Below are 132,481 nucleotides of genomic sequence, written 5' to 3'. Positions count from 1 at the left end.
TCAAATCCCCACAATGGGGTGAGCTCCCGTTGCTCTGCCCCAGCTCTTACCAACCTAGCAGTTCGAAAGCACACCAGTGCAAGTAGATAAATAGGTACAGTTGCGGTGGGAAGGTAAACGGCGTTTCTGTGCGCTCTGGTTTCCGTCATGGCGTTCCGTTGTGCCAGAAGCAGTTTAGTCATGCTCACCACATGACCCGGAAAGCTGTCTGTGGACAAACGCCAGTTCCCTTGGCCTGAAAGCGAGATGAGCGCCACAACCCCATAGTTATCTTTGACTGGACTTAACCGTCCAGGGCTCCTTTACCTTACAACAACGGGACTCAGCATACACACCTTCCAGCGTCCTGAGAAAACCCCTTGACCCTGATTTTATTTTATAAACACACTCCAATAAATAAATTTTTTAAAGGGGGCAAGATTACATGTGGACAAACAATGCATAAAAACCCCCATAAAGCAACGATTCTCAACCTGTGGGTCCCCAGATGTTGTTGGACTACAAGTCCCATCATCCATGAGCTCTGGCCTTGCTAGCTAGGGGTGATGGGAGTTGTAGTTCAACAACATCCGGGGACCCACAGGTTGAGAAAGGCTGCCATAAATGCTCCATGCACTCGACTCGGCTCCCCCTTTCTTCACGCCCAGGACTGCCCTGTCCTCTGCCTGCAATTCAGAGCCAGTGCATCATTCAATGCTGGGCGACAGCCTCTCCCACACCTCTCCTGCTCTCCAGCAATCCCTGTGAGGTGCCCAAGGGAAGAGGCTGGCAGTGGAGGCCACAGAGAGGCAACGATATGCTCCCTTGCAGCTGCCACTGCTGCTCAGGAAAAGCATCAGCTCATCCTCCTCCCTGAGCTCGGTAGCGGCACTGGTGGGGAAAGTAGGAACATTCTTGGATCAAATCAGAAGCTGGGGTGGCTTTCATAATTCTGGGACTGTCCCTGGAAAATAGGGACAGCTGCTGTTGAAGCATGGGGGAGAATGGGGACAAAACTTGGTTCTGCCTGCCATTGGCTTTGGCTCCAGCTACTGTCTGGGCTTCTTTCCTTCCACCCTTTGATGTTGTTTAGTTGTTTAGTCGTGTCCGACTCTTCGTGACCCCATGGACCAGAGCACGACAGGCACTCCTGTCTTCCACTGCCTCCCACAGTTTGGTCAAATTCATGCTGGTAGCTTCGAGAACACTGTCCAACCGTCTCGTCCTCTGTCGTCCCCTTCTCCTTGTGCCCTCCATCTTTCCCAACATCAGGGTCTTTTCCAGGGAGTCTTCTCTTCTCATGAGGTGGCCAAAGTATTGGAGCCTCAGCTTCAGGATCTGTCCTTCCAGTGAGCACTCAGGGCTGATTTCCTTCAGAATGGATAGGTTTGATCTTCTTGCAGTCCATGGGACTCTCAAGAGTCTCTTCCGGCACCATAATTCAAAAGCATCAATTCTTCGGTGATCAGCCTTCTTTATGGTCCAGCTCTACCAATCCCAATAGGCACCAGACACCACTGATGAAAACATCTGACAAGGGTTTTAAAATGATAACAACACAGGAGGGGGGAGAACACACAATGTAAGATACTAGTCGTGGGGGGTCCTCAGCTTGCAAAAACAATTTGGCACTAGCCAGGCTCTTTGGATGTCCAACCTAAATTAAAACAGAGACTTTGCAAGGCTCAAGCTGGCATGTGCCAACATGTATGTCTAAAGGTAAAGGTAAAGGTACCCCTGCCCGTACGGGCCAGTCTTGCCAGACTCTAGGGTTGTGTGCTCATCTCACTCTATAGGCTGGGAGCCAGCGCTGTCCGCAGACACTTCCGGGTCACGTGGCCAGCGTGACAAGCTGCATCTGGCGAGCCAGCGCAGCACACGGAACGCCGTTTACCTTCCTGCTGGTAAGCGGTCCCTATTTATCTACTTGCACCCGGAGGTGCTTTCGAACTGCTAGGTTGGCAGGCGCTGGGACCGAACGACGGGAGCGCATCCCGCCGCGGGGATTCGAACCGCCGACCATGCAATCGGCAAGTCCTAGGCACTGAGGTTTTCAACACGTGTGTCTAGTTTACACCTAAAAGGGGAAGCATGGCCTGTCAAATAGCAAGCAGAGAGAGTTGTGTTGTTGTTTGTAAAGGCACCTGCAACTCAGAAAGTCTCAAAGGCAGTGGTGTAGCGTGGGTTGTCAGTGCCCGGGGCCATGTGGAAGGGGTGAGTGGGTAAGGGAAACGGGCCGAGTATGCATCCGCATTCAACTGCCTAATGGTGCCTGCATCACTCACCCAGGAGATAACAGCCGCAGAGATAAGAAAAGAAGAGGCACTCAGTTGTCTGGAGAGGTCACTTCCTGGTTTGCACAGAGAAACTGTTTTCAGTGGAGCCCAGAGACAGAAGGGCACAGCAGTTTTGAGGCAGCCCCAGGTGTTGAAATTTTTAACCCCTATAATTTTACACCTGGGGCAACTGCCCCAGTGCCAGTGCCCCAGTGCCCCCCTACACATACTATGCCACTGCTCAAAGGAGGCATTAATGGAGGTCTCTGATCACAATGCTGATGCAATAGTGCAGCAACTCAGCCATGGGCGGAGTTTACATTTGCCTATAGGCATATTGTCACAAAGTAATCATTGAGAACCATCCTCTGACATTTAACATTGCACTTGCTATCTAAAAGCCCCATAGTACTTGTAAAAGTTAACTTTGGGCTGTCAATTCAGCTCAGAAGGATCAATACAATATGACTGGCAATATTTATATATATGACAAGGAAGAGACATATCAGAAGATGTACTGAAAAATATTATTGTGGGCAGTGGCGTAGCGTGGGTTGTCAGCACCCGGGGCAAGGCAAGTAATTTGCGCCCCCTAACCCGTGGATTTGCGCCCCCTAACCCGTGGATTTGCGCCCCCTAACCCATGGATTTGCCCTAACCCCAGATGTTGCGCCCGGTGCGGCCGGCCCCCCCTGCACCCCCCACGCTACGCCACTGATTGTGGGGATCAAATGTCTCTTTCAATTAAAACGTAACACAATGATAAGAGGAGGAAGAGGACAACGATGCAAAATGAGAAATGGGAGACCAAATATATTTTCCAAGATTAGCTCTTGCAGCTGAAACAGAATCCAACCTGTTGGCTAAAATTTGGCTCTATTCCTGTTAAAATACCTCCCGCTAATCAGTTCAGCATGTTAGATGTAGCATATGTCTATGGGGCAAGCAAAAGTCCTTCTGAGTGTGCTGTGTGGTATAATGTCTCGCATATTTCATGTGGAAAGCTCAGTAGTAATGCCAAAGAGGCCTGCCCTTCCAGCCTTTTTAAAGCTAAAAATCAATGCTCAAAGTTTGATTTGAACAAACATCTCAAATTCACAAATGATATTTGCTCTGAACACTGGTGCAGTCTTTGAACTAAGCATCTGGAGATTGCGAAGATGTTTGCCATTCTGTTACAGAACCCAGAGTTTGGCAACATGTAACTCAACGTGCACTTTGGAATGTGTGAACTTGGGGTTATGCATCTGGTTCATTTTATGGCAGGATATTTCATGAAAATGGAGACAATAAGATGGTCAGTTATCAAGTCTGAAACCCAGTAGAAGAGCCTTGAGTTTATGGCTGACCATCACTTTCCTTGCTATCTTTTACCAGCTTTCTCATATCTATAGGTAGAAAATCCCATGTGACCTGGCTGAATGCCAAATTTTGAACTGTTGTTTTGTTTTGTTTTTAACATATTTTAATTAAAGATTTCTTGGTTTACAAATGTACAGTCATACCTCGGGTTACAGACCCTTCAGGTTGAGCGTTTTCGGGTTACGGACGCGCCGAAACCCAGAAGTACCGGAACGGGTTACTTCTGGGTTTCGGCGCTTGTGCATGTGCAGAATCACTAAATTGCACTTTGCGCATGTGCAGAAGTGCCAATCACAACCCGTATTGCGGGTTGCAAATGCTGCAGGTTGAGAACGTGCCTCCTGCACAGATCATGTTCGCAACCCGAGTGTCCACTGCATGTGCAATATCTCTTTTTGCAAGTTACATTTTCTACAGATCAGTTTCATTTGTTGAGACATTAGTGATACATTAGAAAGAAAGGGGGGGAAAGAGGTAGAGGGGGGCATGGTAAGTGGGGCTGAGGTTGAGTGGCAATACAAATCAACAAAGACCTGAAGAGATGGAACAATACCAACTTCACTCTCTCGGACAAAATAAAGGTAAAGGTAAAGGGACCTCTGACCATTAGGTCCAGTCGTGGCCGACTCTGGGGTTGCGGCGCTCATCTCGCTTTATTGGCTGAGGGAGCCGGTGTACAGCTTCCGCGTCACGTGGCCAGCATGACTAAGCCACTTCTGGCGAACCAGAGCAGCACACGGAAACGCTGTTTACCTTCCCACTGGAGCAGTACCTATTTATCTACTTGCACTTTGACTTGCTTTCGAACTGCTAGGTTGGCAGGAGCAGGGACTGAGCAACGGGAGCTCACCCCGTCGCGGGGATTCAAACCGCCAACCTTCCGATGATCAAAATGATCACCCTCCCAAAACTAACCTACTCATTCCAAACCCTCCCAGTCTGGATTCCCCCAGCCCAACTTTGCAAATGGCAGAAAAAAACTGCACTCATTTATCTTCTCACATGAAAAGGCAAGAAGAAGCCCCAAATACCTGCACCTCCCTTCCTCAGAGGGAGGATGGGGAATCTCCAACACAGAAACATGTTACATCACCAACCAAGTGCGCCACATAATCCCATATATACTACTAGAAGATGAGACCAAACAATGAGTACACCTGGAGAGGGACACAACTGACAGTTGTATTGTTTAAAGTTCCTCAAATCCACAACACCCCATTATTGAAAGAGGGAGCCAGCATGTTTAGGGTGGTCCAGGCAGTGGTGCCATCGGGGCAGGATGGGGGTGACAATTTTCTGTTGGAGATCTCTTGTTCCCCCCTCCCAGCACAAAAATACAGTTCCCCTGAAGAAAGAGAATGACAGTTAAACCAGTTCAGGTATGTCATACACTTTAGAGGGGATTCAAATACAAATTTAAGTGGATGTATCTGGCGCTGTGGGTTAAACCACAGAGCCTAGGACTTGCCAATCAGAAGGTCGGCGGTTTGAATCCCCACGACGGGATGAGCTCCCGTTGTTCGGTCCCTGCTCCTGCCAACCTAGCAGTTCGAAAGAACAAAGTGCAAGTAGATAAATAGGTACCGCTCTGGCAGGAAGGGAAACAGCGTTTCCGTGCACTGCTCTGGTTCACCGAAGCGGCTTAGTCATACTGGCCACATGACCCGGAAGCTGTACATCGGCTCCCTTGGCCAATAAAGCGAGATGAGCACCGCAACCATGACTGGACCTAATGGTCAGGGGTCCCTTTACCTTTACCTGCCTAAACAAACAACTGCACAGATTTTCTCAGCGCTCTTTATCTCAGATTTGCTGCATATTGGGGATTAATTTCTCTGAATCCCCTTGCTAGAAATGAACATTCCTGCCACCCCAAAGAAGTTTAGATTTTGAAGTTGCGGGGAAATGCTATTTGTATTCCACCCAGTAATGGAGAAATACCAAGTTTTTTGGCTGTTCTTTCGGCCCAGGATTTCATATAGGGGCAGAAATAGCCTTAAATGCATGCCAGCTAAGTATGGTTTTGTATTTCTTCACACATTAGTGTGCATTCCACAGTTCTGGATGCAAAGCTGCACAGCAGGGTATGTAAATAAATGTCTCCCTGGGGAGAATTCACTGGGGCCAGAGTTTTTCTTCTCCAAGCCCAGAATCAAGATGTCTCTCCAAGGACATGTGAACTACGTCGCCGAAAGAAATTAAAGCATACTTCTCCGACTGCCAGTGAAGGAAAGCAGCAAGCAACATTATTCCTCGACTGAGCACATTTAAAAATCTAATATCCATTTATTGTGGTTGTTTTAAACATGCTTTAACAATGCTTATTGAGACCTCTCCTGCTGTCATAGGCACCATCTCCAGGGGGCTCTGGGGGGCTGGGCACCCACAAAATATTCATTGTGGGTGCCCAGTCGGGCAACTCAACATGTTGCATGCTGAGGCTGTATTTAATGTTTTTAACATTTAGTGGAGGTTTTTATCGTTTAGTGTTATATTATGTTTTTACACGTGTTGAAAGTTGCCCAGAATGGTTGGGGCAACCCAGTCAGATGGGCAGGGTGTAAATAAGAAAATTAAGTATTTATTCTTATTAGAAAGCGTATTTTTCTCTCTTGTTCTGCTAGCAGCTGAAGTGCTGAGGATTTCTGCGTGTGCTCAGCCATATCAAGCTGGGATTTGCTTTTAACAGCAAGCCAGCCTGTTCCACTTCACGGAGCAGTATTTCTTTGCTGAGAAAAGGTCTGTGTTCTTTGTCATCAGTCACCTGTCTCTGGGAGCTGTCACCTCCATCTCCCAACTTAGCAACCATCCCAAGATAACAACCCGACTTTCTCTTTTTCCCTTCCTCTTAATCACAACACTTGCTCAAGTAGAAGATTCTCTCCTCCCACCCTCCTTCCTATGCAAGGAAATTGCTCCAAACTTCGCTGGCCAGGGACGCTTGAGAGAATTAAATTGTTGTAAATTCCAGGACTAATGTGTGGCTGATAACTTAGCGATCTACTTGCTTTTCACAATTCCTGGACTTTTTAGCTTAAAAAAAAACCCTTATCAAAATTAGGTCTCGGCCATGTTTAGATTAAGTTTGTAAAGTTGATACAGATAACAAATGAATAGTTAAATAACAATACAGTGGACGCTCGGGTTGCAAACGTGATCCATGCGGGATGCATGTTTGCAACACGCAGCATTCGCAATCCGCGTCTGCACACGCGCGGGTTGCGATTTAGCGCTTCTGCGCATGCGTGACCGCCGAAACCCGGAAGTAACCCATTCCGGTACTTCTGGATTTCGGCGGTCCGCAACCCAAGAAAACGCAACCTGAAGTGGCTGTAACCTGAGGTATGACTGTATTAAAGATGAGAGTTACAAATTGCAATATAAATAAGAATATAAGAAATACAGGAAATGATGAACACTGGAGGAGAGAAGCCATATAAGTGTAATATTTATGTTTGTATTTGTGTAGTGTATTTGTATTGTCAGTATTTGAATGGTTGTATTTGTAATGTTGAAGACAGGAGTGCCTGGCGTGCTCTGGTCCATGGGGTCACAAAGAGTCGGACACGACTAAACAACTAAACAACAACAAATCTGTAATGTTGTGTGTGCATTGTAAATAATAATAATAAAAATTATTTAAAAAAATAGGTGTCGGCCTAAACAGCTGCCCCCCCCCCCAAATTCACCACTCCATTCACAGTTGATGAAATGCCCGTGTATGTGTGTGTGTGTGTTTCCATTGTGATTTGTTTTGTTTGGAGAGCTTCTACCTGCACCCCACAATGCCGGGGGTCCCAGGTTCTTCAGCCTCACTTGTCTACCCTACAAGTACCTATGTTCGCCTATTTTTAATTTCTTCGCTGCTACCAATTCCTTCAGCTTCACAGCCACCTAGTAAAGTGGTTAGGCTTGAACATGAGATGGGATCGAGAAAAAGGCTTAATTTAAACTGGCCTGTTAAGGGGACTCTATATACAAACAAAAATCTGATACCTATATTGAAGACCTCCACTGGTATGTCCACATTGGACCGACTTCATTGCAACTCAGCTGCCGGGGGGTCAGGGCAGCCCATCCACCCCAACCCATCATGCCATCTGATGCTGTTAGGACCCTGGAGGGCTGCTGGCAGTCAGGCTAAATGGTTAACTAGATGGACAAATTCTCTATGGCAGCTTGTCATCTTCTTCTTTTGTGATCACTCATGGCTGGGTAAGATTGTCTTCCATGAACATGGTTTTAACAGTGAATCCGTAAGTGACCGTGGAGGCCAATTCTGGAACCACACGTCCTTCCAGTGGGGACATAAGTTTCTGGGCGGGAGCTGATCATGGTGAGGGTTTGCCAAGCGTGCCTTCCTCTTAGCACATTTCTCCCTTTCATCCTGAGTTCAAGTGTCTTCAAAAGCCCATGACACCTTTGGTAAAGGCTGTTTTCCAGTTGGAGCGCTCGCAGGCCAGTGTTTCCCAGTTGTCGGTGTTTATACTACATTTTTAAGATTTGCCTGGAGAGCGTCTTTAAACCTCTTTTGTTGACCACCAGCATTACGCTTTCCATTTTTAAGTTCGGAATAGAGTAGTTCCTTTGGAAGACGGTAATCAGGCATCCAAACAACATGACCAGTCCAACGAAGTTGTTGTTGAAGAATCATAGCAGCAAATGCCACATGGAAAAGCCAAAACTTCACAGCAAGCCCCTTCTCTGCTCATTTTTTAAAAACATAGGTACTTCTCAACCAAATGGGCTTAGAAACCCCTTTCAGACCTTCTTCTCATTGCAAAAGGCTGCAGGTGGATTGGGCAAGGAAAGGAGTGCTGGAGATAGAACTGGCACACACAGATACACCCTCCCAATTTGCGCTCCATTTCAGCTCCATTCAGGTTTGAGTGTTCTTCAATTCACAGCATTGATCCCTAACTGAGTGGGGTCCCTTGCATGGTTAATTCGGAAAGAAAAATAAAGAATATGCAACTAGTGGGTAGTTGTGTAGAAAAATAAGAATTTAATATATTTTTAGCAATGGGATCTTTTTCAGAAGAAATGTATGGATGCACTGAAAATGCCATATTTGACATCGCCCCCAAAAGGCAAATGAGATGCATCCCTAAGATCTGCATCCATCAAAACTTATTTGCACTGATGAATTTATCTTAATGCTGCCGGCATTTTCAGCTGTACACAATAATTTTCCATATATTCAATAAACATTTTCCAGTCTTCTCAAAACGTATGTTCTTCTTGTTCTCTTATTCTATACAGTCATACCTCGAGTTACAAATGCCTTAGGGTACAAATGCTCAGGTTACAAACTCCTCTAACCTGGAAGAGTTACCTTGAGTTGAGAACTTTGCCCCAGGATGAGAACGGAAATTCTGTGCCGGCGGTGCAGGAGCAGCAAGAGGCCCCATTTGTGAAAGCACGCCTCTAGTTAAGAACAGTTTCAGGTTTAGAACGGACCACCGGAATGAATTAAGTTCATAACTAGAGGTACCACTGTATGTTAAGCCTACAAGATGTGCATATTCTGTCAACTTAAGTTGCCATTCTTCTTTGGTTGAGACCTCACTCGTTTTCCATTTTGGGGCAGATCTGCCTTCAAAGAGGAACCTGTAGCATCTTGTTTTCTGTTCAGTAGCTGCTGACCACTTTCTGTATCTGTGGATATGTGATTCCTATTCGATGGTCCCATTCAGGAACCATAATGAAGCCAGGGCTAGGCTTCACAGCTTTTATTCACTCCATTCAATGAGACTATATAGCTTCCCTAATTACTAGCTTGTAAATTGCTCCATATCTGTGTGGCTTTTCCCAGGCTTTAGATATCCTATTTAAGGCTGATTCCCTCCCTAGAAGAACCTCTACTGGGAAATGAAGGGGAACGACTGCAGCTGTGAGGTGCCCCCCATGTCTGACCCTGGGTCAACAGTGGTCTGCTCTGGCAGCAAGAATGACCCAAGGGGTTCTGGAATCCCCCCTCCCTCCCTTGCCTTCTGTAGGATTTTCACAGTTCCACATTTCTATACTGGCACCGTTCTATATCCACCCCCTCAGCGTATCTTGAGAACAATGCACAAATGTGATTCCAATTAGGTCAATAGCAAATTCATGAAGTTTCAGCCCTCGCCATCTGTCCTGAGAGAGAGAGAGATGTTCTGTGGATGTTTGCAAGGGGGTGTTGGGGTTTTTGTTTTTTGTTTTTTTGGAGGGGTGGCCATTATTATGAAGATTCCGCTTGACGAATCATCTGCATAAATAACAGAGATTAAAGGGGCTTTATTGGAATGAAGCAAAAGGCCAAATTAATAGTGGGACTGACTTAATTCCAAATGCATGACAGCCTCACATAATCAATCAATCGGCACCTGCATATTTTAACACAGTTCAACAATTTCCACCCCCCTAGCAAAGACTGGATGTTGGGAAAGATGGAGGGCACAAGGAGAAGGGGACGACAGAGGACGAGATGGTTGGACAGTGTTCTTGAAGCTACGAACATGAGTTTGACCAAACTGTGGGAAGCAGTGGAAGACAGGAGTGCCTGGCATGCTCTTGTCCACGGGGTCACGAAGAGTTGGACACAACTAAACGACTAAACAACAACAACAAGCAAAGACTGGGAAAAATGTTTCCATGCACAGAAATCCCACAAAAATTCCTAAGCATGTATAAGCACCAGTAAGTCCAGGTGAGTTCAAAGGGACTTACTCCCAAATACAGGGAAGCCGGATATTGTTGGACTACAACTCCCCGCAATGTCAGCCATCATGGTTAGTAGTCAGGGATGATGGGAACTATAGTCCAGAAACATCAGAAGGGCACTACATTGGCTACCCATGCCCTGGTAAATATGCCTTGGATTTAAGGCGCAGTATATAATTTAATAGACCTATGAGATCGTGTTTGGGGAAATGAGATCCTTCTGCCCTTAACAGTGTTGAATAATATGCACAGGTCCAAAAACAAGGAATTAGCACCCAAATCTCACTATACACACTACAGATTCACATAGCCAAACAGCCAGAGCTGTGAGTAGTACTGTAAACAAATAAGCAGCCTTAAACAAGCCTTACTTTTTGTGCTTTTTTGTGACTAGATAAATAAGAGAGCACTTTTTCATTCCTTGTTTTCCTTTAGAAGATTTCATAGGGTTATTTTCTGGGGGTGTTTTGGGGGAGGAGGGTCAAAATCCCATGAGCAGGAACACATTAGAAATTTCCTCATAGATCATTGACTCATTATGTGAACAAAAAAGAAAAATTTCTTTCCAGTAGCACCTTAAAGACCAACTAAGTTAGTTCTTGGTATGAGCTTTCGTGTGCATGCACACTTCGTCAGATACACTGAAACAGAAGTTGCCAGATCCTTCTATATAGTGAGAAGGTGGGGAGGGGTATTACTCAGAAGGGTGGTGGGAATGGGTGGTTGGCAGATAGCTGAGATGAGATAGCTGAGATGAGCTATCTGCCAACCACCCATTCCCACCACCCTTCTGAGTAATACCCCTCCCCACCTTCTCACTATATAGAAGGATCTGGCAACTTCTGTTTCAGTGTATCTGACGAAGTGTGCATGCACACGAAAGCTCATACCAAGAACTAACTTAGTTGGTCTTTAAGGTGCTACTGGAAAGAAATTTTTTTTTTTTGTTTTGACTATGGCAGACCAACACGGCTACCTATCTGTAACTCATTATGTGAACGTTCGTCTAACAAACAATTTCCTGAAAACACACAGTGTTCAGATAGCAAAACTTGCCTATATAAGTATATTATTATTATTATTATTATTATTATTATTATTATTACCCTGTCCATCTGGCTGGGTTTCCCCAGCCACTCTGGGCAGAGCTCTCAACAGAATATTAAAAAGATGATAAAACATCAAACATTAAAAACTTCCCTAAACAGGGCTGCCTTCAGATGTCTTCTAAAAGTCAGATTGTTTTTTATTTCCTTGACATCTGAAGGGAGGGTCCCACTACCTAGAAGGCCCTCTGCCTGGTTCCCTGTAACCTCACTTCTCGCAGTGAGGGAGCCACCAGAAGGCTCTCGGTGCTGGACCTCAGTGTCTGGGCTGAACAACGGGGGTGGAGATGCTTGCTCTTTGTACATGCTCTAGAAGAGTAGCTATGTTGATTAGTTTGCTGGGTATACTGTGCTACAATACCTTAGAGCAAATGTTGGCTTCCAGATGTTACTCCCATGAGCCTTAGTGAGAATGGTAAGTAGATGGGGATGCTGAGACAACAACATCTGGAGAGGCCACCCTGGCTTCCCTTGCCTAACAGACGTACTGGGTCTGTTTCAGAGACAAGAGTTTAGCCCTGAGAAGTGCACAGAGAAGATAAAGAACAATGGAGGATAGGAAAACCAAAGGTAACTAAATACACCCTTAATAATACAACTAACTTGATTTGGATTGGCCAGCTGTTTACTCTAAAGACAGGAAAATCCTAGTTAGGTTTTCTCTGTCAAGGTTTCCCAAACTTTCATCTCCAGCTGTTTTGGACTACAATTCTCAGCATCCCTAGCTAGCAGGACCAGTGGTCAGGGATGATGGGAACTGTAGTTGAAAAACAGCTGGAGGCCCAAGATTGGGAAACACTGTTCTAAATGTTTCATATGATGAGGGACAGCATGGGTAAGCATGCTAGCTTCATTGCCCTCCACAAAAATTTGGAAGGATAACTAAATCTCATGGGAACTGCAGGGTTAGAAAAGGATACACATTACAGATGTTTTCCCTCCAACTCACAGAGACCCATGGAGATAGCCAAGGGGAGACAAAACTAGTACAGTGGTATCTCGGTTTACAGTCATACCTCTGGTTAAAGACGCTTCAGGTTGAGCGCTTTCAGGTTGCGTCCTGCGGTGACCCAGAAGTAACAGAACGGGTTACTTCTGGGTTTCACCACTCGCACATGCGCAGACACTCAAAATGACGTTACGTGCATGCGCAGAAGTGGCGAATCGCGACCCGTGCATGCACATGTGCAGACACAGGTTGCATTCTGCTCAGGTTGCGAACGGGGCTCCGGAATGCATTCCGTTCGCAACCAGAGGTACCACTGTACAAACTTAATCCGTTCCGGAAGTCCATTCTTAAACCGAAACCGTTCTTAAACCAAGGCACGCTTTCCCTAATGAGGCCTCCCACTGCCGGTGCCCTTCCACCATTCCATTCTTAAAGTTCGCAAACCGGGACATTACTTCTGGTTTTGCAGAGTTCATAAACTGAATAGTTCGTAAACAGGGCTGTTCTTAAACCGAGGTACCACTGTATGCTCTCCCTCCCTCAGATTTGTTGTTCTTTAGTTGTTTAGTCATGTCCGACTCTTCGTGACCCCATGGACCAGAGCACGCCAGGCACTCCTGTCATCCACTGCTTCCCACAGTTTGGTCAAACTCATGCTGGTAGCTTCAAGAACACTGTCCAACCGTCTCGTCCTCTGTTGTCCCCTTCTCCTTGTGCCCTCCATCTTTCCCAGCATCAGGGTCTTTTCCAGGGAGTCTTCTCTTCTCATGAGGTGGCCAAAGTATTGGAGCCTCAGCTTCACAATCTGTCCTTCCAGTGAGCACTCAGGGCTGATTTCCTTCAGAATGGATAGGTTTGATCTTCTTGCAGTCCATGGGACTCTCAAGAGTCTCCTCCAGCACCATAATTCAAAGGCATCAATTCTTCAGCGATCAGCCTTCTTTACGGTCCAGCTCTCACTTCCATACATCACTACTGGGAAAACCATAGCTTTAACTATACGAACCTTTGTTGGCAAGGTGATGTCTCTGCTTTTTAAGATGCTGTCTAGAACACCTGAATAGAGCTACAGACATGCTAAAATGTGGGATAAATGGTTAGAACTTTGAACATATGTTTGCTCCATTCTAAAGCATTTATTTTCAGGTGGAGCATGTGTGCCTTGTAAGTCTGGCTACACTTTACATTTGCCGTGGGAAAAGCAGCCAAACAATGTGTGCTCCTTCTGATGCTGCCTCCCCATCTGCTTCACATTGGGCAACACTTGAGAGGCAAAAGAAAGCCTTTCCCCCTGGATTCCGCTTGAGCTGACCCATCATTTTCCAGAAGCAGCTCAACCGGGCAGCTCAACAAAGTTTTGCCTGAGAGCTACAAATGACCACATAAGGTTGTTTGAGTTGCAGCTTTGTACATTACTGATGGATTGATTTTGAAGGGTTGTATCCTGGTATTTCCGTCAGAAGATTCTTAAGATGATTTACAACAGATTGCAACTCTATAAACGTAGTACCCCAAACCTCCACACATAATCCAGTAGCCTTAAATTCTCTGGCAGGTGGCTGAGGCCACAGTGTTCTTCCTTTCAGTTCTCCAATCCCAAGAGAAAATGGTGGCTAGAGCAAAATGTTCTCTCCAGCAGGAAAAGAGTGGAGGGAGCAAACTTATTGCGGTGGCTGCTTTTCTTTCTTTTTTTGGAAATTTTAAAAATTAGATTTTACATAACAAATTTCAGTTTAAGCATATTATTCACCTTCAGAGTTAGGATTCTTGGAAACCCTTGACTTCCCACCGCCCTTCCCTGGTTTCCGTTGTCAATCCCTATTTCCTTCAGCTTATCCTATTTTCTCTAATTTGTTAGAAATATTATTAACCATTTTTCCATTGTATTTTGACATTACAAGCATAACTGTAATCCTGCCAAGGGTTTTAGTTGTTTACAGTGTTCTCTTAAATACATTATAAATTTTTCCCATTCCTTCTCGAATTTCTTCTCTTCCTGGTGTCTGATTTTCCCAGTCAATTTTGCCATTTCAGCATAGTCCATCATCTTCATCAGCCACTCCTCTCTGGTTGGAACTTTGTCTTCTTTCCATCTCTGGGCCAGTAGTATCCTCACTGCTGTCGTCGCATACATGAAAAGTCTTTTCTGCTCTCTCGGAATCTCTGTACCTAAAATGACTAATAGAAAAGTCTCTGGATTTTTCACAAATGTTATTTTAAACATTTTCTTCAAGCAGTGGCTGCTTTTCTGTCCAGTGAATGGAACTCGGCTTGTTGAGAGAGCACTGAACCAGAAAAAGTGAGCAGTGAGTGATCAGAAATGAAGAGTCGGCAAAAGCTTGATGAAATAAATTTCTTTTCAGCAGGTATTTAAAGCCCACCACAGTTGGCAGTTCCCAAATTGCACAGGTGGTGTAGAGGATGGAGGCAATTCAAGGGAATGATGGGGTTTGGGGTTTGGCATGTTCCCCCAGTGCATCTGAACAATTGGATATTTTTAATTATTATTTTAATTATTATTTATACTTTTCAGATTTATACAGGTCACTGGTTTTACAATCATTTTGACATTTCAAAACTTGACTTTCTTTCCCCCTCTTTCTGCGGTTCCTTAAATTTATTTTTAATATCTTCTGCATATCCAAATTAACCTATTTGCTCATTTATTCATCTGCTTTAAACATATACTCTTATGAAACTGCAGGCTATTACAATAATCCTGCCAATGTTATTATCTGTTTACAATTTACCTGTTAATATCCAATAAACCATTTCCATTCTTTTATAAAAAGTTTGTCATCTTGATTTCTTATTCTTCCGGTAAGTTTCGCCATTTCTGCATATTCCATAAGTTTTTTTATCCATTCTTCCTTTGCTGGGACTTCTTCTTTCCATTTTGGGGCAAGTAACATTCTTGCTGCCATAGTCACATACATGAATAAATTTCTATATGGCTTGGGTAGTTCTGTCCCTATAATTCCCAAATAATGCCCCTATAATGCCCTGTATTATTATTCATCATTCACATTGTTATCAGCACCAGAATGAGATCATAATTGCCAATCTCTCTCCTTCAGGTGGACAACACCAGCATGAGGACACAAAGACCCGTCTCTCTCCTTCATTGGCCACTATCAACATGAGGTCACAATGGACAGTCTCTCTCTCTCTCTCCTTCAGGGAGGCAGCATCCTCATGAGATCACAATGGCCAGGAGAGGATATGAAAAAACCAGATCACAACAGGCTGTGTGTGCAGATGGTAGAGGCAAGTGTTGCCTGGCACCCCAGATTCAATGGTGAGCCTTCAAAGTGCAATAACCATCTCTATCCTTCATTGGCCACTATCAACATGAGGTCACAAAGGCAAGTCTCTCTCTCTCTCCTTCAGAGAGGCAGCACAATTTCTACACAGTTTAGGTACTTCTGTCCCTATAATTCCCCTTTTGGAGAGCTTCTGGGGTTTTTTTTTTTTTTGTATTTTTACCAACGTTATTTTAAACATCCTTTTTCATTTCATTATATATCATTTCCCATCTGAACAATCATAGCCTTGGAGTTGGCATAGTAAATCTCTTCACTTTGCGGTCAGTGTCCCGGTTGCAGCAAAATGGCAATGGCACAGAATGCAGGAATTGCTTCACCACCCAATTCTCCCCACTGCGACTACCCTGGTAAGGTAGGATTTCTCTGTAAGTCATTTTTTAATTCATTATTTATTTTGCATGCAAGGGCCTAATGTGGCAGAGCTCACTTTCCCCCTTCTTAATTGGCTCTTCAGAATCAGTCCCCCAGGGCTGGGGGAACTTTTCAACCTTCTCTTCTGAGACCAAATGCCCGTGATGGGCAGGATCAGAGACAAATGTGGGCAGAGCAATAAATGTGAAATTTACCCTAGCGTAGTAGGCTACTTGTTAGGCATATCCTCAAACACACCCTCTATCTCCCATACAGGCAAGTGAGAAGCATTGTTAGAGGTCAATGACACATTGGAGCTAGGCCTATTCTGGGATCAAATCAGAAGCGGGATGGCTTTCATAATTCCAGGACCGTCCCTGGAAAATTGGGTTTGCATTTGGATCCTGCGTGTGAAACTCCCATCCCTGCTATAATTCATCATCCTTAATTTCTGACTGTTTGGCTTACATGTCGACCGTCCTGGAGCCATGCAAACAAATTATCTGCTCCATCTTTAGTCAAAGTGGCCAAATTCAATTTAGCAAAGATGAAGGGGTCACTCTCAGTGGACAACAATTCATATTTTTGAGAGTTAGCCAAAGGAAATAAATAAAGTTCAACTTTAGCTATCTGAAAGGCCTCGGAGACATGCAAAGCATTTGACTAATCAGAAGCTAGGAATGCTGTTTATGGAGGGTTGCAGTGACACGAAGCTACTGTGGTAATATGACAGAGTCTCTCTCTTCCTCTGTCCACAGCAAAGGGTGTTGTCCTCTATTCCCCATGTCCACCTAGATTGGGGTGGGGCAGACATCCAGTTGCCTGACATTTTTATGTGACCTTACTTGATTCCCGCTTCCTGAAACAATATTTGAATCGAAATGTAGCAGTGCTACAAAATTCGCTCTTCTCTGATTTTTGCAATGCCCTTCTCTCTCTCTCTCTCTCTCTCTCTCTCTCTCTCTCTCTCTCTCTCTTAATAATCTTTATTAATTTAAATTACACACGTATACAAAGAATTTACAACCTCATACTACAAAAAGAAAATTAAAGAAAAAAAGAATTAAGAAAAAAGAAAAGAAAGAAAAATACAGAAAAAAGAAAGAAGAAAAAGCAGATTTACGTGCATTAAAAACTTAATCTTCCTAATTAATACTTAAATAAACACTCAAATAAAACAGACTTCTGACAAAACGAGTCTTCCCTTCTCAACAAAACAATGTGTGCAAATATATATATATTCGGGGGAAGTGTGCAAATAAATGCATGTTTGACAAAAAAATAGCACACACAAATGCGTTATATTGAGCAGGAGTAGGCAACCTAAGGCTCATGGGCCACAAGCGGCCCATGAGGGCCGTTTAACCGGCCCACGAGCCACCCCCAAACTGAGCCACCTGCTCGGTGAGTCCCCACACACTGCGCTAAACTGGCGCAGCGCAGGGACTCGCTTCTGCGGCGTCGGAAATCGTGTCTGCGCAGATGCACACACCAGAAATTACGTCTGCACAGACGCAGATGCTAGAAATCGCGGGTGCTGAAGCGCAAACACAATCCGGCCCACGGAGTGATCTCCGCAGGAGTGAACCGGCCCAGGAGAGGTAAACCTTGCCAACCCCTGATATTGAGAGATACTGCTTGCAAAAATGTGTATATCAGAAGAAATGAAAATGCATAATAAAATGCCGGCAAATTGTTGTATTGGCATTATTATTATTATTATTATTATTATTATTATTATTATTAAAAAAGAAAAGCAATACAGAAATGCAGAGAACTTAAGACTGGAAAAAAATGAGAAATTGAGAGAAATCAGACTGGATAGTTTATTATTATTATTATTATTATTATTATTATTATTAATTGAATTTATATACCGCCCTATACCCGGAGGTCTCAGCGCAGTTCACAGAACAAAATCAAAATATAAAACCCAAAAATATATAATCAAAATAAAAACAACAACCCAATAACCTGCCCACCCCCGCAAAAACCCCACATTTTAAAAGGGCATAGGATGTTTCATCAATCCCTACAACCAGGCAGTGGTGCCAAATCTGTGACAATTGCTGTGAGGGAGGGAAAAACTGAGGTGTACGTGGGTTCCCACAAGGCAAGACACAGTGATTACAGCAAGAACCTTTATGGAACTAACAGAAGTGGACAACAAAGGCAAAGCAACTGCTTATATACATTTCTGAAGGCCTGGGCCACTCCCACTCCCTGCGTGATTGGCTGTCTAAACTTCCAAGCTGCAAGTCTAAACTTCCAAGCTGCAAGTCATTACTCAGATTTTAAGAGCCAATGGCAGAGGCCCAAATCCTGAAACTGGATATCGGAACACAGGAGCTCAGAATCCTTGGTCTAGACTCAAGCTCAGGCAAACACAGACCACTGAATACTAACAAAAACCTTGAGACCAGCCAATTGATTTGGAGATGAAGTTCCTTCCTGGACTCAAATATGGCAACCAAAAAATTGCATAGCAAGGTCATTAGCAAAACAATAAACCACAAAAAACAAATAAACTACAGAAATGAGGATGGGAGGGTGGGAGACCAAAATGCCGACTGCAGTGTCAGGTGAGGAGGTGAGGCCTCCCATGACTGACCAATTATCGTGGGTGGGTAAACCTGAATTTCCCCATGGCCAAAGGGAGGGAATATCTCCCATTGGCCATTGGGAGGGATCAAAATGGCCTGACACTGGCAGTGAGTTGTGTGGTGCCACAACTGCCACCCACAACTCTTCACACAATGAGTGTAACACAAAGCCAGATTCTCATGATCCATTGTACAAGCAAGCTTTGTTCCAGTTTGTCCCACTGTTTCAGCCTTTCAGGGTTCCAGTCAATGTTGCGTCTGGAGAACGAATGTCGCCCCGGTGCGTTGCGCAATCTTTAAGCACTGATGTATACATAAAAATGTTTTTTTATGTATATGACAGCAGCCGCATGGATGTTGCTAGCCCAGAGATGGAAAGAAGAGTCCCTACCAGAGAGGAATGGCAAACTAAGCTGATGGACTATGCCAGGTGTAGGCAAACTAAGGCCCGGGGGGCTGGATCCGGCCCAATCGCCTTCTCAATCTGGCCTGCAGACAGTCCGGGAATCAGTGTGTTTTTACATGAGTAGAATGTGTGCTTTTATTTAAAATGCATCTCTGGGTTATTTGTGGGGCATAGGAATTCGTTCATTCCCACCCCTCAAAGAAAAATCTAGTCCGCCCACCACCGGCTGAGGGACGGTGGACCGGCCCACAGCTGGAAAAGGTTGCTAACCCCTGGACTACGCCGAAATGGCAAAACTGACCGGAAAGCTCAGGAACCAAGAAGACCAAAACTTTAAGAAAGAATGGGGGGAAATTATGATTTATTTAGGACACCACTGTAAGCAGATGAAAACATTAGCAGGATTCTAATAACACTTGTAATGCAACAAACACTATGGACAATATGGAAAGATATAAAATATAAATTATGAAATAATATGCAGTAGAAAATGTTGACAATAGGACCCAGGGAGGGGATGGTGGGAAGTCTCGAGATTCAGAGAAATCTCTATATATGGATATGTATTTGGTATTGTTACAACTTTACATTTGGAAAATCAAATAAAAATGATTTCAAAAAACAAACCAATGCTGATGCAGCTGCTTAGCAGAGGGAAAACGACACGCAAGCAAAGCGGTACTCATAAATAACCTGCCATCTTTGAAAAATTAAATGGAAACATCCCAGTTCACCTTTGGCCTCTGTTCTTTCGTAAAGGTGGCTTGGCAGGATGGCCAATGGAGACAAATCCACAAGCGCAAAAATCAATGCCGCTACTTAAAAATCCTTATGAAATACATCGGGACAGAGATGCAATGTATAATTAATTGATTAGCCCCAAGAGATAGTTCAACGGAGCCCAGCACACATGAGCAACATCAAATTTAATTGATGAAAGATGTAGCATGGAAAGTGTGTGGGACTTTTTACTGGGGGGGTTGGACACCCAGTAACACTCTGCCTTCTTGTTGATAACCATCCTACAAGCCAACTGTTAGATTTTCATTTTTTTAAAAAAATGAAATTAAAAAAATGCTACTTATGTAGGCCGGCAATTTCCACTCTAGACCAGGCCAATGAGCAGCCAAAGAACAGAAATAAGAAGACTCCTATGGGATGCACTATTCCACAGCTGGAGCCAAGTGTGGAGAATGATTCATGGTTTTGAGCCTTGACTTCTCACTGGATTGGCTACGGAACAATTAACCATAAAACGAAATCATGCTTTTTCTTCCAGAACACTCTGAGGCAAAAGAACATCTTCAACAGCTTGCCCTCAGAGCGTACCACACAACTTGTGCAATAAACAGCAACGTTGGTTTAAAAGGACAAGTGCCGCACTGAGACAGGTTTATTTTTTATATAAATTTATTTATTTGGTTTTTCAAATGAAAGATTTACAATCACATATCCAACATACATCATAAAAACAAGAGTCCAAAGAATCTTCTGGACTTCCCCCCTCCCCTTTGTGGGTCCTATTGTTAGTCATTTCCTCCTGCGTCTTTCATAATAATCCAAATCTTTTACATCTCCATTATGTCCAAAATTCAGCATTAAACAGCCACCCCAAAATAAATCACAATTCACACAGAATTTTTGTTTAGGTTTTTGGCATAATTTTGGCCACAACTTAATCTGCCATTCTTCTCTGGAAGGGACTTTATCTTCTTTCCATCTCTGGGCCAATAATATCTGCACACCCATGGTCGCATACATACGGTAAATAGTATTTTCTGCTTCCTTGGGATTTTGGCACCTAGAATTCCAAAAAGAAAGGCTTTGGGGGTTTTTTATAAGAAAAGGTTATTTTAAACATTTTTTTTCACTTCATTATATATCATTTCCCAAAATTCTTTTACAGTTGTACCTTGGAAGCCGAATGCCTTGGCTCCCGAAAAAATCGGCTCCCGAACCATCGAAACCCAGAAGTGAGTGTTCCAGTTTTCGAACGATTTTCAGAAGCCAGATGTCTAGCTCGGAAGCCTCGCTTTGGTTTTTGAATGGTTTCAGGAGTTGAACGGACTCCCAGAACGCATTCTGTTCAAAAACCAAGGTACCACTGTACTACCACACTGAGAGCCAGTGTGGTGTAGTGGTTAAGAGCGGTAGTCTCGTAATCTGGGGAACCGGGTTCGCGTCTCCGCTCCTCCACATGCAACTGCTGGGTGACCTTGGGCCAGTCACACTTCTTTGAAGTCTCTCAGCCTCACTCACCTCACAGAGTGTTTGTTGTGGGGGAGGAAGGGAAAGGAGAATGTTAGCCGCTTTGAGACTCCTTAAAGGGAATGAAAGGCGGGATATGAAATCCAAACTCTTCTTCTACCTTACATGTCCACCACATATGCTAAAAGGTGCCTTCTTTTTCCTTACATTTCCAACATATATTTGCACCTATTTTATACATTTTTGCTAATTTAAAGGTAAAGGTACCCCTGACAGTTAAGTCCAGTCGCGGACGACTCTGGGGTTGTGGCGCTCATCTTGCTTTACAGGCCGAGGGAGCCAGCATTTGTCCGCTTCTGCAGACAGTTTTTCCAGGTCATGTGACCAGCATGACTAAGTCACTTCTGGCAAAGCCAGAGAAATGCATGAAAATGCTGTTTACCTTCCCGCTGGAGCGGTACCTATTTATCTGCTTGCACTCTGTGCTTTCGAACTGCTAGGTTGGCTGGAGCTGGGACCGAACAACAGGAGCTCACCCTGTCGCATGGCCTCAAACCACCAACCTTCCGATCGGCAAGTCCAAGCGGTGCAGTGGTTTCGAAATGCCATAGTTGGGTACCTGACAAAAAGAGGGCATTGCTAGAAACAGGAAAGGCTCATCCTTAACTGGAAATGTGTTCTAGAACATTCTTAGGAGCACTGTGGGGAATGCAGGAGCTAGAATCTTAAGCAGCAGCACTCCCACTGCAACATTTGCTTGAAGTTCCTGCTGAGCCCAGTTCCATGTTGAGGTCCCCCAATCCACCCCCAGATAAATAACAATTCACACAGAATTTTTGTTTAGGTTTTTGACATAATTTTGGCCACAACTTTATTAAAATACATAAATGTGAGTGGATGATAAGGAATTGGTTCCGACTATCTGTCCCCGCCCCAGGACAGAACCGACTTCTGGATTCCAGCGAGAGCCAGTAAGGAAAAACAATATTGGAGAGAGCATTGAGCCGGGCACCAGACCCTCACCTCTCCCCGCATGCTCCCAGGGTCTTGCGCTGCCTAAGCCCCAGCCAGGGATTTGGACGAAAGAATGGCAAGCCCCTGGATTCCTTTAATGGAATTCCCTTTCCGCAGCAGCACTGGAGGGGCAGGCACCCCCAATTTTCACCCCTCCACCAACCAATTCTTTAACCAATGCCTAATCGCAACCTTACAAGTTGTGACAATTTGCTACGCAGTAGGCAAAAAACAAATGGCACCAGCCAATCATCCAAATGGACAAAATTCCTACCAGGCCCCTGCCCCAAAAGCAGACGACCCCATGACAGTTATAGCAAGGTCAATGCAATAGCCCTAGATTAGGGAGGGTGGGTGGGTGGGTGATCCGATGCATGCAGCAAAAGAACAGAGTCAGTGCTGCGTGGCCTGATTTTATAACCTTTGGTCCGTCCCACTAATTGGCAACATCAAGATTTTCCAACAGCCCAATCACTGCAGATGGTCATCCAAACTATCCCGCCCAGCAACAGAGGGGTGGCCTGTCAGACCCCACCGCAACACGTGCTCTCCATGAAGGAGAACACGCTTTGTAATATATAGAATAATAATGAACATCTCAGGACTCCGACCCCCTTCCCTTATTCTTGAAAGGCTTTCCAAGAATATCCATACGGTCAAGGTTTATGCTCTGTTTCCAAAATAAGGGATCATGTGCCTTTGTTTCAACATTCTAAAACAAATGTTTAAATCTAAATGGATTCTATTTGGGCACAGCTGGAGTTTATATGGATCAGCTTACGGAATCAGGTCCTGCGTTTCTTGACACACTGCTACATTTCAGTCAATATTTAGTCAAACCTGATCCTGATTTACTATGAGAAAAAAATAAATCAGCCAGGACGTTTAAGGAGAACATACTTGTGTCTGAAACGTCTCCCCATGCCTTCGCTCTCATAGGGTTAATGCAGGACTTTCCCATTATTATCATTATTAGCCTTTGAATGGTGAATTTGTAGTGCTTATGTGGCTTCCTTGGTTCACTGGGCAGTTAAAGCTAGGGGTGAGTCATTTAAGGCACAGTTGATGCATTGCCAAAAGGACGTTGGAGGAGATTTGATGCTCTCAGGGCTGGCCCAAGACATTTTGGCACCTGAGGCTGCTGCCTGAGGCAGTTGCCTCACCTTGCCTTATGGGTGAGCTGGACTTGGATGCTATCCATTTTATTACATATTGTTCTGATGTAAGTTCATATAGCTGTGGCCTGTCGAACCAAATCAGCTGGGGGGAAAGTTGCACAATGTCAACATGAGGCGTCAGACGGATTATTGCCATTCCTGCCCTACGATCCAGTATGACAGCAGCCGTGCTCTGGAACGATTAAGATCAAGCAGGCACCTTCACTGAACTGTTTTCGACGCCTGATGAAAACCTCTTTTGCTCCGGCAAGCCTACCCAAACATGTAATTTTATTATACTTGTTTTTAAGTTCTGTTGATTTTATCTACGGTCGTGATCATTCTGTTATGTCTACTGGTTTTTTTTAAAGAGTTTGCTCATTTTGTTGGTATGTTTTCGATAAACATTTTACACCGTTAACTTCGTAGGGTTTTTAAATTTATTTATTTTACTAAGGAGCTTATACGTTTTGCTAAATAAATAAATCTTCATAATATGCATGCTCCAGAGGCTTCAGCTCGTGTCGGTCCTACTCTGTCTCTCTCGCCACACAGTGAACAAGATCACTGCTAGGACCAGCAACAAACAGGACACAGACTCCACTAGAAATTGGTTCTAAACAGTGTTTTCTGTGTTTGGCATCCTGTCAAAGTGCTGAGTTGTGAGAGAAGTTGTCATATACTCTTATGCTAGCTGGTGATGGGTAAAGGTAAAGGATTTCTGGACAGCTAAGTCCAGTCAAAGGTGACTATGGGGTTGCGGCACTCATCTCGCTTTCATGCCAAGGGAGCCAGCATTTGTCCACAGACAGCTTTCCAGGTCATGGGGCCAGCATGACTAAACCGCTTCTGGTGCAACTGGACACCGTCACGGAAGCCAGAGCGCACAGAAATGCTGTTTACCTTCCCGCCACAGTGATACCTATTTCTCTACTTGCACTGGCGTGCTTTTGAACTGCTAGGTTGGCAGAAGCTGGGACAGAGCAACAGGAGCTCACCCTGTCATGGGGATTCCAACCGCCAACCTTCTGATCACCAAGCCCAAGAGGCTCAGAGGTCTAGACCACAGTGCTACCCGAGTCCCTATTGGTGATGGGTAGGGATGCAAGAAAGCACCAATATCTTTCTTAGAATCATAGAATCGGTTGGAAGGAACCGCGATGATCATATAGTTTAAGCTCCCCACAAGGCAGGAATCTCAACTCGAGCTTCCATGACAATGGCCATCCAACCTCTGCTTTGTCGTATGCAGTGCTGTTTCCCTTCCACTGCAGCTCACTTGCCAACAAAGACTACAATATTCATCTTGCTGTCTGCAGAGGCAGAATTTTAACATAAGTTGATTACGTTATCATTACGTGATTCCATACCGTTCATTTCATTGCAAAGGAAACAAGATGCAGATAGGGAGGGGAGCCATCATTTATGTATCGTTGGTGGACTGGAAACAACAGGGAATAACTACAGCAGGAGTCTAGGCTCAGCTAATATTTATTTTATTTGATGCTTCACCTTTGTATCCCACCTTTCGTCCAAGGAGCTCAAGATGGTTTACGTGGTTCTCCCCATTTTTACTTCTTCACAACTACGCTGGGAGGTAGGTTAGCCTGAGAACAAGGGATTGGCCCAAGATCACCCAGTGAGCTTTATGGATGAGTGGGGATTGATCTCTAACCTCCAACAACAGGACTGTACAAGGGTCCCCAATTATAAAATCACAGAAAACGGGAGATACGTAGCCACTCCAGCAGCATATCTCTATTTCCTCACATCCAGAAATGCAAGAAGGGCTTTTACTCTTGCTAGAAGCTCAGCTTTGCCCTCACCAGTTCTGGAAGGCTCCTATAGAAGGGTCCCATACACAGAGAGACTTTGCGCCTGCCCATTAGGGGAAATAGGAAGCCTTGAACATATATTTTTTGGATGTCCTTATTATGTTGAGATTCGTAGAGACACCATTGATCCTTTGCTGAAGAGGCTCGCCAATCTTTCAGGCAAGTCTACACTTAATTCTTTCCTCTTAGGCAACGATCATAGGACAACCTGCGCCCAGATTTGTAGGCACAGATCATCCTCTAGAACAAAATAGCTTACTAGGGAAATGCTGAAGTTGCCCTTTGGGGCACCTCAGGGTCAATTTTTTATGGTAGCCCAAATCTCAGTTGTACGGGTGTATGTATATATCTCAATTTTAACTCATGAGCTATTGCTGCAATCTGCTCCGATTGTATATTTTATGTTTATGAACGCTGTTTTTATTGTGTTATGTTATGTGAGCTGGTCTTTGACCGTAATAAATTATCTGTCTATCTAAATCATCTATCTCTAGCCTCCAAGGTCCTAATCCAGCACTCAAGCCCCATTGGGCTTAAGATGGGGGTCAGCCCTTGATTTTGCTACCCAACCTCCTTCAATTTCCAGCCTCGCCACCATTCCTATCTTCGCCAAGAAATAGTATGATAGAAGATGCACTTAAGGATGGGGGTGGCTGGTGCTGTCTCAAAGTTCCTTGAAGCTTTGGTAAAGCGTGTTCTCCCTGAAATGAGAGCACATGTTGCGGTGGGGTCTGCCAGGCCAACCCTCTATTGCCAGGCAGGTTAAATGGTGATTGCCTGAAGCAATGATTGGATGACCGAGTTGCTGGGGCAAATTGCATGTTGCAAATTGGTTGGGTGGGACCAAAGGCTTTAAATATTGGGGCACTCCGCTTTTGCTTTCTCTTTCACTGAGTGCATCGGATCACCCGCCCGCCCTGTGTTCCGGTTGACCTTGCTATGCCTGTCATGGGGTCATCTGCCGTTGGGGCAGGGGCCCAGTAGGAATTTTGTCCATTTGGCTGATTGGCTGGTGCCATTTGGTTTTTGCCTACTACTTAGCAATTCGTCACAACTTGTAAGGTTGCGGTTAGGCATTGGTTATAAAAATTGGTGGAGGAGGGGTCAGGATAGGCTGGGCCTGCCCCTCCAATGGTGGTGTGGGAGGGAATCCTGGGGCTTGCCACGATTTCATCCAATCCCTGCAATGGGACCAGGGCCAGCAAGCCTTGGGGAGCAGGTTGGGTGAGCGGTGAGGGACTGTCACTCAGCTCAACTGATCCCCAATATTGTTTTCCCTTCACTGGCTTCCGAGGGAGTTCGGAAAGTCAGTTCTGTCCCAGGCAGAGGGACAGATAGTCATAACCAATGCCTAAGCAACCACTCACAGATTATGTATTTTAATAAAGTTGTGGCCAAAATTATGCCAAAAACCTTAAACAAAAATTATGTGTGATTTGTGAATTATTTTGAGGGGTGGCTTGGGGACCTCCACACGCAATGTTTGTTTCATGCTATGCTCCTTCATTGCAGGACAAACGAAAATGGAAAGCCCCGTTTTTGTTCTAGATAAATTATGTCAAATGTTTGCACTTTGGCAAGGAATGTGCAGGCACCTCTTCGCATCATGCTTCGCTGTGTCGGGCTATCAGGAGCTGGCAAGCACAGCCTCTGCTCCTCAGCTATGTAGGAATGCAGGATTGTCAGATTTCAATCAAGAACGAAAGCCAGCCAGGACCTTCAGCTAAAGTAAACCTTGAGCACTTAATATTTAATACAAAAACATCCTGTTCTCTTAGACTGATTCACCTTCAACAAAGTACAACTTTGTCTTCGGAACAAGGAGATTACAAGAAAGAGGGCTTAAACTTTAATGGAATATATAAAACAGTAAATGATTAAGTTCCAGGTGGTGAGCACATTCTAACTGATACCATGTGAGAATCTCACCCTGGCCATTGGATCGACACTGATTGACGTCACGTGTCACGTTTGCATGCTTTCAAGCTGACAGTGCTTCCCAGAACTGGAACAGAACCAAAGAAGATGTCATCCTCCGTATGCAGGGACTGGATGGGCCAAACCATGTAGAAGCCATTTTGTCAAGCATGTCGTGTATTTATTGTTGTTGTGTTGTTTTGAAAAATCAGCAGGCTACTTATAAACCTCTGGCTACGTGAAACATATTCAATAAACACACAAGTCATAACCGGCTGTACCTTTGAAAAAATAATATACACTATTCATTGTATTGAATTGTAGATTTCAACAGAAGTAGCTCATAAAGTTCAACGAAAAATGTTGAACTGGACTGGATTATTTTTTCAAACGTACAGCCGGTTACGTCTTGTATCTTGTGGGGAGTGACAAGAAGGTACCCCATGGGGTGCTCGCCTTGCCACCCCTGGGCGTGGCGACGCAATCAGCCATCGCTCTGCCGCAGCTGCATGTGGAGGATCCTCCATTCACGTCTGCTGCCGTGAGCAGAGGATCCCCCCACCATCTGTACGGCATTTGAGCGGCACCGGTGCCAAACCGCTACGTACAATGCATGCACGGTGTCGCATGCATGCGCTGTACATAGCAACACCACACATGCGCTGTACGTAGTGGTTTGCCAACGGCACTGCCCAAGCACCATAAAGACGGCGGTGGGAGTACCCCGCCACCGTCTGTACAGTGCTCAGGCGGCGGCGCTGAACTGCTACATACAACGCATGCACAGTGTTGCACGCCTATGTTGTACGTAGCGACACCATGTATGCATCCTACGTAGCGTTGCCACACATGTGTTGTACGTAGTGGCACAACGCCTGCACAGCCAGCGGTTTCCCCTGCCCCGGGTGTTGGTTAGCCTTCGTTCGTCCCTGACTGGTGAGATTCCAGTCCGGTTTGGTCTAAAATCATTGAATCTTAGAATTGTAGAGTTGGAAGGAACCCCAATGGTCATTTAGTCTAACCCCCTGCACTGTGGGATTTTTTTGGGGGGGCAACATGGGGCTCTAACCCTGAGATTAAGAGTCTCATGCTCTGCCAACAAACCTGTCTACTGAGGACTTGCACCCCTCACCATGAGTAAGGATATGGCTGCTTAGCTGTAGATACTACTTCTGAAAACACCTCAGTGCTAGGTTTACTTAAAGTTCGTTGCACAAATACATTCATGTAGGTAACACCTTGCAGGCATTTATGTTTTCAGAGAAACCTACACTGATCATGGGGGTGGGGCAGCCGTATCAAATTCTGGCATTGGTCTGTAATAACTTTGGTGAATATACCTGAGGCTGTTTGTCTCAGTCAAAAACAATACGACTTGGAAATTGCTGCTTCAACCCCTTTGATGCAAACATTCCTGTTCCTGTTGCAATTACTTAATTGTTTAAAGCCTCCGTAAAGATTACATGGGGGCGCGGTGTCTTTGCAGATAATGCCAGGGGCTTGTCTTTCAAGCTCTGCTAGAAGCATGGAGATTGTAAGCAAAAGTACTGGTTACTGTTTTGTATCATTTTTCTTCGTGGTGTTCCATTGCATGTTTCTGTCTCTTTGCAACTGAAAGGTACTTTAAGGATATGCTCACGCTTTCCCCCTACAGCAAATGCCCCCAACCCCAAAGAATCCTGGGGATGTGTGCAGAGGAGGGCAACCAAGACTATTATGCTGGGCCCGGGGGTAACCTGAGTAACGTGGTCCAGGTCCGGTCCCAAATCCAAGGGTTCCGCGAGGAGTCAGTCCGACAGGGCTAAGGCAGGACATGAGGCAGGAAACCAGGCAAGGTCAGGCGCAGGATCACAGGCAGGTTCTGGCAAACAGCAATGTTGCTCCCGCAACCTGAGGCAGGGTCCGACAGCCTTTTATCTCTGTCAGGGTAACTGCCGGTCCTGATCCCAGTGACTCACCTCCCTGTCTTGCCCAAAGGCGAGCACTCCTCCTGCGAGTACTCAGGTCTCTCCTTCTCTCAGACCTCAGTCTCTGCAGCTTGGGAGATGTCGGTGGGTTACTAGACCCAGAGGCCGCCTCAGCCTCTCCTGATCCAACTGGTAGTGGAGCAGCTGTAAGTGATTGCCCAGCTGAAGGCAACAAGGTAATCCCCGCATCTGGAGCCAGGGCAGGCTCAGGCCCCTGACTCACCCAGTTGGTGCTTGTTGCAGGGGAACCTGTGCAGACTGGGGCTCTTCAGAATCAGGCCCCAGACTAGGTTCAGATGCCGCCTGAGGCAAAGGATCCGGTGCGGGCTGTGGCTCCGAGTCCAAGCCCGAGTCCCAGGCCATCACAACTATCAAAGGTCTGGAAACCAAGCCTTATGAGGAATGGTTGAAGGAGCTGGGCATGTTTAGCCTTGAAAAGAGGAGACTGAGAGGAGATATGATAGTCGTCTTCAAATATCTCAAAGGCTATTTCATGGAAGATGGAGCAAGCTTGTTTTCTCCTGCTCCAGAGGGTAGGACTTGTACCAATGGCTTCAAGCTACAAGAAAGGAGATTCCGACTAAACATCAGGAAGAACTTTCCGACAGTGGACTCTCCTTCCTTGGAGGTTTTCAAGCAGAGGTTGGATGGCCATCTGTCATGGATGATCTAGTTGAGATTCCAATTACTGTTACATACAATTAGATGGGCTAAGTGTGAAGCTATGTATTGCCGCCAGTTACCGAGTAGGGGAGGGACAAGGCAGTGGGAAAACTCAGGAAGTGTTTAATGTTTGATGTTTTATTGTGTTTTAATATATGCTGTAAGCTGCCCAGAGTGGATAATAAAGTGATGATGGTGATGATGCTGTAGGTGCAGCAGCAGAGCCAATCCAATGCTCCCACCAGCCACTGCCACATGCAACATATATTGACCAAGACCATTAGTCCATATAGACCAGTATTGTTTAAGCTTGAATGGCAGATTTGCATTCTCTCTGAGATGTTTCTCATCACCTTCTATAGAAGGCTTTTTAAACTGAAGATATCTTTTGACATGCTCAGCATGTGCCCAACTGCATGTGCCACAGCCTCACCCAGCATTGCATGCCTTCAGCACTGGACTCTTCCCTTTGCCTAGGCCAGTGTTCCTCAACCTTGGGCCTCCTGACTTTGTACTATAACTCCCATCATTCCTGACCATTATCTAAGCCAACCAGAGATTATGGAAATGCAAGTTGAGCCACATCTGGGCACTCAAGGTTGAGCAATATTGGCCTAGAGGCACCCCCATATAGTCTTATAAATTTAGCCTCAGCATATTCCAGTACTTAATATTTCTATAGGCTAAGTGAATAGGAGGAGGAGATCATCCCCCACAAGGCCTTCTGCTGTGAATGTTTACAGCCTGTAATGAAAACCACAAGTTTCTCTTTTTACCCAAATCAGCACACATTCCTGCGACCCATAGGCAAATACAGGAGACGAAACAGGGAGTATATGATTAATCATCGCATATTTCTGGAAGTTTAACAAGCTTCCAAAAGTACCATATTAGCCAGCCAAGTTTTCCTTTTCTTTTAAAAATCAACCTTCTTTTCTGCTTCTCCTTCTCCTTTTCACGATATCGGATGACAAGATTACATTGGTTTTCCCTGCATCTCTGCCGGTTTTCAGGCTCACTACAAGTTCTGATCTTTTAAGGAAAGAGCCATACAGAAATATTGTCTCTGCATTAATAATCTGCCCATTATTTATGTTGCACACTTCAGGACAGGAGGAAGGCTTATTTTCTTTTAATGTTCAAATAATCCTCTCGGAGAACCCAGCGCAGAGGTGATGAGAAGGAGGAGGAATAAAAACTCAGCAGACTCCGGAGCCAAGAGTTTGCTTGCTTACAGACAGATGGCAAATATAGCCAACATTGTGAAACTGCAGCTGTGTGCCTCCAAACCCTCAGATCTATGTGTGTGATCATCACAGATTTTCTAATCATCTAATGGAGCACAGTCTCCTGGAGATTTTGGGCAACTTCGCTTTGCCAAACTCTTTTTGTTTTCCTTTCGAGGAACCGCATTCATCTTACCCAGAATACAGTTCAAGGAAAATAGCTTTCTTTCGAAAGCTGCATATGAAGCTTGTACAAAAAGACCAAGGAGGCTTTACTCTTTTTATTATGACTATGAGATCCAATTAAAGAATGATCTGTTGATCGGAAATACTGAATGACAAACACACATGCAGCCAGTTCGCCAACAGATCTGCAAACTGTAAGATCCTAGAATCGAAGGACTGGTTGGAGCCATTGCGTATATTCCTAATTCACCCATAGGCCATGTTTTGAGTGATGCAGACACAGGAATAGCTCATAGAAGTTATCCTGTCTTTTCCAAGAAATAGAACAAGGATCTGGTCTTACATCAGGGATAGAGAACCTGCTGTTTCAGAAGTTGCTGGGCTCCAGCTCACAACAGCCCCAGCCCGGTGTTCGAAACTCCCATTGTTCTAGGTGCATTTTGTGACAGCGAATTTCATTGGCGCAAGCAGCTTCTGAGCTCTGGGCACAGTACTGCGCCTAAGATTTCGGATTAAATCTGCAGTGCGGAAGGAAAGGAGGGCCTTTTTCTGCCTCCCACTTCCAGTTACTCTCTGAAGATTGGAGAAGAGACCCTCTTAAGAATATTAGGGGGGTGGGCAGGGGAAGGACTAGACCACGTGAAAAATGACCCCAATATTTTAGCTGCAGTTCATGCATTTTCAGCTTTGTATTCTTGTTATGAAAAAAGCATGCCTAGACATTCTGTTGTTCCACCCATAACTTAGGTTTAAGGTACCATTTAGCTCCTAGCTTTCATATCTCAGTTTCTAACACTGCCCCAGCCAGCAAACCAGTGATTGCCGTGGAACATCTGGGAGGGACCGAACCAGGTTAGTAACCCCTGTCTTAACATGGTTCTCTTCTGCCTGCTTTTTAAAGACCTGATGAAAGAGATCGCCTTGTGTTCGCATCCTCTTGGTCCAGCAGAGAAGCAACACATTGACAATCACCACATATACTGAACCTAGTGTGGAAGCCCTAGAATAGAATCATAGAATCATAGAATCATAGAATCATAGAATCATAGAATCATAGAATCATAGAATCATAGAATCATAGAGTTGGAAGAGACCACAAGGGCCATCGAGTCCAACCCCCTGCCAAGCAGGAAACACCAGCAGAGCACTCCTGACATATGGTTGTCAAGCCTCTGCTTAAAGACCTCCAAAGAAGGAGACTCCACCACACTCCTTGGCAGCAAATTCCACTGTCGAACAGCTCTTACTGTCAGGAAGTTCTTCCTAATGTTTAGGTGGAATCTTCTTTCTTGTAGTTTGGATCCATTGCTCCGTGTCCGCTTCTCTGGAGCAGCAGAAAACAACCTTTCTCCCTCCTCTATGTGACATCCTTTTATATATTTGAACATGGCTATCATATCACCCCTTAACCTCCTCTTCTCCAGGCTAAACATGCCCAGCTCCCTTAGCCGTTCCTCATAAGGCATCATTTCCAGGCCCTTGACCATTTTGGTTGCCCTCCTCTGGACACGTTCCAGTTTGTCAGTGTCCTTCTTGAACTGTGGTGCCCAGAACTGGACACAGTACTCCAGGTGAGGTCTGACCAGAGCAGAATACAGTGGCACTATTACTTCCCTTGATCTAGATGCTATACTCCTATTGATGCAGCCCAGAATTGCATTGGCTTTTTTAGCTGCCGCGTCACACTGTTGGCTCATGTCAAGTTTGTGGTCAACCAAGACTCCTAGATCCTTTTCACATGTACTGCTCTCAAGCCAGGTGTCACTCATCTTGTATTTGTGCCTCTCATTTTTTTTGCCCAAGTGCAATACTTTACATTCCTCCCTGTTAAAATTCATCTTGTTTGTTTTGGCCCAGTTCTCTAATCTGTCAAGGTCGTTTTGAAGTGTGATCCTGTCCTCTGGGGTGTTAGCCACCCCTCCCAGTTTGGTGTCATCTGCAAATTTGATCAGGATGCCCTTGAGTCCATCATCCAAGTTGTTGATAAAGATGTTGAATAAGACCGGGCCCAAGACAGAACCCTGTGGCACCCCACTAGTCACTCTTCTCCAGGATGAAGACAAACCATTGATGAGTACCCTTTGGGCCCTGTGGCAACATCCATCAGAATGGCATTGTGCATCCGTCAGATACTGGTACAAGGGAACAAAATGAACAATGCTCATCTCTATCTGCTGAAAGAAATATTCATTAAATCTGCATTCTTGTAGTTCTATGTGGTGGATGCCAATTAATGCTGCCCTCCTGAGCACAAAATCAGCTCCAAGGAAACATGAGGACCAGAAACCTAATTCACTTTGAAATAGAAGTTGAGGTTCTCAGGATAGCAAATGCTGTGCAAAATACCTGTTTGGGAGCTTGCCCAGGGAGCCATGACCTCGCTGAATGGAGGTGATGGACATAACACAAAAATACAGTGGGATCCTGCAAAACAAATGCACGCAAACAAAGTATTTCTAGTGTCAAATGCACTTGCCTGCATAGAAAACTGGGCTTGGGGAAGAAATGTAATGCTTCTTTAACATGCTGTTTTGCTTCCCAAAGTCTGTTGGCATCGCGAATTGCAGGCAAATCCTTCCTTCTTGGATCTGATGTTTATGCAAATAAGAATACCAAAACAATCTGATTCTTTTTGCTTGTCCCCCCCCCCCCCGTCCTCCAGATTATGCTCATGTACAAACAAACACAGTATTGCTTACACCAAGGAAACACAGAGCAATTCTGATCTCACAAAGGACTGACCAACTTCAGCAAATTAAATGCCCAGGGCCTCTGAAGCTTCATCTGGTCCTAATTTTCCATCGACTGTAAAATGACACGCCGATGTAGGGTTTTTTCCCCCCTCCCCCTTTCAATTTCATTGTAGCTTGTTTTCATCTAGTTTATATTTCAGGACGCCCTGCTTTTCCAGCCTGATTTGTCTTTAAAAATAAAAATAAATGACATGATTCTCCCTCCCGCCTTTTCCTCCACCCCTCACAGTAGCCGACCGAATGGCACCACCACAGCTCTGGAGCTCATGTGCTGCAGACTGGCAGGGACACCTCTGGTTTACAAGCCAGAAGTGCGTCCACACACCTTTTAAAGGCAGCTTCATATTCTTCCACGCAGCTTAAGAAGACGAGTTACGCTAAGAGACTGGGTGGCTTAAGCCTATTTGCTGTACCACGAGAAGGAATCAAGTTCTATCAAGTGATGTGGGGAGTATTCCCTTCTGCTCCACAACTGAAATTACGGTGGTTAGCACTACCTTTGTTTTGAAGAGGGGCAAATTGGCCTGTATCAACTTGGCTGCATTCAGACAAGCACCTAGATGCAGCTTGGAGCTATGTGTATACATGCATGGGTTTGTTCCTAGGCCAGCATTCCTCAACCTTGGGCCTCCAGACTTTGCACTATAATTCCCATCGTTCCTGACCATTATCTAAACCAACCAGAGATTATGGAAATGCAAGTTGAGCCACATCTGGGCACTCAAGGTTGAGCAATATTGACTTAGGTCCTAGGCAACCCCATATGGCTTGGTCTTATAAATTTAGCCTCAGCATATTCCAGTACTTAATATTTCTATAGGCTAAGTGAATAGGGAGGGGACGTGGGTGGCGCTGTGGGTTAAACCACAGAGCCTAGGACTTGCCGATCAGAAGGTCAGCGGTTCGAATCCCCGCGATGGGGTGAGCTCCCGTTGCTCGGTCCCTGCTCCTGCCAACCTAGCAGCTCGAAAGCACGTCAAAGTGCAAGTAGATAAATAAGTACTGCTCTGGCGGGAAGGTAAACAGCGTTTCTGTGCGCTGCTCTGGTACGCCAGAAGCAGCTTAGTCATGCTGGCCACATGACCCGAAAGCTGTCTGCGGACAAACACCAGCTCCCTCGGCCAATAAAGCGAGATGAGCACCGCAACCCCAGAGTCGGTCACGACTGGACCTAATGGTCAGGGGTCCCTTTACCTTTACCTTTAAGTGAATAGGAGGAGGAGATCGTCCTTCAAGGCCTTCTGCTGTGAATGTTTACAGCCTATAATGAAAACCACAAGTTTCTCTTTTTACCCAAATCAGCACACATGTATTCCTAGGCAGATGAGGAACAAATTAACAACCAGCCCGCCTCCTGGAAGTATTTCCACAGGGGGTCGCCCCTGAGGCGAGGAGGACCTATGGCATCTTCTTCTCTGGTGATTACTCGTAGCCAAGTAAGATTGTCTTCCATAAACACAGTTTTAACAGTGAGTCTGTAAGTTACCGCGGAAGTCAATTCTGGATCCACACATCCTTCCACAGTGGGGACATAGGTTTCCGGGCAGGAGTTGATCACGGTGAAGGTTTGCCAAGCGTGCCTTCCTCTTAGCATGTTTCTCCCTTTCGTCCTGAGTTTGAGCTTCTTCAAAGCCCAGGACACCTTTGGTAAAGGCTGTTCTCCAATTGGAGCACTCACAAGCCAGTGTTTCCCATATGACACACCTATGACATACCTCAAATAGGATCACCCCCACAGGAGTGCCACCTTGAGGAGTACTATGGCCCTACGCAAAAAACCCAGACAAAGCCAATTGGTCCTCCCTGGCCCTGAATATGGGGACCAACATAGTGCATAGCAACATCACAAGCATAAGAGAAGCATGTTTTAAGGCCCTCAGATTATTTTCTGGTTCTCTCTGAAGCAGCCTCATAAAGCCTCCCCAACAACCCCTCACATCCAAAAGCACAATTCTCCAGTGTCTCTGACTTTGCAGAAGAGCATCTGCTCTTTGAAGGACAGTCCAGTTCAAGTTCAGCTTGAAGATAAAAGAAGGGGGAGCAGGAGGAGCCTTGAAGTTGTTCATGAACAAGCATCTGGCTTGCAGACTTGATAGTCTCATAGACCACCTGGTCTTCCTTGCTATGGTGAGAAATATTGCATTGCTATTTAAATGAAAGTGATTGCATCAAATTTTGCATCAATACATACATACGTTGCTACTGGGGACCCCATGGTGAAGAGTGGGCATGAAATCTAAGAAATCGTAATAGTAATAAAAATGATAATATTAACAATGTTGTTTGTTAGCATCCGTCTCAGGAGACGAGGGAGGACTGCGTCTTTGGGGGTGAAGCCAAACCATTGGGGAGTTGCAATGGCTGCTGGGGCTGTAGAGGCCAATATGGGATAGACGTGCTTTGTTGCAGATTGGGCAGATGAAGTTTACTGGGTGTTGCTGCAGATCCACCATAGTTTTTCTTCTTTCTGCACTCCTCCCAGTGGTCACTCCTCCTCTGTGGATAGATGACCTGACTGCCTTTTTCAAAGCACTATGGTCACAAGAGGCAGCCCCCTCTCATGGGCACCCTGCCTGCTCCACCAACTTCCTCAACCACTGGGGAAGCAACCAAAGAGGTGGCGAGAGACCAACATCAAAGCTCTGCGGAACACCTTCCTCTCACTGAGTTTGATGAGAGGAGGGTGTCCTGGAAGCCCTGGCACAGTTGCCCCACTCTCTGTTTCAGGGTGAGGGTTTGCAAGGGCTTTTCCCTGATCCCTTGAAGAGCCTCTCACACACAACCATCGCAGGCAGGGGGGCAGCAGGACATTTTGTCTCAGGCACATAACATCTCAAACTGCCCCTGTCCACTTATTACCCCTCAAGTCTGGAAGGATTCCACAGGAAAGAATTCTGCATCTCTTGCCTGTCGTATTTGCCTGCTTGCCATCCACTTCCCTGCCGCTTCCAAGAACATCCTTCCAAAGCATGTTCTGTATTCTGAGGGGTAAAGAACATCAGTCAGGGAAAATTAAGGGAATCGTGGAGAGCCCAGCAAAGCTTCCAAGTAATTGTCACTGTTTATTAGCAGTAACAGTTGTATTAATAGCAGTAGCAAAGTAGAAGTATTTCCAGCCTTTTCCTTCTTCTTCTTTTTTTTAAAAAATATATATTTTAAGTAATTTCTATATGTTAACAAAATAATAGGAAGCTATAATCTTTCTAGTAAGATTAATGTAATGAAATGGGAGGCACTCCAAGCTCATTCTGACATCCCATTGTACGGGACAGTAGTTCATAGAGGCTGGTTGTAATCTTGAAGCAGGGCATTTTTGGCAGGCACTTGAACAGTAAACCAGGGGCACAGGTGGTGCTGTGGGTTAAACCACTGTGCCACTTGGGCTTGCAAATCGAATGGTCAGCAGTTCGAATCCCCACAACAGGGTAAGGTCCTGTTGTTCGGTCCCAGCTCCTGCCAACCTAGCAGTTCGAAAGCACGTCAAAGTGCAAGTAGATAAATAGGTACCACTCTGGCGGGAAGGTAAACGATGTTTCCGTGCGCTGCTCTGGTTTCGCCAGAAGCGGCTTAGTCATGCTGGCCACATGAACCGGAAAAACTGTCTGCGGAAGCGGACAAATGCCGGCTCCCTCGGCTTTTAAAGCGACACCAGAGTCGTTCGCAACTGGACTTAATTGTCAGGGGTCCCTTTACCTTTACCTTGAACAGTAAACCAGAGATTGAATGCTTCTATGGGTACCAACCAAAGAGTTGCAGGCCATCGAAACAAGAGAGCCATGTAAAAGTCATCATACAGCCAGCCCTGTTATTAGGCAGTATGAAGCCACCATCTTGTCTGGTAGATGCTGGGGTTTCGGGTGCTGTGGTGTTGGGTGGACAGACGGTTTGTGCTAAGCAGCTTTGCACAAACCCAAACTATCCTGCTCATCTTTGGTAAGACAAATGACACTGTCCCATTTCCAGTGTTGAAGCAAGACTCTACTGCAGGTTTAAAAAAAAAAAAAAGGTAAAGTACCCCTGGACAGTTAAGTCCAGTCAAAGGTGACTGTGGGCTTGCAGCGCTCATTGTGCTTTCAGGCCAAGGGAGCAGGTGTTTGTCCACAGACAGCTTTTCTGCGTCACATGGCCAGCAGGACTAAACCGCTTCTGGTTCAACGGGACACCGTGACAGAAACTAGAGCACATGGAAATTACCTTCCCGCCACAGCGGTACCTATATATCTACTTGCACTGGTGTGCTTTCGAACTGCTAGGTTGGCAGGAGCTGGGACAGAGCAATGGGAGCTCACCCCATTGTGGGGATTCAAACCACTGACCTTCTGATCAGCAAGCCCAAGAGGCTCAGTGGTTTAGATCACAGCACCACCCGCATCCCTACCACTCAAGACCTACATATGTGGGACGCGGGGGGGGGGGGCATCTTGTCCTTTGCCTCAAGCCAGTAAATCTTTTGTTGTTCATGCAGCCAGAGGCCAATAATTAATATTCTTAACTCTGCTGTAGACTTGTCCATGGAGACTGATAGCACTTTCAGATTATCACAAATGGCCTTACAGCATCTTTGCCAAATCGCCAGCTGCATGTCTATCTGAATGTCAGCTCATTTGCTTCGGCTGATGTCCTTGGTGGATAAAAAGCTTTCTGGGTAGGGTTCAAGGGAATACAACCACCTCTCCTTACTGGGCTGGAAAAGGAGAGACACGTTGCAAAATGTCAGCAGTGCAAACGGAAAGATGTAAAGCGAGGAACTGAAATTCTCGAAGGAGGAGAGAGAAAATTATTAATCAAAAGATAAAACATGTAATTGTTAAGAAAATATATTTGGGGTCTTTCCATACAATCTCAACCAGTCCCAGCCAGAACAGCCAACAGTCAAAGAGAATGGGAATCATAATCTAAAAACATTAGCAGGGCATTTTGTTGGAGAAGGCTGTGACACTCCTTGGGGGCAGTGAGAGGGCTGAAAATGTAATAAAGTTTGCTCCACCCCGATGTTGTCCAGTTCCATTTCCCCCAGCCAAAATCAACGGAAGGAGCGGAAAGTGTTTGGCTCTGTGTATTAAGTAACCACGCAGCAAGGATATGGCAAAACAGCGATTATGGGATTATACTTTGTGAGGTTTGCTGGAGATGGGTCCTGTCAGCAGCACTGACCACATGGCCACAAATCTTGCCTTCCTTTCTGTCGAAATCTATGGGATGATATTCTATGTTAGTGTGCCCTAGATAGAGCTTGGTGGTACTGGGCCAAATTTTCTTTTTTTTAAAAAAAAAAAAAGTGCATTGACATTTTCATTGAGCAAACCCTGCCTTGGCTTCTGGCAAGTCACATCCACTTAATGTGTCCGCATTTGTCTGTGTACAGCAAAAAGAGGCATTTTGCTTTTGTTGTAGTCTTCATCACTAACATGAATCCATCAAACTGGTAAAGACGAAGGGGGGGAGAGAGCAGATTCCATAACATGCTTATTTGGCAGCCTGCGTTGTTTTCTTTCAAAAGGCATTAACAATACGCTTCTCTCACTCGGAGTACTTCAAGAGAAGATAATTATTCTTGTCTGCCTTGTAATATATATTAAAAAATGTTCAAATGTGGCTTTCCAGGGAATCCTGCCAAATATTTTTAAGGCACCAGCTCCAGCTTTAGTTAATTTTATATTGCCTTCTCAGTCTATTATAAAATATTCTTCCATCCAGTTTGAATTTGGTAAAAAAAAGGGGGGGAGAGAGAGAGAGGCTGAAATGTACTACTTTATATTAGGAACATTTTAAAGGGGAGGGTGTTCTTTCCTTGAAATTAAGATCTTTAACTCCTAATGTGACAGCAGTTTAAATGCATAGCAATTAAAACGTCTCCAGTAAAGTAAAATGCTTATCACTGAAACTTTATTGCACCCATGGGACGGGGTGGGGGGAGGAACGACCATGTATTTGAAGATGTTTTCCAGAAAAGCCGACCAAAGATGAGTGGACAGCGAACCTCATGTAAAATAATGGCATATGCCTCAGCTACAGAGGAAGCAGAATAGAGTTGCAGCCTGTGTAGCTTCAGGCTGCAGGGGAGGGTCATATTTTTAAATGTTCCCATGTGTGGGTTTTTTAAAAAATAAAATAAAATAAAAAATAAGCACAAAAGGGAATGGGATAGAACCTTTCTCCCCAATGTGCCGGGTTTTTTGTGGGGGCAGGGAGACTTTTTATTTTTTTTAAAAAAAAAAAAAGCAGTGGGGAGTATTCCAAAGCCACCACCTCATGCACCTTGAATTAGCATACTCCATTCTTAAGAACTGAGGGCTCTAATACAGGAATAGGGAACCAGATGCCCTCCAGATACTGTCACCAGCTCCAGACAGCATGGCTAATGGTCAAGGATGATGGGAGCGATGATCCAAGAGGTTCCTGCATCCCTTTTCTAATCCCTCATTCTGTATTGGACCAGTGTGGTGTAGTGGTAAAGAGCGGTGGACTTGTAATCTGGTGAACTGGGTTCGATTCCCCACTTCTCCACATGCAGCTGCTGGGTGACCTTGGGCTAGTCACACTTCTTTGAAGTCTCTCAGCCCCGCTCACCTCACAGAGTGTTTGTTGCGGGGGAGGAAGGGAAAGGAGAATGTTAGCTGCTTTGAGACTCCTTCAGGTAGTGATAAAGCAGGATATCAAATCCAAACTCTTCTTTTTCTTCTAGTTCTTCTGTATTCAGGCTGGGAAGTAGCTTAAAAAGGCAATAAATCCTTTGCACAGCTAGGAATAAGAATAAGAATAGGAAAAGTTGAGGACCCCTGGATGGTTCAGTCCAGTCAAAGGCAACTATGGGGTTGCGGCGCTCATCTCGCTTTCAGGCTGAGGGAGCCGGCGTTTGTCCACAGACAGCTTTCCGGGTCATGGGGCCAGCAGGACTAAACCACTTCTGGCACAACGAGACACTGTGATGGAAACCAGAGTGCACAGAAACGCTGTTTACCTTCCCACTACAGCAGTACCCCGTGCTTTTTATTCTGTGGGGATGCAGGGGTAAGCATACCCCTAAACATTTTGTGAATCTATGTTTGGCCTCATTGAGGGGCAGTATTTCAATATGAGTAGGAAAATGAAAGTACCCCTAAACATATTTTTTTTTTTAGAAAAAAGCATGGCCAGTGTGACTAAACTAATTCTGGCACAACGGAACACCGTGACAGAAACCAGAGTGCACAGAAATGTCGTTCCTGCCACAGAGGTACCTATTTATCTACTTGCACTGGTGTGCTTTCGAACTGCTAGGTTGGCAGAAGCTGAGACAGAGCAACGGGAGCTCAACCTGTTGTGGGGATTTGAACCGCCAACCTTCCAATCGGCAAGCCTAAGAGGCTCAGTGGTTTAGGCCACCGTGCCACCCTAATAATAATAATAATAAAGCTAAGCAGAGTTTGGTATGGTTTCAAATTGGATGGGGGACTGTCTGTTGCGATTCCTGCATTGCAGAGGTTTGGGCAAGATGAGTCTCAGGGTCCCTTCTAATTCTATGATTCTACAATTTGTGTCTGGCATGATGCTAAAGCACACTGACAGCTAAGTTCGATCTTTTTGGGATCACATTGTAAAAATAAATAAAATCCCCCCTTCTCTCTGTACTCAGGATTCAATATTCTGACCCATTTGAGTGACCCACTTCATACAGCTGGCCAAGTAGACTTTGGTGCATGAAAGCTGACATCACAACAACCTTTTCAGTCTCTGTGACATCACAGTCCTCTTTGCTGTTTTTCACTGAGGTGGCAGCCCTGCAGTCTGGCTCGGACTCCTTCAGACAGTGGTGGTGTTAAATCTAACATGACCAAATGCTTCCTGGAGAAAAGAAGAAGACACCATGGAGAACTAAGATGCCACAGAGAAGGCTAGGAGATGAAAATACATTCTGAGTATCTCTCTTTTGCTTGAAGTGCTACAGCCACCTCAGTGGGGAAAACTAGGCCACTGTGGACCAGGTCACAGCACCTTAACAGGATATGCTATTATCCAAGTGCAGCGGACAATCACAGGATCAGGCCCCCAGGGTGGGCTTCATCCAATGTTAGTTATATTAGAACTATTGGAATGAATGGGTATGACTATCTTGAATCCATTCATTTCAAGGGGTTTGCTGTGAGTTAAATTGCAAAATGCAGTCCCATACAGAGGTACCCTGGGTTACAGACGCTTCAGGTTACAGACTCCGCTAACCCAGAAATAGTACCTCAGGTTAAGAACTTTGCTTCAGGATGAGAACAGAAATCGTGCTCCGGTGGCAGCAGGAGGCCCCATTAGCTGAAGTGGTACCTCAGGTTAAGAACAGTTTCAGGTTAAGAACGGACCTTCAGAATGATTAAGTTCTTAACCCGAGGTACCAGTGTATTATTTTAAATTGAAATATTTTATTTTAAAAACAAAAGGGGAAATGATATATAATGAATGGAAAAGGTTGTTTAAAATAACATGGGGGGGACCCAGAAGCTTCTCATTTGGGAATTATAGGGTCAGAACTATAGGTTCATGGGTTGCCTTATGACTCCGGGTGACTGTCACAGGGACAAGTACAGGTGAGCATTGCTAGTCCTATCCAAATTACCTTCTCTCTTCCTCTCCAAGTGCTGCGTGCTTCGTCCTATCCTTCCTCTCTTCTTCCATAGTCTCCTCTTGGCTGTTCTACTGCTGCTTTGCCCATCAGTTGCTGCCTAGTCCATCTCTTTTCTCTACTCTGTCCTCAACCTGCAATGGCTACTGCACTTTGAAGGCTCACCATTGAATTTGGGGTGCCAGGCTATACTTGCATCTACCATCTGTACACACAGCTTGCTGTGATCTGGTTTTTTCTGACCATCTCCTGGCCATTGTGACCTCATGAGGATGCTGCCTCCCTGAAGGAGAGAGAGAGACTGGCCATTGTGACCTCATGTTGATGTTGTCCACTTGAAGGAGAGAGATTGGCCTTTATGATCTCATTCTGGTGCTGATAATAATATGAATGATGAATAATAACACAGAGCATTATAGGAACATTATTTGGGAATTATAGGGACATAAGTATCCAAACTGAATAGAAATTTTTTCATGTATGTGACTACAGCAGCAAGAATGTTGCTTGCCCAAAAATGGAAAGAAGAAGTCCCAGAAAAGGAAGAATGGATACAAAAGTTATGGAATATGCAGAAATGGTGAAACTTACTGGGAGGATAAGAAACCAAGATCACAAACTTTTTATAAAAGAATGGAAATGGTTTATTAGATACTAACAGGTAAATTGTAAACAGATAAGAACATTGTCAGAATTATTGTAATAACCTGTAGTTTTATAAGAGTATGTACTTAAAGTAGATGAATCAATGGGCAAATTAAGTTAATTTGGATTTGCAGAAGATATTAAAAATAAATTTAAGGAACTGCAGAATGAGGGGGGAGAAAGTCAAGTTTTGAAATGTTGATTGTGAAATCAGTGGAATGTATAAACCTGAAAATCCTAAATAAAATTTTAAAAAGAAAAGAAGAGAGGGGAAAACCAAAGGACCAGGGGATATATATGGACTGAGATCCTGGGTTTGCTCAGCCAACCACAAGAGGCAGGAAGTAGGAGGAACCCATCCATTGCATTGTTTCCAACAGAGACATTGGCCTCACTTCCTCTCGATTGTACAGAATAGCTAAGGAAAAAAGCAAGGCAACAGTGCCTGCTGTGAAGCCAGGGTCCTGCTAAAAACAATCTACCCCAAAGATCGGCTGTGCTGATGTATTTGTTGACAGTAAGGCAGTAGCCCGAACACAGCTGCAGCATGTACCCTGGTTATATGTGGCTTTAAAAGTTTGTTCTGTGTAGCAGAACAAATTTAACCAAGGTGGGGCCTGAGCACAAGATTTGGACACCAGCCTGTTAGGGGAAGCCAAAACAAACACTTAAAACAAATGTAACACTTTGCATAGCCCTTTGTGCTAATTATCTGCAGGTTCCCACATTAACCCACAATAACCAAAATACACACATGGCAAAAGGACACTATGGTATTTTATTCCGGGCTCGCTTGTACAGGTGAAAGTCATTTATATCATTTAGGAGGGAGGGAAAGTGAAGGGGTCTAATGTGCCTAATGATATGCTCTGAATCCTAAATGTTGCATTGTTTCCTTAGCTTCCCTATAGTTATGCTGTAGGGCTTTCGGCAGATTGTTGCAGATTCTCCCTCTATTTCTCAGCATACAATGCCTGCAGATATAACCTAAGTGGCAGGAAGACATGTGCATTCCACTGAGATCTGGAACTTTAGCAGGTTCTAGTAATGTGTGTACAGTAACAGGTGGCGTCATGTGAAAGTTCTTCTGCACATGTACCTAGCTGAGCATCGGTATGCTGTCAGCTGGGGACGCAGGTGGCGCTGTGGGTTAAACCTCAAGAGCCTAGGACTTGCCGATCAGAAGGTCAGCAGTTCAAATCCCCGCAACGGGGTGAGTTCCCGTTGCTCGGTCCCTGCTCCTGCCAACCTAGCAGTTCGAAAGCACATAAAAGTGCAAGTAGATAAATAGGTACCGCTCCAGTGGGAAGGTAAATGGCGTTTCCGTGCGTTGCTCTGGTTTCGCCAGAAGCAGCTTAGTCATGCTGGCCACATCACCTGGAAGCTGTATACCAGCTCCCTCGGCCAATAAAACGAGATGAGCGCCGTAACCCCAGGGTCAGCCACGACTGGACCTGATGGTCAGGGGTCCCTTTACCTTTTACCTTTACTATGCTGTCAGCTGCTCCCAGCTGGTTGCCCAGGAAAGCATAGAGACATGGAAAAGTTTCTTGCCGTCCTTTTTTATTTTACACTTTACAGAGAGAAGCTATAGAACCCAGCTTTTTGGATAATGGCGTTGTCCCGAGTGAATCTCCACCCCCCATCTCTCCCACTTCCTCATTCATCACTTCTAAGGGTGCTGCTAAGTGCCCTCTGTCTTTGAGCTCTTTGCTCTCCTACATTTAAGGCTCGCCAGGCTCTGGGAGATGGAGAGTCTGGAATCCTTTCTAATGACAACGTGTCAGCCGGGTGTTGTCCCGGCTCGCCCATGACTTCCCAGATTTCCCCCTCATCTGCCTCTGAGCTGCTACTTCCCTCAAATCCCTGTTGTAAATCTATACTGTCTCCCTCTTCCTCCTTCCTAGAAGGGTCAGGATGCTGTCCAGGTTTTGACTGCTGATGGACAACTTCGCGCCTACCTTGCCCTGCTGTTCTCTTCCAACATCTGGTTATGTATCTTTCAACTGGACTTGGACTCCTCAAATCAGAGACTCCTTCTGTCCTCAGTTGTTGGCATCTGTCTGTCTCGGGAGACAATGGAGGCGTGCACCTCCTGGGGGTGAAATCAAAACTGTTGGAAGGTTGTCTGTCATGGCTGTAGAGACCGATACAGGAGAGACATGTTTTGCTGCAGCTGGAACAGATGAAGACATGTGGTTTTGCTGCCACAAATGGCATTTCTTCTCAGTTGTTAAGTAGGTTTTGAGGCCAGCCTATTCTCAATGGTACCTTGAGGTGTTTGAAATGGAACCTATGACCTTCTGAAAGCCACCACTTTCTACGCCATAACTACTAAGTTTTATATATGCTCCTCGTGCTAAGATTTTCTTTCTGCGATTACACCAAGCTAGCATGTTCAGTGTGATTGAGCGGATCTTCATTATATTGTGAATAATCTGAGTTTTGCATTTGTTTTCAACATCAGTGCAATTTTTTTTGTTTGTTTATCCTTTGTTGCATATTGCCCTGGGCTCTGTTGAAGGCTGTTTTATAAATACAGTGAAATAATAATAACAATGATAATAATAATGTTAATATTAAGTATAGAGTTCAGGAAATGAGGAGGAGGTTGTGGTTTCTCTCTATGCCCACTCCAAAAGCTCTGCTTAAATTAAATGAATATTTCATTCGCATGGGGAACCTCTTTTCCTCATTTCAATAACAAATTGTGGGTGGAGCAGGGAGGGGAGAACAAAACAGGGAAAACAAAACTCACATTTTTTCGATGTTTGATTTGTGCACAGAGCAGGGATTCGGATTCTGCCAGAGAAAACTGGAAGATGTAAAATGCATTTCAGGGGTTTATTGGACTAACCAGCCAAGCGCATGTGAGGAGAGACAAATAAAGGAAAACCTAAGTTGGATAACTCCAGGTTAGGGCCAAGCCAAATGTTCTCCATGTTCTATATTTGACAAAAGTACCAATTTCTTTTAAATCTGTTTCCACGTCCCTTGGTCTTTTCGCTCTTCCATCTTAACATTTTGGAAACATAAGCTAACTGCATATGCAGCCACACTTTCACCAATCCCATCTACCCCCTACTAATACATTATAGCACCATTTTTTCCTCCTTGTGTGATTGCAGCTAGCAGTTCAAAAGCACGTCAAGTGCAAGTAGATAAATAGGTACCACTCCGGCGGGAAGGTAAACGGGTGTTTCCGTGCGCTGGTTTACCAGAAGCGGCTTAGTCATGCTGGCCACATGACCCGGAAGCTGTCTGTGGACAAACGCTGGCCCCCTCAGCCAATAAAGCAAGACGAGCGCCGCAACTCCAGAGTCGTCCGCGACTGGACCTAACAGTCAGGGGTACCTTTACCTTTTTAGGGGTTAATGTTATGTTTTGTGCAGCAAAGACATATTTTTTTAAAAAAAATTAAAGATTTTATTGGATTACAGGATTACAGGTCATAGAGTCTTTTCAAAAAACTATGGATCACTATGAAAACTCTCTTTTTACATACCCATGGAAAAGAGGACGAGTCCTTTAAAAAGAGAATATATGGCAACCTGATGTTTTCTAGGGATCACTTGAATTCAATGGGAGACATTAAGTTATTTCCCTAATTTTGAACCGGCAAATCAGTCGTGGATTCGCCTTAGGAGGACAGTGCCCTTTCAGGATTAAGAAAGTTCATTGTATGGAGAAGGAGGAGAAGAAAATACATGGCCTGAAAGAAAGGCACATGTTCCTCAAGCCTCAAAATATGGTGCATCTGTGGGCATGTGGGCACAGGTGAGAGAAAAGGGGGATACATTCCCACCACGCTGTCAGATCCTGTTAGGGGAAGGCATTATCAGGAGAAGGAACGGAACAGCTGCAGAGCTTGTGAGGGCTCTCATTCTCCTGGACCCTGAAGGGAAGGAGCCAGAAAGCACATGAGCCAAGGCAAAAAAAAAAAAAAAGGGAGCACTGCCAGGCTATTCAGCCCTGGGGCAATGGAAGGAGCCAAGGGAGCGAAGGCGGGAAATTATATTCTGTTCCTTGTTTATACCACAAGATGCAAGCAAGATCTACTTAGCCTGGAAAACATATTCTTATTTAATCCTGGATATTTTTGTTCTAGAAATGAGGAAGGAACAGTGTTGTGGTGCTGGCGGCGGTTGTTTTACTTCAGTCAAAAATTTTCTCGTGTTTTCCTGCGTTAACAACTAGAGGCTTCTTCAGACACCTTCATGGGGAACTTTCTTCATGGGGCTGTGAAGAAGGTATCCGTTTATTCCTGTACCCTCCAACATTTCTCTGATGAAAATAGGGACGTCCTATTACATTATTATTATTATTATTATTATTATTATTATTATTATTATTACTACTACTACTACTACTACACCCATCTGACTGGGCAGCTTCCAACACATATAAAAAAATAGTAAAACTATACAGGACTGTATAGTCTTCTATAGTTTAGAAGACTTCAGATGTACCTCAGGTTACATATGCTTCAGGTTACATACGCTTCAGGTTACACACTCCGCTAACCCAGAAATAGTGCTTCAGGTTAAGAACTTTGCTTCAGTATAAGAACAGAAATCAGGCTCCGGTGGCGCGGCGGCAGCAGGAGGCCCCATTAGCTAAAGTGGTGCTTCAGGTTAAGAACAGTTTCAGGTTAAGAACAGACCTCCAGAACGAATTAAGTTCTTAACCCAAGGTACCACTGTAGTTCCTGGAGGAGAAGCTTTGTGCTGTTCAAAGTTTTGAAGCCCCGAGGGAGCTCTCTGTTGGAAGATGGGGAAGAGGTAAAAAAGCAGCTCCCTGAAGCTCCTAAAATCTAGGAATCTGCAAAGGTGGCTGCAAGCCCATTTCCTCATCCCTATATCCACTGGCCCCAGCTAGGTCCATCTCAGCCAGTCCAGAAGAACAAGCCCCAAGTTCTGTTTGCATACATCTATTTGATGTGGCTCCTTAGAGAGGCACATCTTGGGTCTGGTGAGTCGGGTGAGATTATTATGCCAATGTAGCATTCGTCCTTTTAAGTTTGAAAATGAAGAAAAATGTATCTGGGGTTGGAAAATTGGGAGAGATGTCTTGTGGTTATCTATGAATTGGGAGAGATGTCTTGTGGTTAGCTCAGAATTGGAAAACAGACATAATACCGAATATAATGGACTGGCAGGTTAGAATGATGGACTACGCAGAACTGGCCAGACTATCAGGAAAATTAAGAGATCAGGACGAGCAGAATTTTCAAGAAAATTGGAGTAAATATTTGATGTATATAAGAAACAATTGTAAATCTTTGAAGACACTGGTAGGGTTGGAATAACTCTTACAGCGTGTAGTTGATAATATGATATATAAAGTACGTGACATTAGAACTTTATTTGATACTTGCCAAAGAATTGGAGGGAAGTCAGAGGCATGATAGAGCCTAAGTTAAATATGTAACCTATATATGTGTAATTTATGAATGTATGTATGTTTACTGAAAATCAATAAAAAATTAATTTGCAAAAAAAAAGAAAAGAAAGAAAGAACAGACCTCCGGAACGAATTAAATACTTAACCTGAGGTACCACTGTAGTTACTTATCTCCTTGGCTTGTGGGTTGCATAACTCCACTGCCTCCAACATTTCTCCAATGAAAATAGGGACATCCTAAGGGAAAATGGGACATTCCGGAATCAGATCAGAAACTGGGACGGCTTCTGTAAATCTGGGACTTTCCCCGGAAAATAGAGATACTTGGAGAGTCTGGTATGACAGTTGATGAGACTTGTTCAATGACTTTATGATGGAAAATCATTTCATTAGCCTCTAGGTTGAGCGTAAAAGAGGAGTGGAAAACCTCAGGAGTGAATTGTGTCCCCCCAGAACACTCTTTCTGGTCCTCTGGTCTCTACTCAAGCCAACTTCCTTTTCAGCCTCACCTCATCTCCACAGATGACACTTTTCAGTGGCAACACTTTTTCCATGAGCATTTCGGCTGGCCTGAAATGTATCCTTGAACTCTGATTGTGCCTCTTGTTTCCCTGGATAGAGGTGTGTGTTTGTAGAAACAACCTACTGTACAAAAGTAACATTTACATTAGTTTTTCTGCTCACTGTTGAATCTGGCCTCTCTCACCACACAGGCATGTGGCCCTTGATGGTCACCCAGAAAGGGACCTGTCCTTCATTTTGAAGAAGTTGAAAATATTTTTTAAAAAAAAAACAATAACTTCCTTTACATGATTAAACATTTCCCCATACTGGGCTTTGTGAAGGAAAGTGGGTTATACTGGAAAAGTCCTTTTCAAGTAGCGCTTCCCTTTGCTACACAAACAGTTTGCCCATCCACATCCCAGTGGCTCTAATAAGGCCATAATTAGGGGGGCTTGCCGATCAGAAGGTCGGCGGTTTGAATCCCCGCGATGGGTGAGCTTCCGTTGCTCGGTCCCTGCTCCTGCCAACCTAGCAGTTCGAAAGCACGTCAAAGTGCAAGAAGATAAATAGGTACCGCTCCGGTGGGAAGGTAAACGGCATTTCCATGTGCTGCTCTGGTTCACCAGAAGCATCTTAGTCATGCTGGCCACATGACCCAGAAGCTGCACGCAGACCCCCTCAGCCTATAGAGCGAGAGGAGCACCGCAACCCCAGAGTCGTCCGCGACTGGACCCAACGGTCAGGGTCCCTTTACCTTTACCTTTAGGAGGGGGCCACAAAACTCATCGAAACATTTAACATTTCAATATAAGCATTGCACGCATAACTCAGATCCCCTGAGTGCAGAGCAGGAAATGGATGCCGAAGAACTGTGTGACAAGAGAGACATGGGAATGCAGAGCTAAGGAAGAAGTACAGTGGTACCTCAGGTTACAGACGCTTCAGGTTACAGACGCTTCAGGTTACAGATTCCGCTAACCCAGAAATCGTACCTCGGGTTAAGAAATTTGCTTCAGGATGAGAACAGAAATTGTGCGGCAGCGGGAGGCCCCATTAGCTAAAGTGGTACCTCAGGTTAAGAACGGTTTCAGGTTAAGAACGGACCTCCGGAACAAATTAAGGACTTAACCCGAGGTACCAATGTAGTGCTGTGTACGCATCATATGTTTAATGCACATTAAAAACACACAGAGCAGACCCCTCAGGTGTCCCAGTTTCATCGGGACATCACAAAGTGACAGAAGCCGCCCAGGCTTCTGTTCCCAATCCCAAAAGCCCCGATTTTGCTCACCTGCTCTAGTCACACCAGAGTGAGGGACCAAGAGATGGGCATCAGGAGATTTGGCACAGGCTGAGGCAGCCTTCCGCTAAGCTGCGCCAGGCTGTGCCTCTTCTCCCGGTGTTCACGAGAGGCTAAGCTGAAACCCATTTTCATTCCAGAAGCTTTTAACGTTCGAAGTTTTACTGTTTGCCCTTTTTTTTATCCTATAATTCCTCATCTTTTCGAGAAGATTTTCCGCTTCACATTTCTTACGTTGTGAAGTTGCTCTCAGAGCCCTGCGGACAGACCATAAATGATTTGTCTCCCCCGACTGTGTAAAAACCCTGTCATGAAAAACAGGGAATAAGTAAATAAAGGCATGGTTTTGTTCTTCAAAGGGAAGCAACAAGCAAAAAACGTTCCTTTGGAGTTTCCTCTTTGCTGCGCAAGGAATTAAAAGAGCACAAAATAGCATCGAAGGAGAAGTGGAGGAACCGATCTGCCAGCTACACTTCCTGCCTCCTTCCCTTTATAAGGTGCCAGCTCCTTCTGTTGAGTTGCATAATTCTAGCCTGCAATTCTTGCAGACCAGGCCGTGTGTGTGTTTGAATAACAGTCTTAAGCATACAGACTTGGAAATAAGTCTCATAGAACTCAACAGGGCTACCCTCCAGCAAGCAGGACTGGCAGGGAAAAAAGGATGTCTTCTTCTTTGATCTTTTCATTGAATTAAAGCAACCTAGTAATTTATTCATTTTATTTAAATGTTTATAAACCACACTTTCATTTTAAAAAGGTGGTGTGCAACATAAAAACAATATATATCTATGAAAATCAATAAAGACTGGTTGGTTTTGGGGTGGCGGGTGGGGATCTGGTTACAGTACAGTTTTCAAATACGTCTAAGAAAGTGGTGCCCAAACTTGGCCCTCCAGCTGTTTGGGGACTACAATTCCCATCATCCCTGGCCACTGGTCCTGTTAGCTAGGGGTGATGGGAGTTGTAGTCCAAAAACAGCTGGAGGGCCAAGTTTGGCCACCACTGGTCTAAAAGAAAGCAAGAATGATTCCTGCTGGACATCTATTGGCAAGGAGTTCCACAGGGCAGGACCTACCACACTGAAGGCACATAGATACATGGACCTTGCAGAGGAGGAATGACCACTGAGAGGAGTGCAGAGAGAAGAAATAACATGGTGCACCTGTAGCAGCACAGCCGCCTTCATCTGCCCCAGCTGCAACAAAACTTGTGCAATGATCTCATAAAGGCAATCAAGCCCTGGTAACAAGTAACGAATCTCCTGCAATTTTATGATGTATATTTACAAAAGACACATCCAGAGCCCAGCTTCTCAACCTGCTTGCATTTACATTTGTTGGTCAGTCTGACGTTTCGCCCCTCCCGCAGCAGGAAGGACGCCAGACTTCCGCCTTTCCCCTCTTGCCCTTCCGTCACCTTTTATCCGAATGCCTAGAACGGGGAGAAAGAGGTTGACCTCCTTCCTCCTCCCCACTCTGACTCGACCCAGACTCAGACCTCTGCTTATCTGCTGGTTGCCTAGCAATGTTCTGGCTGCCTTCCAACTCTCCCTCTGCTTGAGAGCTAATAGAGTCTTCTCCAGAAAGGGCGGGGGGGCGGTCTGGCTGCTCTCTCTCAATTCTGTCAGCCAGTTCTCATCTGCAGCGTCAGACCCTCGTTCACTTAGTTCAATCTCTGAGTCTAGCTCATCCCCTGCACTCTTGGTGGCCATGTTCCTGACAACATGTCTCTTCTGTACTAGCCTCTGTGGACACAAACCATCCAACAGTTTGACTTCACCCCCAAAGGCACATTCTTCCATTGTCTCTCGAGACAGACGGATGCCAACCAACAGCACGTCCCTCTTCGCCAGGGGTGGCCCTCCAGATGTTTCTGGACTACAATTCCCATCACCCCTGACCTCTGGAATCCAACAACATCTGGAGGCACTACATTTCCCATCGCTACCCTACGGAAAGCCCAGATTTCCAAATACTTTTTATAGTACATGAATATAGGTAAAAGGAAGAAGTGGGATTCATGTTCCAAAGCTTGCGCATAGCCAAGAAAACATCAATATATATTTATCTTTGCCGCCAAAAAAACAGCTATAATGTTTGTCCATGAAATTTCTTCAGAAGCCAGCTGAGTAATAAAGGAAGAATTTGATTGCAGTAGGATGAGGCCATATAGAATTGCTGCCAGGACTCTTGGCTCCTGCTTGACTTAATTGTCCTACACATCACAACATGCCTTGGCCACAGCGCAAATTATTTCCTCCGTACCATGAAAGTCTGCCTGTCATCACTGGATCCTGTGACTGACATCAGCGGGAGCTCTTCTGGAAGCGATGATTATGCATGGAAATGAAATTGCTCGGATTAAGGCTTCGCCACAGAACCCCTCTGATAGATGCCTGATAGAAATGACAGTTTAAAAGATTCCCTACATGGGCAGCGGCAAGAGACTTGGCATCACAGCAGGGACCACCGCTGATGCCTGCTCTAAGCTTCCTCGGGAGTAAAATCCAGGCCCCATACTTCTAACAGCACTGGGTAACTGGGTCTGCCTACTCTTTGAATTTCCCATAATGCCCCAAAACAACACGACATTGGGGCATTGTGGAAAATTAAGTGGTACCTCTATCTTCTTCTTTATACTTTTCAAGTTTATACATTTCACAAATTTTACAATCATTTTAAAATTTCAAAGCTTGACTTCCTTCCCGCCCCCCCCTTTCTGAGGTTCCTTAAATTTATTTTTAATATCTTCTGCATATCCAAATTAACTTAATTTGCTCATTTATTCATCTTCTTTATATATATACTCTTATGAAACGGCAGGTTTTTACAATAATCCTGCCAATGTTCTTATCTGTTTGCAATTTATCTGTAAATATTCCATAAACCCTTTCCATTCTATATATATATATATATATATATATATATATATATATATATCGTATTTTTCGCTCTATTAGATGCACCAGACCACAAGACACACCTAGTTTTTGGAGGAGGAAAACAAGAAAAAAAATATTCTGAATCTCAGAAGCCAGAACAACAAGAGGGATCGCTGCGCAGTGAAAGCAGCAATCCCTCTTGCTGTTCTGGTTTCTGGGATAGCTGTGCAGCCTGCATTCGCTCCATAAGACGCACACACATTTCCCCTTACTTTTTAGGAGGGAAAAAGTGAGTCTTATAGAGCAAAAAATACGGTATATATATATATATATATATATATATATATATATATATATGTTGTCTTGATTTCTTATTCTTCTGATAAGTTTCACCATTTCTGCATATTCCATAAGTTTTTGTATCCATCTTCCTTCGCTGGGACTTCTGCTTCTTTCCATTTTGGGGCAAGTAGCATTTTTGCTGCTGTAGTAGCATACATAAATAAATCTCTATGCAATTTAGATGGTTCTGTCCCTATAATTCGTGAAAGAGAAACTTCTGGGTTGTTTTTTACGAACTTTATTTTATGCAACCTTTTCCATTCATTATATATCATTTCCCCTCCTGTTTTGTTTTTTAAATAAAATATTTCGATTTTTTAAAAAAAAACCCCAAATGGGATTGCATTTTGCAATTTTATTCACAGCGAATTATAAGTGGCATCTCTATCAAGCCACTCAGCAATGCTACTGTGTTTGCCCACCACCACCAATAGATAGACCTAGCATGACCCGCCAATGAATGAGGGTCCATCAGAGGGCATTGTGCCAAGCCCCACCCCCACCCCCCGAAAACCCTTAAAGGTGTTGTAAGATTGGCAGGTGAGGCCATGTTGCTGGTCGCCAATGCAGGATGAAGTATGTTGGGTGGGGGCCTGGGGAAGGGTCTTTTCAGTGGTGGCTCCTCATATGTGCAACTCTCTCCCCATCTCCTTATAGCATAAGTTGGGTGACTACAACACACCTTTTTCAACAGGTGTTTGGAGGAGGGTGGGCCTGCTAAGACAAATTGATGTTTCTACTGCTATTGGTCCCTGCCAACCTAGCAGTTTGAAAGCACGTCAAAGTGCAAGTAAATAAATAGGTACCGCTCCACCGGAAAGGTAAACGGCGTTTCCATACGCTGCTGTGGTTCGCCAGAAGCAGCTTAGTCGTGCTGGCCACATGACCCGGAAGCTGTACACCGGCTCCCTCGGCCAGTAAAGCGAGATGAGCACCGCAACCCCAGAGTCAGCCACGACTGGACCTAATGGTCAGGGGTCCCCTTACTTTTACTGCTATTGGTAATCACTGTCTAGTCATTTTCTATGAGTTGTTGTGTCGCTATTTTTAAGAGTTATGTCTTTGTGGGCCTTATCGTATCTTTTTATCGTATCTGCTTTTGTTGTAAACTGCTCTGTGACTTATGCCCAAGGCTGTATATAAACCATCTAAATCAGGGATGTCGAACAGGTCGATCGGGATCGACTGGTCGATTCCCTGGAGTTTTTGGTAGATTGCGGTAGATCGCTGGCTCATCCATCCAGCCCCGGCCCCTCCCCCTGTCCAAATAAGATTGCTATAACGTAAGACACATTTTTTCTGCGAGGCTGATTGTTTCCTTAGCAATGTATTGCTTCATTTTGTAGACCTGAACCTCCCCAAATGCGGGACGTTAATCCCCTCAAAAAGCTCAACCACTTTGACCTGAACCCCCTCCAAAATGTGATATTCCTCCCAGAAAAAAGCTCAACCACTTTGTCCTGAACCCCCCCCCCCCAAAGTCTATTGGAAGTTGGACATCTCTGATCCAAATAAACTAAACCAAGTAAGTAAATAATCCAGAGCTGGCCCTGTTCTTCAAGATTTATGCAAGGCTTTGCCTCTGCATACTATCCTGGCAATTTGCATACCCTCACCAGTCAGGGCTGACCAAGTGAAAAGAATTATCTTTTCCTTTCTGATTTGTTGCACAGCTTAAGAGAACAGCTCTACTTAGCTGTTTTAATCTTTTTACGCAGACAGGGTGATAAAATGGAAGAAGACCAATGACGGTGAATCATAAGAGCATAAAATGAGCTGGCTGGATTATATTGGAAATTACAAATCAATGTAATTTGTATGTAATTACATACAAATTTGTATGCAACTTGCAAGGACTTAACAATTTGAGCATAGGGTTTACTCTGCCAGCATAAAAAGTGACATGCCAACAGTTACATGAGAACATCATGTTACGCTCCTGCACATGTATGAATGACAGTGTGCTGACCTCCCAACAGACATGAAGTCGAACATGTCTGAAACTGGAGAGGATGACAATGATTTGCATTCCAATGAAATTGGATGGCAATGATTTGCATTCCTATGGAGATCAGTCACGATCAGGTATGGAGAAGGAATCAGACACACACACCTAATTTGGTAATTCATAAATCACATCACGTACATGACAGCTCTCCTACAGTTTTTACTTTTATATTATGCGGTAATCAGGAAATTAAATCCAGGGACAAGTTAGATTTCCAAAGTGGGGAAGGGAGAGGGAGAGAGACAAATCACAGCTTTTCCAAAGTGATTACTGTATTCAAATTTCAAAGACAGATATATTACCTAAAGAATATTTCTGGCAATACAAGAACGGGCCTTTTCTGTGGTGGCTCCCCATTTGTGGAATGCTCTCCGCAGGGAGGCTCACCTGGTGTCTTCCTTATGGATCTTTAGGTGCCAAATGAAAACTTTTCTCCCAGGCCTTTGGCTATGTAAACAACCTATAACCCTTTAAACTGTGGAGATGGTGGTATTGTTTGGTTTGTCATTATGTAACATATTTTTTTATGTTGGATGAACAGTGGTATATAAATTTAATAAAAAATAAAAAATACTAAAAAGAAATCACAGTAAATATTCATATGCTTGCAAGGTAATGGCCGCCCACTTCAGAGTAAAAACACAATTCTTTTTCTTCTTTTTTTACCACTTACAAGGGAATGGTGTGGGTATTTTTTGCCAGAGCTATATTGCCTTCCATTATTACCAATTATGCCTGTATTAACAACACCAGGCATTTAGGAGCCATACACCACTGTAATATCAAGAGACTAGCTTTACAGCCACAATACATTTAATAATGCATGGTTTATAGCTGCGACGTTTAAATTACATGTCGCAGTGAGGTCAGAAGTATATATACAGCTATGGCTCTTTGAACAATCACATAATTTCTTGAATTGGAGCTGAGCAGAAAATGATGTTGGCCCCAAAATGGAAAATGAGTGAGGTCCCAACTGAAGAAGAATGGCAACTTAAGCTGATGGAATATGTGCAGCTTGCAGACCTAACATATAGAATAAGAAAACAAGAAGAACATATGTTTAAAGAAGATTGGAAAAGTTTATTGAATATATGGGGGGGGGATTGCGCACACTTGAAAACGTGGGCAGCATTAAGATAAATTCAACAGTGTAAATAAGTTTTGATGGATGCAATAATGGACTACTGAATGGTTTAGTTTATGTAAAATATGCAAGGATGTATGCTATGCAAAATGAACCATAGAAAGAGAAGAAGAGATGCCATTGATATTTTAAGGATGTTTAAATGAGTATTCTAAATTATAAAACAGAAAATTTAATTTTAAAAATTATGTAAAAAAAGAAAGAAAATGATGTTTCTATCGTCTCCCAAGGCAGGAGATTGGTGTGGAACTTTATGGCCTAGATTTTCAAAGACTGGAGGTTTCAAAGCCTGACATCCCCTTGGTGCCAATATAATCTCACTGTTTGTGACATCTCATTTGCAGACAGTGCACATTTTGAATCCACACAGCCATCCTGCTTAGAAGGATGCCCCAACCATCATTCAGATTTAACGTCAAATGTTGTCAGTGAGGCTCAGTTTTCAAATCATAAATCTGTGTCCCATGGCACTGGTTTAAGGCCTGCGGATACACCTTCTAGATTGGAGCAGCTTATACTTTTACCAGCTAAGCTAATTTCCTAACCTCTTTCCTGACCCATACATGCATCATGCATGAGGTTCATGATTTATTAAGCTGCCCTGTCAGACCTGTTTCCTTGAATTAATAAAGTATCCTGGCCCAAAAAGTGACTGACCTGACCCTTTAACAAGATGTCTGAGAGGCTTTGATGTGTGTATCTGTGTCAACAATACACATCCACAAAACCCACACGTGTGTGTGCATGTGTACATATGGTTTGTAGCGGGCAGCATGTATCTCTCCGTGAGTTGTGGCGCGTCAAGGAACTACCCAACTAAACAGATTCAATAGAAATTTAGGTATTCTTCAAATGACACATTTACCCATTTATAGGCGGCTGGCTCAACATTTGCCTTAGGTAGCCAGGTAGCTAGGAGAGGAGACTTTCCCCCCTGAGGCAGAATATGACCCAGCCACCTATTAAACAAGACGTGCTACTCATTTCCTGTTCATAGGTAGCTATTATTTTAGTGGTGATTTACTGCTATGTGTCTTCCACACTATGCATGCCCTTAAGAAGATGTGCTGTCTGAAGGAGGGTCTCTAAATTTCTACAGTTTCCACAACCAACAAAGACTCTGCATTCTTCAGCTAGCATAACATAGGCAGCTTGTGCCCTGTGGAATAAATGAGCTGATACGTTGTGGGGGTGAAGAATGTGAGTGGCTAGCGGGAAAATCAGCCTGGATAGCTCAATTGATTAGAGAATGGTGCTGATAAAGCCAAGGTTGTAGGTACGATTCCCATATAGGACAGCTGCAGGGGGTTGAACTGGATGACATAATGAGCTGCTCTGGCCCTGTGCGGTTGTCCAGGATGTGGGCAGGGATAGGAACACCACACCGCCACCGCCACCAGTCCCCATGTGTAATCAGGATCCTGAGGGAAAAACCAATGTAGGATATGAATTGCAAGGCGTGAGGAACAGCTGAAGAACCCCATGCGTAAGTGGTCTCAGCTAGTTGACCTTGGTCCAATTCTGCAAGTTGCTGAAAAATCACGGTGGCATCTGATCTGAAACACCAAGGAGGACCTTGGTCTGAGAGAAATCGCTAAGGATGCCATCATCACAGGAGCAGGACCCCAGTAATTTTGGGTCCCGTAGAGTGATTTCAGATACAGTGGACGCTGGGGTTGCGAATGTGATCTGTGCGGGATGCACGTTTGCAACCTGCAGCGTTCGCAACCTGCATCTGCGTATCTGCACACACACGCATTGCGATTTGGCGCTTCTGCACATGCACAAAGCACAATTTAGCACTTCTGCACATGCGCGGCCGCCAAAACCCGGAAGTTACCCGTTCCGGTACTTCCAGGTTTCAGCGGTCCATAACCTGAAAAAACGCAACCTGAAGTGGCTGTAACCCAAGGTATGACTGTATTGTATTACAGGTGTGCGTGTGTGTACGCACACACAGAGAAAGAGAAAAAAAACATATGCGGTTGATCCTTATGTCATAGCTTTCGCAGCCAAGCCTATAAACTCACAGACTTCTGAGTCAGGTGTATGCAATGATGAGGATGTCTTTACCGGAAAGTGAGAGCTGATGTTCCTAGATAGTGATACAGACATATGACAGGGATGATGTATAGGAATCATGACAGGAGATGGTGAAAGATACGTTACTCATCACCGTGAGGGAGTTATGCAAGGCAGCCCAAATGAGCAGCAGCGGAAAGCATGTTCAGCAAGTGTAAAATGACACTGCCACACACGGTTCTCCAAAACTATTAAAGAATTGCCTGGAATTTTTTTATTTTTTTTTGATGTGCTTTTTCCAGTCACACAGAAAGCTGCCTTGCCCTGAGTCAGGCCATTGGTCCATCTACACCAGCATTGTCCACACGGACGGGCAGCATCTGTCCAGGAGTTCAAACAGAGGCCAATCCCAGCCATTCCTGGCGATGCCAGAGAATGAAATTGGCACCTTCTGCATGCAATATTGATGATCTACCACGGAAATGCATCCCCTTTCCCCACACTAAGAAGGACACAATTTTAAGACAGATAAATAAATCTTATTACAGATAGGTAGCCGTGTTGGTCTGCCATAGTCAAAACAAAAAATTTTTTTTCCTTCCAGTAGCACCTTAAAGACCAACTAAGTTAGTTCTTGGTATGAGCTTTCGTGTGCATGCACACTTCCTCTGAAGAAGTGTGCATGCACACGAAATCTCATACCAAGAACTAACTTAGTTGGTCTTTAAGGTGCTACTGGAAGGAAAAAAAAAATTTGTTTTAAATAAATCTTAGTTATGTTTTGGGGTAGTTGAATCAGTAGCCTGGTGCTTCGACAGCATCAAAGCAATGATTCTTCAACATCAGCTTTGTTGGACTGGTCATGTTGTGCGGATGCCTGATTATCGTCTTCCAAAGCAACTACTCTATTCCAAACTTAAAAATGGAAAGCGTGATGCTGGTGGTCAACAAAAGAGGTTTAAAGACGCTCTCCAGGCAAATCTTAAAAATTGTAGTACAGTGCTCCCTCGGGTTAGAGACGCTTCAGGTTACAGACTCCGCAAACCCAGAAATAGTACCTAGGGTTAAGAACTTTGCTTCAGGATGAGAACAGAAATCGCGCAGCGGCAGTGCGGTGGCAGCAGGAGGCCCCATTAACTAAAGTGGTACTTCAGGTTAAGAACAGTTTCAGGTTAAGAACGGACCTCCAGAACGAATTAAGTTCTTAACCCAAGGTACCACTGTATAAACACCGACAACTGGGAAACATTGGCCTGCGAGTGCTCCAACTGGAGAACAGCCTTTACCAAAGGTGTCCTGGGCTTTGAAAATCCTTGAACTCAGGACAAAAGGGAGAAATGTGCTAAGAGGAAAGCACACTTGGCAAACCCTTGTCATGATCAACTCCTGCCCAGAAACCTATGCCCGCACTGTGGAAGGACGTATGGATCAAGAATTGGCCTCCACAGTCACTTACAGACTCACTGTTAAAACCGTGTTTATGGAAGACAATCTTACTCAGCTACGAGTGATCACCAAAGAAGAAGAAAACCAGTAGCCTCATCATGAGCGGCTGGGGGGCGGGGTCTGAGCCCCAGTCTTGTATGCCCCACCCCAAATCTCCTGTCCCTTTTGTTTCCACAGCTCTTTCCCCCATAAGCCTATGACCCCCACCCCAGGCAGCTCTCCGTCCACGAAGCTTATGAGGCCAGAACTGCTTCACTTCTAAGTCATATATCGCATCTATATACAGGTATATTTTGTTTTGCAAAATGAAAATATGCAGCTGTTTAATGCCTCTAGCCCTTGGAGGGAGATAAACATTTGGCATGGTGCATTTTTAAAGCCCACAAAAAGACCCCCAACATCTTCAACAGTCATTCTTGCTGTTTTGTATTGTTTAGAGAGGCAGGAATTGTAAAAGATATATCCTCCTTCCTTGCTTGTTTTTTTTTAATTAAAAAAAGAAAGAGACTATTGTATTGATCCCTCCAACACATAAACATTTTATTTAATTTAGATTATTTCCATTTCACCTTCCCGCTGTGCATTCTGCAAGGTGGTTAACATAAAAATATAGGGTTGTGTTCAACCGCTTGCGGAAGGCTACTTAATCCAGAGAAGGCTTCTGTTCACAAAAAAGGAGAGGTGATTTTTGCTGATTCTCCCTTCCTTCTACCCCCCCCCCCCCGCACCCCTCTCAAAAGCTGCTAAAGAAGGTTGAGGATCCTTTGGGACAGTGTTATCGGTGTCACTGTGGGATATGATTTTGAAAGCGTGTCAAAATCTTCTATCAGTGCCGGATTTATATATAGGCTAAGTAGGCTGAAGCCTAGGGCCTCTAAGTCTAGGGGGCCTCACCTGCCTGCCCTCTCCCCAGTGCCGCAGTCACCCCTCTCCCAAAATTGCAAACCCAAGACTTCATGCAAGGGCAGGGCAACTCAGGCCCAGCAACTATGAGACTCAGGGTTAGCCAGTGGGGCCCCATTTGAAGCAGTGGGGCGCAACTTGGATTTTTATTTATTTATTTATTTTGGTAGGGCCCCAGGTCACAGCCAAAGTCTGCAAAATCTTATAGATATAAATAAGATCCATATATATTGCCTGGTGCAGGGGCCCCCTTAGGAGCAGCCCACGGGGCCCAAGTTGGCCCAATTGCTCCAAATGCCTTAAGGTCAGCCCTGATGAGACTGTGCAGGGGTTGGACTGACAAGCCCTGCACCTTCTAGCTCCCTGGTGTCACTATTCAGAGTACAGGCTCAAGGACTTGTTATGGAAATAAAGGGGGGCACTTATTGGAAATCAATTTTGTCACCTCTTCCCCCCAAACCCCGAAACAATGAGCGCAGCCACCTTTTATTCACAGTCACATAAGCACTACACTACAGCATAGCCATAAACTTGTGCGTTCAATCACTGAAATATACACCCAATATGTAGCAATGGAGATTTATGTTACTGCTTTATGAATGAACACTGCTTTTACGAATGGACTCTGTATTTTGTGAATTACCTAAGCGCCACCAATAGGGAGCTCTAGAATCTGACAGCTAACCAATTGGGTACTACCAAACTGCACCCCCTGTTGTTGAAAGCAGGTAACCAGCAGGGAATGCTTCAGCTCAGCCTTTGCACTGTTGACTGAACACCCCCTGCTGTGCAGATAATGGAGAAAGCTTGCAAATTGTATCCCTTCTGGCATCCTGGCCAACTCTATTATGCTGGTGTAAACCCTGGTGCACCAGAAGCATGGAATAGCAGCAAATAAAATCTGCCCATATGTCAGCAACTGATAAGACTTATCAACCAGTTCTTCCAAAGTCTTCCTAATTTATAAAGCTCCAAAATAGAGGCCAAAAGATAGCACGTCTGGGAAGAGCGAGGCATACAATGGGTACCACCAGTGAAAAGGCCCTGCTCTGTGTAACTCCTGCCCTGTCATTTGATAGAGTGCCCACTTGCCCTCCTTCTTGACATGGAATACTCTCTGTTGGAGTCTCCAGGTCCAGTACAAAGACCATGAGAAGGGAGAGCAGGGACCTTGAAGTTCTCAACAGCTGATAAGCAAGCAAGCAAACAAGCACACAGGTCACCTATGTCACAGTCAGGACCCCTATGTCCTGGCCAGGCCTGCACCCAATCTTGGCTTTGTCCAATCTTGTTTGTCCTCAGTAACCAAAATTATATTATCAACATATACAAGCAGATAAGTTGTTTTCCTTCATTTGCAAGGAATTGTACAAAACAAAGTGGCACTAATAAAGAAAAGTTCCAGGGTGGAAATAGAAAGCAAACTAAAAATGCTTTTGCAGTTCATCAAAACTATCCAGCAATATCAAGGTATAGGAAAACTGGTGCTATTAACAGTAATCCTTCTAGTTGGTTAATTGGTTCAGCAACTTTCATGCCCATGGTTGTTGTTGTTGTTTAGTCGTTTAGTCGTGTCCGACTCTTCGTGACCCCATGGACCAGAGCACGCCAGGCACTTCTGTCTTCCACTGCCTCCCACAGTTTGGTCAGACTCATGTTTGTAGCTTCGAAGACACTATCCAACCATCTCGTCCTCTGCCGTCCCCTTCTCCTTGTGCCCTCCATCTTTCCCAACATCAGGGTCTTTTCCAGGGAGTCTTCTCTTCTCATGAGGTGGCCAAAGTATTGGAGTCTCAGCTTCAGGATCTGTCCTTCCAGTGAGCACTCAGGGCTGATTTCCTTCAGAATGCATAGGTTTGATCGTCTTGCAGTCCATGGGACTCTCAAGAGTCTCCTCTAGCACCAGAACTCAAAAGCATCAATTCTTTGGTGATCAGCCTTCTTTATGGTCCAGCTTCCATACATCACTACTGGGAAAACCATAGCTTTAACTATACGGGCCTTTGTTGGCAAGGTGATGTCTCTGCTTTTTAAGATGCTGTCTAGGTTTGTCATTGATTTTCTCATTGCAAAACTTTTTCAGTGTTAATTTCATGCATTTTTAAAAATCACCATGGTATTTAACAATAATATCTTATGTTCTTTAGAGGAGAAATTGTGAATTGTAGAATTTTAAATACCCGTCATCATCCTTGGCTTCACTCAATTTTGTTTATAACACTCTTCCATTTTCTTCTAGTTGGGAGGATGGAGGATGGGGATGGGCCTCACAAGTAGAGTAGCCTAGGGCCTTTCTTCATCTAAATCCGGCCTTGTCTTCTATACATGAGGCCTAAGAGTTTCCTTGCTTTTATTGCAACTCTACTTCCATATAACACTGCATTTACCCCCTGGCTTACATATGCCTACACCCTGATAGGTCTGGACAATTTCCCTTTCTTTCCATTACTGAATTTTCACTTATGCATTCAAAGCGTGTTCCCATTTGCCTGCGCTACACTAGAGGCGGGGAAGCATTTTTCAAAGATAAGTAATTTAATTTTAAAGCAAAATTATTACTCACATCTTTAGCAAGATCATGCAGCTGCAACCTGCATAATTAGTTTGGTAGCAGTGTCTCAGCGGGGTTAAGGGCGTTGGTTTGATTACACCTCACTTGAAACACTCACAGACTTTTAAATAACGAGAAAGTTGAAACGTTGGGTTATTTGAAGCTGACTTACGGCCAGAAACGAACAGCTAAATATAAAGAGGAAATCGTTCTTTATTCTGGAAAGTGATTAAACTGATGGGAAATAATCAGAATCTTTTTGCTTAAGGAGAAATAGATGCATTTTTGAAGAAAAATAATTGTCATGCTTGGATTCCTTCTGCAGAAGCAAAACAGTTGGGCATTCAATTGCATATGGTATTATTATTATTATTATTATTATTATTATTATTATTATTATTATAAAAGGCCAGATATTTAAATTATATTGCTCACTTGCTCTGTAGCCGCCTCAAGGCCTGTCAGGTAAAATCTTGAACTCATTGTTTGCCTTTTGAGCAACAAACTGAATCTTAACCACGTCAAGGCAGTAATTATTTAAATGGACGCATTTTTGCTGCAAATTATCAGACTGTCCCCACTCTACCTAAGGATGGCAAAAGAGGAGCATTTTGCCTATTATTCTCAGGGAGGGAGGGAGATGGGGTTTTCAAATTGTTCGAATGAGAAAAGTTCTCAGAGAATTCCCTTTGGAGAAATTTGGCTCAGGCAATACATAATCAAACTATGCCGTTTGTTCATGGACTGGAATGACTCGGGGGCCAAACCTATTGCTTTCTTCAGCAGTATTAGCATAATGTTCAACAGTATAAAAGCTGGATACACAGCAGCGCATGAAATTCTCCACTCTATTCGCAAGCCGAGAAGTCAGGGAGGGGGCATTTTGCTGACTGATTTTTTCCAACAGCTTGGGTGGTGGGGAGTAAATTCTCAGAGAATTTCTCAGAGAAAAAACTATCCTTGTTGAGGCATTTTGGCCCTGCTCTAGAATGCACTGAACATTTATCTTAGCATGTTTCCTAGGAACTACCAGGTGACATCAGTGCAGAGCTACATGTTGCAGGAAATACAAGTGTATTGCTGATAGTGGCAGCTTCGTGCCAACTCCGCCCCCCCCCCCCGCCTCCATAGTAAGAAGGGCAACATAATATTTTTTAAATAATTTTTTTAAAAAAAGATATAGCCTGTCTTTAAGAGGCAAAAAATCTCCCAAGTTGGTTTTTCAAAGCCTAGCCCATCAGCTACAATATCGTGCTTCCGGAGAAATGTTTGGGAGGTGTTCCTCTACGACACCTTCTTAGCACTGGCATCAAGCCAGACTTCGAGGTGGGGCAGCATAGCCCCAGAATGAACCGAGATAAACTTCATGCATGCAAATATTCATATCATGAAACAAATACAGGACTTAATATAGAGCCTTGGCAAAGAGGTGAAGTTGGGAGTGGGTTATTTTGCTTTTGCTTCAGGGAAAGGGGTCAAAAGGGACATTCTCACCACTCTCTCTGAGCCCTCGTGCCCACCGGGTGCAAGGGAAAGATTTCTACAATCTGCTCTTCACAGTGGACCAACCCGATCCAACACTCCCAAACTCACTTGAGGACCAGAATGCATCTCCCAGCAGGATTACACATTTCCCTGGATTTTGTGGTGCAGTTTTGGTGCACAAAAAGGTGCACATAAAAATGCATATTGTTTGGGTGGGTGGGAGGTACAACGTATGTATTTTACAGGGGACAAAAATGAATTTGAAAGCTTTGGAGATGTTTTCAATCAGTGCGTGTTGAACAAAACCCCTTTGTTTCGGGGGCAGAAGAGGTCTTGTCTTATGAATTGCCCATTTCAGTTTGCCTACAGTGAAATATACTCGGAGTCCTGTAGTGATTTCATGCTCTTTATTGCAGCTTGTAAAACAGTTGAATTGCCCCCCAAACCTCAGACTTTTATATACATTATTTACACAATGAGTCCCATCTGATTGGCTGATTCTGCTTCCCTCCTGGAGCCTGATTGGTCTTTTCCTGCAAGCCAATCAGTTGTTGCATTCTAGGATCCTACTTGCCTATTGTTCTAGGATCCAAGCTTAGTACATAACACCTACTGGTGGTGACGCTTGCCCAGTCCAGTAAAGTATGGCAAGCACAACAATGCTACTTTGTCTCTTCTGCCCAGAACACTGATAGGCAGCAGCTGAAGTTGACCCTTCCCTTGTAGCGGGCAATGAGCATCACCACACCCTTCGTTGAGGTTCCTGTTGTAAACGGTGACTCTGCATGGGAAAGGAAGTGCAGTTGGGCGGGGAAGGGTATGGACCACAGCTCGGCAGAGTGACAGGGCATAAGCTTCAAATGCAGAAGTCTTTGAATTCAGTCTCCAGTTACAAAGGATTCTTGGGCTGGGAACGATCTCTGCCCGGAGATTTGGGAGAACCAGCTAAAGAAGAATGTCAACTTAAGCTTGCAGATCTAGCATACAGAATAAGAGAACAAGAAGAAGATATGTTTATAGAAGTTTGGAAAATGTTTATTGAATCTATCGGGGAAAATTGTGCACACTTGAAAATGTGGGCAGCATTCAGATTAATTCAACAGTGTAAATAAGTTTTGATGGATATAATAATGGACTACTGAATGGTTTAGTTTATGTAAAATATGCAGAGATTTATGCTATGCAAAATGAACCATGTAAAGAGAAGAAAAGTCATTGATATTTTAAGGATGTTTAAATGAGTATTCAAAATGTAAAACAGAAAATTTAATTTAAAAATTATGGAAAGATTATTTGAAAGATTATTTCGAAACCAACTTAAGGACTAAAGTAGAAAAAAGAATAGTATGGGACGCAAGCAAAGCCGTGATGAGAGGGTTTTTGATACAACAAAATTCAATAAAGAAAAGAAAGCAAAATGAGAGGAAAGAGAAAATCTTGGAAAAGATAAAAGAAGGGGAAAGGAAATTAAGATTGAAGCCAAAATCACAAGAGATTTTAAGAGAAATCAAATTGTATCAAACACAATATATGGAACTGATGAATCAAGAAATAGAATGGAAAATTAAACAAATGAGGCAAAAGACCTTCGAATCGGCAGATAAATGTGGCAAGTTATTGGCTTGGCAAATAAAGAAGAGACAAAAACTCAACACGGTAACAAATTTAGAAGTGGATGGAAAGAACATATGCAACCCAGTGGAAATTAGGAACTGTTTCCAGAGCTACTTTAGACAATTGTACACACAAGGGCCGCAGAAAGATAAAGACATACAACAATTCCTCGAGAGAAATGGGCTGAAAAAGATCTCCCAGGAAAGTAAGACAATTCTGAACCAGGAGATATCAGCACAGGAAATAGAAGATGCCATACAAAACATGGCGTTGGGCAAATCACCGGGACCGGATGGATTGACTTCCAAATACTACAAAGTTTTGAAGGAAGGGCTTATACAACCTCTGAAGGAAGTCTGTAATGAGATTATGGAGGGGAGAAGGGCACCCGATACGTGGAGAGAGGCCTACATTACACTTATACCAAAGACAGAGACTGAAAAGACCCAACTTAAGAACTACCGACCCATCTCCTTACTAAATGTGGATTACAAAATCTTTGCTGATGTTTTAGCAAAGAGACTGAAAAGAGTTTTGATGGAGGAGATTCATGGAGACCAGGCGGGCCTTCTCCCGAAAAGGCATTTGTCGGACAATGTAAGGAATATAATTGACATTTTGGAGAAGTTGGAAGTGAATATAAACACTAAGGCTGTGTTGATATTTGTGGACGCCGAGAAAGCCTTTGACAATATTTCTTGGAGTTTCATGTTGAAGAACCTCCGGGGGATGGGGGTAGGCCAAGGGTTCGAAAATGGTATAGGTGCAATATATTCTGAACAGAAAGCTAAACTAATTGTAAATAATGTGGTAACAGAAGAGTTTAAGATTGAAAAAGGGACACGACAGGGGTGCCCTATCTCCCCACTACTCTTTATATCGGTCCTCGAGGTTTTGCTTAATATGATCAGGAGGGACCAGTTGGTTAAAGGGATTCAGGTCGGAGCTAAACAATATAAACTGAGAGCATTTGCAGATGACCTAGTACTCACACTGCAAGAGCCAGAAGCTAGCACAAAAAGAGTTTTGGAAATAATTCAAGAGTTTGGTCAATTGGCAGGATTTAAATTGAATAAGTCAAAGACTAAGGTATTGGAGAAAAATTTAACACAGACTGAAAAAGAAAGGTTTCAGAATGAGACGGGGTTGACTGTGGTTAAAAAAGTGAAATATTTGGGTGTGAACATGACAGCTAAAAATGTGAATTTATTCAAAGATAACTATGAAAAAACTTGGATAGAAGTGAAAAAAGATCTGGAGATTTGGTCAAATCTGAAGCTTTCCTTGTTAGGTCGAATTGCAGTTATAAAGATGAATGTATTGCCAAGAATGTTGTTTTTGTTTCAAGCATTACAAATTATGGACAAAATGGATTGTTTCAAGAAGTGGCAGAAAGATATATCTAAATTTGTCTGGCAGGGCAAGAAGCCCAGAATAAAATTTAAGATATTAACGGATTCAAAGGAAAGAGGGGGGTTTGCCCTGCCAGACTTTAAATTGTACTATGAAGCGGCAGCTTTCTGCTGGCTAAAAGAATGGCTGCTTCTTGAAAACACGGACATTTTGGATTTGGAAGGATTTAACAATATTTTTGGGTGGCATGCATATTTGTGGTATGACAAGGTTAAAGCGCATAAAAGTTTCAAAAATCATATTGTCAGAAAAGCACTATTAAATGTCTGGGTCAGATATAAGGACCTGCTGGAAAATAAGACTCCAAGATGGCTATCACCAATGGAAGCCAAGGCAGTCAAAAAGTTAAATATGGAGTCGAAATGGCCAAGATATTGGGAAATTTTGGAAAAAGAAGGGGACAAATTGAGATTGCAGAGTTTTGAAAAAATAAAAGGGAAGGTGAGAGACTGGTTACATTATCATCAAATAAATGAAGTGTTTAAATTAGACAGTAAAATAGGCTTCCAGGTGGAAAAATCAAAATTAGAGACTGAACTGTTAGAATCTAGTACTAAGAATTTGTCAAAAATGTATGATCTGCTGTTGAAATGGAATACACAAGATGAAACGGTAAAATCAAGTATGATTAAATGGGCTCAGGACATCGGTCATAACATTATGTTCGCTGATTGGGAAAAGTTGTGGACCACCGGGTTGAAGTTTACGGCGTGTAACGCCCTAAGAGAAAACATAATGAAAATGATTTATAGGTGGTACATAACCCCAGTCAAGCTTGCAAAGATCTATCATTTGCCTGATAATAAATGTTGGAAATGTAAAGAAAAGGAAGGTACATTCTTTCACCTCTGGTGGACGTGCCCGAAGATTAAGGCATTCTGGGAAATGATCTATAATGAACTTAAAAAGGTATTTAAATATACGTTCCCAAAGAAACCAGAGGCCTTTCTCTTGGGTATCGTCGGCCAGGGGGTGTTAAAGACGGATATAACTTTCTTTATGTATGCTACAACAGCAGCTAGAATACTTATTGCAAAGTACTGGAAGACACAGGATCTACCCACACTGGAAGAATGGCAGATGAAGGTGATGGACTACATGGGTTTGGCAGAAATGACGAGCAGAATCCGAGACCAGGGAAGAGAAGCGGCGGAAGAGGAGTGGAAGAAGTTTAAGGATTACTTAAAGAAATACTATAAAATTAATGACAGTTAGAATGATGTTGGGCCTAAAATAAATGGTTACTATTAGTAATGGTTAAGACAGAGAGAATAAGGACGATTAATATAAATCTATAATAAAATAAGGGAAGATTCGCTGAATAATTGTAAGAACTTGGAATACAGAAACGGGAAGCAAGAGGAAGTCGAGGAAGTAAGGTCTAAGAAATTAGGACATGAAATTGTACTTGTTTTTTGTTTTGTTAACGTGTGTTCTTTTTTGTATGTTTTGTTTGTGTTAATATAAAAGCTGTTTAATAAAAAATATTATAAAAAAAAAAAAAAGGAAAGAAAGAAAGAAAATGATGTTTCTATTGTCTACCAAGGCAGGAGATTGGTGTGGAACTTTATGGCCTAGATTTTCAAAGACTGGAGGTTTCAAAGCCTGACATCCCCTTGGTGCCAATATAAGGGCATCACAGAAATAATCTTCTCACTCACCCCTTTCTCTCTCTCTCTCTCTCTCTCTCTCTCTCTCTCTCTCTCTCTCTCTCATTGTAGGCTGCACGGATGAATGGACTGACACAGCATCAGTTATCAGGCAACGTGGTAGGTTCAAGAGAAACTCATTTTAATTACAGCTGAGCAGATTGAGGATGCTAAGGAACACAAGTTGAGCCCTCTCAGCTAAGTTAAGTTCTCCATAATTGTCTAAACTCAAAATGTCAAGATGCTGCTGCCCTTTTTCTCCCACAGAACTGCCTACCAAGATACCAGGGCCAACTCCAGAGGGTGGCAAGGAAGGTGGGCATTTGCTCCAAGACCAGGAGAGGGCCCAACATGCAAATGGTGGCACCATTCTCTACCTGACTCACCACCTTCGGTTTCTACAGAGTATCCAAGAAGATCAAACGCAGCCTCAGAGAATTTTTAGTTCGTATGTTCCACCTTTTCCAGGTTAGGGCAAGGAGCGCACTGGCAATACCATGCTGCTTGATGAGTTACAGATATTCTGTAATAAGTGGTAAAATGCTGAGACTAGATGACTCTCAGTGTACCTGCCAACTCTACGATTCCATGATTCTATGAGATAGCCAAGTTGACACACATACACATATTTCATAGGAAACTGTTATGACCAATATTTATTTCTTTTAATAGATACGAGCCAATCAAACCCATCACATCTCCTTTTATCTCTCCTTCACTGGGATTACCACATTATTAATAACAGGACCTCCTTTTCGTAAAAAGAAACAGTATATTTATCACGTTATTGTTTAATCCTCCCTCTTCACCTCCTTAATCCTAATCTGTGACATCACTACAGTGTCCACAGGTTTCTGATTTCGTTGGAGAAAACGACAAAGGAAATTCAAAAGCAGAAGTAGAAAGCTTTTATCCCAGCTACAACCATTGTTCATAAGACCTCAACATTTATCAGATTATAAATGCACGCTTTTGGTTCACCAGCCAATATTGCACAATGAGCACTCACACTTTATATGTGGGTGCCCTTTGTGGGATCGCGCGTGGGGCTACAGTTCCCAGGGAACTCTCTAGTTGATGGGGGCTGGCTTGCTTCTCAGTGTTGCTATTTGGAGGTTCACACCCAGCCTCAGTAATCAAGTTTCTTGCTGGCAGGTGGGGCCAGCCCCATTTATAAATAGGGGGTGGAGCCGGCAATAGCCAGGCAATCGGCTCTGGAGATTCACCCTCCCTACCATCCCTTTGTTTAATATTTTCTTGTTTGTAGGTTAACTTTTTCTTCCTGTTTAGCGGGCGCTGCTACGGTCTTTGGCTGGTTGCTTTTGAAGGACCGGGAAGAAATTTTCCCGCATTGGCAGGTTTTGCTTTCCCCGTAGCAATTCATCACAACTTTGGCGGTTATGGTCTTGGGTGGAATCCTTTAGTCTTTTCTTCCCTATAATGGGGGTAGGGGCATGAAGTGGTGATTCACCCCCCTGTGGCAGCAATTCCAGGGTCCCCTGTTAAAGGGGTTATACAAATGGGTGTCACTGGCCATACATTGAAAGGTGGTCAGTGAACTACCCTGCATGCAGGGATATGGGCTGGGCTGCCTGCTACACTTATATCTCACAGAGCACCCCCATATCCCATTTACGCTGATGAGCCTCAGTTCCCCCTGGTTGTGGGGCTGGGAGGGATACACGCCCAAGGCCAAAGCCAAGGTCTTCCTACATTCGGAAGTTTAATAAAGCTGTGGCCTAATTTTAATTCCATACTACATAGTCAGAGTCTTTATTCCTCCCTTATGATCCCTGGGGGCTGGGGCTGTCGCGCCTGGTCACACCATGTCTTTCTGCCCCAGCTAGCTGAGGGCCTGCCATCATAGATTTCCATGGATGCTGAGGCTCCTTTGAAGCTCTTTCACTTCCATCTTCCTGGTCGGTCTGTTTGGTCTTGTCTATCTTCAACAGATCTCATAACTGTGGAAACCCACAGAACTGACAAAGGAACAATAGCTTGTAAAATGACAGCAACTGATTGGTTACTCACTTTCCCACAGTGATCTGCCAAGCGGTTCCTCATACTACCATGCCTCTTCTGCGGTATTTTTTTTTTTTTTAAGTTTGGGTTTAATGGTCCACAAACTGCACCTCCTTTCTCCTGATGCCCTTAACTTTCCCAAGTACTTCCCACAACCAATAACATTGAATCAGCTTCCCCCGCACACACACCCTCTGATATCACAGCAGATCTTTGTTAGTGAATCTAATAGGGAGTCAGTTGCCCAGCAGCACACCCTTTGTCTGCCATTGGTTCTGTTACTCTGATGTCACAGCGTACAATGTCATAAAGAACCATGTGCCACCTTGCTGGCTGTTAATGAGCAACAGGGGAACTTACTTTTCAAATGTTGAGGTCCACCAGCAACCTTTGCTAAACTAAACAACAAAGCTTTGTGTTGATGCCAAGCACTTTCAAACGATGCCTCGCTGTTGAGTTGAACTAAACCACATTGGAGCCTTTCTCCCCAGTGCGCCAAGACTAGCACCAGCCAATACTGGTCTCTCTCACAATGGGATGACTTTTGCAAAACTGCAAGATTGTAGGCTTTCTTTTCTCTCCAAAATAAATGAATGAATGTAGTGCCACTGGTTAATTACTTGAAGAAAACATTCCTCCCTCCCTCCCTCTCTCTCTCAATTAGATTTAATTGAACTGATGTAACTTTTGGACCAGAGTAGACAAATAGGATGGCTACTATATATACTACTATACACTTGAAAGAGAAGTTGCTGAATTACAACTCCTTACCAAACTAAAAACCATGGAGACACCTGGTCTGAATAGAGATATTGATGTCCCATTATATATACTAAAGCTAATTTTGGTCATCTATCCCTTTAAAAATCCCTTGCCCTTCCCTGTGGAACCAACTGACATGACAGTCATCAACAGTTATAAGGGTGAAGCGACCTTCTTCAGAGTATCTGACGATGTGTGTACTACACACGAAAGCTCATACCTTGAAAGCTTATATTTAGTTGGTCTTAAAGGTGCCACTGGAATTATTTTAAAAGATTTTTTTCCCATCTTCCATCATGATATTTATTATGAGGGTGGTTACTAGTTCAGACCAAACGGGAGAGCTAAGAAGCCGTGGATTTCCACATTCACCACGAAAGCATCTCAGAGGAAAGAAGCCCACCTCAGTCCACTTTTAGGTCCCAGAGAGATGTAAAGAAGAACACTTAGACCGAAAAGGCTGTTCTGAACTTGACATGTGCATTTCCTCAGCTGAATGTACAGCGCTGGAATCACTTTGTTCTGCTCTTTGCAACGTGTGCTGCAATCAACGGCAACATTTTGGAGAAAGGAACAGAACAGGTTTTTTCAGCTGACTCACCTGAACTGCCTGCCTGAAGCCTTTCAAGACTCAACTTTTTGCTATGCCTTGAATGACTCCCAACTAGGGCAGCAGTCCTATACACATTTACCTGGAAGCAAGTCCCACTGAATTCAGCATTGATTATTGGTTCGGAATAGCTTTGTATTGCAGGACAGATTCTGCTATCTTCTCACAAATACCGGGCAATTCTTCTCCTGATCGTAAAGACTGCTTCTTGGTGTTCGGCACATGGGTAGCAAGCAGTAAACAAATCCAAAATAAACCATTTATTTCCCTCGCATATGTGGGTCAACGAATGACTTTCCATTCGGGTGAGTCACTGAGTTCCTCCAAACCCTTAAGGTGTACTGCAAATGAAAAATGTGGTTTGCATTGGAATGCAGTAATGCATAAGGCTTGCTGGAAGACTCAACTTTCACTCCTAAGTCCAAAAATCAAGGCTTTTTGACTGTCATATATATATATATATATATATATATATATATATATATATATATCCCTTTACAATGAAAGCATAAAACACCCCCTCCTCAAACAAGCATTTAAGCCCAGGAACACGAGTTTGCACTTCGTCTAAGGCCTACCCACCCAGTGAGCCAAACTGTGTTCTTTCTGGGTGGCTCAGAGAATAGCACATTGCAGTGGAAACACCCATTTATTTCATTTACTGCCATTTATAATATTTTCCACTAGTTGGAGATAATGAATTCATCCATATTTGCCAAGATTATGCAGCTTATTTATTGCCAAAATTATCCAGAATCTTTTTTCCCTTTTTTCTTTTAAAGGAAAGAAGCCATTGCCCATGATTTTCCATGAGTGCCTGGTGGTTCTTTTGGAACGAAAGTTACATCCTTGCTATTAACAATGCATTACAATAGCTTTGAACTGTCCTGCTTGTAGCTGGGACAGATCCCTCAAGGACACTTGCTTCAATACTTTTAATTGTTTGGGATAATTAAAGGCAGGCCCGAAATCTGGAACTGCCATTAGTTCTCCTCCATGTGTGAAGGCACTCTTTAATAGTCTTCTCACAAAAGCAGAGGGGTATCGGCTCATCTATAGATGATTTCCCAAATTTTAGTTACTCCTCGTTCCTTTTAGCTGAGCCGTGTGACTCACAACAGCCATTCTGCCTGACAAAGCCAAGCAGAATGTGGGACTGATCCTCAAGTTTACTGCACCAGTAAATGCTCAGAAGGAAACCCATGACTTCAATGCATCATTTAATACCTCCAGGCTCACCAATCTGTGCTAAGTTCTCTCTGTGTGTGTTCTTTGCATATGTGGAAACAACCGAGAGTGGAAATCAAGTCCAAACAACTTCTGTAAGACACTGTGATCCTAGATTTCTTGTTCCTCTCGAGGGCACTGCTCCCAACACCCCATGTGCTGAGTTGTTAGTCAGCCAGGATGTCTGGGCTGTTATGGGGTCCAAGGATTACACCCGTGGTGGTGGGTCGAAGGACCCTGAGTGAGAGGCAGGGCATGGAAGACCTCCCAGGGTGAGAGACTGGGAGAGGAAAGGAAAACCCCCAGGTGAGAGCTGGGAGGGTCCAGCACTTTCAGTGGGAGACAAGGATTAAGATTTACAGTGGTACCTTTGGTTACGAACTTAATTCATTCTGCAGGTCCGTTCTTAACCTGAAACTGTTCTTAACCTGAGGTCCCACTTTAGCTAATGGGGCCTCCCGCTGCCGCCGCACAGTCACCGCATGATTTCTGTTCTCATCCTGAAGTAAAGTTCTTAACCCGAGGTACTATTTCTGGGTTAGCAGAGTTTGTAGCATCTGTAACCTGAAGCGTCTGTAACCTGAGATACCACTGTACCTTTTCCAGGTCCACCACATCTTTCATATGTGGTGGACCTGTAAAAGGGTAAAAGAGTATTGGGAAATAATTCATAATGAACTGGAAAAAAATGTTTAGAAGTACTTTTCAAAACAACAAAACCAGAGTCCTTTTTGTTGGGGGTAATTCAGACTGAAATTCTCAGGTGTAAAAAAAAAGGTTATTTTTGTATGCCACTACTGCAGCCAGTGTTTCATTAGCCCAAAAATGGAAAACGAGCGAAGTCCCAACTAAAGAAGAGTGGCAACTTAAGCTGAGGGAATATGTGCAGCTTGCGGACCTAACATATAGAATAAGAGAACAAGAAGAGCATATGTTTAAAGAAGATTGAACATTGTTTATTGAATATATGGGGGAAATTGTGCACACTAGAAATCATGGGCAGCATTAAGATAAATTCAACATGGTAAATACCCTAAGTTTTGATGGATATAATAATGGAATGCTGAATGGTTTCGTTTTTGTAAAATATGCAGGGATTTATGCAAGTATTCTAAATTAGAGAGAGAGAGATAGAGCAGTGGCGTAGCGTGGGGGGTGCAGGGGGGGCCGGCCACACCGGGCGCAACATCTGGGGGTTAGGGTTAGGGGGCGCAAATCCACGGGTTAGGGGGCGCAAATTACTTGCCTTGCCCTGGGTGCTGACAACCCACGCTACACCACTGAGAGAGAGAGAGAGAGAGTTACCTTTGAGAGAGCACTCTGTTTTCTTTTTTCTTTCTCTGTTTTTGTTTTTATTTAGATAAGTTTCTTTTATCTCACTATTATGAAAAAGCTTCAATAAAATCTTACGAGAAAAGACGAAGCCAATGGGACACCTTAGTTCAGCTGGCATTATAATCCAGTTGTAGAAGTCTTGTCAGTTTCTCCCAGTTTACTACCCTAGATCCAAACATGGTAGTCAAAGGATGCCTTCCAGAGATGCCAGCATAGGCAGTGGTGAGGGATGTTGGCGGCTGCTGTCGAAGAACAGTCGGAGGGCACCATTTTGGCCTACCCTAATTGTCAGGGGGATGTGGGTGGCGCTGTGGGTTAAACCACAGAGCCTAGGACTTGCCGATCAGAAGGTCGGCGGTTCAAATCCCCGCGACGGGGTGAGCTCCTGTTGTTCGGTCCCTGCTCCTGCCAACCTAGCAATTCGAAAGCACGTCAAAGTGCAAGTAGATAAATAGGTACCGCTCCGGCGGGAAGGTAAACGGCGTTTCCGTGTGCTGCTCTGGTTCTCCAGAAGCGGCTTAGTCATGCTGGCCACATGACCCGGAAGCTGTACGCTGGCTCCCTCGGCCAATAAAGTGAGATGAGTGCCGCAACCCCAGAGTCAGCCATGACTGGACCTAATGGTCAGGGGTCCCTTTACCTTTACCTTTAATTGTCAGGGAGGCAGCCAATGGAAGTCTAGCATCTTGTTTCCTTCTGGGAAATTGTAACAAGGACAGTCCTAAGCCATATTCTGCTATCAGAGTTGCTCTGTTAGCGTGTGAGCGCGATAGATCTTGCCTCACTGCAGGTGGCTGAAGCAAATGGCCTTTGAGGTTGCTTCCAATTCCATAATCCTATAAGTCTTTCCCTGAAAAAGAAATGTGAGCTGGAAAGATGGTAATAAAAAGTAGAGCAATAATTCTAAATGAAGACAAATAGAGAAGGCTGGCTTTATTTTTTTTTTCACAGCTCGGCATTAAAGCAAAGTTAGAGCAGTAAATTTGCACGCAGCAAATTCTTTCTTTCATTCTATTATCATTATTTGCTTTGGCACTGCTCGGGGCTGTGGAGGCAGGAGAAGGAATGGGGTATTCATACCCCAATGGGAATAACTCAGCAGCCAAACCAATACTCGACATTAAATTTTCTGATTCACAGGGCTGGTGTGGATACTGAATTAATTTGCTACTAACGGGACATTGAGTGGAGATGGAACCAAGCCACAATGAGAATGGAGACATTGCTTTGGAAGTAAATGGCTATGATTTGCAAGGGTGGGAACAGAGTCTTGGCTATTTATAGATTCACAAAGCAGATATCACTCTGCAACTATCCTCTGTGCTTCATACAAATTATCTCCTCCGTACGGAAGCCACTTTAATAGATGGGTAACCCTATAGTACAATTCTCTGTTTTGCATTCGGCTCCTTCTCCCTCCTGCTATCTAATTTTATCCATTATTTATTGATTTAAATTATTTATATCCCATGTTCAAAATCAATCCTCAAAGCCACTTACAAATATATACACACTCACGCACTAACAACAAAACCGTACACACACTAAATGCAGCAGATCTTTAAACAAGGTAAAGTGACCAGTACAATGAACAAAACAACAGATTCAAGGATAAAATGCCTTTTGAAGGGGAAACAATGAATATTACCAGCACCCATCTCAAAATGGGGAGGGAGGGAGGCTTGCTGATCGCATGCTGCATTTCCATGTGAACATCCTTGTGAAACTTGCAGCAGAGCTGTTATTCCTGGTTTAACAGGATCGAGATCTGAATCTGCAAAATATCGGCCTCCCTTTTCTTTTCTTTTTATATATATATTTTTATTAAATGTTCTGTTTTACAATTTAAAGTACTAATTTTTACATCCTTAAGATATCAATGACTTCTCTTCTTCTCTTTCCACGGCTTCTTTTATATATCATAAATCCCTGCATATTTTACAGAAACTAAAGTATTCCATTATTGCATCCACCATAATTTATATACACTGTTGAATTTATCTTAATGCTGCCTACGTTTTCAAATATACACAATTTCCCCCCATATACTCAATATACAATGTCCAAGCTTCTTTAAACGTATGTTCTTCTTGTTCTCATATTCTAGATATTAAGTCTGCAAGCTGCACATATTCCATCAGCTTAAGTTGCCATTCTTCTTTGCTTGGGACCTGGCTCGTTTTCCGATTTTGGGCTAACAAAACATGAGTCACAGTAGTGGCATACATAAATAAGTTTTTTTGACACCTGGGAATTTCAGTCTGAATTATCCCCAACAGAAAGGACTCTGGTTTGGGGTAGAAAGTACTTTAAAACATTTTTTTCAATTCATTATGGATCATTTCCCAAGGCAGTGGTACCTCAGAAGTCGAATGGAATCCGTTCCGGAAGTCCTTTCGACTTCCAAAACGTTTGGAAACCAGGGCGTGGCTTCCAATTGGCTGCAGGAAGCTCCTGCAGCCAATCGGAAGCCGCTTTGGATGTCCGGGTTCCAAAAAACATTTGCAAACCGGAACACTCACTTCCGGGTTTGCGGCATTCAGGAGCCAAAACGTTCGACTCGCAAGACATTCACAAACCAAGGTACGACCGTACACTTTTAGAAGTCCACTACAAATGAAAGAACGTTCTCTCAACCTCTTTCCATCTCCAGCACTTATCTGATTCAGCCTTGTACATCTTGGCAAGCCTACTCCCTTTTCTGAAATAACAGCAACAGTAATGGTACCGGTAAGAAAAGGAATCAAAATGGCTGCATATGTTAACACTGAGCATGTCTCTCCCACCGAGGCTTTTCTGACGTCCTCTCACAATCTCTTGAAGGTCAAGCCATGCTCCAGAGCAAGTGCTGCAGCATGGGCTCTTATGGGGTGGCTTCTGTCTGTGTGCACAGAAGTGCCTTTAAGTCCTAAAAGGGGCTATTTGAACTCTGGTCACTATTGGACTCTGGTCACAGCTGAAGGTGAATAGGGACCCCTTTCACACATTCTGCTGAGCCTGTGGAGGGTGAGGGAAGGACAGTGCGCAGTGGGTGGGATTTGACCCCTTCATCCCCTTCATACATTCAGCAAACACTCAGGTGTGTACAGAGCTGCTTGGGAAGATCTCAATTTTAAAGTTTTCCCCATTGCATACTTGAGAGGTAAAGGTATGTAAAGGACCCCTGGAGGGTTAAGTCCAGTCAAAGGTGACTATGGGGTTGCGGAGCTCATCTTGCTTCCAGGCAGAGGGAGCCAGTGTCTATCCACAGACAGCTTACTGGATCATGTGGCCAGCATGACTAAACTGCTTCCGGTGCATCGGAACACTGTGACGGAAACCACAAAAACACCGTTTACCTTCCTGCCGCAGCGGTGCTTATTTATCTACTTGCACTGGCGTGCTTTCGAACTGCTAGGTTGGCAGGAGCTGGGACAGAGCAACAGGAGCTCACTCCGTTGTGGGGGTTCAAACCGCCGACCTTCCAATCAGCAAGCCCGAGGCTCAGTGGTTTAGACCACAGCACCACCTGCGTCCCTGCATACTTGAGAGAATTCAACCCAAAGCCCCCTTAGGCATTGTTCAAGTAGTTGCCCATTTTAGCTATGAAAAAATATGTGAATAATATTCATATACTCCTTAGGGGTAGTATAAAAGATAAAAAAAGATTTAAAAACATTTTCACCATTGAAGGTGAGGGATCAAAGATCACTTCAGAAAACATTTCCCTATTTGTCACGGAGAGCTTTGCATGACTGAAAAAAAACCAAACACGCGCGCATTCATACAATGTATTTTTGTTCAGAATTTGTCCCGAGACACAAGCCAAGCCTCAGAGGTCCCATACCTACTCAACATAAACCACTGTAGCTTTGCAATGAAATCTGAAAACGCAATTTTCATCCAAGAGCAATAGGCCTAAAGAGAATACAAACAAATGAGAGCGAAAATACACAAAGACAATTGCATGCTCAAATATAATCTTTCAAAACAAAAGATTTTGTTTGCGACGTATTCATGGAACATTTGTTCTAAATTGGCTGAGTGACTGTGATTTTTTTCTAGTACAGCATTCATGTTCAGCATCACACACAATCTTTCCTATGCTGGCTTTTTACAAGGAAAGGGGCCCAGCCTATTATCGCCACTCCCTTGTCTTGCTGCAGCTCTTCTCGTAGGTGGGAGTTGGATTTTACATTTTCCCCTCCTGTTGTTTTTCAAATCAAAATTGCCCTCCCCAAGCTCCCTTTTCACCTGTGGAGTAGAAAGATAGAGGAGACACAGAGGTTTTTTTCCTCCTTCAAATGAAAAAGGTGTTTGGGGAGGGTAATGTGGAGCTGAAAAGATACCAGAGAGGAAAGGGTTAATTAACCACAAGCTACTCCCCCCCCCCATCCACCCATTTTTCACTCAGATGGAATCTGCCCCCTATCCCTTTTGGGTTTTTTTTTAAAAAACATACAGAGGAAGAACTCTAACATCTGCTGAAAAAAATGCAAAATGAACATTAATGGTGTTTTTTAAAAGGTAGTTTATCCTCTTTTTCATTTTCGAATAACAGCCTAACTGCTACACATTGCGAAGAGGAATTCTGTACCAAAGAAACTCGGAATTTTATTCTTGGACTGGTAGATAACCACAAGACATCTCTCCCAATTTTCCAACCCCAGATACATTTTTCTTCATTTTCAAACTTAAAAGGAGGAATGCTACATTGGCATAATAATCTCACCCGACTCACCAGACCCAAGATGTGCCTCTCTAAGAAGCCACATCAAATAGATGTATGCAAACAGAACTTGGGGCTTGTTCTTCTGGACTGGCTGAGATGCACCTAGTTGGGGCCAGCGGATGTAGGGATGAAGAAATAGGCTTGCTGCCATCTTTGCAGATTCCTAGATTTTAGGAGCTACAGGGAGCCGCTTTTTTACCTCTTCCCCATCTTCCAACAGAGAGCTTAATTCCAACAGAGAACTTAATTCGTTCTGGAGGTCCATTCTTAACCTGAAACTGTTCTTAACCTGAGGTACCACTTTAGCTAATGGGGCCTCCCGCTGCCGCCACGTGATTTCTGTTCTCATCCTGAAGCTCCTAATACGAGGTACTATTTCTGGGTTAACAGAGTCTGTAACCTGAAGTGTCTGTAACCTGAAGCATCTGTAACCCAAGGTACCAGTGTAGTTTCCTCTTGGCTGTTCTACTGCTGCTTTGCCCATCAGTTCTGCCTAGTCCATCTCTTCTCTCTACTCTGCATTCAACCTGCGACAGCTACTGGACTTTGAAGGCTCACAATTGAAATTGGGGTGCCAGGCAACACCTGCATCTACCATCTGCACACACAGGACATTATAGGAACCCGAGGTACTATTTCTGCATTAGCGGAGTCTGTAACCTGAAGCGTCTGTAACCTGAGGTACCACTGTATTTCCCCAGAATCAAGGTGCCAAAAAGTTAGGACCATTGCCATCTCTGTCTGGAAGAGCTTCTGTACTGTAACAACTATCTAACGTACAAAGCTTTAGCAAGTAAATTTAGGATAGTATTCAACTAAGTGTTACTCACTGAAATTAATGACCATGCTTAAGTCAGGTCCAGTAATTTCAATAGATCTATTCTTCTATTACAGCAGTATGACTTGACCCCTGGAGGTGCACTCCATTGTCTCCTAAGACAGATGGGTGCCAACAACCATTTTGAGGAAAACTTAGTTAAATACCAGCCCTTAGCAAGTATATTCTGGCACTGAGATTTTGCTGCTCGTTGGTTACTAAGGGCTGCCACCTCTGCTCATTCCACTTGCCAATCCTGCCTACCAACTAACCTCCCCCTCCTCCACAGCTGGCCAACCCCTCTTCCCTTTTCACCCCATGAATCCTTGCATATCCCCTCACAGATTGCTCAAAACTCCCCTCAAAGTTTGCTCCACCCAACTTCATGTTGTTGTTTAGTCGTGTCCGACTCTTCGTGACCCCATGGACCAGAGCACGCCAGGCACTCCTGTCTTCCACTGCCTCCACAGTTTGCTCAAACTCATGCTGGTAGCTTCAAGAACACTATCCAACCATCTCATCCTCTGTCGCCCCCTTCTCCTTGTGCCCTCCATCTTTCCCAACATCAGGGTCTTTTCCAGGGAGTCTTCTCTTCTCATGAGGTGGCCAAAGTATTGGAGCCTCAGCTTCAGGATCTGTCCTTCCAGTGAGCACTCAGGACTGATTTCCTTAAGACTGGATAGGTTTGATCTTCTTGCAGCCCAGGGGACTCTCAAGAGTCTCCTTCAGCACCATAATTCAAAAGCATCAATTCTTCAGCAATCAGCCTTCTTTATGGTCCAGCTCTCACTTCCATACATCACTACTTGCTCCAAACCACCCAACTTCCCTCACAGCTCACCTCAACCCCTTTTAAAGGAGGATGGGAAGTGTTTCAGGGAGCAGTTTGCCTATCCAATGGTGGGGGGACATGCTATGCAAAAAAACACAACAACTTTGCTCCAAGGCAGGATGCCCTGTATCTTAAAAGAAAAAGGTAAGTCCCCAAAGTTGCCTGTGGAAAAAGATTCCAGAAACTGTTTAGGCAGTTTGGTCCTTGGCTGATCTGTTTTTATATTTTATAAAACTGTCTTCCCTGTTGTTTAAACCCATTGATCTTTCACCTCTGTTTGGTGGATAAAATGAACATTTCTTTTAAATCCAGGGCATTGCATTTAAAGGAGGGGGCAGGGAGAGGAGGTGGAGGAGGAGGAGGAGGAAGGAGAACTCTTACATTTAGAATTACTTTTTGCAAACTTGGATGACCTGAACTGAAATAAACTTAAAACTAACAGTTTCGCAAACACCTTCTTTTCATTTGACTCCTTACCTGCTCTGTCAGGGCATTAATTTAATGCCTGTCATAATTCCATGGAAGAGCATAAGCTCACTAAAGCCCACCATATCTGCCTGATCAGCATAATAAGAAAGATCCGATGAGAATATGATTGCGACTGGCGAGCACAAGGATTTTGCAAGCGCAGAAAAGCATGTTCGGTATTAATTGCTAATCTCATTCAGCCAATTTGGCACTGGGACAAAGCAACTGGCCGTAGCTAACTAGTGAGGGGACTCAGGAATTATTCCAGCTCAGAGCTGCATTTTCAAGGGAGAAACATTGGGCTTAATCCCAGGTGCCTACTTTCTTTATAAATATATTAGCACGATAATGGGAGGCTTTTAAATGGGATTATAACTACACGGGCAGCTGCTCTGCTAGTCAAGGGTGAAGCACGGTTGACAATACAGTTTAAGGAAATGAATGGGAGGCTAAGTGGCCAACCTGTGGCTCTGCGCACGTGAAGAACCTCATTGCTTAGCCATAATTGGATCATGTTGCATATTTCAATAGAAAACCAAATATGCTTAAAGAAATCTCTTTGCCTATGCTCATCACTCACTGCGGCTGCTGTTTCTAGACAAATTGAGAAGCACAGATCTTTTCACACACTGCAAGCATGTCTGAAAGAGGGGTGAGAAGGGGGGGGGGCTTTTGCTTTCAAATGGCAGAACTAAGAGAATGTAGTCAAAGCTGAGCAGGCCTTGGGCTTTGATGCCCTCTTTTTCTTTTGCAAACTCCGCAAAGGTGCTAGGATCCTTGAGCTGCATGCATTTCAAAACTAACACATGATCTATAAGTATAGATGAAATTCTAATAAATGGCACAATATTGTCCATGTGAATAGACAAACAATATCACAGATGCATTCTGTGTCCAGGGCAGCCTTCTACCAGCTCCATTTGGTACACAGGCTGAGACCCTACCTGCCCGCAGACTGTCTCGCCAGAGTGGTGCATGCTCTAGTTATCTGCTGCTTGGACTACTGCAATGCGTAGTGAAGGTGAACCAGGAACTACAACTAATCCAGAATGTGGCAGCTAGACTGGTGACTGGGAGTGGCCGCCGAGACCACATAACACCGGTCCTGAAAGACCTACATTGGCTCCCAGTACATTTCCAAGTACAATTCAAAGTGTTGGTGCTGATCTTTAAAGCCCTAAAAGGCCTTGGCCCAGTATACCTGAAGGAATGTCTCCACCGCCATCGTTCAGGCCGGACACTGAGGTCCACCTCCGAGGACCTTTTGGTGGTTCCCTCACTGCAAGAAGCGAAGCTACAGAGAACCAGGCAGAGGGCCTTCTTGGTAGTGACGCCCACCCTGTGGAATGCCCTCCCATCAGATGTCAAGGAAATAAACAACTACCAGACTTTTTGAAGACATCAGGAGGCAGCGCTGTTTAGGGAAGTTTTTAATGTTTGATGTTTTATTGTATTTTTAATGTTCTGTTGGAGCTGCCCAGAATGGCTGGGGAAACCACTTTTATTTTTATCATCATCATCTGTGGGCAATAGAACTGCTGAAAGTCAGTGAGAATGCAAATGGTGTATATAATTTATCAGAGATTCATGCCAATGCAGATGCTGGTGGACTACAACTCCCATCATCCTCGATCATTGGTTATCCTGGCTAGGGCTGATGGGAGTTGGAGTCCACTCACAACTGGAGGGACACAGTTGCCCACGCTCTCTAATATTTATGCAACCCGTAGATTCCAAAGGGAGAATACTGGCATTTTCAAATGAGGAATTCCTTCAGACTTCCAATTTACTCAGTGTATTTGACCCCCATGCCATGGGCAATATATTATTATTTATCACCAGTATGCACAGCTAATATGTAGAATCTCATCCATCTACCTATCACATTTGTGCCCTGTCTCCTACAAAGGAACAGTGGGGTTCACCTGCGCTCAAGGTGTTTGCTGGCTGTGTGATAATGTGAAGTTACCTGTATTATTTGGCCCAGCTGGTGTTTACCATCACCTGCAGATTCACTTCAGTGCAGCAAGGGAAAGGTTATGAGGCAGTGGAATGAGTCGCTGACATCCTCCTAAGGCATATGAAACAGGCATCAGCCAACCAAGACTGTAAGAGGATGCCCTGTTGATTTATACATCTAATTCACCCTGCAAGAAAGAGGAGGGTTTTGAATGGTGCAATATTTCATATTTATTGATAACTTGAAAATATTGCTAGTTTTTAGTTTGAAAACCGTGGGGTGTTTTTAGTTGTTTTTTTAAAAAAAGTCAGAACTTTTTAAGGTTGTGGTGAAAGCATAAATTTAAACTAGAAAAGATACAGCAGGAGGAGAGACCACCAGGGTAGACCGTAATTGCAAAGCTACCCATAAAACTGCATTTGAGCTCTGATCTGATACCCAGGAACTCGTTTCAATGATCCAGCAAAATTCTTAACTCACTGGCTCACAAAGAAAGTGTTACCAATTAAGCGAAAGAAACTGTAACAGTCAGTTTTAATTACGCAAGAGATTCGCCAATCCATCCTCGGCTCTAGCTGACAATTTGACTGGAGATGTCTGGAACCAATTTACGGGCTTTTAATGTTGCGTCTAGACTTTAATAAGTGGTTAAGCACTAAGCAGTTCTGTGTAAGGATCAAAGTAGCTCCAGTGCATAGGTAGAAATGGACCAGCCACTAGCTCCTATACAAGTGGTTCGCATCTATGCTGCAAAGTCTCATCTCCTCTATAATGCCTTTCAAAAAGTTCTGGCTATATGTTATTCATTGTTCAGGGTCTGTACCCATGCATATCTTCCAGAATCTGCTGTAAGGGCCGGCACATTCGCATGGATAGATAGATATTCCTTTTTGCTCTGAGATGAACAGAAATGTGTCACAACCGCGTACTAGTAATGGGATCTTCTTTTGCCTGTTTTTATAATTTAATATTTTGACTGCTGCACTTTTGTGCATGTTGTGTTGCAAACACTAACTGGACTTTGGAAAGACGTTAGGGGGTTCTAGGACCCTGCCAGAGACTAGGGAGCAGAAAAGATTATTTATGTATGCCACCACGGCTGTGCAGATGTTATTGGCCCAGAGATGGAAAGAAGATAAAGTCCCGGCCAGAGAAGAGTGGCAGATTAAGTTGATGGATTATGTCGAAATGGCTAAAATGATCGGAAGAATCAGAAATCAGCAAAACCAAAATTTAAATAAGGAATGGGGAAAATTTATAATTTATCTTAAAAACTATTGCAAACAGATTAAATTGTTAGTAGGATTGAATAACACTTGTAGTTTAATGGTGAATTTTGGACATAATGGAGATGTAAAAGATTTGGATTATTCTGAAAGATGCAGGAGGAAATGACTAGCAATAGGACCCACAAAGGGAAGGAGGGGAGTCCAGGAGATTCTTTGGAATCTTGTTTTTATGTTGTATGATGGATATGTGATTGTAAAACTTTAATCTGAAAGATTATATATATATATATATATATATATATATATATATATATATATATTCAAAAAGGACCCTGCCAGAGACTTGCACCTTCTTTCCAAAGCCTGGCTTAAGCCAGCACCAGGAAGGCTCAGAGATGGGCGTCAAATGGCCTCACACAGCGCAGCATAATACCAAGACTCCAAAAAGAGAATATTGGCACTTAAAAATGTGGAATTCTTTCAGACTTCCAGTTCACTCATCCAGTTCAATCACCGAGCCCATGCAGTGCCGGCTTAAGCCAGGCTTGGGGAAGTAGGCATGGCAGAGTCCTATTAACCCTCTTACTTTTGGGTTGCTGGAATATATCCTACTGAATGAAGATATGAGTCAAACCTGTTGCTCCATCCACTTGTGTCTCTGGCCCCACCCGCCACTGACATGCGGCCCCTGGAAGGAGGAACTGTGGCTCCCGGCCTGTAACAGCTGCCCCACCTCACTTTGTTCCCTCTCTGAGAGCGGAAATGAAATCCACTCATATATTTAAAAAAGAGAAATCTGGAATTTTAGCATAGCCATGACCGTGCAGAATCATGTGCCACCACCCCATGGTAGCAATAATGACATTTTCACAGTGAGTGGAAACCCAGAAGTCACATCCGCAGACAACAAGGTGAGTTTATCAGGTATATTTTCCTCTTCTTCTTTTTCCTACTCCAGTCTTCCTTTTCCAGCTGACTCTCAACATTCCGTGGTGACAGAGCATGCTGAGTCATCAATGGGCTTATTTTGCGGGGAAAGAGGGAGCCTTCCTACCTTTGATTTTTAAAACATTTTCTTTTTGTGCTTCTGTTTCTGCAAACCTCCAAGTTCCCCCGAGCACAATGATACCACTGTCTCGTTGCTCATTGGTCTTGCTTTGGCTATAAAGCCATTGGCACTTTGGGAAAGAGTTCAGCATTTGAGTGATGATGATGATCTATCTGCTCAAAGGTAGTTAGCCGTCTTATCTGAACAGACTTGCAAATGGGCCTCCAAACTTCCATAGATCATTACAAAGAAAACGGGCTGCTTTTCATTGACCGAGATCAAGCAAGTTCTCGGTCAGCTGACCTTGAACACAATGACTTCGGTTGGAATATTGCAGGTGAAACTGATCTGAACAAATACAGAGTGACAAGTCAGAAAGGGAGATCAGCCTTAAAAATTAGATGTCTCTTGTCCACATCAGCAAAACTGGCAGCAATTCCATACCCACCAAGTGTCCCTATTTTTCAGGGACAGTCCCGGATTTACAGACACCATCCCGGTTTCTGATTTGATCCCAGAATGTCCCGCTTATCCTTAGGACATCCTTATTTTCATCTGAGAAATGTTGGAGGGTATGGAGTTATGCAACCCCCAAGCCAAGGCGATAAGTAACTATCCAAGACATCTGAAGGCACCCTGCATAGGAAAGTTTTTAATGTTTAATGTTTTTCTATGCTTTTATATGGGACGTGGGTGGCACTGTGGGTTAAATCACAGAGCCTAGGACTTGCCGATCAGAAGGTCGGTGGTTTGAATCCCCGCGACAGGGTGAGCTCCCGTTGCTCAGGCCCTGCTCCTGCCAACCTAGCAGTTCGAAAGCATGTCAAAGTGCAAGTAGATAATTAGGTACCGCTCCGGTAGGAAGGTAAATGGCGTTGCTCTGGTTCGCCAGAAGCGGCTTAGTGATGCTGGCCACATGGCCCGGAAGCTGTACGCCGGCTCCCTTGGCCAATAAAGCAAGATGAGCGCCGCAATCCCAGAGTCGGTCACGACTGGACCTAATGGTCAGGGGTCCCTTTACCTTTACCTTTATGCTTTTATATCTGTTGGAAGCCACTCAGAGTGGCTGGGGCAACCCAGTGAGATGGATGGGATATAAATGTTCTTGTTGTTGAGAGCCAGCATGGTGTAGTGGTTAAGAGCGGTGGACTCGTAATCTGGTAAACCGGGTTCACTTCCCCACTCCTCCACATGCAGCTGCTGGGTGACCTTGGGCTAGTCACACTTCTCTGAAGTCTCTCAGCCTCACTCACCTCACAGAGTGTTTGTTGTGGGGGAGGAAGGGAAAGGAGATTGTTAGGGGGAAAATGTTGTTGTCGTTGTGATTAAATAGGTAAAGGTAAAGGGACCCCTGACCATTAGGTCCAGTCGCTCATCTCGCTTTATTGGCCGAGGGAGCCAGCGTACAGCTTCCGGGTCATGTGGCCAGCATGACTAAGCTGCTTCTGGCGAACCAGAGCAGCGCACGGAAACACCGTTTACCTTCTCGCCAGAGCAGTACCTATTTATCTACTTGCACATTGAGGTGCTTTCGAACTGCTAGGTTGGCAGGAGCAGGGACCGAGCAACGGTCCCTATTTTCATCCAAGAAATGTTGGAGGGTATGCAATTCTGAGCAATAAAAGTGTTTTTCATATGCAGTTTTATAAGGTTGTATTCAGTGTGGTGCTTTCTGCTTTCCCAATGGGACAATCTCCCCAGTCCTCTCCCTGTGCACACTTTTGGGGTTTCTCCCCACCCGCCGAAGCAGATTTGAAGACATGCCTTTTGATGTGGACTCTAAACACTGGCCTGGCCTAGGATCCATTTTCAGCTACATCGCTGAAGTTTCCACACATTGCAGCGGCCACTCCTATCTTGCCTCGTTTGCCTTTGTGTGCCCGGAAGAAATGGAAAGATGGGTTCTGAAGTGGGATGTGAATGGAAATTACCCGGTTACTAAGAATAAACTGGTCTTATTTAGGCACAGAGGAGATGGGGGAAGGCTTTAAAAAGCCATTGGATGACAATGGTTTTCTGTTCCCAAAGACCTCCTTTGACTCCTGTGCTAGGAAGTGTCCCCGGCAGGTCTCCAAATGTTCGGTTTGTTCAGCAGAGCACTTTGGAAGAGCCTGTTTATTTTTATGCTTCACCTTTTGTCCCATTGCTCCATATTATATATTTATACCCTAGTGCGTCTTTTTCTAGCGCTTCCACTTTGCTCTTTATTCGTGGCTCCTGTTTGCTTTTCCTCGGCATCTTTTGTCGAGCTGCAATTAGCCGCAGCCTCATAAATCACCACACAATCCTCTTTGCTGGCCTGGACCTGCTGCGTCAGCCGTCAGTGATCTTACCTTATGATTAAGCTGAATCGGGCATTAATCTTTGTTTGAAATAAGCTTATTGATGACTACTCTCTCCAGTAGCCGTTAAGCTGTTTGCAAACAAAAAGTTGAAGGCTCTCAGTGACCCAGGAGGAGATAGTGTGGCAGGTGGATTTAATCTCACGTTTGCTCAACTTTGAAGAGTAAACACGAAACTCTACCTGATCCTCTTTCGGCTTTCTAAGTGAGCTTTCAGCTGGAATTTGTGTGTGCACAATTGCTTGTTTCATTTCAGCATTGTAAACGAGCAATTATGAAGAGCTAACTGCTCGGCTTTGCCATACTTCAAGTACCAAGTTGGTGCATTAATTCTATTTCATTAGAATATTTACAGACTACCATTTTGGCCATAATTCCCTCTGGGCAGTGAGCAAAACAGTTGCCATAACAAATGAAATACTGGGTTGAATGAGGCCCATTCGGTTCAATTTCCATTCATTATGAAACAAATGCCAAGAGTAATGAATGGGTATGAAAGGGGTTTGTTTTCGCTACCCCATTCATACTCATTCAATGTTCTTTCAGTGATGAGGGGCTTCACCTTCTCTGGCAGCTGTGGAGCTCCTCTTGGCTGTCACATCCTGGCAACTACCATTTTATTTTCCCAGAAGACCCTAGATGTTGTGTCATTCTGGGGAAATTTGGCAGGTAGGGAATGGCAGCTACCTCTCCTCCCCAAAGGAGACTATTCTTAACTTTTTCTTAAGATAAGAAGAGGACGCACCTATGCTTGGCACTATAAGATGACTTTTGATGCTGCCAGAGGCAGCAGCAAATCCCCCACCCCAAAAAGCAAAGCGAGGAGGGGGAAAGACAACATAAATGTAAGTATTAAAACAAATATGGTTCGTATGAAGGAATGGAGAAGCAAACGTGACTAACAAATGGACAATGAAATTGTTCTCATCTTAATAATGAAAATGAATGAAATGCAACAAAACAAAACAAAACCACACCCCTTTTAGATGTGTCAAATTGGCTGTAACCCATACATATTTTCCTTCAGGTAGCCCCTATTACCATTAAAAGGGTGTTGCACAATTCCGTCTTCGTGACTTTCCAACAGAAGGAGGCTGTCCACAGTTAGCAAGCCTTAATGCGGATCCAGCCCAAACGGGAAGCTATCTCCATCGTGCTGTGCAAACACGGATGCTTCTGTGAATGTGCCCCATCTGAAACCGGGGAGAGCCTTTATTGCTCTGGTTGCATAGCAACGGATGCTGATAAAGAGCACCAACATCATAAATCTGGCATCAACTTGCCCCTGCTTCCCAGTGTGGAAAAGAAATATTTTTGTCAACTAAATGAGACTACTAGAATGGATGGTTTTTGACTCTGTTGTCAGTCTTCAGTGGAGCCCTGGGGTTCATGCACCTACATTATTTACTTGGGTATTATCGATAGACCATCCAACTCAGCAATGGATTGGGTCCTTTTGAAAATCAAGATGCAACTGGAAGAGAGAGAGCTGCTTTTCACTGCTTACTGCACTGCCTTTCTCATCCCTATCAGGAGATGTCAAAGGTTGAACCTGGAACCTTCTGTATGCAAAGTAGCTGTTCCACCACTGAACCACAGCCTTTCACCACAAACCCACATGAGGTAGACAAGCCATCCATGGTAGCTTTGTCCTTGCCACACTTCTTGGTCTTGCAATATGTGAAACTATGGTGCAAGAACCCATAGAAACCGAAAGCATGGTGCCTAGAACCATTTTCTGTTGTCCACATTTAACGTGAGTGTGTGAACTCTTCAGTCATCCTGTCGAATTGTATTCTGTGCTGCAACCATTCTAGGTGGCAAGTGCATTGTTGGGTAGATGCTAGACCATGTCTTGAATCCTTTAGCAGTTTTCACAAATAAAAGTAAAGGACCCCTGGATGTTAAGTCCAGTCAAAGGCGACTATGGGGTATGGTTCTCATCTTGCTTTCCGCCTAAGGGAGCCGGCGTTTGTCCACAGACAGCTATCCAGGTCCTGTGGCCAGCATGACTAAACTACTTTTGGTGCAACAGAATACTGTGTCGGAAACCAGAGCGCACGGGAACACTGTTTACTTTCCCGCCACAGCGGTACCTATTGATCTACTTGCACTGGCGTGCTTTCAAACTGCAAGGTTGGCAGGAGCTGGGACAGAGCAACAGGAGCTGACTTTCCTACAGAAATCAATAACAGGGGCAGTACTATCTTTACAGTGATATTTGCTCTTAAAGGGATAGGAGCAGCACTCATATATTGCAGGATGTCTGCTAGACATCAGAATCTGTTTACTTTTGGATTTCAGATTATTGGAGTTGTTCTACTAGTGAACTGATACTCCTCATTCCTAACACTGGATTCCCTCCAGTGTTAAACATGAGTATATGGAGCACGGCATTGTGTTTTGACACTGGAAAAAAGGCCCTCTGTGCTTGAGTCCATTGATAAACTAATCTCCCTTTTATTTCCTCCTCTTTTTCTTTTTCGCCTATTTTTATAATGAAACCCCAAAAGAAGAAAGCAAGCAGCTGGTGCTGGAAGTGAGCAAGAGACCTCCCCCCTGCTCCACTTTCCCCTCCCTCCAACTTCCCCCTCTCCTTTTTAATAAATCATTGTAGCAACATTGTGACAGGTCCCTGTTATCCGAGGGGCTCTAGCAAACATCTTTTCTTCCAGCCTCTATTCACGCGGCTGCCAGGGCCGCAAGAGCGCAGGCAGGAAACGGCCTGTAATTCAATTAGAAAAGCAAGCATGAAGTCAATATTCATTGCGGCAAGCCAGGAATCATGTGGCACAATGAAATGATAATGAGGATGTTCACAAAGGAGATAAGCCGGGCGGTAAGTTTTTAAAAGAGTTGCTGCGGCATGTGACCAGTGTATAAAACTGGCAATCGCACAGAGACATATGGGTATTGGGCCTCTGGGGAGTCAGTGCCATCCTCTGCCATATGCATCTTAGGCAGACAGTGGGCTTTGGAATCCAAGGGAATCCCACCATTCAGCTATCCACCTCATGAAGGGGGGGGGGGCTGGTCCTTGAATCACACGGTACACCAGGGGATACATATGCTCTTCTGGATCAATGGCCGCAAGATGTTCCGTGAACCATAAATTCACTGTGGGTAGGAGAAATTGGGAAAGGCTGAAGTTCGCACAGGGCAACAGATGTTGCATGTGGGAGCGAGTGCTTTGGAGTACGTTCACATGCCACCAAACTGGCCCCGGACGGGAGATTCCAGCGGCTCAGACTGATTGCACCATCTGTGTAGCCCACAACCCTAGAGCAAGATGGTGGGGAAGGCGACTGAAGCCATGTGCCCTAATAACAGGCTTGCAGGGACATGAAGGCTGCATGGGCGATCCATCATCAATTGCATCCCATAGCTCCATGGCAAACAACTGAGGTCCAAGTTTGATCCCCAGCATCTCAAGTTAAAAGGATATTGGTGGGATAGGCCTCTGTCTGCTTGAAGGGGAGCAGGTGGCACTGTGGTCTAAACCACCAAGCCTCTTGGGCTTGCTGATCAGTAGGTCGGTGGTTCGAATCCCCACAACAGGTTGAGCTCCCACTGCTCTGTCCCAGCTTCTGCCAACCTAGCAGTTCGAAAGCACACCAGTGCAAGTAGATAAATAGGTACCGCTACGGCGGGAAGGTAAACAGTGTTTCCATGCACTCTGGTTCCCATCACGGTGTTCTGTTGCACCAGAAGCAGTGCTCAATTGGAGCAAACAGCAATCGGCGGAAAACCCAAATTGACATTTGCTCCAATTAAGTGCTAAATAACAGGTTGCGCACAGAGCTTTTAAGTGAGGACCTGTGCCTGGAAAAAGCAGAGCAGTATTTCTGGTGTGCTTAGAGAAAGCATTTATTTTTGCAGGTAACATTAGGTAGGTATATGTTCTGTTTAATTTGTGTGTGTGTTTGTGTCACCAAATAGATATTGTTGGTTCTTTTGACCAAACTTTTAGAGAAGCAAGATAATTTAAAAGGGCATTCAATGCAATTGCATGTTCGGGGACTTTAAAAAATACACTCCGAGCCTAAGATTCTGATTCCTCAGCTGAGTCATGTGTTGATCAGAAAAAAGGTCAAATGTCCCTATGTAACTCCTGCCAGTAGCAGCTGGAAATTATGACTCTACTTCCCTTTCTTGTCACTTATTTTAGAGGCAGCGCTGTTATGTATCAAAGCTGAAGCCTCTAGCAGTCAGAATGCCCAGAAGATTTTCTCAGCTCCATCTATCCTCTCAAAAGGATTTTTGAAAAATGGCATGAATCTTCCTATTCATAGTTTCACACAGACATTATCTCAAACAGATAATTGGGGAGCCATTCGAGCATCAATTTAAACAATAATCTGTCAGGCATTATGTTTACCCCTTGGTGACACAATCGGACATTCTCTAGTTATTACGGAGTGAATGGTTTGGGGAGATTAGCCCAAATCTACTTAATGTTTGTTAACCCTAACTTCATGTTTGATTTCCATGTTAGGACAGGGAATGGGGAACTGGTGGCCTCCCACATGCTATTGGACTCCAGCTCGCATCTGTCCCAGCCAGCATGGCCAATAATCAGGGATGATGGGATATGTAGTCTGGAATGCCACAAGCACAGCCAGTGGGAAGAATATTAAATATCATGGAACCTTCCTCCCGTTTAATACCAACCCATCCTGCTACGGGTGATTTGAAAGAATTCTTGCAGGGACATGTGGAGGTTATTTTCTGTTACCATGGTGACAGTGAAGCACCTCCTCTATTCACTCATATTTCATTTTCAGCCTGCCTCAAAGTGGTTCCACACACTCTGCACCTTTTGGACTCGGGTGTTTATTTTAATAATACAGTGGCACCTCAGGTTAAGTACTTAATTCGTTCCGGAGGTCCGTACTTAACCTGAAACTGTTCTTAACCTGAAGCACCACTTTAGCTAATGGGGCCTCCTGCTGCCACCATGCCGCTGGAGCCCGATTTCTGTTCTTATCCTGAAGCAAAGTTCTTAACCTTAAGCACTATTTCTGGCTTAGTGGAGTGTGTAACCTGAAGCGTATGTAACCTGAAGCGTATGTAACCCGAGGTACCACTGTATTTCTTATTAGTTTTCAATTACAATAATCCAATAATAGCCTCATGATAACAATGCCAAATTACAAAAAAATTGCTAATACCAATCATTCAGATGCCAAATTATATAATTTAGGTGCGTCCCCCCCATGTGCTAGAATTGATGGTTTGATGATTTACTTTATTTCTGCATTCCAAAATATTATTAATTTCAATTACACACCAGTCAAAATAACAATCCTTCATACAACAACTGCAATTTTACCGACTTCCATTCGTACTGACACATTAAATGATTTGTAAATCCACAGGTGAAGCATTCAAACTCTATCCTTGTTCTTCCTGTGTGTGTGGAGTCAGTATTTCTTATGCAGTTCTTTTAATGATATAACTAATGGCAAGGAAAGACTACCTCCTAACTGTTGTTGTTGTTTAGTCGTTTAGTCGTGTCCGACTCTTCATGACCCCATGGACCAGAGCACGCCAGGCACTCCTGTCTTCCACTGCCTCCCACAGTTTGGTCAAACTCATGCTGGTAGCTTCAAGAACACTGTCCAACCATCTCATCCTCTGTCGTCCCCTTCTCCTTGTGCCCTCCATCTTTCCCAACATCAGGGTCTTTTCCAGGGAGTCTTCTCTTCTCATGAGGTGGTCAAATATTGGAGTCTCAGCTTCACGATCTGTCCTTCCAGTGAGCACTCAGGGCTGATTTCCTTAAGAATGGATAGGTTTGATCTTCTTGCAGTCCATGGGACTCTCAAGAGTCTCCTTCAGCACCATAATTCAAAAGCATCAATTCTTCTAACTAAAAGCATCAATACCTCCTAACTACTACTACTGTAATAGGCTTCCATTTTCACTTTTGATTCGGACTAGTCTAACAATTTGCTACTTTTGAGTTAACGTATCAGAATTTGGTGAGATTTCCCCAGAATTCAAGCCCTGTTTCTGTAGTTAAATAAATAAATAAATAAATCTGTCGTGTGTGTGTGTGAGAGAGAGACAGAGAGATCAAATGGCAAAATGATAGGTGCAAAACCTTTTTTTTTAAAAAAAAACAAACCAGATATTTCTGGCTTTGAGACTTTAAAGCTTTTTGCATATAGGAGAACTATATCCAAAGAAACACAAAGAGGTGGACATCGGTAATTGCATGAAAATGTCAATCTGCAGATTCATTTTTCATTTTCATATGTAGTTAGCATATTCAATATTATTCCAAGGATAATTTCCCAAAGGTTCCTTATCTGGCAAGTTTTTTAAAAAATGATGTTTTTCACATGAGCAAAACAACCAGAAGAGTGACACGAAGATGACTCAGAATTTCTCGATTCCCATCCCCCTAAAGTTCAGAAAATAGACAATGGATTGATGACCCTTTATAGTGACGATAGTTTTTTCTTTTTCATTTGGTGAACTGACAAGAAATGTTATAGTCGGAACAAAATCAGATGATCTTAGGACAATAAATAAATCATGGGCTCAATTAAAAGAAAATCAGATCAGTTTCCAATCTGTTAGCTGTTGAAAAGCCCAAAATGCAACAGCCTCTTACGGCACTGGTTGCTGTTTGGCAGGTACCAAGTTGCACATTCTTACTTTTAACCTCATTCTGGTTTGATAAATGTGACTAACTTCAGAACAGAGGCAAGTGACAGGACCATCTCAGGAGAAGTGATTGTGTAAACAAGTCTCTGGAAAAAGAACAATTTTCTCTATCTAAGAACTGTCAACGCCAAGGATGGTCATAAAATACACTGTGTCATCTTGTTCTTGGCAGTTATCTTTTCTTGAGATGTACACTATCCAGTATCTCTCCTTCCTGTGCCTAGGAATATTTTTTAAGTTCTAATATGGATAATTCTGGAGTTAGTTTTCCTCCTCAGTTTACCTACCTGAAGTTCCTTTTTTGCTCTTTGAAAACACCGAGGTCATTTGTTTGGGAATCTTTGTTAAGTTTGCCCCTGTTTCCCTTTATAATGTTACAAATTAATTTCCTCAAAAACCTATACAGCCGTACCTTGAAAGTTGAATTAAATCTGTTCTGGAAATCTGTTTGACTTCCAAAACATTTGGAAACCAAAGCGCGGCTTCCAATTGGCTGCAGGAAACTCCTGCAGCCAATTGGAAGCTGCAGAAGCCCCGTCAGACATTCAGCTTCCAAAAATAGTTCGCAAACCGGAACAGTCACTTCCAGGTTTGCAGTGTTCAGGAGCCGAAATGTTCGAGAACTAAGCTGTTCGAAAACCAACGTACGACTGTATTCGGTATCTGGCTTGATAGCTGTAAATCACCCACCCTCACTTCAACTGTCTTAATTAAACTTGGAAGCATTATTTAAACTATTTTGGCGTTAAGTGGTATGTATATAACTTAATTGATTAATCAATTAACAATAAACCAGAGTTCAGGTTCTCAGCTGCCAAAAGCAGCATAAAAATGTGGCTGAATCGACCAGCAATGCATTTGATTACTGTTGTGTATGCACAAGGAATGCACAAGGAAAATTCCTGGCAATCCCTTTGCTGAAATTGTGGCTTTTAAAATTTTTTACTTTTGTCATGCAAAGCAAACTGGTGAGGCATTCCTACCCTTCCATATACCCTGAAAATATCAGGAGTCCCTGAAAGACCCATGACTCAGCTGGGAGCCCGTGCATTTGCTGGGCAGGAAGCCAGCCCTGACTTTCACAGGTGAGCTCCTGAGGATCAGATTGCAGGTACCAAAGAGGCCTAAGGCATTTCCCTTTTGGAGATAGTGGAAATGCTAAGGCTGAAGTCCTTTGCATGCTGCGGTGGGAGCAAGTTCCACCGAGCTGACTTGGGTGGCTGCAAAGAGTGGCATGCACTTCATTCCAAATGCAACCTGGAAGAGAACGGGCCCCATTCTGTTCCGTTTGTATTTGTGACAAAATGAACATTATGGACATCACATGAATAAATGGGTGCTGCAGTGGGAGCAAGTCGGTACCATTTGTGAATCATTTGGGGAGGTGAGAGGTTATCTAGCATTAGAAGCATTGGGTGGCGGGGATAGCAGTCACCAGTGGAGGTCACAATTTTCCCCTCAGGTGGTCACCCTCAGTGACGTAGCATGGGTTGCTGGTGCCCGGGGCTGTGTGGAGGTGTAGATGGGAGGGGGAGAAATGGACAGAGTACACATGTGCATTCAGTCGCCTAACAGTGTCCACATCACGCAGGAGATCACAGGTGCAGGGATAAATAGAGTTGTTCCATTGTCTGGAGAGGTCATTTCCTGGGTCACGGGGAGAAGCCATTTTCTTTCTTTCTTTTTTAATATGATTTTTATTAAATTTTCTGTTTTACATTTTACATCCTTAATATATCAACAACATCTCTTCTTCTCTTTCCATGGTTCATTTTACATATCATAAATCCCTGCATATTTTACAAAAACTATAACAATCGGTTTTCCATTATTGCAACCATCAAAACTTATTTACACCGTTGAATTTATCTTGATGCTGCCAGCGTTTTCACTTGTACACAATTATTTTCCAGATATTCAATAAACATTTCCCAATATTCTTTATGTTCTTCTTGTTTCCTTATTCTATATGTTAAATCTGCAAGTTGTGCATATTCTGTCAACTTAAGTTGCCAATCTTCCTTGGTTGGGACCTCGCTCATTTTCCATTTTGGGGCTAACGAAACATGGGCTGCAGTTGTTGCATACATAAATAACCTTTCCAACACCTGGGAATTTCAGTCAGAGTTATTCCCAAAAGAAAGGACTCTGGTTTTTTTTGGGGGGGGGGGAAGTAATTTGAAACATTTTTTCAATTCATTATAAATCATTTCCCAATACTCTTTTACCCTTTTACAAGTCCACCACATATGAAAGAATGTTCCCTCTACCTCTTTACACTCCCAGCACGGGGAGAAGCCATTTTCAGCTGAGCCCAGCGACAGAAGTGTGCAGTTGTATTGAGGCAGCACTGGGAATTGAATGTTGTGCCGCTAACAATTTTGTGCCTGGGGCAACCATTCCTGTGACCCCCCTCATGCTACACCACTGGTCACCCCTCACCCCGCAGAACACTTTTGAACAACAAAGAAAATGAAACAGTGGTCGTGGGGATGTAGCCATTGAAAAAAACTTTGTTGCTGGACAAGCAGCAGCAAAAATAGAATGAGCCAAGAAATCATCATCTACATACACTAAGCTTGTTGCAGAGATGCAAAAGTGTCAAGCGTTGATTATAATCTATTGCTAGGACAGAACCCAAGACCCTTGTGTTTGTGGCAGATGAATTGATCCAGAATAAATCCAATATTTTGAGAAAAAAATCATTTCAAATGCTGAGAGACTGGACAGGGTTGTAAGGAAAAGCAATTCCAGAAGACAAAACAACTTCAAAACATAAAAATAATTTGGTCTCTTTCTCACAACACATGACATTTGAGATGTGTGGGTTCTTGGTTTTCTTGTTTGGAATAAGCAGTGACTATGACATAGCCGCAAAGATTATTTCATGAAATTAAAGGCAAAACCTGTGAGTTTTATTAAACACTTGCAGATGTCAGAATAGCAGTTTGCAGCAAAGAAAAGGTTTCAAGTGATATTGCTGGGAAAGCGGCAAATGGGTTTTTGATTTGCATCATTTCAGCAATATATCAAAAATCTGGAGCACAGGACTGATGGCATGGCATTGACTAATCTTCTTAAATTGTGGGGGGGGGGTTGCGCACATACACACGCACAAACACACACACACAGAGTGTTAACAAGTTTTCACAAACTGGCAAAATGGAGAGGTGAGTGGGAAAGAGAGCTCATCCCTCTTCATCCCTCTGTTGCAGTCCCTGTGAAAATTGATCCCTTGACAATGAAGCTTCATAACATATTTTAGGTAAAAGGTAAACATAAGGGACCCCTCGACAGAAATCCAGTCCTAGGCGAATATGGAGTGCGGCGCTCGTCTCGCTCCAGGCTAAGGGAGCCAGCGTTTGTCCGCAGACAGCTTTCTGGGTTATGTGGCAACTTACAGCATGTGCATTTAATGTGCGTGAAGCTTTGCATGCTTGGCCAAGAACATTTTTTAAAACTTTAAAGTGAATGGGCATCTGGGAAGGGGGGGAGTTGATAATGTCACCCACCATTGCAATCACCTTGGGAGACCATTTGGAGTGTACAGTGGTCCTGGGAGAGCATTCGGAGGTGTGGGGCACATGTGCTTTGACTATTCGCAAAGCCACTTCCGCCTGCAAAAGGAGGTGGTGTTGTGGGCTTCACGCCCCTAGCACGCGCGCAGCAGCTGGCTCTCAGCCTCCACACAATTAAGGGAATCCCCGGCCGCATCATCCCCTGGACAGCCAATCGGCTCGGGGGGCGTGGCCTGGCCTATTTAACGCAGGCACGGCCGGGGATCTCCCTCTTTTGCCGCCTCCAGCTGCTCCATTTTCCCCACCCTCCCGCCCTTTAAGGTTTTTGTCTTTGACCTTGCTATAGACCTCGGTTGGTCGCCGTTAAGGGGCCTGGTAGGAATTTTTTCCACTTGGCAAATTGGCACCTGCCACTTGGTTTCTCGCCTGCCTCGTAGCAAATCTTCACGACTTCCTTGGTATTGGCAGTTAGGCATTGGTATTGGTACAGTGGTACCTCGGGTTACATATGCTTCAGGTTACATACACTTCAGATTACAGACTCTGCTAACCCAGAAATACAGTGGTACCTCGGGTTACATATGCTTCAGGTTACATACGCTTCAGCTTACAGACTCCACTAACCCAGAAATAGTGCTTCAGGTTAAGAACTTTGCTTCAGGATGAGAACAGAAATCGTGCTCTGGCAGCGCGGCGGCAGCAGGAGGCCCCATTAGCTAAAGTGGTGCTTCAGGTTAAGAACGGACCTCCAGAACGAATTAAGCACTTAACCCGAGGTACCATTGTAGTACCTCAGGTTAAGAACTTTGCTTCAGGATGAGAACAGAAATTGTGCTCCGGCAGCGCGGCAGCAGCGGGAGGCCCCATTAGCCAAAGTGGTGCTTCAGGTTAAGAACAGTTTCAGGTTAAGTACGGACCTCTGAAACGAATTAAGTGCTTAACCTGAGGTACCACTGTATTGTTATGTAGATGGATGAAGGGAGGAGTTGCCATCACCTGCCCCGCATATTGAAGGGTAGTCCGATAAAGGATTCCGGGGGGGGTGGCCCTGTCCAAAGCCAATGGAGGTGAGGGCCTAAGGCACGCCCCCAAGCGGTGACCCCGGTGGAGTTCCTAGTTGATGTGCATCAGCAGGACTCCCCCTACGGGTGGTTAACCCTCCCAGACTTCAAGCAGATGGGCTGAAGTCGGATAGTTGGTTAGGACCAATGCCTAAGCCAATACCACTCATCACCTGTAACCAATAAAGTTGTGGCCTTATTTTGCCCATTAACCTTAAATAATTGTGTCATGAGTCTTTATTTCCACTGGGGAGGGGCGGGAACTCGCCACGCAATTTTGGCTTTCTTTGTTGTCCCCAGAACACAACCGCAGTGTAAGTTGGAAATCAACTGTACTTGAAATCATGCAGCATGTGCTGTGCCGGATTTATGTATAAGCTAAACAAGCTATAGCTTAGGGCCCCACTCTCTTGGGGCCCCCAAAAAATTCACTATTAATATACTTAATTGTATTTCAGTCCAACAATTACTTTGATAAAATACATATTTTGTTATGTGGAAATGGCTTTAGATACCTATTAGTTCCATCAATTACCATATAGCATATATTCAACACAAAAAACAGCGACAATTTGTTGTTGGCAAAGGACAGCTGGACATATAAAGGACCCCATTACCTTCAGTAGCTTAAAGTAAAGGTAAAGGGACCCCTGACCATTAGGTCCAGTCGTGGCCGACTCTGGGGTTGTGGCGCTCATCTCGCTTTACTGGCCGATGGAGCCGACATACAGCTTCTGGGTCATGTGGACAGCATGACTTAGCCGCTTCTGGCGAACCAGAGCAGCGCACGGAAATGCCGTTTACCTTCCGGCTGGAGTGGTACCTATTTATCTACTTGCACTTTGACGTGATTTCGAACTGCTAGATTGGCAGGAGCAGGGACCGAGCAATGGGAGCTCACCCCATCACGGGGATTTGAACCGCCGACCTTCTGATCGGCAAGTCCTAGGCTCTGTGGTTTAACCCACAGTGCCACCCGCGTCCCTTCAGTAGCTTAGGGCCTCATCAAACCTGAATCCAGCCCTGAGCGTGTGTCAGCTTTTCAGTTTAGGGTTTGAATTCTGAAACATGAATTGGTGAGGAAACAGAGTGGGTGGCATTGATTCTGTGACTGCTGGTGTCCCAATAGCCTTTAACCATCACAGGTACCATGGGCTCCCCAAACACGGCCTATTTATTTCCTTTCCATTCCTCTCAGCTTTCTTTCCTCACCTCTTTTACTTGCTCGGGTAAAGCAGTTCAGCAGGAGGAGACCAGCTGATAAACACACTCGCTTGCAGGCAACTGGAATGTGATTACAGGCACTGTTTGGGACCCACTGTTTTGTTTGATCCTCTGAGCATTTGTCAAAAGAGGCAGGTCAATTTGTGATACCGCTTCAGGTCTACACAGTATTAGATTAAGAGGGGGGAAGTGAGATAAGGTTTCTCCGGAATGCTTTTACAGCGACAGGTGCAGGCTGGCCATGTGTCCTACTTTATGGAAGACAGTCCTCCTTTTTGAAGGAGTCCTCTATTTGAAGGGCGGTCTGGTCTAAGTCCGGTTTAACAATTAAGAAGTGAAAGCTGAGGCAGAGGGACTTTGAAGGTGCCCAACCAGCAGTTAGTACAGTGGTACCTCGGGTTAAGTACTTTATTCGTTCCAGAGGTCCGTTCTTAACCTGAAACTGTTCTTAACCTAAAGCACCACTTTAGCTAATGGGGCCTCCTGCTGCCGCCGCGCCTCCAGAGCACGATTTCTGTTCTCATCCTGAAGCAAAGTTCTTAACCTGAGGTACTATTTCTGGGTTAGCGGAGTCTGTAACCTGAAGCATATGTAACCTGAAGCGTCTGTAACCCGAGGTACCACTGTACCTGGGAATCAAACTGACCGGCACACAGGCCAGCCAGTCTCAGTGTGGACCACTGTGGTGACTTTTAATTACAGTAACTGTTTCTAAATTTGCATCTGTACATATTAAATAAGCATATCCACAATTATTCAAATCTCTGCCCTCTTTTGTTGCCTTTCATTTTGGGGTAGGAGTGATACATTTTCTCTCTTTTTTTGTAAAATGTAACTGGCCCGCTTTCTGCAGTGTGTATCGGGAAACGAACAAACACTTCTCGTTGGCCCTCAAAGGATTCAGAATTGCAACCCGGGGTAACATTTATTGCATAAATTGCTTTACAACACCTAAATTGCAATCCAGCACACATGTTCCTGGGATTAAGACCCACCAAACACAGTGAGAATTACTTATGTATCTATGTATGATTGTGCTAGTGTTTTTTTTTTAAAAAAAAATCTCTCTTACCCCTTAGCCATTTTCACTACCAATAGTTTTGGCTCCAAGTTTATCCACATGTAATAACAAGAGCATATATTTATATTATGAATCTCATGAAGGCATTATAGCGGGTGATTTCTGAACTATGCACTTGTAAGGAGACATGGGAGTATACACAACCAGGAATCTGTATCGGATTGTTTGGTCTATATTTCCCATTTAAAAGCAAAGGAATAAACACTGCCTACAGGAAAGCGAATCTTTCAACAAAACTGTCACTCATTGTTAAATAACATGGAGGAGATATTGAGCTAGTTAAGCTACAGTGTGTGGGGGTAGGGAGGGGGCCACAAATATCTTAAATTCTCCCAAAATATTTCTTTAAGACTTTGTAGTGAGCATCAACACACCACTGAGTTGCCCCATCACAATATCTTTCAGAAATGCCCATCAAAACGTTATAGAATGTCTGTGCAGCAAAACATGTACTTCCTTTATACTTAACAAACATTTTAGCTAGACCTCTGAAAAAATAAACCCAATGCTAACCAAATCCACTGGTGTTAGTCTACAAAAGAGATAAAAGTAATACCATAAGCACCAAACAGGAATCAGCTGGATAAATAGCTTACCTGCCTGAGATAGCAATAGCTAATGAAATAATCACCCAGATGATTGCAATTAAAGCAGGACCACAGAGGGGGAAAGTTGATGGGGATTCAGGTTCCAAAAATGGTTAAAAGGCAGAATTCTACCATTAAGAAACAAACACCACAAACATCTTTACCAATAAAGAGGGTTTTTTTAAAAATAATCCATCAGAACCATATATGTAACCATATGCATCAAACTATTCTGATCAAGGGCACAATCATAAACAGGTCAAACAAACCCATTAGTCACTTTGGCATAAATACATGCATTCATTGGAATATATAAGATGAAATGCTTCTATGCTGGAGGGACTATTGATTTTGATGTTGCAAATACAGCAGCAGGAGAGAGAGATAATCTGTGGGTGATCGTTCTTGGGCTACTGTCAGAGTTATGCAGGATGGCAGGCCTTGAACTGCAGCGTGATATGCACATGAATTTAGCAGGTGATGCTCCCCCCCCCTCATCCATGCCACTGAATTACTTAATCTCCCCTTTCCAGTAGCACCTTAAAGACCAACTAAGTTAGTTCTTGGTATGAGCTTTCGTGTGCATGCACACGAAAGCTCATACCAAGAACTAACTTAGTTGGTCTTTAAGGTGCTACTGGAAAGAAAAAAAATTTTTTGTTTTGACTATGGCAGACCAACACGGCTACCTATCTGTAACTTAATCTCCCCTGCCATTAAAAGGGGCAACGACTTGTCAGGCTGCTGCTAAAAGCCACCGGCCTGATGCAGGACAGTATCAATGAATGCTGCATTTTTGTTTGGGGGTTATATAGTGTTCTTCCACATGGAGAAATGCTTTTTCCTGTCTCGGCACAAGGTCTGTCTTTATATGCGAAAAGAGAACGGAAATCCAAAGGTGTGTTTCTGTTTGCACACAAGGCGTTGCACAATGTCTCAAGAATGCACAAGGTCTCTCTAGATACGTGCTAGCCCAAGGCCAGGGAAGTTTTTAATGTTTGACATTTTATTACGTTTTTATGTGTGTGGGAAGCTGCCCAGAGTGGCTGGGGCAAATTTTACTATTTACTGTACGTCACACCCATCTGCCTGGGTTGCCCCAGCCACTCTGGGTGTCTTCCAACATATATAAAAACATAATAAAACATTAGACTTTTTTTAAAAAAAAAACACTTCACTATACATGGCTGCCTTCAGATGGCTTGGGGGATCAGATAATTCCATACCTTCCAACATTTCTCTGATGAAAATTCTCTGATGTTCTAAGGAAAAGCGGGTCCATTCTGGGAACAAATCAGAAACTGGGACAGCTTCTGTAAATCTGGGACTGTCCCTAGAAAATAGGAACACTGCATGCTATGACTCAATCTGGTCAACATTTGAGGAAGACATATAACTGAACTTTGCTTCCCCACTGCCAAATTTTCTTTCAAATTAGGGTCAGCCACTCGGTGGTTGAATGGCTGGGATACTTTTCGAAATATCTGAGGTGTGGAGAAGCATCCCACAAAGCAATATTGTGCTGTTATAAACAGCGAAAGCAAAGAAAGGGTGGTGGTCAACTACATTTTACGCATAGTAGGCCCATTTAAATGTATGAACGTGACTAAACTGGGCCCATTCATTTCAATGGGTCTGCTCCAGGTAACATTCAGTTGAATACCACCCAAGCAAAACAAGAAGCATCAATGTGCTCTTTTTGAAATTAGAGCTGAAGTGATTGAATCACAAGCAGCTTAAACAAACTGAATCTCGGGGGCTGCAGTTTACAAAGGTCCATATGTCAGGTGGAAACTCATCAATTGGGGGACTTGCCACCGAGCATGTAAACCTCCCTTGTTGACAAGAATGGAATCTGAGGTGATTTCAGGTGTCATGAAAGGTCTCTCTGTGGTGTTTGGTGATCTGTGAGCTCTGTTATATCTGCGTGGATCATTACTTGATGTTTCTCCCTTTTTTGCCAATTATTTTTATTGATATTCCTTAATTTTTAACAAATTGCCACCAAATTAATACAAATTCAACACAAATTTAAAAGTTGACTTCCCACCCACTCCCTCCCTTGCTACTCCCAATAAAATAACTTTTCCAACTATCATCTCAAAATACATGCATCCCTTCTCCCTACACATCATTGTGTGATGTTTCAATGTGCTTTGGGTGTTGTGCCTTAAGACAGCGTGCAAGGGGTTTGTCGCCTGAAGAATAAACATGTAGAATAAATAGGAGCTTGAGGGAGCTGGGGGGCACAGTGCTCAACCCCACTTCCTGAAGATAGGTTCTTCCCCAAAACTAGCACTTCCCCTTCTGTCAGATTAATCCTAATAAATGGGAACAAAGAAGAATGAGCAATGCACGCCGTACGTAGGAAACTTCAGAGCAGATAGTTCGAGGCTCTAGAGATATGTAATGGTTAGAGTGTTGGGCTAGGACCCAGGAGAGCAGGGTTCAAATCCCCACTCAGTCACAAAGTTCACCGGGTGACCTTGGGCCAGTCATCATCATTTAGTCTAACCTGCCTCACAGGGCTGACATGAGGATGAAATGGGGATGAGCACTTGAGATCCGTGGAAGATAAAGGCGGTATATTTAAGGCAAACTACCTGAATGCCAGGGACGTGGGTGGCACTGTGGGTTAAACCAGAGAGGCTAGGACTTGCTGATCAGAAGGTCAGCGGTTTGAATCCCTGCGATGGGGTGAGCTCCTGTTGCTCGGTCCCTGCTCCTGCCAACCTAGCAGTTCAAAAGCACATCAAAGTGCAAAAAGATAAATAGGTACTGCTCCGGCAGGAAGGTAAATGGTGTTTCTGTGTGCTGCTCTGGTTTGCCAGAAGCAGCTTAGTCATGCTGGCCACATCACCCAGAAGCTGTACGCCGGCTCCCTCGGCCAATAAAGCGAGATGAGCGCCGCAACCCCAGAGTCGGTGACAACTGGACCTAATGGTCAGGGGTCCCTTTACCTTTTCCTGAAGGCCATATCCATCACTGGGTTTTGTATCAGAACCTGATTCACCAGCCTTGGATCTCACTCTGTGTATCTACATCCGTTCCCTTTCTCTGCCTCTGCCCTTGCTCCTTAGATCTCAGCCTTACAGACCTGAACACTTCATTCCTTCGCAGGGACCCTGTTCTGTGTCACTTAAACTGCCCCAATCTGGAAGGCCACCGAGGTCAAGGAAGTACTGCGAGTTAAGTTTCTTAAGTGCAATGTGTGAGACACTATCTGACACTGTTTATAGAAAGAGGTTTGCCTCTGATTGACCACAGGATAGAAGTTAAAAGCATCAGTCCGGGAGTTCAAACACGTTAACCTCTGAAGTGATGTTTGAATTAGTGCAATAAAAGGCTGAGCCGGCGACGGGAGGGGGTGTTGATATGATACCCAAAAAAGGAAGGCTGGACGAAAAAGGTTGGAAAATATTTTCGGAGGTGATGAGAGTGTCTAAAGGTGATGGTGCCAAATGCTACATTATCATGGACTCCGGGGTGGAATTTATTTATCAGTTTTGTGAATTATGAGACAAGGCTCCGGCAGTGACGGAATAACACAGCTGACAAAATACAGAGGGCACATTTTCGCAGGCTGTTGTAGGCCTCTAAAGGAGTCGGTAGCAAACATGTTTGGCAATTCCAGAGATCAGTCAGCCCTAAGAAGGGCAGTGTACATTGGATAATCTCCCAAATAATTCACTATTAGTTGCCAACACAAAGCAGAGAGGAAGACAGAGAGGTCTGATTCCAAAGGTTTATTCACTCCTTGGCAGCCTGCTGCATCCCATAGATTAATGGATTAGCAAGGCAGGCCAATTTAAGTGTGCTAGATCTAGTCGGCAACATACTTTGAAATGTTTTCAGATGACAGCACCCAAGATGTAACACACAGACCAGCCAAAGGTGCTAGCATGGAACTTGGAGCTCACATGTTAACACAGTGAGACTCTGCTAGGCACCAGGAATCTCCTACCACTGAAAATTCACACTGATTTTCTGTTGGGGCTGACGTCATTTGCAGACCGATCCCTTGCGTGCTGGGGGGGGGGGGGAGTCATTGACATATTGCCAGTCATGCATCACAAAAAAGAGGGCACAGATTTGCATTAAAAGGTATATATGTGAAATATGTGAAATTTGAGCAGTGGTGTGAATTTAGAAATAATCGCAATAGTTTACATGGAAATGCAATGCAGTGGTACCTCGGGTTAAGTACTTAATTTGTTCCAGAGGTCCGTTCTTAACCTGAAACAGTTCTTAACCTGAAGCACCACTTTAGCTAATGGGGCCTTCCGCTGCCGCCACACCACCAGAGCACGATTTCTGTTCTCATCCTGAAGCAAAGTTCTTAACCCGAGGTACTATTTCTGGGTTAGCGGAGTCTGTAACCTGAAGCGTCTGTAACCTGAAGCATATGTAACCCGAGGTACCACTGTATAACCTACTTTAATGAGGACCATGTCCTTGTTCACTTAGCTGTCCAGCTGTTAAGTGTTGATGGGCAGGTTCAAGACCCCTGCTTTCCATTCTTGTTTTATCGTTAAAACCAGACAGCCCTTCAAGTACAGGAAGGCTTCAAACAGAGGACTGTCCTATGTGAAGTTAGGGCACATGGTCACCCTGCTATGGATGCGGAGGCAGAAGCCACAAAGCCTTGAGTCTGACGTCATTTGCAGTCTGATCCCATGCATGTTTACTCAGAAATAGTGACATCGACTCCAATGGCACTTGCACCCTGATCTGTGTGCTACAGCTTCGCATAGCAAGCAGAATCCTGTGAACATTCCCTCCACATCTTTGGCCTGCTTCGCAAGATATTGGACTAATCCCCATCAAGAATGCTAACAACACCAGCATCCGTTAATGTAAGGGGGGGGTTGCCTCTCGTGTTTCTGATGCCACTAGCAGAATAGCTGTCAACTTTTCCCCTTTTTTGCCAGGAATCCTATTCGGAATAAGGGTATTTCCCTTTAAAATAGGGAAAAGTTGACAGCTATGCGCTATCAGCCTAATGTTGAAGTCTCAAGGTGCAGCTCCACTTGGGCTATAGGCTGGAGAAAGGGGAGATAGAGAGGAAACTCCATGCTTCCTAGTGTGTCTTTCTTGTGCTGATTTATTGATCTTCCCCCTGATACTCTTAAGGTTCCTGACATAACCGCACTTCCTTCTCCTCCTTCTCCATGCCTCCCTCACGAGAGGAAGCATTTTGATATGCATGGCTTATTCATCTTTACTTTAGCTAAGATAGAACTAGGATCTTTCCTACCAAGCATGCATTTCCTTTAATAAAGATAGTGCTCTTCTTTTGCTAACCCCAGTGTGATTATATTAGTGGCAGGCCTTGGGAGCTCAAATTTCAGCCTTGTGAGATGCGAAAAATTGGCGTGCACAAACACACTTCGCTTTCCATTCTACTTCATAGTTGCGACGTTCCCCCGAAGCACCCCCGAGGCTCTGCGCCCAGTGAGACTAAACTGGTTGCACATTTAATTCCAAATGCCATCACTTAGTTCTGTGGCATTAGAATAAACAGGCAGAGATTGGTGGTGCCATTATCACCAATCAGAATAATCTACTACTCAAAATATCAAAGATCTTTCTACCTTGGCCATTTTATACTCCCTTCCTCCAGTTATTTTATTGGCCTTCTGATTATACCTTTCCATCTTGTAACCACTGGATGGAAGGCAAACCACACCCTTCATCACAACCAAGGTGTTTCTCCATGACCCCCAAGCAACTGTTACTTGCCAATCTATTTTCTTCCAAAATAGTTTGGTGCTGCAAGTAGCAGCCCTGCACAATCCTGGAAGTGTCCCAAAGGAGGTTCCCTCATAATCTTGTCATGATTCCAGTCAAGCCAGTTCTTTCTTTCCCACCTAACTGACCCAAAGAGCAATGAAGGAAGATCTCACTCTCTGTTTTATGAAATCATGGGAATTCCTTAGAACATGGGTGAGCAAGGAGGTACAGAGGAATCCACTGGTGGACCTCTGGGTGATTTCCAGCACTTCAAGCAGAAATTTCTGACTCACAGTTCTTTGGCAATAGCAGCAACAACATGACTCTCCCTCCCTACAGACACACACACACACACGACAGCTGAAAGAAGAAGCAAGACTTGAGTTTTTCAGTGGAAGGACTCTGAGCTCTATTTAATTTCTGACATGCAAAATTAATCCTTAGGTTCTTCATTCTTTAAGTATGTCTTGCACCAGGCTCTGGTGGGCAGATCCTGGAGTCTTATCAACGAAACGAAAGTTAATCCCACAAGCCTGAATTGTGCCTACCTCTGCCTTAGGAAGTTGGATATGGGACTTTGCATACTGGAACAGCATCTGCAGGGTCTAGTGTAGGCACATCTGAATTTGGAAGGGCCAAAGATCAGCGGTAGAGCATCTGCTCCCAGATTCACACCCCAGCATCTCCAGGTACGGCGGAGAATTACCTCTGTCTGAAATCCTGGAGAGCATCTGTCAATCAGTGTAGAAAGTACTGAGTTAGGTGGACCAGTGCTCTAATTTGGTTTAGGGCAGCTTCCCATCTTCCTTTGAGAGCTGGTGTGGTGCAGTGGTTAAGAGTGATAGACTCGTAATACGGGGAACCGGGTTCGTGTCTCCGTTCCTCCACATGCAGCTGCTGGGTGACCTTGGGCCAGTCACACTTCTCTGAAGTCTCTCAGCCTCACTCACCTCACAGAGTGTTTGTTGTGGGGGAGGAAGGGAAAGGAGAATGTTAGCCGCTTTGAGACTCCTTAGGGTAGTGATAAAGCAGGATATCAAATCCAAACTCCTCTTCTTCTTTGTGTGTCTTGGGGACCAACATCAATGTGGTAAGGAGCAACATTTGAAAGAGAAAAATTGAAACTGGTCGATCTGACTAGGTTTTTCAGCAATGTTTTACCTTCCAAGGAAAAATGGCTGACCGGAGCCAGTAGTTTTATCTCTGCACTCGAGACAATTTATTCCTTACTTGTACTAATACCCTTTTATGGTGATTTTGCTGTTGGACTCTGAGCTCAGTTTTGTTTTGTTTTGGCAGTATATTTGCTTATCTCTCTGAGAAGAAACAAACCATTACTCTGTTTTGGATACCAGTGGGATAAGTTCACCGGAGAATCTTTATATCAATTTATATTACAAAAGGGGTACACGAATGGGAGATTTGAATGGGAGCTGGAGGCCTAGTTCCCACTGAGCCGATAGTGTAGCACCAGGGTTTGACCACGTAAGCCTGCAAGAAGGGGCTGGCATGACTGAATGCTCCTCCATAATAAAAAATATATAGATGTGATGGCCTGGGAATCTGATTCAGAGGCTGAACCGGAGGAATCCCAGCCTGCACAGGAGTCCCCGCCTCCAGGGCCGGCTGAGCCGGGGCTGGGCCTTGAACCTGAAGGGCCCTCACCTGTGCCAGATCCTCAGGAGCAGACACCAGCTGAATCCGCTCTGGCTCCAGAGGTGATCGAGGACCCATTGCCTGCAGGTGCACCTCTCTCAGCCCTGTCAGGGGAAAGTGAGGTTGCCTCTGAGTCCAGTAACCCTCCAGCCTCTCCGGAGCTGCAGAGGCTCAGGGCAGAGAGGCGGAGGGAACTAAGTTCGCACAGGAGGAGTGCTCGCCTTAAGGCCAGGAGAGGCGAGTCACCTGTGGGCCAGGACCGCCCTAGGCCTCAGAGGAGATAAAGGTCAATCAGTCCAGACCCAGGTTGTGGGAGCAACAACATTGGTATCCTGTTCCTGCCAGCACCCAGACCTGCTCTTCCGAAGTTCCTGACCATGCCCGACTCCTTGCTTTGGACCTCGCTTCGCGCCTGACTGACAGCCTCCTTACTCACGACCTAGGACTGGACTTAGACCACACTGCACGGTAACGCCCCTCCCCCCCGGGACCAGCACATTCCTGTGCAAGCATGTCAGGAAGAAAGCTAGCCTAGGGCCTTTTCCTCTGAATTACTTCCTTTTAATGTCAAGGGATGAGGATGAGGATGATTTTGAAGAGGGGAGCAGTACATCAACTGAGCCTCTCGCCACTACCAAGAAGGCCCTCTGCCTGGTTCCCTGTAACCTCACTTCTCGCAGTTCCCCTCCAACATTTCTCTGATGGAAATAGGGGTGGGAGCATCTTGCGGCTGTTTAAAAATGGCAATAGTAAATACCTCAGAGGGTATGCAAGGCACAGCATTCTTCCAGACATTGGTGAAATGCTTGTTTGTAATAGTAGTAGTTCCCGGAGCTCAAGGATCTCTAACCATCTTGGTTCAAGATGCGAGAACTGCAGAAAATTCACTTTTTCAGTCCACTGTCCCTCAGACCTTGTGGGAGGCCGGACTATATTTTGAAAAAAATAATAATGAACTATGCCCCACAAATAACCCAGAGATGCATTTTAAATAAAAGCACACATTCTACTCGTGTAAAAACGCCAGGCAGGCCCCACAAATAACCCAGAGATGCATTTTAAATAAAAGGGCACATTTTACTCATGTAAAAACACGCTGATTACTGGACTGTCCATGGGCCGGATTTAGAAGGCGATTGGGCCGGATCTGGCCCCCGGGCCTTAGTTTGCCTACCCATGGCTTATACAATGCAGGATCCTTTGGGTTTAAAACGTCGTTGTTCTCTCTCTCATATGAGGAAGGGTGGGGGAATTAAACATGTGTTTAATTCTAAATGTGTTTCTCCAAGGCAGAGGCTGGTACCGCCAGTCAAGACCTCAGACAGAGCTTGGCTGCTGGTTCCCATGCAAGCCACGTTAATCCTTCTCCTAACTGCCCATCTGGGCCTGCGTAATAAAAATATCGAGGCCAGGAAAGGCAAAGGGTAAACTGAGGGGAATGTTGTATGTCAAACAGCATTAAAAAAAACCTATGTATGAGTATGATAATAGGTTTATAAGTTATTTTATCAGATGACTTGCATCAAATTCAATGAATATCCCTTGGCCCAAAGTGTCAGATGCCTGTCAGTCATCCTAGTTCTTGCGCTCTTGTTGGCTAGAATCAAGCAGGAGTGTGTTTTATGCTGACTAAGCAATGGGGCAGAATGCTGCCTGCACAGTGTTCCTTATCAAAGTACAGACTTAAAGGAAGTCCAGTCCTTCACCACATTCCTTCTCCTCCTGCAAAACAAAATCTTCTACATGCGACTTGTCTATTCCCCCCCCCACTCCTCCCCCTCACAAACCAACACAGCCCATCACTAGAACATTGCTGTGCTTGATTGTTGCCATGCGCAAGGAAAGGCACTGTTTGTCCTGATACCCAAATTTTTGCAAATTAAAAAACCTGAAATTTCAGGGAACGAGCCTGTAATACGAGCCTGTGTGCATCAGGTTATTCTCTGACTGGGCAGTTTGACAGGAAATATACAAGGGGGAGGAAAGCGGTCCATAGGTTTCGGTCCCGTAAGATGGTTGCTCACCTTAAGACTGGGGTCCAAGGTGCCGCAACAAAGAGTTTGGCGCATCTACCCACAGAGATTTGGGGATGATGTTTCTTGAACAGCAGCATACCTTGCTTTGTGGCAAACCTCTTTTGGAAGTGGAGAAGAGCTTCCCAAGCAAACATGACTGTGGCGATCACACAGGGTCCCCAGATGTTTCACTGTCTATTGATCCCTGTGCCACCACTTTATTTCTCGCTGCCACCACCCAGGCCCTACCTGGTACAATACTGAGTCCAGTCAGGGTTAAATTGGAACAGAAACTTCTGTTTATTTATTGCAGTTTAACAAGCGTGTGGTTTCATAAACGGTATTGGTCAATTATAATCATGGGGTGCCTATCCAGACCTATAACTTCCGCTCCCTGCTCTCACTCACTAAACCGCCTCTCAGATATTTACTTGTCTTCCTAGCTCCTAACTGTTCCTGACTCAGCTTATTTCGCTACACTAACTCAACCTACCCACCGACTCTATCCCAATTCACTCCCACTCCAACCAACCACCCAACTCCCAACAAACTCCCCCCTTCGCCCCTCCCAGAGCTGGTTTTATAGTCCCTCTGACTCCACCCCCCCGGGTTCTGATTGGGTAACCTGTTTAACTATTTCACCTCCAGCACTCTCATATGTTAACGTCACATAGACCAGGAGTGGTGGTGGAAGCAGTGGCAACAGTGAAGTGACCTCTCTGCCTGGGCAGTGCATATGGAGGTCTTGGGCTGCCCAGATGACAAAACACCCCCTCAGCCTCACTGATGTGGTCCAAAGGAAGCAGTGGCGTAGCGTGGGGGGTGCAGGGGGGGCGGGCTGCACCGGGCGCAACATCTGGGGTTAGGGCAAATCCATGGGTTAGGGGGCGCAAATCCACGGGTTAGGGGGCGCAAATCCACGGGTTAGGGGGCGCAAATTACTTGCCTTGCCCCGGGTGCTGACAACCCACGCTACGCCACTGAAAGGAAGGCAGAGCAACATGCTAGGCACCAGCTTGGCTGCAGGAGTTGCTAGAAGGAAGCTTCAAGGCACCATTCAGCCACCTTACGGACCCTTCTCCTGATTTGTTTACTTCTTAGCCTTTTCTTCAGCATCAAGGCAGCGGGTAGGGATTCTTCCTCAGGGTTTCCTCCTGAAGCCTTTCTCATGAATGAACACAGCTGCAAGGCAGCAGACGTTTTCCTTCTAGCGTACAATAGTGAATCACTTGGGCCCATGATACCTTAACGAACGCCATATCTTGTAGAAGCCAATTTGTTCACCGAGATCATCAGAGGAAGCACTGTTAGTGGTCCAGAAGCAGGACTCGTGTCAGCAAGAGAACCAAGAAGCTTTTCTTTTAGGTATTATAGGACCAGAGATCCCGAAGGACCAGATGAAACTATTTATGTACGCGACCAAGGCTGTGCAGACTCTCTAAGCCCAGAAATGGAAAGACGGTACAATTCCAACCAAAGAAGAGTGGCAGACAAAATTGATAAACTATGCTGAGATGGCAAAACTTACAGGAAGAATTAGAAACCAGGAAGAGTAGGTTCTTTAATAAATAATGGGGAAAGTTTCTAATTTATTTGAGAAGCAATTGTAAACAATTATATACATTGGTAGGATTGACAGAAAACTTGTGGTAAAAAATGCAGCTATGGATTGACAAAGAATTTATAAAAACAGAGTTATGATAGAGATGCCGAGGGGAAAATCATTAGATTAAGATCCACAATGGGGGGAGGGAAGTCAGAAGGGATTATATGTTTATGTATTTAATTAATTTGTTTGTGCAAAATAGAAAATGCAAAAAAAATATACATTTTTTTAAAAAAGGACTCATGTCAGCGAGAAATCATGCTTTCGATATGGGCCCAGCTCTGTGGAATTTTCTCCTGCAAGAATTAGGTGGACACCATCTCTACTGAGTTTCAGAGATGTGATCCAAACTGTTTTATTTAAGGAGGGCTTTGCATACCTGAATGCTTCTCAGATGATTCACTTTAAAAAAAAATGGAGGTTTTGAATTTTGTATACCATTTATTTTACTCTTGTCAGCTACTTTTAGATCTACAGGGTGAATAGTGGGATCTAAATTTTTCAACAAGTAAATAAAAACATTGCTGCTAGCAGTTATTTTTCAGCTGCTTGTCTCTGCAACTCCCCTGTGCGGCATATAACTATTAACCTCATATTAACAGCTGTTGGAAACCATTATCCCTTTCTTTGCAGATCTTAGCAGAAAGATAATGACTTGCTCAAAAGCAAATCCAGCCAAGCACAGAATTAAACCCAGGTGTAATGCTGCTGCTGCTGCTGCTTCTACTGTGGCCATTGCTTGCATCAAAGTGATCACCTCTGTTTGGGATCACCCAACACTAAGATTGCATCAACAACAACAATGATTTATTTATACCCCACCCATCTGGCTGGGTTTCCCCAGCCACTCTGGACAGCTTCCAAGAAAATATTAAAAATACAATAAAACATCAAACATTAAAAACTTCTCTAAACAGGGCTGCCTTCAGATGTCTTCTAAAAGTCAGATAGTTGTTTATTTCCTTGACATCTGATAGAAGGGTTTTCCACAGGGAGGGCACCACTACCGAGAAGGCCCTCTGCCTGGTTCCCTGTAACTTTGCTTCTCGCAGTGAGGGAACCGCCAGAAGGCCCTCAGAGCTGGACCCTCAGGCTGAATGATGGGGGTGGAGACGCTCCTTCAGGTATACTGGACCGAGGCCATTTAGGGCTTTAAAGGTCAGCACCAACACTTTGAATTGTGCTCGGAAACATACCGGGAGCCAATGTAGGTCTTTCAAGACTGGTGTTATGTGGTCTCGGCAGTCTTCCAAGCATTGATCCTGATTCGTTTGCGCGATATTTGTGGGGAGGTTAGACAATGCCAGCCACTTATTGGGTATTCATTCTGATTTGTTCGTGGGGAGGTTAGATGACGTTGCATCAGTGCCTTTTCCCACCCATTTACTTATCACATAAAAGTTGGGGGGCTTGTGGGCGGGGGCTTGTTTCTGGCAAAAGAGCTCAAAACCAACTTGAATTGCACAACCTGAATTTGCCAGTGCTGTATGTGAATAAATCCCACCCAAAAACAGACAGTCTGGAAGTGCCCTAATATGCAGTGAGAAGGTTGGTCCTGTTCTAAGGCATTTCCTGAGCTTGTGTTTTCCTAATCCTTCTCTTAAGGAACTGGGAATTGGATGGCTGTGCAGGGTTCCCGTGTGAATGCCTCTCTCTCCCACTAGCTTTGTGAAGCCAAAGGAATTCTTCAAAGGCTGGAAATATTCTCAATATAATAAGATAAAAATACAGCTTATTTTTGTTGTTCTATTTTAACTCTGCAGCTGGCTTTTAAATCAAGTGGAATGTTTCTTTACTTGAGCATACTGGCCAAAATACTACCTTAACATTGAACGAGAATGACCAAAGCACTCTCAAGTCCCAAAATTGACACTGAAGAGGGGTTGGAACGAGTCTAGATCATCTGTTTCGCTCAGCTTGCCCCCAAATGGAAGATTTTAGATAGGTTGGAAATCATCCAGCACAGTGGGGATAGAGAGAGAGGTCTCTGTTGCCCTGCCCTCCAGCAAAGGTCTCACCGCAAGCCATCTTCAGGATGTATAGAAGGAACTATGCCTTCCTTTAAAGAGGCATATACTTTGCCCACTTGACCAAACCTTCTCTGACCTCTTTAATGAGCCAGAAAGGACATGAGGAAGTGTGGCTGACCTCCCACTTCCAAAAAACCTATCTACAACTTCAAAAAGGATCAACAGCTGTCAAAGGTTGCTCCCTAGGACCTGCTATAATCATGGTATCCAAATCAGATCAGTTGTAGGCAACTTTATCCACAAGTGTTTAGCAAAGCTGTCACAGCAGGTGACGGACTCCTTTTCCAGCAATTTTTCCAGGCTCTTGGTGGTGATAGGCCTTTAACTTCTCAGAACAGCTCCACTGAATGACTCTGTGTGGATGTAATGATGGTGCAAAAATAAGATTTCTTGGCCACTATCATTGTCACAGATTGGACTCGCACACCAGAGCTTTCCACCATGGTTTCTCTTGTTTTCAGCTTTGTCACTAGTATCACCCCATGTTATGTAGTGAACATGGGGCCTTGGGAGCAAATGTGATTACATATAATAAAATGTAAGTGCATCAGGAGGGCAAACAATAACAGTTTTTGGCCGGCATGTGAAATCAAAATAGATTTTGCTGGGGGTGGGCTTACCTTAAAAGACAAAGATACTGTGGTACCTTGGGTTACAGATGCTTCAGGTTACAGACTCCGCTAACCCAGAAATAATACCTTGGGTTAAGAACTTTACTTCAGGATGAGAACAGAAATCGTGTGGCGGCAGCACGGCAGCAGTGGGAGGCCCCATTAGCTAAAGTGGTACCTCAGGTTAAGAACAGTTTCAGGTTAAGAATGGACCTCCGGAACGAATTAAGTTCTTAACCTGAGGTACCACTGTACTGAAGGTTTTCTTTTCAAACATGAAAAAAAGCCTTGTCATGGATTCAAGTAGCAACTTGGCAGCCCAGGGGTGCTGCCTTTGAAATTTGAGATGGAATGCCGCAGGGGAATGAAGCTACATCATGCTATGCCCAGGAATATTTGGGGGTTGGCAGATGGCTGCTCGCATTGGCCTTCTTTGTCTAGCGGCAGCTAGACTAGTGACTGGGAATGGCCGCCAAGACCATATAACACTGGTCCTGAGAAACCTACATTGGCTCCCAGTGCATTTCCGAGCACAATTCAAAGTGTTGGTGCTGATCTTTAAAGCCCTAAACGGCCTCAGCCCAGTATACCTGAAGGAACGTCGCTACCCCCATCACTCAGCCCGGACACTGAGGTCCAGCTCCAAGGGCCTTCTGGTGGTTTCCTCACTGCGAGAAGTGAAACTACAGGGAACCAGGCAGAAGGCCTTCTTGGTAGTGGTGCCCACCCTGTGGAATGCCCTCCCATCAGATGTCAAGGAAATAAACAACTATCTGACTTTTAGAGGACATCTAAAAGAAGGCAGCCTTGTTTAGGGAAGTTGTTAATGTTTGATGCTTGATCCCTTTAGTAGTAGTAGTAATATTCTGCTGGGAGCCGCCCAGAGTGGCTGGGGAAACCCAGCCAGATGGGCGGGGTATAAATAAATGATGATGATGATGATGATGGAGGGCAGAGAAGAGTAACAGGGAGAGTTTCATTGCCAGGATCCCATTGACACAAGAATCCCAAGGAAGAAAATAATTCAGGAAATAATTTCACTCTTTCATCTGGAATGGAGGAATTTTGCCAGCTATGACAGCTAAGCTACCGACTCCAAAGACTGTCCAAAGGCGTCATGATTGGAGGAGCAACCGCCGATGCCTGAGGCATTGACACGGCACTGAAACAAGTGAACATTACTGAAGACGTTTGGATGAATATTCATGGCGCACCCTTTGCAGCAAGCTACCCTTGCCGAAATATCACGCGCGCCTCGCTTGAACTTTTGCTCGCGGAGAAAGATCTCCAGTTTTGAATGGTTCCTTTGCGGCTCAATCTGTTTGTTTTAGTATTGCAGACACAAACTTCTAAGCGAGCCGTGAAGAGTGGAAGGCCTCTCATGTCAATGTATTCGACTTCAGGCCGTTTGTCGCTACAGGACAAGAGGCAATTAAAAGACCTGGTGGAAAAGGGAAAGGGAGCTTAATGGCCAGCTGTCCTTGTGTTTTGGAGTGTGGGTCTGTAGCAACTAATAATAGATGAAGTTTGACATGTTTTTCTTGTGTTTCGACTGGACCTGCTGTGCCATTTAATTCAGCTTGTGTCGGGATACTTGCAGCAAGTGATCCCTTTGTGGCCAATTCTACATGTGACTACATGTAAATGTGTCTCTCTTTTTTAATGGCCCTGTAATCTAGGGCTTTTAAAATTCTCCATCGCTTGAAGGCATACAGTGAGCTGGAGCCACACAAGCTAGTTAGTTCAGTTAGCTTGAATTTTCGAGCCTTGTTCAAATTCTTGCCCAGGTTTTCGCCTTCTTTTTCAGCGAATGTAATACAGCGAAGATAAGATCTTTGCACTCAATTAACCCTGCAGGGCCTGCGAGCAAGCCTCATTAAGAAAACAGTCAAACACATTTATATTTAAGTGCCTTATTTATTTGGAATTTAGATCATATTTCTGAAGAAGAGATTTGTGTTCTTCCCATTCATTCTTTTACCCATGCAAAACATGGCTATAAATATAAATGTATGGGGTTCTTCCATTTTTCAATCTACTGAATTATTTGGGGTCAACATTCCCTATAGTCCTTCTTTTGCTTAAGAACAGGACACTCTGTAGTTAAATGTAAATATTGTTCTTTCAATTCAAATCAGCCCTAATAAAACCCATAAACTCCACCTCTTTGCTCTCCTCAGGCAGGTTCTCTCCTTTCTGATTTATTTTTTCAACTGCCTTGAAAATTTTCTGTCAAATATTTGTGACACTTTTAAACATTTATGATGGTAACTAGCAGAGCTGTTTCTTCTGAGATCAATCCTGCAGGAATATTCTACCTCCCCAGTCAATAAAGCCATACTGATACATTCTCACACTTTTATACAGCTTCCCTTCTTTAAAAATAAGAAGTAAAATAAAATAAAATGGACTAACAAATAAGACTACCAGCATACTAAGTGGGAAGATTCTATATCTGACTAAAACAGGGTGAGCTGAGTTTCTCAGTGGCTTGGCCACCCTCTCATTGTATGCATATGTGCACAAACTCCTAATGCCTCTGAACCTGCTAAATCAGAGATAAGTCTGAAAACAATCTGCCTGCAGCTGATATATTTTTTGAGGATTCTGCAGAGTAAATGCATTTTAATTTTCAGCCTCAAAATGTGTTTACCTTTTAAAATAAGCTTGTTTCTGCATGCAATAACCCACCAGCAGATACTGCTTGTAAGAAGTGCAATTTTCTTTGGATATCTTTAATTACCTGTTCTGTTACCTCTTAAATCCAGATAGTTGCCTTGAATGTCAGGCTGGATCCAATGCCTTTTACCTGACGTACTTTAGGATTGGCTAAAGGGACAGTTTTCCCCAACCATCGCTGGTGCCAGGCCACCATGTCTGCAGCAGGGTTATTTGTTTATTCATTTTTGCTCACCGGCATGAATTGTTTCACGTTTTCCTTCTTCCTACCCTACCCTCCCTTCCTGCAATTGCACCCTCCATTTCTATTTTATTTTATTTCATTGCATCCAAAGCCATCGCAACGAGGAAATCCGCACAGGACAGAAGGCTCTCTGTGAGATCAAGTCTCAACGTGATACCCAAATATTTCGCTTGCAAGTCTTGGCGGCCGGACAGTATGTAGCAAAGCAGGGCCAATTTCCCTAGCCCAGGATTAGTCAACAGCATGTCTAGCGTTTCAGAAAATATTTTCCCACATCTGTCCGCCTGCAGTTTGAAAGGTGGAGCTGACAACATAAATGTGCCCTAAGGTACAAATCCCGATCCATTTCTCTCGGGGATTTTTCAGCCCGTCCATTACATATGCAGATGCTTGCAATCAAGAGATCTCTGTGGGCCCTGGTAATTATTCCCTATACTTTGCCACTAGCAATAAAAATCCCACTTGCCGCAGCTTGCTTGCAGCCCAGCTCTCATTTCCACTGCGGTGGCATTAATTAGCAAAAACTTGTGAAAATGCTCGCAATTTATGAGCTTGGAACAGCAACACTCCACAGCATAGGAAGGGACTCCCTCGTACACCGTCCCCCGACAACCGAAGCCCCCCACAAACAAAACTCTCCAGGCTACCAGCAATAAGCAGGAAATAATTGGAGCTGGGTGGGGAGCTATCTGGGTTCCCCATTAGGGGAGCTGCTTCAATGAAGTTCCTATGCAGATGGATGGGAAGCTTCTCAGATAATAAATCAAATTCTCCTGACGGCCAAGAGGCATCACTTGTTGGGGCCTGGAGAGGTATTGCCTGCCCCCTATTTGAAGGCAGCAAGCCTCAGCCCCCAAGGATGCTGACCGAACTAGTCTTGCGTGAAAGACCGGGAGCTATTAGAGCAGCTATAAACTTTCCAGGCACTTCGGATTGCTGTCCTGCTGTGGAGAGTGCACTTTTCATCATCAATGACATCTGCCACCCACATAAAGAATAGAGACAGAGCGGGGTGGGGCGGGGTGGGGCGGGGGATGAGAGGAGCAACTCCTGTGAATTTTCTTACATCAGAAGCTAGCTTCGGACTTTGTTTCTAACAGAGCTTTGGGGGGTTCCGTGCCGCAGGCTCCAAAAAAACTCCACACATTTCCATCCTCCTGTTCCTTTGCTAGGGTTTGATGTCTGCTACAGATTTGTTTTTTGGCATCGAAAGCAAAACAAAACACATGTCAGCTTCCCGCTTTGCAACTTTTGTCCGTTTTCTTCAGCAACGTTTCCAGCAAGCAGGAACGGCACTTATTTTATTCTAGCAAATATTTATTTTAAGCAAACAGCCCTGCCTTTGCGTTCCAGTGTGTGCGCGTGTTTGGATTTTTCTCGCCGTGAACCCTGAGAAATATCGTATTATGAGTGCAGTGAACAGTTTAAAGCTCGCACATTCTGGTGTGTTTTACATCAGTGTGAGCTTGCTTACTGATCCATTTGTTACTGACCCATGCTTCGTCTTAGCATGGGAAAGGGTGTGTGGTTAAGGAAACTATGTGAATATCGCCTCAATCTGAATACAGTGGTACCTCGGGTTACAGACGCTTCAGGTTACATGCGCTTCAGGTTACAGACTCCGCCAACCCAGAAATAGTACCTCAGGTTAAGAACTTTGCTTCAGGATGAGAACAGAAATTGTGCTCTGGTAGCGCGGCGGCAGCGGGAGGCCCCATTAGCTAAAGTGGTGCTTCAGGTTAAGAACAGTTTCAGGTTAAGAACGGACCTCCAGAACGAATTAAGTTCTTAACCTGAGGTACCACTATAGTTTACATAGTACCATATTGGCCTGACTATAAGCCACACCTTTAAAATTCAAGGCTTATTTGCAGGTGTGGCCCATCTCCCAGTACTACCACCCTGAACAGTGGACAGGGGCGGCTGGCACTCAGTGACCCCTCTCCCCAAGCCAGCACCAGTGCTCGGCTCCAAATATAAGCCACACTTTAACTTTTCACAGTTGGAATTTTTTTGGGGGGGGGAGGGGGGAGTGTGGCTTATATTCAGGCCAATATCGTAAAACCAGTACTGTTCACTGTCTTTCTTGCTGAATGTCTTTGGCCAACTCTTAGGCTGCAATTCTGTAACCGTTTACCTGGAAGGAATCCCCAGCGGGGGCATAGTAGGAGTGGCCCGGGAGCCCATAGCCCCGGGCACACAATTTTAAGGGGGCATGAACCAGGCATTCCTACGCAGGGATCCCCGTCCCACTCTGCCTACTGTCGGGGGTCTCTGCACCCTGGAGCCTGGCCTGGCCTTGCTGCCACATCCCTGGCCCCCTCACTGAATGGCTGCTTGGCCAGCGTCAGGGGGATTTGCCCACCAAGGGCCGGGTCAGCCAGCTGGGAGCAGCTGGCTCCCCCTGCATGAGTGGGCAGGTGGCACACCGTAGCCCCACTTGGCTGCAGCGGTGACGGCTGAGCTGGCGCAACAGGGTCTGTGAACCCACTGTGGCCCGCTCCCACCTAGTGAGCAGGTGTGCCTCAGGTGCCAACAAATGCCGCAACGCAGCTGATCCCCAGTGCAACACTGGATCCAGGGTAGGTGGACCCTTGGCATAGTGCCATCAGTGGGCAGCCACCCCAACACACAGATGTGCCAATGGTGGACCTTGGGCTTTCAAATTTCAGCAGCCCCATGCTTCTTGCCTTCAGTCTAAATCATTGTTGCTGTGCCCTCTCAGCTTAGTGGCCGGTGTGGGTAAATCAGTAGTACTCCCCTAAATCCACCTCTGCACATACAGACACACAATGTGGCCACACACACATATATATTATGCCACAATCTATGTTGTTGTTGTTGTTTAGTTGTTTAGTCGTGTCCGACTCTTCGTGACCCCATGGACCAGAGCACGCAAGGCACTCTTGTCTTCCACTGCCTCCCGCAGTTTGGTCAAACTCATGTTGGTAGCTTCAAGAACACTGTCCAACCACCTCGTCCTCTGTTGTCCCCTTCTCCTTGTGCCCTCAATCTTTCCCAGCATCAGGATCTTTTCCAGGGAGTCTTCTCTTCTCATGAGGTGGCCAAAGTATTGGAGCCTCAGCTACAGGATCTTTCCTTCCAGTGAGCACTCAGGGCTGATTTCCTTGAGAATGGATAGGTTTGATCTTCTTGAAGTCCATAGGACCCTCAAGAGTCTCCTCCAGCACATTTTGGGTAAATTGAAATGGGCAGCCACCATGGCTCCTGCTCAAAAACAGTACCACTACCCTTCCACATTAAAAGTATCTGGGAGGATGATAATAAGCTTTTTTCAGCACTGGTGATAAGATGGGTATCTTCCACCATACCTGAGGGCTGCAGCCTTGCTAAGAGGGCTTAGACCACAGCGCCACCCTCTTGGGCTTGCCGATCGGAAGGTCGGTGGTTCGAATCCACGTGATGGGGTGACCTCTTGTTGCTCTGTCCCAGCTTCTGCCAACCTAGCAGTTCAAAAGCAAGCCAGTACAAGTAGATAAATAGGTACGGATGTGGCAGGAAGGTAAACAGGGTCTCTGTGCACTCTGGCTCCCATCATGGTGTCCTGTTGCGCCAGAAGCAGTTTAGTCCTGCTGGCCACATGACACGGAAAGCTGTCTGTGGACAATCGCCAACTCCTTCAGCCTGAAAGCGAGATGAGCACTGCACCCTATAGTTGCCTTTGACTGGACTTAACCATCCACGGGTGCTTTACCTTTAAGAGGGCACACACAACTCTGTCCTCCAACATCTTTCCACTGCTCCCTGCCACCCTATATTTGCCGCCCGAGGCATCTGCCTGAGGCTTCGTAATGGTAGGGCTGGCCCTGTCCCAGTTAGGATTGCTCTCCAAGACGATGCTAGCACCAAAAGGTTCAGTGGGCTGGGGTCAATATGGCTTGGGAAGAATCAGGCCATGTTCACATGTTTCTGCCAATTAAAATTAGTGAGAACCACCTTGGAGTTACAGGACAAGGTCTGTGGCTGAAACCTTTGTACACTAATAACCTTGTCAACAGTTCAGGGTGAAATGTAGCTGAACTCAGTTATGCAGAGGCCCTTATTAGCTGGCTTTTCTATTTTCCTCTAAGCAAATTCTCCTTGGGTGCATTTTAACCTTCTATTATTGGTAGTGTCAAAGCAAGAGTGACCTCTTTAGAAAGAGGGGGCAGGCGGTGTAGATGATCGCAAATGTATTGAAGATTCCTTCATATGGAGCCACGATTGTTTCCCTGGAGCTAAGTGACTACAGTCATACTTCCTCAACGCCTTGTAGTAGTAGCTTCATATATATATATTTATTAAATTTTCTGTTTTACAATTTAAAGTACTCATTTTTACATCCTTAAAATATCAATGACTTCCCTTCTTCTCTTTCCATCGTTCATTTTACATATAATGAATTCCAGCATATTTTACAAAAACGATACCATTCAGTATTCCATTATCACATCCATCAAAACTTATTTACACTGTTGAATTTATCTTAATGCTGCCAGCGTTTTCAGCTGTACACAATTATTTCCCATATATTTAATAAACGTTTTCCAATCTTCTCCAAACTTATGTTCTTCTTATTCTATATGTTAAGTCTGCAAGCTGTGCATATTCTGTCAACTTGAGTTGCCATTATTCTTGGGTTGGGACCTCACTCATTTTCCATTTTGGGGCCATAGTCGTAGCTTCAAGAACCTCCATAGACAAGCATTAGAATGATAGGGCTTTTTTCTAGGCACAGTTCCTCCCAATCCGTATTTTCCCCTTAGTTTCACTTCCTATGCTCCTTGCAGTAATTTCATTATCCATCCATCAATGTCATGTTATTCTTCTGAAACACATTAGACTGTGATCCTGTAGTTCTAGTTTCTTCACGGGTGAGATGTAGTCTAATTTTCTCCATTTTATATCTTTGCAATGTGTCAGTAACTGTTGTGGTCTTGTGGGAATCCCTTGCAGGCAACCATGGAGCCTGGAGAAAAAACAGTCCAGTTGTGTATCCACAGCAGTGACCAGAGGAGGAATGATCGCCTGGAGAAGCGCAGAGAGAAAAAACACCATGGTGCATCTGCAGCAGCACAACCGGACACCTTCATCTGCTGCTGCTGCAACAAAACATGTCTTTCCCATGTTGGTCTCTACAGCCACAGGTGCTGCAATCTTCCAACAGTTTGACATCACCCCTTATTATATGTGGTGGTTTTGTATTAAGGTTAAAGCTTATTGCGAAATGATATATAATGAATTGAAAAAAGATGTTTAAAACAACCAGTGCTTTTTTCTGGGGGTATGCAGGGGTATGCATACCCTTATACATTTTGTGAATCTTTATACTTTTGTCCATTTACTGTATTTATTTTCCCTGATTTGAACTATAAAATGGTGATTTTTCTTGAGTCAAAATGAGAGTACCCCCAAACATTTGTTTAGAAAAAAAAGCACTGAAAATAATGTTTGTTAAAAAAAAAAAAAAACACCCATCCGAGATCAGGGGGAAGAGTCAGTGGAAGAAGATTGGAAGAAATTTAAAGATTATTTACAGAGATATTGTAAAATTAATGAACTTTAGAATAATGTTGGATTAAAATTAAGAGGTTTCTAGCTGTAATGGGTTAAAAGAATATGAAAAAAAATGGTAAAAGAATGGTGGTAAAAGAAGATGGGAAATGGAGATTGAAACCATATGAGCAAGTAAAAGAACATGTATTTGATTGGCTGCACTACTATCAGATAAGTGATATGTTTAAAAAGGATGTGAAAGAAAGAGGGTATAAAGAAAAAGATTCGAAATTCCAAACAGAAATCGTTAATAATGATTATAAGATAATTTCAAAAATGTATAAAATTTTATTGGAATGGCACACGATGGATGAGGAAGTTAAAGCAGTAATGATTCATTGGGCCAGAGATTTAGGGTATAGTATAGATTTGGAAGATTGGCAAAAAATATGGAATGAAAACTTGAAGTTTACAGCATGTATTACGCTGAAAGAGAACACTATGAAGATGGTATACAGATGGTATATGACCCCAGCTAAATTAGCAAAAATGTACAAAATTTGTAACAAATGTTGGAAATGTGGGGAGAAGGAGGGTACATTTATACATATGTGGTATGTGGTGTAATGTAAAAATCTTAATAAAAATCTTATAAAATAAATAAATAAATAAATAAAAACACCCAGAAGCTTTCCTTTTGGGAATTATAGCGACAGAACTACCCAAACTGTATAGAAATTTATTCATGTATGCGACTACATTAGCAAGAAAGTTCCTTGCCCAAAAATGGAAAGAAGAAGAAGGTCCAGCAAAAGAAAAATGGATACAAAAACTTATGGAATATGCAGACTCAGGAGTCTCTGATTTGACTTGAGACATCTTGTTAATAGTGCCGTCTGACCCCTTCCCCTTCCGTTGCTACAGGTGTCCCAGAAAGTTAATTTTCATTGCTTGGGGCTGATGTTCATGAGCTGCCTTATGACTCTGGATGGCTGTCACAGGGACAAGTACAGGTGAGCATTGCTAGTCCTGTCCAAATTACCTTCTCTCTTCCTCTCCAAGTGCTGGGTGCTTCCTCCTATCCGTCCTCTCTTCTTCCGTAGTCTCCTCTTGGCTGTTCTACTGCTGCTTTGCCCATCAGTTGCTGCCTAGTCCATCTCTTCTCTCTACCCTGCCCTCAACTTGCGACAGCTACTGGACTTTGAAGGCTCACCATTGAATCTGGGGTGCCAGGCAACACTTGCACCTACCATCTGCACACACAGCCTGCTGTGATCTGGTTTTTTCTGACCCTCTCCTGGCCATTGTGACCTCATGAGGATGCTGCCTCCCTGAAGGAGAGAGAGAGAGACTGGCCATTGTGACCTCATGCTGATAGTGGCCAATGAAGGAGAGTGACTTATAATTCTGTCCTCGTGCTGATGTTGTCCACCTGAAGGAGAGAGATTGGCCTTTATCATCTCATTCTGATATTATCATTCTGATAATAATATGAATGATGAATAATAACACAGGGCATTATAGGGACATTATTTGGGAATTATAGGGACAGAACTACCCGAAATGTATAGAAATTTATTCGTGTATGCAACTACAGTGGCAAGAATTCTACTTGCCCAAAAATGGAAAAAAGGAGGAGGTCCAGCAAAAGAAGAATGGATACAAAAACTTATGGAATATGCAGAAATGGCAAAATTTAACAGAAGAGTAAGAAATCAAGAGAAGAAACTTTTTTATATAAAAGAACGGCAATGGTTTGTTGAATATTTACAAGCAAACTGTAAACAGATAAGAACATTGGCAGGATTATTGTAATAACCTGCAGTTTCATAAGAGTATATATTTAAAGTAGATGAATAAATGAGCAAATTAAGTTAATGTGGATATGCAGAAAATATCAAAAACAAATTTAAGGAAGCACAGAAAGAAAAGGAAGGAAGTCAAGTTTTGAAATCTTAAAATGATTTTAAAATTATTGAAATGTATAAAATTGGAAATCATAAATGAAAATAAAAATAAAAAACAACAACACAGTTTGACGTCACCCCAAAGCTGCACTCCCCCATTGTCTCCTAAGATGGAGGGATGCCAATCAGTAGTTATAATTGTGTAAGTGACTATTGTAAGTATTACTATTTGACATTGTGGATCAGTATTTTATTACTTATAATCTAGTGCTGCAAGTTACCAGGGTCATTTTGTATTTTAATTGTGTCCTCTAGAGTAGAGGTAGCAAATCTGCGACCCTCCCAAATGCTTGCTAGATGATGATTTTCTATACTGGCTGGAGGATCATAGATCCTTCATTGCTGCTTTATAATCTTCCCAGTTCTTTTTGGCTTTACAGTGGTACCTCGGGTTACATACACTTCAAGTTACACACTCCGCCAACCCAGAAATAGTACCTCGGGTTAAGAACTTTGCTTCAGGATGCGAACAGAAATTGTGCTCTGGCGGCGCAGCAGCAGCAGGAGGCCCCATTAGCTAAAGTGGTACCTCAGGTTAAGAACAGTTTCAGGTTAAGAATGGACCTCCGGAACAAATTAAGTACGTAACCAGAGGTACTACTGTGCCTGAAAATGATTCACAGATGGTATTTAACTCCAAGTAGGCATGCTAAGAGGTACAAGATTGAATCAGATAAGTGCTGGAGATGTAAATAGGTGGATGGAACATTCTTTCATATGTGGTGGACATGTAAAAGGGTAAAAGAGTGTTGGGAAATGATCTATAATGAATTGGGGGGGGAGTTTAAAAGTACTTTCCCCTCAAAACTCAAGTCCTTTCTGTTGGGGATGATTCAGACTGAAATCCCCAGGTGTCAGAAAAGGTTATTTATATATGCCACTATGGTGGTACCTCGGGCTCCAGACGCTTCAGGTTACAGACTACGCTAACCCAGAAATAGTACCTCGGGTTAAGAACTTTGCTTCAGGATGAGAATAGAAATTGTGCTCTGGCAGTGCAGCGGCAGCAGGAGGCCCCATTAGCTAAAGTGGCACCTCAGGTTAAGAACAGTTTCAGATTAAGAACGGACCTCCGGGGGGCCACTAGGTGGCGCATCGGAAGATGGCTGACAATAACATCTCTCCGACCCACACGAGGTAATTTGGAGGCTATGATGGGGGTAATTAGCCTCCTTAACCCCCCCAGGATTGTGGGGGGGACGGCCCTTGCCTGCTGTGCCCTATACCACCCCCAAATTTGTGGGGGTGGGGGCACTAGGCACAAAGCCCTCCTGTGGGATTCCGGCACTCCTGGACGCCGTCCCTGATTCGCGCCGCTAGTTGCAAGCATCTTCAAAAGAAACAATTTGGACGAGATAAATTGCACATGCTTCAAGGAAAAAGGGGAGTAAAGACTGCTGACAGAAGAGATCTCTGATAACAAGACAAGAATAAAATATGAGAAGATACGTCAAGATACGGTATGACAAATGACTGAGGGGGGAGGGGGAAAAAACCTGCCTTCCTTTTTCTTATGTGATTTAACAAGAATCCCCTCCCCTAATGAGTCAGAAACTAAGGACTTAAGCTGTGGATTTAAGGCTGTGTGGAGATAAACTTTCGAACCAAAGCAATGTTTCAAGATGAAGCTGGAAAACTAAGAGTTTTGGAATGACGCAGTTAAAAATGCCGTTGCCATTTTGGGAGGCATTGTTGGAGCTCTTGGGTCTGGGAGGAGAAAGAGAGAAATAGAGTTGTTTACATATCGTGGATCAACTTCTCGGTGGGACTTAAGAGCGACAAATGCCAAATTTATGATGGAAAGAGCGATGCTATCTACGAAGGAGATATATGGAAACCATCTGGACTTAGTGGAGGAACAGGAAATCCACACAGGATTATTATTTTGCTTATCGGCTTAAGGAGACTAACAGAAGAGATCGTAAAGGAAAAATAGAAATTATATGAACAAGATATGATGTGGAAACACCAAGATAAGACTGGATAGAATTATGAATTTTGTCTGGACTGATTGGGACTGATTTGGACATTAACGCAGTAATAAGAAGATGATCCGAATCCCCCTTTGGATCTTGAAGTATGGGTTCCCCCAACAAAATTTAAAAATTTGGCTTTGTAATTTGGAATTTACGTGATGTGATTTAATTTGATGTGATAGGCCAGTTAATAAAAATTATTAAAAAAAAAAAAAAAAAGAGCGGACCTCCGGAACGAATTAAGTTCTTAACCCAAGGTACCACTGTATATCATTTCCAAAGTCAGCAAGCATACTTCCTGTATCTTCACCACATCATCAGGAAGATTATTGGACAGTACTTGAACCAGATCATTACTTCACAATGTTATTCCAGCTTGATCCATTACTACTGTCTGGATTTGAGGTTCAGCTCACAGTGCATTGCAATGCATGTTTCTCAACTTACTAATGGAAATGTCTTGTGGAACTCATTGAAATCAAAATATATTGCAGCTGCTCAATCTTCTTATTTACTAAGACAATCCCATTGTCCAAAAAAAAGCTGTAATCTGCTCATAATTACTTGGGAGGTAAAGTAAACATGTTTTAGTCTGATTCTCTCTCAACATCCTTAGGGATATAAAAATTCCACTACATCCTTGAGAATGCTTGAACGAGCCCTGAGTTTTGTATTTAAACCTACTGGAAGTTCATGCTTAGTTCAGGTTCAGCTGTGTGAGAGAAGACTCTGCTCACTGGCTGTTCTAAGTGATGATTAACTAAAACATATTTCTGGGTTAAACATTGATTTTTATTCATGTCTCAAATTGCCTTTTAAGCGGCATTGTTGCAACGGAAAAAGAGCAACTATCGTTAGCTTTAGCATTCCCAGAAAAGAATGGCAAGCACGCCAAACAAATTGGCTCCTATGGTTATTAGAAGCTTTTTAAATAAATTGACAGTATAAATATATTCATTCTATGGTAGGTCTTTGGCTACAGATTTGTGCAACAACAGAGCTATTTAAAATGAAAGGAATTATACAAAGGCCTTGACAAAATTCTATTTCTTCTTTACATATCAGAGGTGTTATCTTCCATATATTCTGCCTCCCCTGTCCATAATTATATTTTTACTATAAAATAATGAATCATGGCTGCCACTCACATATTTTCCTTTCTGGTCCATCCTGTTTTAAAATAATAATTTACCAAATGCTTGGGATTCGTTGCCTCAGGCATGCATGAAGGGATACAGTGTGAGAGAAAGCCCAGGGCCTTCGGCTACCTCACCAAACCATGGTTCATGCCAAACCTACTCTAGAACCCAAACCATGGCTTCAGCTCCCAAACAATTTATTTATTTATTTGGTTTTCAGATTAAAGTTTTTCAATCACATATCCAACATACAACATAAAAATAAGATTCCAAAGAATCTCCTGGACTTCCCTCCTCCCCTTTGTGGGTCCTATTATTAATCATTTCCTCCTGCATCTTTTAATGATAATCCAAATCTATTGCATCTCCAGTATGTCCAAAATTCATCATTAAACTACTAGTGATATTCCAATCCTACTAACAATTTTAGCTGTTTGCAATGGTTTTTAAGATAGATTATAAATTTCCCCCATTCCTTATTAAAATTTTGGTCTTGCTGATTTCTGATTCTTCTGGTCATTTTAGCTATTTTGGCATAACCCATCAACTTAATCTGCCATTCTTCTCTGTAGGGACTTTATCTTCTTTCCATCTATGGGCCAATAACATCCACACAGCCGTGGTCGCATACATAAATAGTCTTTTCTGCTCCCTTGGGATTTTGGCACCTAGAAAGGCTTTGGGTTTTTTAGAAAAAGTTATTTCAAACATTTTTTTCAACTCATTATATATCATTTCCCAAAATTCTTTTACTACCTTACATTTCCACCACATATGATGAAAGGTGCCTTTCACCTTACTTTCTCCATTCCATGACTTCTGGCACTGCTCTCTTCTTATTGCCAGAATTGAAGCCAGGCTGGGAAAATGCTACATGAGAATGCGATGAGTTGTCAGGTGGAGTCCAGTTTCCCTCACTCACACACCCCCTTTTCTGTTAGACACCCCATCCCTTTATACGTAAATAGAGAAGTTTGGAGCACATACTCAACCTATCCATTCTGAAGAAAATCAGCCTGAGTGCTCACTGGAAGGACATATCATGAAGCTCAGGCTCCAATACTTTGGCCACCTCATGAGAAGAGAAGACTCCCTGGAAAAGACCCTGATGTTGGGAAAGATTGAGGGCACAAGGAGAAGGGGACAACAGAGGATGAGATGGTTGGACAATGTTCTCAGAGCTACTAACATGAGTTTGACCAAACTGTGGGAGGCAGTGGAAGACAGGAGTGCCTGGCGTGCTTTGGTCCATGGGGTCACGAAGAGTCGGACATGACTAAACAACTAAACAACAACAACAAATAGCAATAGCACAGTAGGAATTGCCCTCCCAATGCTGTTAGACCCCAGTTCCTATGAGCCCTAGACATCCTGGCCAGTGATCAGGGGTTACGGGATTTGGAAACTTGCAATATTCAGTTGCATGAATAGTGGCATTTTCATTTACAGCATTCTCATTAATCATAGGGGGTTAAAAAAAAGTTATAAGCCTTTTCCTCCCCAAATTCATTCTGTGTACTAGTATGCTGAAATTGTCTTGTAGGCAATTTATGGCAACTGGTGTTCTGTAACTGCTGTTGCCGTCAAGCGCAACTTTTGACCTGTAATACAGCGATCCAACCATTTTAAATACCAATTGAGATAGCCAACTTACAGCAATCTCCATTTCTCATTCGAGTCGATGTTCTCAACAGGCCGCAAAGGGATGGCAGATTTGCCAGTATTTCGTTTCTCTCTCCCTCCCTCTAGAAAACCTATAAAGCAACCGTGCAGATTTCGAGGTTGATTGGGCTTTGCAACGACGGCCCTTGCTTTTCCCCGCTGCGGGTTTGGTTCCTGGATCCCAACGCTTATGCAATAGAAAAGTCCTCGCCTACAGAAAACCTTCTCATTAGAGCCCTAATCTGCTCCTCTGCGTTCTTGTGAGATGG

General features: G+C 44.0%; 2 long non-coding RNA genes across 4 annotated transcripts; one reads left to right on the top strand and one right to left on the bottom strand.

Annotated features, from left to right (window-relative positions):
• Positions 1-15,424: 15,424 nt before the first annotated feature.
• On the top strand, positions 15,425-21,168 carry LOC310759595. 3 transcript variants are annotated; one of them, XR_014546444.1, is made up of 4 exons: positions 15,425-15,793; positions 15,925-16,052; positions 20,340-20,451; positions 20,967-21,168. It is a non-coding gene; the product is annotated as an uncharacterized lncRNA (long non-coding RNA). The 3 variants fall into 3 exon arrangements; XR_014546445.1 differs by lacking the exon at positions 20,340-20,451 and having other exon boundaries at positions 15,428-15,793; positions 15,925-16,065; XR_014546446.1 differs by lacking the exon at positions 20,340-20,451 and having other exon boundaries at positions 15,439-15,793.
• Positions 21,169-30,656: 9,488 nt separating this feature from the next.
• Positions 30,657-126,827, bottom strand: LOC310759591. The gene is made up of 4 exons (XR_014546437.1): positions 126,511-126,827; positions 41,635-41,810; positions 33,580-33,657; positions 30,657-30,853 (listed from the first exon to the last, which is right to left on the bottom strand). It is a non-coding gene; the product is annotated as an uncharacterized lncRNA (long non-coding RNA).
• Between the last annotated feature and the right edge of the window lie 5,654 nt (positions 126,828-132,481).

The sequence above is a fragment of the Podarcis filfolensis genome (assembly GCF_964270895.1).
Source record: "Podarcis filfolensis genome assembly, chromosome: 3".
NCBI classification, from domain to species: Eukaryota; Metazoa; Chordata; class Lepidosauria; order Squamata; family Lacertidae; genus Podarcis; species Podarcis filfolensis.
The sequence above is the reverse complement of the archived record's forward strand: the minus strand, read 5'-3'. Positions and strand labels throughout refer to the sequence as shown.